The sequence below is a fragment of the Gavia stellata genome, chromosome 3 (assembly GCF_030936135.1).
Source record: "Gavia stellata isolate bGavSte3 chromosome 3, bGavSte3.hap2, whole genome shotgun sequence".
Lineage (NCBI taxonomy): Eukaryota > Metazoa > Chordata > Aves > Gaviiformes > Gaviidae > Gavia > Gavia stellata.
In genome coordinates this window covers 77,915,258-78,059,436 of record NC_082596.1, presented here as the reverse complement: position 1 = coordinate 78,059,436, position 144,179 = coordinate 77,915,258, and the positions used below count along the sequence as shown (strand labels likewise).

Below are 144,179 nucleotides of genomic sequence, written 5' to 3'. Positions count from 1 at the left end.
TGAAGTACTACATTTCCACTCGATACTTAGGTTTTTATTGGGCTTGGATCTCAGGGGGTCAGTGCCTGTTCCAAGGGGTGTCTAATGGATGGCCTTCATGTGCACTGATCACTGAGTAAAATGCGTATGGCTGTTGGAATGGGATCGAATGCAGATACACTGTTTCTTCTGTGATCTAAATACCGGCTTTAACAGCCAGCCTTCCACAATGATGTTCATAACTGTTCTTTTTCTAACCCAGTGATTTGGCCTTTTCCTTGAGCAGCTTCAGCATGCGTACGGATCAAGAGTTTTTTTCCTGGGGTACCCCCAGAGTCTCCAGTGGTCCAGGAATACAGCCAGTTGGATATAGCCCTTACCTGACTGCAGAAGAGCAGAGAGAAGGGTTGTAGCTGCATAATGACAAATACTGTAAGGGAATCCCGGTTACAACAGCCCTCCAATGCAGTTGTGTGGTACATCTTAGGTGATCCAACAACTTACTGCCACAGAAGAGGAGAAAAGGAGAGGTCCCGCTCTTTGTAATCCTGCTATTCCCTTTCCCTGCTCCCTTGCACAAGCCCTGCTACTGATCAGTTAAGCCAATTGAACTTGTTAATTCAGCAGAAAACTGCACTAGGAACAAAAGTAATAGTTTTCAGCCATTCATTTTGAATGAGCTTACTTTGTGATCAGAGCTGGCACTAAGGAGAGGGTGGAGAGAGGATGAGAGAACAGGACCGTCATTTGTTAGCAGAGGGCAATTGTATATGATGCAGCTGTATTCTCTAACTATACCCTTAGACTTCAGAGCAAGAGAAACTAATTTGGGGGTGACAGCCTAATGTTTATTGTTGGAAGCCATTTAGAAAGAGCAAGTCATTCATTTCTTTTTGTTGAGAAACAGATCTGTTTTCAGGAATAACAGCCAAACTACACATAAAAGTACACAAACTAACCAAAACCAAATCACATGAAAGAGCCTTTAAGCTTGTCTCATAGAAAACCATGTTCACCAGAATTTCCATCTGATGAAACCAAAGCGCCCTTCTAATTTGTGTGGTCAACTAGGTATACAGATCTTCAGCACAGATTTCAGCTGCTTGAGTTACTGACAGCAGTCCTTGGTTTTACAGTTCATCTTCCCAAAGGATTTTGGATATTTTGGTTTTGTTTTGTTTGTAATTGAACTTGAATGGAGGCAAATAAACAGGTCCCTCAACTCTGTTCTTCTTGTATAAATGCCCTAAGAAACAAACCACAGAATTATACTGTCTCTTTCTTCTTTTAGCCCTGAATACTTCACATTCTTGCCTCTATGATGGCCTAGGTTCAGCATAGCGTAGATTTGCAGTACTTCCGCAAGCCTGGCCGGTGCAGTATGCTGGTGGTTAGAATGATTACTTTGTACATCCACTTTTAAGTACTAAGAAGGCTGAGGAGGCCGTAGGGCCTGGCTCTCAACCTTTTTAGTTCCGTGTTCTGACTTTTCGCACAACAGATGAAGATCACATCTTCAAGCTGCTGAGTTAAAAATCTTAATAAAGAAGTATTGATCAGTGTTTTGGGGAAAAAACACACAAGGACCAATCTTACGGAGGCAATTCCAAGCTCTGCAGTTTCATCACCTGTTTTATTTACATCCTTCCCTGCCCTGCTACCATCTTTTAGAAGTCAGCACTTTCAAGAGGGCCTGATTTTCCAGTTTTCTAAAATTGTCTCCAACTTAATTTTGAGGTCTAGCTGGTAGAGACCGCTGCCTTGTAAGAGGCAGTAACTCAAAAGCAGCTTTTGATTGAGGAGAGACACAGTATTCCTGGGACTCTCAGCAATCCCAACACTGTCTTGGAAGGGGCCAGACTGCTTCTTGAAGTAGCTACAGCCTTCTCAGAAGGGGTTGCCTCTCACAGACTTAAACTGTAGACAGAATTTCTGAAGCTAAAAGGTGCTTTGTCAGTTCCTTCTATGGGGCCAAGGCAGCAAATACCATGTGAGCGTAGTAGTGGGCATGGGATGGAAGTTTTGGGCACAACCTACTCAGGGATCCACTTTTTAAGAACACGGAGAAGAAGGAAATCTTCTCTGAGAAATCTATAAGCAACGGTTTGTTAACACGCCAGTTCACTCATGTATCCCATGATGATTCTTCAAAGCTTGCGGCAAGTCACTGAAATATCTCTGCAGAAAAGGAGACATTACATGTTTTCTTTGTAAGTGTGTGTAATATGAAGAAATAACACCCAATGACCTGTTGAGACACAAGGATAAGAAAAATTATCGCCTTCTAACATCAGCTCTTACTCTCCTCTGTTTCTAGCATCTCCACTGAGAAATCTAAATAAAGCATGTTTCTAATCTTGTCTCCTTAAAGTGAGAATTTCCTTTGCAAGACTTGATTTTTTAAAAAGACTGGTTGATTTTAATTCAGTTGTCCTTTACTGAATGAAACTATTCACTGAAGATAAGGCTCTCAGAAAGTTTGAAAATCAAATGTACTTTTGATCGTCAGAAAAATTTGCTTTATTTTGAAAAGAGCTTCCTTCCTACTGGTGAACTTATGAGGACCCAGATCCTAACCTCAGGAGACACAATGCCTTGTTTCCATGGTGAAGTTCAAACGCTTGATTCAGATTGCTAATGTCATATTAAAACGCCTTATACTAGCATTGCCTGTCTTATGCCAATAACACAATGTCCTTGTATCTGCTCTTTTTTGTGACTTGAGTTTCTTTAAGGTAGTATTTAACTTTGAAGTTATAGAACTAATGACTAAAAATGTAGTCTCATTACTTCTGAGGTCATTTAATTAATCTGTTATAAAGTGTTTTAATCTGTCTGCTTGTCACAGAAAACAGCTCCCTCTTGGATGACGATTATATTTCAGTTTCAGCTTCAGCCAAATACATTTTTCATTTGGCAACAGTGGCAGTGCTAAAGCCTTGTGTAACCTTGTAGTTGATGACTTTGATGTCCTGATGACTGCAATTCCAAATCTGTGAATAGTTCATACGTTTTGGTAAATAATTGCAATTGAGTTAAATACCTAAGTGAGATATATACAGGGCAGTGTTGCCCAATGCTTGCTATTAATCTATTTTTTTTAAGGAACCCTCTGAACACATTAACACAAGTAAAGGCAGATAGTGTCTCATATCTTCAGTATGTCTCAGTTTACACCCCTGGAAATGATGAGGTGCAAATATAGCATACTCGTGTGACACAACCTTAGTTCTGTTCTCTGAAGCTGGGAATTGCCATGGGTGTGATTCCACCAGGTCAACGCAGTGGCTGAGAGGCGACCAACAGGTTCTCCAACAGTTCACACTCTCCAGGGCACCTCCAGGATTTTGTCCCATATGACCTTCCTTCTGGTCACCCACAATCTCGCTGCAAGCCTCTGACGCATCACCTCCTTCACATTCACCAGCTCTGATCTCCTTCTTCATAGCCTTTGCAGCCCATAGGATTAATGGAGAAGGCACAGAGAGTAGTGTTCAGCAGTATTTCTGATCAGTCATGTATTTGCTGAAGGTGGGAAGAGGAAAGAACTGAAAAAAACATGGTCTTGAGCTGGATGGGGGCATGAGAGAAAGGCTGTCCGGCCAAGGTGATGCATCTCTAACAAATGACCTTCAGAGTGTGCTAGTCGCCAGGAGACAGTGTTGGGGGGCAGGTAAAGGGGAGACAGTTTCCTTAGCTGCACTCTCGTCACTTTTTTTTCCCCAGTAAATACATTCCTGGACAGGAGAGCAGAGACAGAATTTTCCTCTCTCAAACAGAGCTGATCACAATGGGGGGATGAGTGGAAAAGCAGAACAGGAGTTTCTGGTTCTTATAAGGCATGATTTAGGACATACTTGTAATCTGTCCTGTGGAAACATGGGCTTTTACCTTCTTCGAAATGGCTTCTGTCTCCCATGAAGTAAGGCCTGGCACGAGTAACCCTGAACAGGCTAAAATCATGTCATCGTTTCCTCCTTAAATCTTCCACTTTGCTCAGTCCTTCCTCTCTTCATGGCTCAACGTCCTCTTCTGATCAACACGGAGCATTAGCCAAATTTAGGGTGTTGAGGCATCTTCAGAGCCAATTAAAGTGCAGAGGCTGAAACAGCTGTCAACCAGCAGCCGTCTCCTCTTCCCACTCCGTCTTCCCCCACTCTCATGAGGGTTGCCAGCCCCATGTCAGAGAAGCTGAACAGATGATAAATCAACAGCTGAACAGCTGCAGCTTCCAGCCGGGCGTGTTCATACACATGAAAATCCTTTTCTAGCTGCCTACATAAGATAGCTGGGTGTTAAATGGAGAAAGCGTGGGAGGCAGTTCACAAGCCATTCAATTACGCTTGCAGTCAGGGTGGCAGCTCGGGGGAGGGAGGTTGCATGGGCAGCCAGGTATGATTCTTGCCTCACATTGCTGGATGTGTGTCAACGCTTCTTGTGGGAACCCTGTCTTGGAGACATTTTGTCACTGTGTACATTGTATAGGTGTGCAGTACTACAACAGGAGCAATATAAATGTGCCACCGTGATACACCCACGTTCTATTTCCATTGATATATTTGGAGCTCTGGTAGGGATTACTTTCAAAATGCTGCTTTATTATGAATATTTATCTTGGCTTATTACACAACAATTAAATACGTAACACAACTTTTTTTACAGTTTTCTGTGACATAAAACAATTACTGAATTGTTTTGTTTCAAGGGTGGTCTATGCAAATTTTTAAATTGTTCTTGTGTTCTGTTTTGTTTCTCTTCCTCCTCTTGAGAAAGTTTGGAAGGATAGAGATTTTGGAAGGCCTCTTTTTTAACTCAGAGATTAGGAATTTCTGCCTTTAAGACTTGTCAGATTTCTTAAGAGGGAATATGCTGCCAGTGCTAACACCTAATTGAAGAGCATTAAATCTTACAGACTTTCTTTCTTCAAAGGCTTATTAAGACATGGAAATTAAATTGTGATAACAAAAACAGGGAGGGTTTTAAGAATAATTTTAGGTGTAGAAAATAATCTGTGAGAGAGATCATAAACAAGTGAAGTTTATTTTAAATATCTATGAAGCTCTCGAAAGTATTTTTCTGAGTGGGATCTGAAAAATTGTATGAAATCAGGTGCTCTGTCTTCCTGTCCTGGTTAATGCAGAACCATGCAAAGCATTGCTTTTATAAGAAGGATGACTTGCCTTTGAATGACAGGTTGAGGGAGCACATCAAGGAGACTCTCGTGAAAGTTCATGGGAGCAAATTCCTGGAACTTGATCAGGGTTCCTCCCTTAGCCATGTTTGCAATCTAGGAGGTCCCAAGATGATCTTAAAGTTGTCATTCTCCACGCTATTGTGTAGAGGACAGCTGAGGGCATACAGAACCTGCTGCATGAATCGTGGCAAGGGGAAGGGATCCCAAGTCAGCATGGTTGCACATGCTGTAAAATGGAAGGAAAACGTATACCTGGCTAGACATTCTGCTACGAAAAGAATCTGTAAGTAACGCATTCCTCCTAGGAACAATATTACAATAAAAATGCTTTCCTTCAGATCTGTTGAATGTAAGCTTTCTGCTGAGGAGAGCAAGATACTATTAAAAAAACCAGGATAAAAAAGTACTAGGACGTATGGGACAAGCTGTGAGAGAGCTGATGTACAACTTGCTTAGTGAGGATGTGTCCTGTAGCTCTCATCTGCCATGTTAACATGGCACCAGACAGGATGCCAGCTGCTTCTATACTAAACCTGGAAGAATCATGTATGCAGACCCGAATGACAGCGGAAAGAATTAAGGAAAAGTTACGTCGGGTGTCAGCCAAGACTATCATGGTGAAAGATGTAGCCCACTTTTATTAGCTCCCAAGCTAGATCAAAGCCATGTTTGATCTTGTACAGATTTCTAGAAGCTAATTTATCTTGCATGGTCAGCTGCCTAAGTATTTTTCATTGGTTCATTCTGCCCACTGGTCCTTATCTATAAGCAGCACATGCACATACCTATATGCTTTCGCTCTTTAAATAGAAACTGCACCTCCCTCTCCTTAAGTACGTCTACATTCTGCATCTCCATCTTCAAAACTATTATTTTTAACTGTTCTTGGACCACAACTAAATCACTTGGACATCTCAGGAAGGAGATTTCCAGAAGAGAAACAGCTTGATGCCAGTATAAAAGTGCTGACCTGAGCCATATTCACATTGGCCCATAGATAAGTGAGCAGAGGAGTACAGAAGATCAAAGGAAGGCAAGATTTTTTTGGCAGGGTTTTTAGATAACATTAATGTGCAGCAGCTGTAAGATAGAATACATAGGGACTGATAGGAAAAAGAAGTGAGACTCTGAAATGAATTGTAAGAAAGGTGCAATATCTCAGTGTGGTGGAGCGTGACAGCATGTCACTTTATTCTGTTTCAGCAGCTCTTCAGAATTTAAAGTCCCTCCTCAGGCTTTGCTGAGAGAAGACCCCCTCATTTTGATGAGGTACAGTTCTTTTTGGTCACCTGTCTGCTAGCTTCCAGAGATGATGAAATGAGGGAGGATAGTATTTCCATCTTGATCTTAGTATGAGCATGTAAGTATAAATTAATCCAAGTGATTAGATGGGTCCAGTTGCCCATCTGTTAACATTGGATGAAAAGGTCCTGGGTGCCACAGTAGCTGATTGTGGTATGTTATCTCCAGCTGGGTACTTCAATCACTTGTGTGACAGTTAAAATGTGAGAAGAGGGTGGATTTCCAGGGGTTCCGTGGTAATAATTTGTAGCTCTGTAATCTTGTAGTCCCAGGATGCTTATAACCTAAGAATATAAAACTCTGAATGTTCTGCTAAGAATGCAGAATAACATCTTGCTTACCTGACTGTTGTCTTTGCCAAGTACTTGGCATCTCAGAGAATCGGGTCTGAAGTAGCTGTGGCGTTCGAGAGTTCTCACATGTTTGGTTTTTTTCCCTCTTTTCTTTTCACACTCTTATTAGAACTAATGACACACTCATTTTGTGGAGGGAGGAGGTGTTTTTGTCAGATTCTTGTCTTTCCCTGCAATATGCTGTATGCTTACCCAGGGAAGTGATGGAGTCACCATCCCTGGAGATATTTAAGACATGTAGACGTGGTGCTTAGGGTCATGGTCTAGTGGTGGACTTGGCAGCGTTAGGTTTACGGTTGGACTCGATGATCTTAAAGGTCTTTTCTAACCTAAATGATTCTATGATTCTATGATTCTATGAATACAGTTTAGCAGGTCCTTTAGAATGAGGACAGGAACAAGGATGGGAAAAGTGTGAGTCAGTAAGGGAACATGGCTGAACATTAAATCTGATAGTAGAGAAAGACCTGGACTAGGAATAAGGTGAACAAAGGAGGTGGAGTGGACAGATGCGAGTGTTGGCCAGGGTGGCAGGAAAACTGGCAGAGCACTGACTCATCTGTCAGCACACACATTTGCCATTTGCTCTTTGAAGGAGCTAAAGTCAAGGCCAGGGACCAGCAAAACAGTATTCAGACACCTGTCTCCCAGACTTTCTATAAGCACTCCAACTTTCTTGCACAAAATCCTCCTCAGCAAAATACTGGAACCACATAGCACTTTACAACTTCCTCTGCCTCCCTTGAGACATGATAAACAGCCTCACCATCAGTTCTTTCCAGTGCATGGACAGACTGTGGACAGAGATCAGCTGGGACTTCTCCAGGACTTCTTCAGTTTGTCAGTACCATTTCATCTTGGGACCTTACACACATGCAGTGGAACAGACCTGCCTTTGGGATCCTGAAGACTGTAGATGAACAGGGCATACCTGAATATCCCAAAGTCCCCTTGTGATGGCAGTGCCTGTATGTCCTGTCTGAGTATCGGCAGTGAACATGATAGTTACCTGCAATGGCAGTCTCCACTCCACAGTCATGGGAACTGAGTTAAGGAGTCTGCTCGTGGTACCAGTGTCCAATCTCAGCAAGCATTGACTCTACAGTAAGTGTATGCCTCTGAGCTCTTGGGCTGATGAGCAATCTATGCACATGCAGGTAACATTAAAGAAACAGCATTCATTTACTGTGGTGAGAGCAGAAAAGGCATGAGGAAGGGGGAGTGAAATGTCAGCATTGAAATGGATCAGGACTTCTGGTTGCCTGCGGTGACTGTGCTTAGGTTGAGCTAGGAGAATACGTGTTGTCCCTCCAGGCAAGTCATGGGCCAGAGTGAGGAGAGGCTGCCATTCCTGCTGCCACGTGCCAAACTGAAGCACCTATGTAACTTCATGAAGGGGCAGCTTCATTTTTTTCCCATGCCTCAAAAACACCATTGGCTCAAAGCATCCAGAAGGCTGGAAACAGCCCCAGATTCCTCCAGTGAGGCCACAGGGAGGCCTCACAGGCTGGTGATCCTCTCTGCTGAGTCCTGGTGTCCAGACAGTTCACTGATGATTCTTATGCTTCCCAGCTGATTAAGAGGTCTGACTGCCCTGGAGCCAGGAGCCTGCCTTTGAACAGTCTGGCCTCCAGTACTACAACTCTAACTGGAAGCTGTTTGCTTGTTTGTCATAGTTGCTGCTGGATGAAGCTTGCAATGGGATACTCTTTTCTTGCAGTTTCTGGCAGAGCTCATGGTATGGTATCGACTGATGCCATGGAGCAGGTAGATGGAGCATTCGTTCTGCTCACAGAAACACAAAACTTGTTCAGCCATCTTTTTCTTTTGGTGTGGTGGAAGGACGCATGGACCCCCTTCTTGTTGTAAACAAGTTGATTTGGACACAAGAGAGATGTGCTTGTGGCTCTAGGGCTGCCTAGTGGGACCTGGAGAGCCTCTTTTCATCACCAGGCTGTAGCTGTTTTCTCACTCAGAGTTGCCTGGTGATATCTATGAAATTTATCCCAGGTAGTTTCTTCTGAGGTGGTGACAATCACGGTTCATGAGACCTATTTTTGTTGGATGGAAATAATCTTTTGAGCATGTACTCAGAAGGCGACAGACATTAACACAATGTAAACCTCAAGCTTTTTAGTATTGTGCAAAATTCTCAGAACCCGGCTAAGCCATGTGGCTACCAGTACATAGAGTTAAGATCTGTGCTGCCAACGAGTCTTGCGTGGTGGGAGAAAACTAGAACAAAATGCATTGAATAAACAACTCTTGTGCATTGAATGAACAACTCTGCCTCTTATTTGCTCAGTTCATCTAGCATGAATTAGGAGGAATTCAATCAGTCTGGCCATACAGACAATTCTACAGAAGCGATTTCTGAGCATAAAGTCATGCTACTGCCCTTTCCAACTGCACACATATATCACTTACTTGTTGAAAAGTGCTTCTCTGACAACTTTGTTGCCATTTTTTTTAAATGCTTCTGTTGATTCCTTCCCTTGTTGATGGTCTAGGTCATGCTGTCCAGAGGCGATCCTTTCTGACAGTAGTGTTCTCATGGGGTCCTGTGTCAGGGACTCAGCCAATTCCTACATGATACAGTCATCTTCCTCTAGCTCCTTGTTTGTATAGATTGATCAGTCCCTCTGCACCTCTAGTGGGGACTTTTTCTTGATCGTTCTCTTCCTTGACTTACCTATGAGAACAATACACAATACCAGTCTATACCCCATACTACCCAGTGGGATGCTTCAAGAGTGCCATTGGATAATCTATGGCTGACTCTTGGCTGTGAAGTGCAGACCACTTCAGAGTCTTCCCTTGGACTGTATCTGGTAGGAGTGGAGAGCAAAAACTATGAGGATCTGTCTACAACTGCTGTCCTGAGGATGTGGAAGCTGCCTCTTTCACCTTTTGCCCTGTATTTCTTCCTGCTGTTTTCTACTTTCTGCATCCTTGTGACAAGGGAAATCCTTCCCCTGCCCTGAGTGTAATACGTTTCTTGTTGATGACAGGTTACGGTGCATAGTGCGCTACTTAGCCTGGCTGTAAGGATCCTATTGCCTGGTGCTGGCCTGGAAATGATCTGTCATTACTAGCAATGGCTCTGGCATAGGGTTAGGAGTCAGGGTGGAAGTGCTTCAACCTTGCTTGTGCCATTTATGGGATAGACAGCTCTGCCTCGGCTTTCTGCACAGCTGCTAAGAACAATTTCTTGACATTTGTACTGCATGGCGTAATTCTTTGCTGGGCCTGATTCAAACTCTCTCATTCATTTTGAACTCTCTCATTTGGGCCATATGGAACCCAGCAAGAATTATGGACAAAATGTTTTGGTCTCAGAAATTACATCTGCAGTTAGCCACAAGGAAGAAGAAATGGTCTGTGATGTCTCAGGGCAGATCTCATCAATCACCCAGGAAAGTTTCAAATCAGATCTGCTAGAACAAAATATTTACACTATACACTGGGAAAGATAAAACCTTTTCTAGATCAAGTAGAGCTCTGGCTGAGTGCCCAGCCTTGCTGCCAAACAGCTGGCCTTGCTGTTGGAGCAGAAAGTAGGAAAAGGAAGTACGTTACTCTGGAGGAATCTATACAGAGGTTAACAGAGGTAAGAGACCTTGTTCCTGCAGACCAAAATTACCTGGAGACTTCACTAATATCCATTCCAAATGCTTGCTGGAGAGCCTTTAAGAAAACTGATTTACTTAAAATGAAAGCCCACTCAAAGGCTGCCATTCAAAATGCCCATGGAGGCATACTTCCCCAAGCTGAAATTCATGGTGTTACGGAAAACAATCTCTATAAACAATAGAGCTGTGCTTTGTATTTTGTATTTTTCCCTTACATTTCATGCCACGCTTATGAGCTTTAGAACATATTTAAGTTGCAAATCACTAAAAAATTTAGGACCAAACTCTGCTTCTGGTCGGTACCGGCATTTCCCTTTCTGCTCATCCTGTAAACAGTGCTTTGCCTAAAATGCACCAGCACAAACACAAACAATTCTATGTTAAAGAGTCTTGATATTATTTTTTAAAAAAACACAATGAAGTAAAAAACAACAAAGTAAAACTTTGCTTTGGTAAGCAATCTTTTCTCCCTAGTTATTTTCCAGATAGGGATTATTACTGTCATACTAATGAGAACAGTAATGACATACTAATGCAAAGTCATGTGAGTGACTTACAGAAGCTTGCTTTTACTAACTGGACACAATCTCACTTGCTTTCCTTTCTGTTGATGCTTGGAAGGCCCCTCTGCTCAGCCTGCACATATATGGGCCAGTCTGCATCATAGTTATTTTTACATATGAGTACTTCATTTCTGGGAAGTGGATAGAGAAGTTAAATTCCTTGTGTGAACACCAGACAGTAATTCTGTTTGTGCAAATGGTTGTAGAGTAGATTTTGTATTTATGTCACCATTTCATATCACTAAGGGAAATATATTTTGCTAAAAGGAAATTAATTCAGGGCAAAAAATGTTATAAAAGTTAGATCTTGTTAGTCATAAAACAGAAGGAGCATTAGAGATGACCAAGCACAACAAATGATTTTCAAGTGTCTGGTATCTAGTAATCCCTCTTGTGATCAGTTCATGAGATATAGTCCATAAATTCACTATGTGCAAAACAGTGTTACATGAAACATAAAACATGGAATAGTTTTTTTAAAAAATTGAAAGTGTTTAGAGAAAATCTTAGCAGGGAATAGACTGAAGACACCAGCAGCTGGGGTGGAGCTGCGGGCCTCAGAGTTTTGAATGCGCAGGTGCTGTCAGCTGTGGCGAGTGAGGATCCAGGGCCACTTGCTGGATGCCTTCCATGTCTAAACACAGCTAATGGTGGATTCATACTGTGCCTCCATGCATGCGCGTGTGTGTGTCTGCACGGCTGTGAGGAAGGGGGGTCTGTACCAGCCACTGCAGTGGAGCTGCAGACTCAGGGGCTCATATGTCCAGGTGCCAGTGACTAGGGAGAGTGGGATCCAGGGGCAGCTACTGGGCAGACTGGGTGCCTGAGCCCAGCTGCTGGAGGGATCTACCTTGTACATTTGTATCGACGTGTTTCCCACTAAGAGACCTTCGTCCTGATCAGCCAGGGAGGGGAACAGGATGAGGCTGTTGGTGCTGTTTCTGTTTGCGTGTGTGCTGAGTGTGTCTGCATGTGCTGATCCATGTGGCCAGCCATGTATATACATATATATCTGTTGCAGATGAGCGTTTGTATGTGTGCCTACTGGGAATACATGCTCAGCCTTGCTACTGGTTGGACCTGGGGGCACGGAGCTGCGGGAGCCTCGCCTTTCTCAGGCTGCTGGATTTGGCAACCCCTAACACCTAGAAGTTAGGTCTGTTATGCTTATTCTTCATCATACATCTGTGGACATTTAGGAAGAAACTGAATCCCTTATATTTGTAACATAAATGTTACAACAGCTACAGCAGTGTGTCTGGAGCTTAACCCTCAGGGTAGTTGCTAGAATTACCAACTATTGGGTGAAATAAGGTTGCACATGCTTTATTCTTGTTAGTTTCATGTTCTTTGCTCCATCTGATACACTGTTGTTATTTTCATCCCCTGCAGAAGACAAAAGTCTCTCTCCCTCCAAATCCTGACCAGGAAAACTCAGTCTTCCTCTACGCTGCTAAGTATTGAACACTGAAAAGCAATCCCTGATCAGCAAGCCACATCAAACCCTGTTGCCTCGAAACTAAGTGGTTTTAGAGACCTCCAACTGTGTGTGTAACATGCAACATTTGGAGAGATCCACGGTTTCCTACCTATCTCATGGGCCTTCATGCCTGTTCGCCTGGATGTCTCTCTAATGCCAAACACATGTTGTTCTCCCAGCACCTCTGTCCCATGCACAGTATGGCAAAAAAATGAAGTCCCCTCTGGGTAGGACAGCTCATTCCCCCTGCTCCCCCAAAAAACCAAAACCAAAATAACCACCAAAAAACTTCCAAACCCAAACAAAAATTGTAAGCCTCTGAAAGGCTGAATTTAAAAATTCTGTGTGGGTTTCCATCTTTCCTGGCCTGCTTAGCTGAGCACCATGACACCAGTGAGGGTCTATGCCCCAGGTGCTGGCAAGGAACTGGTCTAGTTACCAGTAAGTTTGTAGAGGCTGGCACACCTTACTGAAGGCTACCATACTCGGGGCTGGAGGAGAAAGAGGATCATGAGCAGGAAGGTTAGCATCCCTTGTTGTTCTACACGTTGTGCACCATAGACGCAGATGACTGGTGAAGACCTCTGCTGATGATATTTGGGTGCTTGTTGGGGGGTGTAGTCTTGTCTGCTTCTGTGGTCCACATCTGGGAGAAGCATAACCCTGAACTAGAAGAGGGGGCTGTCCTTGAAATTGCTACTGTGACTAGCGATTTCTGCTCTAGGCAGTGCTTACTGGGACTAGAAGCTATGATGCAATAGGTACCCAGTAAGCCCACATCTGTGCAGTGCCACAATAAGACAATTGAGAACAGTGTTTGACTGGATTTTACATGTAACAAAATAAGTTAGATAATCATTTCATGTTTCTCGTTAGCCTGGTGTTAGCGCAAACACCAAGTGCTAGAAGACGATATTATTGCTTGATGGAAAATAAGTCATGGTTTGTTATCTGCAGTGTTATTTGTAATTTATCTTTTTTGATCTGTATCAGAAATAGGAATATTCAAGAAAATCTCTGAGATTAGCCACAGTAGCAGACGGGGTTACATTTGCAAAGGAGTTGCCTGTTTTGTCTACTTTGAATTGAAATTAAAAGCTGTTGTGATGGCAATTCATCTAGTATGAAGAATTAGGAAACAGGTACAATTACTTCACTTTTATGGACTTTTGCTAGTAACCCTTTTAAGAGTAGTAATTATAGCGTATTATCCATTGAGATTTGAAATGTCTACCTTCCAAAACATTGCATGACAATTTCAGTTTAAGAAAACCACTTACAGCAATTGACATAAGACTTTTGCTTACAAGTGCCATGTAATTGCTTTATTTTGCAATTTTATAAAATAAAACTTTGTATTGGGTTTGCGTGGCAAGGTTTTGGTAGTGGGCAGGCTGCAGGGCTGGCTTCTGTGAGAAGATGCCAGAAGCTTCCCCTATGCCCGATAGAGCCAATGCCAGCTGGCTCCAAGACGGACCTGCCACTGGCCAAGGCTGAGCCCATCAGCGAAGGTGGTAGCGCCTCTGGGATAACATATTTAAGAAGGGTGAAAAAACCAGCAGTGGAACAACAGCAGCAGAGAGAGGAGTGAGAATGTGTGAGAGACAGAACTCTGCAGACACCAAGGTCAGTGAAGAAGGAGAGGGAGGAGGTGCTGTGGGTGCCAGAGCAGAGGTTCCCCTGCAGCCCCTGGTGAAGACCATGGTGAGGCAGGCTGTGCCCCTGCAGTCTGTGGGAAGCCCACACTGGAGCAGGCTCCTGGCAGGACCTGCGGCCCTGTGGAGAGAGGAGCCCACGCTGGAGCAGGTTTGCTGGCAGGACTTGCGACCCCACAGGGGACCCACACTGGAGCAGTCTGTCCCTGAAGGACTGGACCCCATGGAAAGGACCCACACTGGAGCAGTTCGTGAAGAACAGCAGCCTGTGGGAAGGACCCACGTTGGAGAAGTTTGTGGAGGAGTGTCTCCTGTGGCCCCACGCTGGAGCAGGGGAAGAGTGTGAGGAGTCCTCCCCCAAGGAGGAAGGAGCGGCAGAAACAACGTGTGATGAACTGACTGCAACCCCCATTCCTGTTCCCCTGTGCCATTCAGGGGGGAGGAGGTAGAGAAAATCAGGAGTGAAGTTGAGCCTGGGAAGAAGGGAGGGGTGGGGGGAGGGTGTTTTAGGATTTGTTCTCATTTCTTATTACCCTACTCTGACTTTTGATTGGCAATAAATTGAATTAATTTCCCTCAGTCAAGTCTGTTTTGCTTGTGACAGAAATTGGGTGAGTGATCTCCCTGTCTTGATCTTGATCCACAAGCCCTCCATTATATTTTTTCTCTCCCTGTCCAGTTAAGGAGGGGGAGTGATAGAGTTGGCTTGGTGGCTACCTGATGTCCAGCCAAAGTCAACCCACCACAAGCTTGCATAAATGTTTGCCTAATCAGGAGCAAATAACAATTCATGAGAAAATTTGATAGCAACAGGAATGATGTGTTTTATAAAAAGCTTATATATTAGAGAAAGTTACAGCATAATAGCAAAAAGACTGAACAGGGTAAAGTGAAAAATAGATACTTTTAACCAAGATTTTAAAGGACAGCAAATCAACAAAGCAGGGAGTTGCAGGGACTAATTTTTTTCCACGTGGTATCTAATGAGGACACCAGACCTTGATGAGCAAAGGAAGTAACAAGTTCAGAACTGAATCACATATCGTGGGTACGGCAATCTTGAATGGAACCTGACTTTTTTATATCTAATTTTATTAAAAAGTGGACTGATCATTTTAAAAAAACAAACCAAAACAAAAAAAGGTGAACCTATGAGTGAGTTAAAACCAAAATAATATACATACAAAACTACCTCAGTGGACTTGCCTAGTTAAAGAGATAAACTTCAGTTTCACAAGCATGTTATTATTTTTATCTGGTGAGATTTGGGGGGGTGAGAAGGTGTGCTGTGTCCCAGGTTCTTCCATCCTGGTCACTCCAACAGTACAAATGGACCTCTTCAGAGCTGCATTAGAGACCTTCCACCTCAGCAGGCCATATGGTGTCCCTTCTCAGAAACAGCTCTGAGAGATTTCAGTGTATCTTCTTGGAGAAATTGCTGAGAACACGCTAGAAAGCAATGAGAAATTTGTGCTTAATTCATCAAGCATGCCTTGGATAAGAACGGCTGCTACTGCGTGCTCCACCACACCCTCCTTCTGACCACTCTAAGCCATGGATCTAAAAATGATGTCCAGGAATAATGCTACAGGAATACTTTGTAGGAAACACTTAGTGGGAATTAAACCATTAAGGCAAAAAAACTTTACCTAATTTATCTGCTTCTAGAGATCGTGCTTCAGGGAGGGTTTTGAGTGTCTTCAGATGGGAACCTCTGGGTGAATGCAGGTTCAATGCATAGTGCCAGACTTTTTCTTTACTATTTTAATGAATAATATGAAATTATTACAGTCTAAGTAATCAAATACATTACCTTATCTCAATTTAAAATTAATAAAAATTATATATTGCTCATCAACAAACTAGTTATCTTTTTGCTCACGAAAATATCCCAGCTCATTTTTCTCTCAGAGCTGATATTTCTTGGTCATTTAGCTTTCTATTTGTAAGGCTAAGCTGCTGTAGGCTGTCTGCATAGCTATTCATATTTTCTAAACTACTTTTCCTAGAATTACTTTATTCTATCAGTAATGATCATATACTATATTGGTTTATGCTAAATATTACGCTTAATCTATTGGTCTTTGGTTCTGAGGCCTAGTAAAATTTGCAAGGATTATTTGAAGCATCCTAAAGACTATTTTTATCTTTGGTCACTGATGTTTGCATATATTAATGACTCTGCTGTAACACTTGAACACTTTCAAAATACTATTGGGGACTTTCATGTCAGCTCTCCTATTCCACTGCAGCCACCGTTTTTCAAAGAGGCAGGCGGAGAATGAAGGGGAAACATATTTGCCCTTGCAAAACGTTGAAATCCTGCAAATCTACACGAGTGCACTTGGCTCCTTTCTCACAGAGTTTCCTCCCAGGGCCTCTTGCATATTAGCAAAATCCTGGCTCTGCATAGCATCTGGTTCTTGGTTTCCTGAAGCAAACACAATACTTGGGGTGAAGGGGGCATAGCTGGAAGCCTCTCGAACTGTTTACCAATACACTGATACGGGTTAAAAAGGTTGGATCCCAATGCAATACAGCAGCCATCAGGACACAATAACAGCAGGTACCTGGGGTAGTTTCTGCTAGCTCACATTGGTCAGGCCTTTATTTAGTCTTGACAGTGCTGCTCAACAGTTGAAGCCCGGTTCATGGATATGATCACACAGCTCTTCATTTCTGGTAGAAGTTTATATCTATGTTTGTACTGTTTTTCCCTTTCAATAGCCCAAGAGAAATACAGCACTCCCTCGCAGAGCAGCTGGAACACGTGGCTTTGCTAGCACTCCCTCTTCGGATCCAGCCACCCATGTCCTCTCAGAAACCAGACAGGCGTTTCAAAAAAAAGAAGCTGCAAATATTAGGGAGCAAGGACAAACATCAACACTGCAAGGCTCTTGCTAGTACACTGGTAACACATCATCTTTGGAGAGGCATTACACCAAGCGTTATATAGGTATTCTTTCATCTCTGTGAACAGATAACCTATTGCTTCCACCATCCACATATTGTATTGGTTTTGCTTTCAAAGCAAACATAGTAAATCAAGCAAGGGATCTACAAGACTGCCACGTTAAAGGGCAAGGCAATTTGGCAGAAAATAAACCCCCTTGCATTCCAGCTTGTCCTCAGATGTCAGAGGGGCTGGGGGGCGGCTAGGCTTAGATTCTGAGTAATGCCCAACTTTTCTGTGTTACAAGTCCAGTTGCATCCAATGTATTGAACTCTCACGATTACGGATACACTCGTAACACCGTACACTTTCAGTCTAGTCACATTCCATGAACCAGCATGGACACACTTAAGGGATTTGGTGGCATTCAATGAGAACTCTCACAGCTAGGTTAGTGAATAGTGTAGTTTATTGAAGCAACAGATACACAAGTTCTTTTGGATTGCTGGTGATAAAATTACTGCTTGCAAAGCATGTGCAAATACCAAGAATATGAGTAATATAGCCTGGCTACAAACACATTAAGTTACAAAGCACCTCTATAGAGATTTCTAAGTTTCCCGGGGAAGCACTCGGTATAGCCAAGCGTTCGAATCTTACCCAAAGGCGTCCCTGTGGGGGGGGAAGAGAGGCTCAGCCCATCAACTGATCCCAGGTGTCAAAGGTGGTCTGCGATGGCATCTTCCCCAGCATCCTTCCTCTCTTAAGCCATTTTTATATTATTTGTCCTTACAGGTGGAGCTTGAGTGACTCTAGTCATACATACCTCTATTATAATCGGTGTACAAGTTTCTCGTTTTACTTTTAAAGGTATAGACTAAGAAAAATTCAGAGCGCAAGCTCAGTGAGGGGTGGTCGCACCTTAGAGGTGGGTAGCTTTGGGATGGAGATGTGTTTTCTGGTATTATAATGAGATTATAATTAGCAAAGTTCACCCAAAGGATAGTCTTTTGTCAAAAAATGACAGACTGTTGGCTGAGGGTGGTAAATATGCAGTTTGTCAGTTCCATAGTACCTTCCAGTTCCTGCCTTATCACAGAGCCTGGCTGCGGTGTCTTCACTCCGCTCCACCCTCCATGTAGTTTCTCTTAGAATCAGCACACCAAGCTCCCCTGGTGTTGCCAACATCTAAGGTCACCTAGGGAACTTCTGTGGGATGGATTCCTTGCAGATTTGCCACACTCCACCCTGAAGATTTCTTCAATGCTGTACCTTTAATATACATTTAATTCCTAAGTTACCTCCAGCAATTATTCCACAAAGACACATGGAGTTTTTTGTTTGTGGTTGGTTTTTTGGTTTTTGTTTTTTTTTTTTTTTTAAAAGAAGCTCAACAGCAAGTTGCAGTTGTGGAACTCGGATGCAAACCTGAAGGCTTATCCCTTCAGTTGTCTTTCAACAGGAATTTCCACAATGACTTGCTCACGTGTATTTGTGGGGGCACATGCACACTGACAGGTATGTTGCATCACTGCAAAAAGTGGTGCAATTTTACCCAGACGTCCGTTTTCCTCACAAAACTGACTGATGTATGTGTGAAAGGCCACCCCGACAAGTGCAACTGTTACTGGTAAAACTTAGTAGCATAGAATAGGCTGATACATTGTCATACTAAAATTATTAATTTATTTAAATTAGCAAACAGGTGTTTGTTAGAGGTGTTTTTCCCAAACAGGCTGTAAAAACTCTGTGGTAGGCCCTCAGGATTTCCTGCCTGCTGAAAGAATACAAGTTTATATGACAAGCCATTTGTACACTATCTTCATTCCTCCAAAAGACAATATGCTGCTGAACCACAACTAAAATAGTTGAAACAGCAAGTGCCACAGTTGTTCCAAATGAAAAGTTCACCATGACCTAGCAGCAGAAGACGAACCCAAATGAGTAGTCTCTGTTTCTGTTAATCTTTGCTCTAATTGCAAGTGTAGAACATCTCAGCTACGTACTTTGGTTTACATAATTAAGAATGTATCACTAGTCACCATTTATCTGGTGAATTTTAATTTCTTTGAGTGCATATTGTCAAGTTCACATATGCATCTAGGTTATTCTAATACAACCTTACTGTTACAGTCCTCAGGACGTCATTTGGGATAATGAAATCGCTGGTACAAAAGCCTTGGTCAACCCCCACAAGTTGTAGCAAGGATTACTAACAGAAAAAAGTATTCAAGCAAGACACTGCAAACCATATTTTATTAGTAGGGGATTTTGGGGAAAGATATAGGCAGCCTGAATACAAATGTCTGTTAAAAATTGCTACAGATTATACCCAATAGCAATCATACATGTTTTCTCCTTATAGAACAGGCAGAACAGAGTTCATTTTCACACTACATATTTTCAAGAAAAAAATTTCAGTATAAGATATTTTCTAACAGAAAAATTCTGTCAAAGCTACTGAAAGGGGAAGGGAGCATGAGTGAAGTATGACAAATAAATGGGATATTGTTTAAACAAAAGGCAGTTCTAGCATTTGACCTAGTTGATCGTAGGCTTTTCACCAATGTACCTTGGTCTTGAAATGCAAGAATCATAGAATCATTTAGGTAGGAAAGGACCTCTAAGATCATTGAGTCCAACCATTAACCTAACACTGCCAAGTCCACCACTAAACCATGTCCCTAAGCACCACATCTACATGTCTTTTAAATACCTCCAGGGATGGTGACTCACCCACCTCCCTGGGCAGCCTGTTCCAATGCTTGATTAACCCTTTCAGTGAAGAAAATTTTTCCTAATATCCAGCCTAAACCTTCCCTGGCGCAACTTGAGGCCATTTCCTCTTGTCCTGTCACTCGTCACTTGAGAGAAGAGACCAACACCCACCTCTCTGCAACCTCCTTTCAGGTAGTTGTAGAGAGTGATAAGGTCTCCCCTCAGCCTCCTCCAGGCTAAACAACTCCAGTTCCCTCAGCCGCTCCTCATAAGACTTGTGCTCCAATGAACTGCCTCAGATAAATTCTGTACTTAAGGAAGGTTGCAACAGTATAATGAGAATATAAAATATAAACACACAAAGAACAAAACCTTATTCTCTGAGTGTGGGTTTTTTGTCATCCAATTAACTAGAATTTCTAGATGCACTGACATTCACATCCCATAGACCTTAGCTTTTCCTTTTCTCTAAAAAGAGAACAATCATGGATAAGCTGTCAGAGCATCACGTTTCAGATCCCCATCTTGCTACAGGTAAACCATAAATTAACATTATGTGAGCAAACCATCTGAATTCTTAGTCAAGATAAATATTTAGCAGCATAGCACCAGAGCTAAACTGAGGCATCAGTACAAATTTTCTGTAAATGATGATAAAGACTACTGACTACAGAGAGCTACAGCTCTTGAATGTAAGGAGACATACTGAACACTGAGCAGTTTCTCTCACTGTTTACTATTAAAAGATTCTTTACCTTTTCATAAAAGGCCAAAAAAAAAGATGTTGGATTAGAGACTAAAGTGCTGCAGCCAGATCTTTTTTACTGGTTGGTTGTCCCATTAGTGATTTTTTAACAAATTTCCCTAAAGATATCAGATATTAATTCACCATAAACTATGCAAGCATTCAAACACCTAGAATAGATAGTGCTTTTTGAATCCTGTAAAGTATTTTTTCCCCTAAACCAGATTTCGATAGCTGGATGATTTATATACAAGATTTAAAAACTGCCACAGGGATGTGATAGATACCTAGATATTTCCAAACCCTAAGACTAGGTTTCTAAAATTTTCTTCAGAATATGCTTCAAGTGATCCTATTGAACTTTTATTGTCCACTAACTCCACTTTAGCATTGAGGAGTAAATCATCCTCCCCAGCATCCTCTCTCCAGGGAACTCCATGACTGAGTGTTCATCAAGACAGCTAGGATCAAATGTCAAATTAGATTGTGGTAACAAAACCAGGGAAAGCCTCAAACTTCTTGTAACACACTAAGGAAAGATGTAAACACTAAAGAGATGATTAAACAATTTGAGAATCAAGTAATGACACTGGCAAAAGGAATGGGTATTCCTATGTTCTCCCAAAGCTGGACTTTTTGGATATTGGCTGAGAGCAGGATCGGTCATCCCAGTCAACATTATGAAGAGCAACTGGCAGTCCAAGGGCTTAGCTGTAGGTAAGTCATCATCACTGCAGGACTAGCAATTTCTCTCTCCTCCTTCCTTTGACTATTTCAGTCAATAACAACAGAATTTTTTTACACTTACTTACCCCACTGAATAAATCCTTAATGACAGCCAAGATTTCAGTGCAATAAGTACTGTATAATTGTGGCAGGAAGGAGAGGAGGAAGAAAGAACTGTTAAGCAGAAGCTTGGGTCAAAGTCCTTTTTCGCTGCCTATTTCCTAAATATACTTTTTTTAATTCACCAGTAAAGACAGAATTTTGAGCTTTAGACAAAGCTTACTGCACTACCTAACTGGAAAACTCAGCATTGGCAAAATTATATTACCAATTTGTTTTGAAGAACATAACCCAACATACACAGTGTAAACAGATCAGAAGGCACTTGGCAAAAGTTTGATTTCCATATATTTCCAAAATATATTAGCAGCAGAGGTTTTGGGTTTTGTGGGGGTTTTGTTTGTTCTTCATTATTATTATTAGGGTTTTGGGGTTTGGGTTTGTTTTTTTTTTTTTAAAGTTTTCTGTAGAATTTCTTAAGATTTTTTTTTTCAGCAATTCTAAGAAACTCTAATATCATAAGCATGCAAAGGACACAGATGTGCCTGAAACTTGAAATTTGGTGTGCTTGGGATCCCATCATGTTTTTGAAACCCTTCTGGAGTCCTTCAGCAGAAAAATGTAGGGGTGTGAGAACTGACATTAATAACAGAAGCAGCACTAAAATATTCCAGATTTTTGGAATATAAAATCATCTAGACCATTATCAACAGGAGAAGGCGGACTTTTAAACAGCACAGTAAGAGAATTTTATAAAAAATCTTAAGGTTTTTTTATAACGTGAGTTAGAAAACATTACACAATTGTTAAAAGTGCTAGACTGGCCTAAGTATCCCAAATAAAGAATGCCTTCCAAAAATAGTGTTGAATGAGAAAACACATACTGAATATTGAGATAGTTATCAAATTTGACAGATAGATGACAATCTTAATCTGTTATTTGGGAAAGGTAGCACTACAGCTGTTTATATAAATGGCATTAAGTATTATCTATACAGTGTCCATATCTGTGTAAGAGTGCAAAGAAGAGGAAGAACACTGTCTCTCACCTAACAGCAACTATATTCATCTAATGTCCTTGATCTGCATCATCAGTTCTCCTAGAAATGCAGGTGGGGGGAAGAAAGGATTAGGAAGACAAGGGAAAAAAAAAAATCAACCACACTTGTGTATGCAGACAAATAACAGGTAGAACATACCATCCAGATTGCAGTGAGGATGATTGGGCTCACACCACAATCCTCAGGACAGTGTGGCTAGATCAGGTGGAAACAGCAGAAGCCTTTATAGGCAGAAAAGGAAGCATCAGAAGTCCTGTACAGTATTTTCCATGATGTGAATTCAGACACATTGCCTAATGTATTTATGACGGTCCTCCACTGTTGGAAAAGCTTTTCTGTTCCTATTCACCATGTCCATCAGATTCTGGGTTTTCATTAAGAGGAAAAGCAGTAACTAATAGCAGCACTGATACAAAGGCTTTGTCGCAGTGATGATCAGAGTGTGTTGTTAACCAGCCAACACTTGTAAAGCGTTCGCTGTTAAAAAAAGCGGCCACTTCAAAAACAACGTTAAAAGCACAGCTCAGTACACAAATGGGATCACAATTTTTCTGCACTTTGGATAGTCTTCAAATTTCTCAAGGTACCATCTGAAAAACAAAGACAAATCTGATGAGTATTGAGTCTTCAAAATGCTATCGAGGAAATTAAGTAATTGTACATCACGATCAATTTAATCTGTATATTTTCTGGCTAGAAACCAGAAAAATGCCTTTAGAACCTACTCTGGATAGAAAACTGCCATTTACCACACTCATCCTAATGACATCTAATCACCAACTGCAACAAAACAAAGTTATTTCTGCCAGCGATGGGAAACCAAACTAACAGATGTGGTGAAAGGAGCCAGGGAAAGAATAACCTTTTGCTATAAAAGTTATGTTGTCATGCATATCCTGGGTATTTGTATTTTAGAAGTAGGGGTAAAAAAACATTCAATGGGATAACATGTCGAATTGTATAATGACTTCATGCGGAAGCAAGGGATACTTCACATACTGGAAAGACAGACAGTCCTGTTCTGGATAGAAACATCTTCAGTTCCAGTCAGGATGTGGATAATCAAACTGAATGTGACAAACATTACACTAGCCTTACTGCCAAACCCCTTCAAAGACCATCACTCTATTTTCAAACCCAGACAATTTTAAAAGAATAAATGCACAGTGCTACCAAATGTTATTATTTGTCTGGTCACCTTATATAACAAATACATTTATTCCCATTTTCAAATTTTTATTCTTCTGCTTCTTTAAAATAAAAAAGGAATTAACTTCATCTGGGCTCCTCAAAGATGCAGGTATTCATATTATCAATAGCTAATTGCAAGATCAAAGCTGGAATAAGCAAAGAACAAAACACGCAATGCAGGACTACCTGCAGCTGTGGGATACCAGCATTACACTATTTATCTTTTTAGTCATTCATTCTAAGTTTTTCAAACTAAACAAGACCACACCAAAACATTTCTTCACTAACAGGGATTTGCTATTTTTATGTGGGTTTTTTCTGTACCCCTCTTTCATTTTTATGCATTTTCCTTTAGTGCAAATTACTTCCTTCAACAACCTTTAGCTTTTCATAATGATCTGTAAGTCAAGAGCTCTGAAAGAGTTCTGTCAAGGCTTAAGATAGAAACCAACCATGGAATTTGAGCCTGAAGAACATAGTATACGACAAGAGGCTGAGGAAACTGGCATTGCTTAGTCTGGTGAGAAGGAGACTAAGGGGCCCTGTTATTGCTGCCTACAGGTACTGGAAGGGAAGTTATTCAAGACAATGGAGCAAAACCAGGAATGAAATGCAAACTCTTGCAGCTGGAATGCAGTGGGCCCCATGCAAAAGTGCAGGCCAGAGACATACTGGCTAGAGAGCAGCTCTGCACAAAAGGCCATGGACATCCTGGTGGACAAGTTGAACATGAGTCAGTAATGGATCCCTGCAACGATGAAGGCTAACTGCATACTGGCCTGCTTTAACAAGTATAGAGCCACCAAGTCAAGGGAAGTGCTTATTCTCCACTATTCAGCAGGTGAGAGCCTGCATCTGCATTACTGCCTCCAGTTTTCAGCTTCCAGGGCAACAGAGATATCCACAAACTTGAGAAGAATCCAGCAGATGGTCATTAAGATGACTGCATAGCTGGAACATATAAGAGGAAAGGTTGAGGGTATTAGGCTTGTTCAGCTTGGAAAAGAAGTTAAGAGGCAGATCTAATTGCAGTCTTCCACCACCTGCAGCAATATTAGAGAGAAGACAAAGCCATACCCCTCTTGGAGGCGCACAGCAAGTGGACAAGTGGCAGGGGATAAAAGTTGCAACATGGAAAATTCCAGCCAGACATAAGGAAAAAACCCTCTTCCCCATAAGAATGAGAAAAATCCTGTTCCAGTGCTTTGCCACAGACATGCTGAAACCTCCACCCTTGGAGACGCTCAGAACTCAACTGGATGAGGCCCTGGGCAAGCTGGTATAGCCTTGCAGTTATCCCTGGTCGGAGCAAGTCACGCCAGATGACTGGATTGAACATCCTTCAGATGCTCCTCCCAATCTAAGCTATTCTATGACTCTGCTCAGTAATAGAAGGTGGTAAAACAAGGAGAGATGGTCACAGGCAACAGGCTTGGAAGGTTCAGGTTGGATAGTAGGAAAAACTTGTTCACTGGGAGGGTAATACAGAACTGGAACACCCACAAACAGGGTCCATAAAAAACTCCATTTCTGGAGGTTTTCAAGACTCCACTAGACATAGCCATGGCTGTCCTGACACTGTTAGCAATGGCATTTTTTCCTCAGCCTATTTCCTCCATGAATTCAGGTTTATTTCCTCTTATACTACTATGTTTCAGCATAAGAACCAAAGCAGGAAGCTGAAAATAACCAAAATAAGATTAAGGTGTTCAAATTCTTTTAAACATGCTATTCCTTAAAGAGAATTCTTTCAAGAAACAAGTCTTCTCAAACTATGATCCTTCTGTTAGCAGGAAAGCCATATTATGAATACAGTACATTAGCAGTCAGACTGTCCAATTACAGAGCAGAGACTTTATTAAATACCATCTACCAGAATTGTTTTCATATTGTCTATACACTTGATTATAGATAATATGATATAGTCTTGACTATAAAAGATACCTGTAACAGAAGCTATTAGAGTCATTTTCAAAATTTTAATATTATACAAAGAAGTCTGAGCAGCAAGGGAAAGTATAGTATATGATCAAGCAGAGAATTTTCCCAAATGTGTCTATAATCTTTTCAGGCCCAGGATGAACTATGTTCATTTAAAAGCCATCATTTTGACCACCTTATTGTACGTTGTGTGTGCTTATGCTCCTTATGCTTAGTACTATCCCTTTGAAATTCTGCAATGCTTAATACTAATGAGTATATCATATTCTCCACTGCAGTAACAAAGTCTTTCACAAAACTTGCTCTGAGGCATAATTTGTAAAATGGAAACGAAGTGTGACATAGAGACAACAGAAATAAGACACAAACACTTACTGGTGGTGTTGTTTTGCCCTTGAACCCAAGATGAAAAGTGTACACAAGGCAAACGCAGTGCTTTCAATCGTGCAGCAAGCAAGGGCAAACCCAAACCATTCCAGGATCTCTCCAAAGAAGTTGGCTCCACTGACATACTCAAACATTCCTCCTAAAAGCAGGATAGAGTTATTTTAAAAGCACCTTAATCAAGGACATGTCCAATGCTATGTTTTACTGTAAGTCCAGTAAGAGCTATATCACCAATGTCTCTACTGATACAATTTTAAAGGCAGTAGAAGCAGTGTTTTTCAGTTCAAGCTGTACTATGAAGGATCACTTCAGACCTCATTCTAAGGCAGACCTTCTCCAGCTCTACTTTTCCTCTAAATCGTGGAAGAAAAGTGGCTTTACCAGTATCAGAAGCGATTTCATGCCCCTCTAAATAATTAACAACGATATCAAGCTGGCACTTTGATCATAAACTAAACCTTTTATAAAATATGTAAAAATAGAAAATATGCTCCCTTTTAAGAGTCCCAGAAAATATTCCTAGGGTTAGTTAGCATACAATGTTTAATTTCTTTCATCTAAGTACTTCAGAAATTAAGTTATTTATTAACAATATTATTATGAATTGAATTTCAAAAATTATCCCCTAGTTTCAAATGTGTTGCCCTTTTGTTCCCATACCTCATCAGGTCTACTACTTCAGCCCTGACATTCAGTGAAATAAGTAATTGGCAGTCTGCATTACATGTGTTTTAGAGCCAATTATGCATAAACCATCAGTACTCACCTGCTGGGAATTTTATAAAAGAACTTTTACCCTGATTCCAAAGTTAGTGTACAAATTGATAACATCTCAGTATGTGCTTTACCAAACAGTGGGACCAAACAAATGCATATTTGCCAAGTGTAATAAAGGACATGTTTTGACCTTGCTTTAACAACTTTGGTTTTGAGACAAGAGAAGCAGAATTCTAGCACTTAAATTGGATAAGTAATATCAAAAAGACCAACTCCTTCTGATCATGCAGCAAACAACATCTTATTTCCTTGAGAACCTTTTTGTACACTGAACACAGCACAGTATGTTCATATTTGTTTTTTACATGAGCACTTGGATTTACATCTATTAAAGATACGAAGTTATCTTTTTGGTGAAAAATAACAATCTACTGTCTTATATATCTAGTTCTTCCAGTTTTATTAAAAAAATCTCACTAAAAACCAAGAGAGGGCAACAACTGAAAGAAAAACTCAGAAACAGCAGAATTCAGAGGTAACTATTATTTTTCTGCTCTCACTGAGTGTAATATACCTGGAAGAGTTTACTGCTTCCAAAAGCATCAGTAAGCATTAACAGTTCAATAGGCTCCAGTACCTTCATTTTCTCCATTTTCCCATGAAGGCCAGAACTTATAATGCTTAACTTCCTCTGGATTTCTGTCCTCTCTTCCCTATATCTCCCTTACCGCAGTAGTTGTTGCCCTCCAATTACCTAAGATCCCTCCCTCTTCATACCTGGGACAACATAAGATGGGCCAGCCACACACAGTTGCATAAGTAGCTGAGTACTTTCCGCCTGCCCCCCCCTACTGGGATGATAATTTAAGTCTTCTTTCTCCACCCATCTGCTGATTCTCAAAAGTTGTGGAAGGCTATGTTCCATTTTTACCACTTTTTAAAAATACAGTCAAAGTTGGTCAAGAAATCCACAGACTCACACAAGCCATGTGATATCATGAAATAGATCCCTTAGAATACTTGGCTTAAGAGGAAAAAAATAAGATGTTTCCTACACTATGAAATAACTTCTTAAGGTAGACAGACTGCTGTTTCCAGTTTCTTCTCTACCATAAATGACTATTTCCCCCAAAATACACAAAGCTTTAGAAGGTTGTCTTTACACAGAATCATTTTAGGTTGGAAGGGACCTCTTGAGATCATCTAGTCCAACTGCCCCCAGCTCAAGCAGAGTCAGCTAGAGCAGGTTGCCCAGGACCATGTCCAGTCAGGTTTTGAGTATCTCTACAGATGGAGACTCCACAACCTCTCTGAGCAACCTGTTTCAGTGTTTGACCACTTTCACAGCAAAAAAACGTGTTCAGATGGAATTTCATGTGTTTAAATTTGTGCCCAGTGCCTCTGGTCCTGTCACTGGGTGTCACTAAGAACAGCCTGGCTCCCTCTTCTTCATTCCCTCCCATCAGGTGGTTACATATATCGATAAGATCCCTCTGAACCTTCTCTTCTCCAGGCTGAACAGTCCCAGCTCTCTCAGTCTCTCCTCATATGAGAGATGCTGCTTTTGGTATATAAGTTTCTAACTTTTTTACTCACCTCTTGGTATCTTGTAACCAGTTTCCCCTGGTTTTCTCAGATTTCTGAGAATATGATCAGAATGAATATTGATTGCCATGCCGATCAACCACCCTATAAAACCTGAAGAGAAATATTTAAAATAGTATCTTTAATACACTGAGCTGAGGTGCTTGATCAGAAAACAAACTACAGTCATATATCACATATTAGGCATATTATCTCAAAGCAGTAATAATGTACACAGTATAAGCAAGTCTGGTGACGTCCTGCACAATCCCAGCCCCACACTGAGCTCTTCAGTCAGCAGAGCTCATAGTAATCAATAGGTCTCTAGATAAGAATAGAACTGTAAGTATAAAGCTTATTCTTATGTTGCTAGACTTCTATAAAAGTACACGTGCATATATGCATATGTAATGTGTATATTTCCCTAACTTCCACATAGAAAATCAAATACGTAAAAAATTTAAACACTGGAAGAATCAGCCATTCTCATTCCTGTCAAAAGGACACATCTTGGTGTTGTCCTCCCCTCCTTTTTTTTTTATACTGACAATATACCAGCATTTCCACAGCAGACTTCTTTGCAATAAAAGGAATAACAAAATTGTGAATTGTGCACCATTTACTGTTGTCTTGTGTCATTTGGCAAGATGGCTTAACCATTTATACCAGCTTTTCATAGAAACTGAGCATCCTGCACCCTTATGTCTTGTTGCCATAATCGCACGGAATAAATCAAAAGGAATTTAGGACTGAAATTCAGTATTTCCACCCTTCCGTTTTGAGTCTCTGGCTACATGTTACCTATGCTATCTTCCTTTGAAGGCAGCATTCCTTGTTGCTAGGAACAGACAACTTTTAGGGGCTGATGGTAGATCTAACTTTTAGGGGCTGATGGTAGATCTAACTTTTAGGGGCTGATGGTAGATCTAACTTTTAGGGGCTGATGGTAGATCTAACTTTTAGGGGCTGATGGTAGATCTAACTTTTAGGGGCTGATGGTAGATCTAACTTTTAGGGGCTGATGGTAGATCTAACTTTTAGGGGCTGATGGTAGATCTAACTTTTAGGGGCTGATGGTAGATCTATTGCATTGCTTTGAATCCAACTCCAGACCCACTAAGTTTTATTTAAATTGCCAAGTAAATGTGCTTCTAGCACAACGTCATTTCACACTCCAGATGAAGAAAGCTTTGCCTTTTTGCACCCCTAACTTGAGTCTTTCAGATGGTTCTCTTTCAATACAGAGAAATCCAGTAGTATGACCATCAGCAAAGAGACTAAGTGGCTATCCAGATGTACCAGGCCATGTTACAAGACTAGTAAGTTGTCAGAGTATACTTTACCAAGACTGAAGCTATATTTTGAAGTGAAGCTACAGACATAAGTGGACCTTGTCTCTCAAACAAGCTGTTAGATCGGCAGCTTTCATCTCTCCATCCCTTGTGGGCTGTGTTTAGCTAAAGGACCTAGCTGTCTGCTTCCATGTGGATTAGGAGGAAATGACTGCTCTGCAGAGAAATTGAGGTTTCTGCATGAAAGCTCTTTCCATATTTACCTATATAAGTCAAAAACATTGTTTGATTAGCTTGTTACAGTCTGCTTACATTACAAGACTTGTAGCAGAATTCAGTCCTGTAAACAAGCATGTTTCTCAACCTTTTAGTCACACAGCACAGTGCAATAAGTTTCCATTAGCAGTCAAGGTCTGTAGATGCCATATGCAAAGTGTCTTTTGTAGTAAAATTTTATCATAATCCTTTCAATTAGATATTCCATGTAATTACACCATCATGAGAAATATTAGATCAATGTAATGAGGAATTTACAGACCAATTCATATAACGACAACATTTGAAAACATAGGGTAAATAATTCAAATGCTGTTGAATTCTGCTTTTAGGCAAACAGATAATTTTAACTTTTTTCCTTCAAAACAGATCTCTATCCAAACAGAGAATATTGAACTCCCACTGCATCCAGCAACAAAAATAGTTTCCTTCTCTTAGCATTAGTAATTATGTATCAATTTGCTAATTGCCAAAGAAGATTGAGACTACCTTGGAAAATAAGGGATGTTATTCATACAACTAAATAAGCAAATCATTATCTCTACCCATACAATAATTTGAAAGGAAATTTCTTAAGAAGCACACAGATTAATTGTACTTAAATGTAAACAATATTTCTGCTAAATTACTTCAATATTAGCATGAGGAAAAATCTATACTGAAAGTTAGTATCAGTTCCAGGAAGAATAATAAATTTCTTTCTCGGGAGAGAAAATGAGAGACCCTTTGACTTCTCTGAAATTCCACAGTAAGTTTTGAGAGTTACCTGTGTATTCTGTATTGGTGTCTGTTTGTAAATTAGTATATGAACTACTAAGAACTTGTCAGATAATGCAAAGAGACTGCAGCTTGCTTTAAGAGTGCCAATTACTATAGAAGGTTAGTTTGACTATATGCATTTTTTTTACCCCTCCTATTTGAAAACTACCACATGTCAGAAGGTAATAATCAAATCTCTCTTCATGAACAACAAGCCAATGAACACTGCACCGCTCTTCAATTTGAAGATCCGCTTTCCCCTGAAGTACTGCATAACCGCGTTCCCTGCGCCTATACTCTGTGGGCATTGTATTTCACTGTCCTCACCCTCAGATTCTCACCATGGCTGAACCCTAGGATTGCACTCTACAAAGTCAAGAGCTAGGTGTGCACCACCATCCGCATGACTTGGCTTCCACCTAAGGCAAACGCAGATACGTAAACAGGAAGGGAGCCACAGCATACTCCAGTGGATTCTCAGATCCACAGGATGCACCACGCAACACAGATGACCTCACAAGACTATGAAACTCAAGAGGCTTTTTTCCTTCATCAGGATAAACCTGGAGATTAAGGACTGGGTTCATACTAGGAGAACACTTGCATAAGAAGGACAGTAACTAGGTCTATATTGCCAAACAACCTAGTGCAACAGAAGAGTATGTGCACATTGCTGCACCAGTGCCCTCTTCACCCTTGCCCAGGTAGAATATCACACAAAAGGACCTATGCTCCTGCTCTGCAGGCTATTTCAGAATGACAGTACGGTAACTGCTGTCAGGCTCACCTCCCTGCTCCGGCTTTCAAGAATATGCAGTGCAAGATGCTGTATAGAAAGAGCAGGACACCAGTTTCTACAGCTGCGCTGACAGCGACCAGCAGACGCTTCAGGTGAACCAGTGCCTCATCTCAGATTGTGTGCTTAGTCTTTCCAAGAAGGCACAAGATCATTTGGAACATCCAGAGGCCTATAGATGTTAGGACAGATACTAACCCACATGCCTCAGCCACGAGACCATATCCAGATATGGACAATGCCCATGCTCTCTTCCCGTCTGTTCTGTGTAAAGAGCAGAGGTGGCATGTGTGCTTGGTTGCCTGACTGCCAGATAAAGTCTCATGCAACAGACTAGGTGCTGAAGTTTTGTCACCTGCACCATCCGAGTTATAAGTACTGCTCTGCTTCACAGAGCTGCTGCGAAGAAAAGTGGGTTTTGACGCGCAGAAGGGTAGCCATCAACATTAGAAGGAAGTAGCTGAATGGGGATTTAAAGGAGTAAGAAAAGACATATGGTATACTGCAAAGGGTTTGATGAAGCTAAAGCAAGCAAAGGAAGGAAGGAGTTTCCAACTAGAAATGCAGACAGATTAGGAAAGAACACAAGGGTGAAACATGCAGGTGCATATGCCCCTGTTTGTAGCATTTACCATTTCAGGGTATCATAGATACTCTTGGTAAGTTCACAAGCTTTTTATTGGCACGCACGTGTAAGGTACATGCTGAAAGATTATGAAGTCGTTCCCACACTGGTTTGCAAGCTCATGGTTTTATCAAGTGTTATACTGCATCTGAAGCCAAACATTTCCATTCCTCTGAAAACAGCGGAGTTCACTGCTCTGAACTAAACCAACACACAGTCCAAAGAAACCATAAGAGAACAACATCAAAACTGTATTCCTGCTCCAAATCAATTGCTGGCGTAGGTATCAGCTATTGCTTTCCCAGAATTAACTCCTAAACATCTGAAAACAGACAGTCAATCTGTATACTAAGGCTCCACAGACAAAGAACACATCAGTTGTTTGAAACCTCCCACCATGATGGTTAATCATCCTCACTTCTCCAAATTTCTATCTTCACTGCAAATTTATCTCATTTCAGCTTCCAACTACTGAACCTTTGGCTGCTACTTGTAGACACTCTCCGATTTCCCTTCCACATGTAACTACATATAGACTGAAGAAATATGTTGTTAGCCGTCAGCAAATATGCTTTCTTGCTATTGTTATTTTCTAATCTTCTATTCAATTTTTTTAGTCATTTTAAACAGAGGCTTAAAGACACTGCCAGAGGTTTTTGAAGAACTAGAACATAATAGTCCAGTTGTTCAGGGAGTATCCAGTGTACAATATGGCACTTCTGCATTTGAGTTGACCAAAGCTACAAGCATAAACTGCAGATATTTGGAGGTACCTAGCTGGGATGAATACCAAATAGCAGTTATAAATATCCACTATGTTCCAATCATGTTGATGTGCACTACAAAAAACCAAAAAACCCCAAAGATACACTAGTTGCAGGAATAAAAGAAACAAGAAGTCTTAGGTCTGGCTGTTTCCTAGCCATGCCAAACTTAATATAAAGATTTATTGTAATAACAGTAAAAAAAAGCCAGCAAGTGACACTATTAAAATAGTTGCTATGTATACCAGGAATCTTCACTTTCCTAGTTTTCAGGATAACTTTTTAAAGCAATATTTTGACTTACAATAGCCATGAAAACAACACTTTGCTTATGATTAGCAGTACTGGAACTAAATATATATAAGCATATATTCCAAACTGGTATTATTTGGTAAAAAAAACAAGACAACCCAAACACCAAACCAAAACAATTCATACACGGAAGTATTCATAATTGAAGACAGATGAACCTAACTATCAGCATTTATACATTTACATCTTTCAGAAATCCTTGAAACTCAAAAAACCCCAAGGAAACCTGAGCAGCAGTCTTACTACCTTAATTTTTTAAGATCTTTCAGTAAGGAGGAATTTATTTATAGCTCCTGACTCATGATTTGTTTACAGCACTGTATTGAGGTATCTTTTGATTATGGTACTAAATTAGAACACCAGAAACAGAGTCTGTGTTGCATCAGAGTCTTCAACAGTTTTGATCAATGGATCTTTTAATCAGTTTTTTGTTGGACCCAAGTTTAAGGAGACTGGAATTTCAAAAGTACCAAGAGAATTTCAAGTATACTGAAGTCATTCCCTTGTACCTCAATTTCTCCATTTTTAGAGCACAAGCAGTATGCCTCGTAATCTTGGCAAGAGAAGCTATTTCCATTTAAATTTCTTCCATCTTACAGTCATGACAACATTTAGCACACTGGTCCTATATTGTCATCTGCAATAACACTGCAATAAAGATAAAAACTTCTTATTCTTGCTGTACAAGGCTTGAGAAATCTGGGAGAAACACTATCTCACTCTGGCTCCAGAATAACAACAAGAACAGTACTGGCTTAGATCAAGGATCCACACCCTGGCTCAGATAAAGGATCCACACCGCCCAGTATTCTGCCTTTGACTGACAAGGCAAAATATTCTGATTTATCTTCAGATCAAAAAGATCTTTCTGTCAAGATTTCCTTGGAAAATGATATCATGTTTTTGACAGTAGGCAAAAGTAGATGCCTAGGAAACAAAAAACACGGCTAAGACAATACTCTGTCACTAAACATCTTAGCCTTTTAATCATATGCATGGCTTGAAGTATAAATGTCACCTCACTTCCTGACCGGAGTGATCAACCCCTCCACCCCCTTCCTTGTGGGCCAGTTTTGCTCTCTGACAAAGCCCACTCCTATTACAAGGGTGGGTGCCTTGGTGCATTTCTGTGCATGCATGTGTAAATAACCTAAAACCCAGGACCTTTGGCATTAGAAGTGGTGTCTTGGTATTTAGCAGCTACCCTGACTGGATTTTTAGTCCATGGATTTGTTCACTTCTGTTTGACCACATACAAACCTTTAGTACTATGACATCAAGAAACAAGGGATTTCAGTTTAATCTACATGTTATGTGGGAAATCTGCTTTGTTTGTTCTAAACCTGTATGCTGCTGGTTCCATTTAAGGCCTCAAGTTCCTATATTAAAAAAAATACTGACCCATATTTACCTTAGTGTTAAAGAATAAAGGTGACAGTCAGGTCATCTAGTATTGACATTGTGGGAAGAAGTGTCAAGTTCACAGTTCTAAAACAAAAAAAGTTACAAGGCTTCCAGCTACAGCAAGCAAGACAATTAACTATGAGAAAAGTTATAAAAAGGGATTGAAGATACTATAAAATGATAATAAAAATTAAAAGCTGTGAGGACAAAGGAAAACTACAGCTAACATTCTCATAATGTGTTTTAACCCACCTGTAATGAAACACGGATCTTTTAACCAGCCTGAAGGGTATTTTGCATAGTTGCTTAAGCTTCGGCCTTGCAAGTATCCATTGTAAAGACAGAACAGAAGCGCTAGCACAAAAGTGAGAAATGGTGTTGGTTTTCCTTCCCGGATCAGAAGAGGAAATATGAGTGCCCTGCAGTGAACAAGGGAAAAAAAAATTGTTGCATTAACAAACAGAAAAGATACTTTTGATGTCCAAAACTGTAATCCATAGCCCGTATTATCCCACTTTTCAAATTCTCAACAGAGTCTTTGATCCCAGTTCAGAAGGGCAGATGCATTTGCTTTAACACCTAAACATTAATTTTGTTGCCTAATCAGAATTACAAGATCAGTCCTCTCTCACCCTTCTGACAGAAATTTTGAATTTTGTATCCAAGGCAATTACTTAGATTAGAGCACTAAAGGCAACTGCTGTTAAGCACAGCGTATTTTTGTCCTCCTTTGTTCCTAAATCCTCAGTGGTATCATCAATCTTTCTGAAACAAGCCAGGTCTCACAATCCCTACACCAAATCCACCAGGACTTCCAGGTGGGAAAGCCAATTGCCTTGAAATTAACTTAATTGAGCTCAGTTTCCTCTTTGCTCTAAAAGTCACTTTAAAACATTAATTGCTTTGCCTTGACAATCTTGGTCTACCCTATGACACCTGTTAAAGACATGACAAATCCACAACAGCCACCCCATTTGGGAAAGGAATCTTGATTGCTTTTCCCAGGGGATTACGCGAGTAAACAAACAAGGTCCAAACAAGAAAAGCAGGTGAATGTTTGTGTTCTGCCCCATGTAACTAGCCAACTCCCAATTGCCTATCAATTTAATTACAATCTATAATGACATAGGAGTAGGATTATTGAAGCCTGAGCATTCTTCACATGTTTTCCAGCTACCCAAGGACTACTGCTTGAAAGGAACCTTTCCAGAGGAAGCAAAACTGTAACAGCTTTCAAGAAAGCATAACAAAGTCATTAATATGATTATTTAAAGCCTGCTAAGTTACAGCAAATGGAATTGTATAAGAGGTCTCTTCCAGTCTACGTTCACCTACAGAATAGTCCCTCAGTCCGGCAATAGCAATAAGCAACTGGAAGAAAGAAACTGCGGCACAGTTCAGCTTTCCGTACAAACCTCTGCCTTGCATTTCTGTCTTTTCCCAGACATCAAGGATGAGTTAAGATCCCATGCCAACATTAATCTCTTTACTCTTAAGAATGGGAAAAGAGGGAGTAAAGACACACTCCTGAGTTTACAAAGCCAGTCAGCCACCAGGCCAACCGTACATTGCATCTCTCTCGACCACGAGGATGTAGAAGGCTTTCGGTCAAAAGCAACAGCCTCTCACAATAAGCACTGGAAAACAGCTGTATATCAGCCACACACTCAGCTTAAAATTAGCCTGCCAAATCTACCTCTGCTGTATTATTATGGTGGAAAAATTACTTGCGGAGTGTTACCAGTAACTATTGTCAATGACTTGAAGGGAACAGCAAAATCTTACCTGAGCTCCAGCTAAGCTGCCTTCTCCCCAGCAGTTTTACGAGATACCCAAACACCATCAACTGCATGGCAACATAGGGCACTCAGCCTCAGCTTTGCCAGTATTTTCATGAATCATTGAATATCTTGAGCTGGAGGGGACCCACAAGGATCGTGGAGCCCAACTCCTGAGATGAACACTATGTTGAAAGACATAATTGGAAAATAGCTACTGTTTCACAATATCAAAATCGCATTATATCAGCATCCAGAGCCGAACTTCCCTTGTTGGAACACTGCATCCTTAAGACTACCTGATCAAGCCATTGCTTAAACGGGGATCACCACAAGAGCTACAGCTATAGCATGCAGGCGATACGGCACACAGAGAGCACCCAACGCTCCACTTCTACGCCATTTCCAAAAGGTACCCTAGCACTCCACTGTGCACCACACAGCAGCAAAACGAAGCATCAAGCACCGCACTGCTACAATTACTTGCTCGGCTCATGTAATAACATAGAGTATCTCAACGTGCAGCAGCAGCAGAAGAGACTTTAGCTATTACTATATTAAGTAATTAGAATTGATTCACAGCAGAATCTCGACCCCTGCAGCCAGAAAACAGTAGTCAGGCGTTTCTGTCAAGATGGACCCTGGACTGCCACAGAACCGCGCTTCTCCCGCCAGCAGCCGCCCCCCCGCTCTTCGGGCCAGCCCGAGCGGGAGCACCCGCAGGGAGGGGCCCGGCCAAGCGCTCCAGCGCAGGAGCCCCGCCGGTACCCGCTGCCAGCGCCCCCCGCCCCGGCCGAAGGGCCGCACCTGTGTGCGTAGTGCACGACGAAGCAGCCCAGCAGCAGGCGGTTGGGCCAGGCGGCGGCGGCCGCCCCGCCGCAGGCGGCGAGCCCGAGCGGGACGAGGAGGGAGGGCAGCTCCTGCAGCGCCCAGGCGGGGCGGGCGGGCAGCAGCCAGCCGAAGCGCCGCGAGGAGTACCGGCCGTAGGGCATGGGGACGAAGCAGAGCAGCAGGGCGGAGGCGGCGCCCAGCGCCACCAGCCCGTAGGAGAGGAGCTCCAGCAGCCACTGCTCCTCCGGGCCCGACACCCGCCGCCAGAACCCGCACACGCCGCCGCTCGCCCCCATCCCGCACCACAGGCACGCGCTCGCGCGCGCCCCAGCGCCTCCATTCATCGGCCGGCCGGCGGCACGCCCGCCGCCGCCGCGGACCAATCGGCGCAGGGGGCGTGGCCTGCTCCGCCCCCTCCGTCCGCCGGTTGGTGGGGCCGCTGCGGGCGGGAGTGGCGCTTGGGAGCGGAAGTTCCGCCGGGGCGGTGGCGGCAGCGGCAGCGACGCGATGTGCCGCCGCCCGGAAGAAGTCTTGGGGGAGGGCTCGCGCATGCGCGTAGCGGCGTGAGCACGCGGCGCCGCGGCCGTTTCGCCCCGTGGTTTCTCTGGCCGGGAGAGACGGGAGCGGCCGTCCCGACGGCGGGGCGCGCGGCGGGGCTGGGCCGGCGCCTGGCCGCCATGGGCCGCCGGGCGCGCGACCGCAGGCGGCAGCAGCAGCAGCGGCAGGAGCGGGGCGGCGACGGCGGCGGCGGGGACCAAGCGGTGAGAGCCGAGCCGGGCCGGGCCGGGCCGAGGCGGGGCGGGGAGCGGCAGGGCCGCCGGGCTGACGATGGCGGCGTGTTTCAGGGCTGGGCCGGCGGCTACCCCGAGATCGTGAAGGAGAACGAACTGTTCGAGCGGTACTACCGGGAGCTGGGCATCGTCCCCGCCGGCGAGTGGGACGCCTTCATGGCGGCGTTGCGGGAGCCGCTGCCCGCCACGCTGCGCATCACCGGCTACCGGAGGTAGGGGCCGCGGAGCGGGCAGGGTGGCCGGTTCGGGCAGGGGGACCCGGCACGCCCCGCTCCCCCGGGTGCCCTGGGCTGGCAAGTACCCGCGGAGGCGGTCTGCTGTCTGGCGAAGGTGTGTCTCGATCCGGCCTTCTGCGGGTCTCTGTCCCTTGCAGTCACGCCAAAGAGATTCTCCACTGCTTGAAGGAAAAGTACTTCAGAGAGCTGTACAATCTAGAGGTGGATGGCCAAAAAGTCGAAATGCCGCAGTCGCTGAGCTGGTAAGTGAGCTGGAAGTGAAATAAGGTATCGTGCATATTCCTGACATCTAGCCTGACAAATTGGTTTGGCTTTTTTTCCTTTTGCCTTTGCCCTCTGCCTGTCTCTTTTCCCCCAGGTATCCAGAAGAGTTAGCGTGGCACACTAACTTGAGTAGAAAAATCTTACGCAAGTCACCACAACTGGAAAAGTTTCATCAGTTTCTGGTTAGCGAGACAGAATGTGTAAGTTCTGGATAGATCTTGATTATTTTTTTTTTTTTAATTTCATATCCTGAGCAGTGTTTTATTTAAATGCATTATGAGAAATTGAGACTGTACCTTTTCTCTCAGAAGTTGAGTAGCTCGGAATAATCTGGATTTAATGTTGCTGTTGACAGTGATTCATCCCATGACTCTGGCACATAACCACAGTTACAAATACTTGTCCTAAACTAATTGCAAAATTTTTTTTTTGTTTGAGAATGTGAAAATGAGTCCCTGTAAAATAATTAGTTGTTGTTAGGAAACAGATATTTGAATCTGGTCCATGCGTGTGCATACTAAGACTTGCTTTTAATATGGATGTTTCTCACTTGGTTGAAGCCAGTTTCTCATCTCTTGAGCAGAAACTACATGCAGTTATCAGAAATTTCAGTTGGGTGAAATACTGTGATTTTGTTTGTTAAATGCTAACAAAATTTAATCCTAAGTTTATAATAGTGTGTTTCCGATTGCTTTATCATTTTACTGCATAGAGATTTAAAAAAATTATTGAAAAAGAAATGCATTCTTTTGGAACAGAATAAAAAGGAGTTTGTTTTGGTTTTGTTTTTTTCCTTTCAAGGGAAATATCAGTCGTCAGGAGGCTGTTAGTATGATCCCACCTCTGCTGCTTAATGTTAACCCTCATCATAAGGTAACTCTAGAATATACTGTGTACTACAGTTTTTTCCTGGAAGATAGTTTGTTTAAACTACAAATTACAACAGCAGTATCAATGCTGATACACAATTCTGTTTTGTGTTGGTATGTTTCATGTTTTCTGCATGTAAACCATGGCAATCAACTGGCGTTTAGATCACAAACAGACTGTCAGGCGAACATCTGCTTTATGTAATACCCTGCAAAAAACCACTTAGTTTTTAAGTAGTTACCTAATCTTATTTTCAAAGCGTAAATGTATTTAGCTGCATCTAAGTTACATATTCATGTTTCAACCCCCCTTTTAAAGTAAGGTGACTGTTTTTAACTTCCCGCTATCCATCACACTGTGAACAGAGGTAGTTTTCAAGATTCAAATGATAATGTTCTTTACCAGGTAGTTTTTACCCCTCTGTGCGTTTTGAAGAAATTGCAAACTTCTGCTCTGTAAATCTGTTAGGCAAAATAATTTGGGTGAGTTGAAACATACTCTTTAGCCACCATCAACAGCATAGATTGCGAACTTTAACTGGGGTGTCTAAGGAATGCCCGTGATATTTTCTAATGGCAGATTGCAGGAATGGGGATATCTGGTAGCAAAATTCCTGTTCTAACCTTAGTGATGTTTTCGTACGCTACATTTGTTTGCAGAATGAATCTGTCGGGTGGCCTTATTCTCTCAATCTGTTAAGTTAATGAGCTAGGTAGAAGTGTCTTGCTATCTCAAGCAACTGTGTGGTGCACTTTCTTAAATTTTTCATGACGTATTTTAAAATTTTAAGTTTTTCAAAATTCTGACCTATATGTTTTAGAGACTCATTCGTACATATTTGTTTTTATCTTAACATTACTTAGCATTATAAACTTTCCAGTTTATTTTCTCCTGCTCTCACCCCAACCCAATGTATGAGACAGGGCTGACGGCTGTGTTACGTGAGGCAAGGTTTCTCAGCTCTATCAAATGAATAACGGATTGAGTGATAAATTCAGTCCTAATGTGTCACAGGTACATTTTGAGTTTTGTCTGGAGTTGAACTGGTAGTGAATGTGTTCGACTTAATGTAAAACACAAATTGTGAGAATATTTTTGCACACACCTTACTTATATTGCATATACTAAGATAGCAGTATACGGTTTTTGCATTGAATGTTTAACTTCAGTGACTATATTTCAACAAGCACTTTCCAGAAATGCCTGTAAGATTTCACAAGTTTCCTCATAAATCAGACTCAGAATAGGTTCTTTGTCCTTTCTTGTGACAAGACAGCAAATAGGTGCTGTAACGATGCCTTGGCTGTTGTCATTTAAGACCTTGCACGTTTCTTAGTGCCTTATTTTCTGAGCTGCTTGTTATGACCAGGATTGCAGGTTACTTTTCATGCTTAACCAGCAGGTTCTGTACATCATGTCCTACATGCTCATTCCTGCCTTACACAAGGATCAGCCTGATGACTGTCAAACCTGTCTGTAGTTGTGTTAATTTTTAATCTACTTTTCACAATTCAGTTTTCTCTCACCATCAATTTGCTGGACAATTTTAGAGCATGTTTAGACTTGCTTATTCTTCATTATCTTTTGCATTATCTACAAAAGTAAGTAGAAACCGCTATCGTCACAACAGCAGGTATGATGCTCTCTTACTGACTATGTCTCATGACGCGTTAACACTGCTGCATGGCAGCGCTTATGACATGCTTTCTGGAACTGTCAGTAAATGCTCTTTGCATTTCTCTGGGGTCTGTCTTCGGGTTTAGTCTTGTTCATGCCAGGGGCTTGCATGAGGATCTGAGCAGATCCGTCCCCATGTTTTATCCTGTTTCACGATTTCAGGTAACTTTTACTGGTGCTAAAGGTCCAGAAGATAGATAGAGTCATATGTTTCTGAAAATCTGTAACTGGGCAAGACGAAAGACTTTGAGCTTCCTTACTTAAGAAGAGAGTGTTAGCTGTTAAATGGTTTGCTGTGAAAGTGATTCTATGAATGTCTCGATCACAAGCCAAGTTTTTGATGAGCCAGAAGGGAGAAGTATGCTAGAAATCAGGTGTTGGTGTCTGTGCTGTTCTGTTCTGCTGCCCGATGACGGTTCAAATACTTCTGAGTGCTTCTTCCAGGATATAGAAACAGGCAGTTTATGCTGCCCTGATTTTTTTGCATTAAAATGCAAATGTGTGAGGAGGGATAGCAGTTAATTTTTATAAAATCTATATAATCAACTGTGTCGGGTGGTCTCTGATTAATTTACTGAGAGTTAAAGAAAAGTTCAGCTTGCTCTTGGATGTAACTTTTCACTTAATGTTTGTGTGTATATGTAAAGTTCCAGTTAACTTCAGTTGGAATTGCTTGTGAGCTGATAAAAGGACCATATCGTCATATCTGTATTCAGATTTATCTTTCAAATTTTTTTTCAGCTGATGTATTTGTTCCCTAGAAACCAAAGTCCTTGCTATATTTTAGACCCTCAGGGATAAAGTTGCATTTCGTGATGCATACAAAGAACAGAACTGTACTTTGTGTTTTTGCACATTGGTGTTCAGAACAATCGTAATTCTGCAATTGTATGAAAAAATACTTAATTTAAACAAGAGCACATAGCAAATTTTTCAAGTACTTAAAAAATACAAGGTAGGACTTTTTTTTTTTAACTTTCTGGTGTTTGTAGATTCTAGATATGTGTGCTGCACCTGGATCTAAGACTGCACAACTCATTGAAATGTTGCATGCAGACATGAATGTTCCTTTTCCCAGTAAGTCTGGAAAAACTACCAAGAACTTTTGTGACTTTGCATTTCCTCTTTTTTTTATAGAAGATTATTTTTAATATCACAGAGAAGTAACTGCATTTAACTACATATTGAATTCCCAAAGTAGTTGAGGTATATGAGATGGGAAGTACCCCACCTTTTCCTTGAAGTTTTGTGGGCTTCCTTGGCTTGAAGGAGAGAGGTGGATTATAAATCTTCACGGTTCAGACTACAGTAGGTGTGGTCAGAGCTTAATTTTAGGTGGTGGCCCATGAACCCTTGTGTTTTAGTGGTATCCTGCAAACACTGAATTAAGCTGCTTTAGCCTTAAAATGGTCATGATATTTATCTTTTTTTTTAAGCTTCAGAATCTTTACTTTCAGTTAGACGCTCACAGAAAATACTGTTCATAAAAATTGTGAAGTTGGGGGGAGTGGATTCTTTCTGTGTTTTACTGAAAAATCTGCTGATGTGCAGAGATTGTCTTTGGTGGCAGCGGAGGTGTTCCCTGTTATAAGGGTTTTACTTTGAGAGTGAAAAGTTGAAGGGCCCTTGGGTTGTCTTACTTCCGCTGCATGCAAGTTGGAACTCTTGAGACTATATTTGACACATCAGTTAAACCTCAACATGCTTTATGTTATTTTATGTTCAGCAAGGGGTCCTCTATTCATAAGTAGTCTTTTACGTAAAAATCTCTAGTGAAAGGTTTACACAACTTTGAAGATAAGGCAATAAACTATGTAAAATTATTTAGTTATTGAATAGTAAAACACCTTCCCACTATTTTATGTTCGCAGAGGGTTTTGTAATTGCTAATGATGTTGACAATAAGCGCTGCTATTTGCTGGTTCATCAGGCTAAGAGATTAAACAGTCCATGCATCATGGTGGTAAATCATGATGCCTCCAGCATTCCTAATCTACAAATAGATGTCGATGGAAGAAAAGAGATCCTCTTCTATGACAGGATTTTGTGTGATGTCCCCTGCAGGTATTTTGCATGTTATCTTCAATACACATATTTTACTGCACTAAGTGCAGTGCTGGAATTTTTGTGTTACTGAGTTAAGCTTTTTGAGTTGCTTAGTGAGTTATGATTTACAGCAACTTCCAAAATAGGTGAGTGCCTTAAACTGTCTTAAGTAAGGGGATACCAAATCAAGGTGAACTTTTTTCATTCTGAGTGGTACTTAAATTTGGTCAGCTGAAGGGGTTCAAATTTTGAACTTATACTCAGGATACTGAAATACAAAGATGGTGTAAACAAACAGTACAGTATAGGAGAACTAGTTAACATGGGAGAAGGGCTATTAATTTTTTGCTGCTATAAATGACTTGGATATGAAATGAGGTTTACCCACAAATATTACAAATCTGTTCAACCTCTGTTACAGTGGAGATGGAACCATGAGGAAAAACATTGATGTATGGAAGAAGTGGACAACACAAAACAGTTTACAGCTCCATGGGTAAAAATGCTTATTGCACATCTGCACTTCTTTCATTTCTCTCTCCTCCTTTTCCCATATCTTTATCATCTGCATGCATTCACATGTTAATATATGACAAAGCAGAGACTGAGAACAGTCACTTTTCTCTCAAATCAAGAGCTTATGTGCTATTCAGAGAAAGTGTAGTGTTTCAGATGTGAGGTCAGCCTCCAGTGGAGTGTGTGAGTATAAATTTCTTGTATTCTTATGAATATCTGGCATATTAATATTCATTGAATTAATTTAAACAAGGTAGCTAATAACAGGGAACAAATAATTTGGTTGGGATTCTTAGCATTTAGGCAGGTAAAATACTGTTGGAAAATACAGAAACTTGTAAAATCTAATAGTAATGTTTTTAACATCTTTAGAATGTTAGAGATCATGTATAAATGGTTTCAGTTACCTGAGATTGATTTGTGTTAACTGATGGTGAATGAGTACTTAGCCTAGTGCAGGTGCTGGTAAAAAGCAGTAATTTAAACACAGATGAAAAAGCTTAGAACATTTTACTGGGCATTTGTAACAAGCTGGGAATGTGGTCAGTTACTGTGACTCAGCTGACCTATGGCGACTTGCTGTTTGGTAACTCATTCATAATTACAGGTTTTATTTTAGTTGTAAGTATGCAGGTAGGGTATAAGCTGGTGATCCAGCTCAGTGCTACTTTTCTCAGAAGGCCAATGCTAGCTAAGCTGTGTTGTCTATAATATTTGTAATAGTCAAAATTGCTCGTCATTTTAACCCTAGATTTCGGAGAAGAGTAAGGTTGGGGCGTTATTTTTCTAGTGCTGAGTACTTTATTATAAACTTGATGGGGCACTAGAAAGAACAAAATACAGAATGTTATGTTAAAATCTATCATGCAGTAGTGTTAATGTTTGACCTAATTGCTTTAATAGGTGTAATTGTAAGTGTGTCTGCAGCGTAGACTGCACTAAGCTGACTTAATTTAAAACTGACTTTAATTTGTGTACTGGTGACAGCTGTGCAACTCAGTATGTGCTGACTTAGTCCATGGAGAGTTATGTGTCTGCAATATAGCTTCATCTGTAAGAAATTTGATGGCAAATCTTTCTGGTTCGTGATTGATACCTGGCCAGACCAAGAGTGTTCTGTTAGATTGCAGTTAAGAATTGCAACCCGTGGTGTTGAACAGCTGGCAGAAGGTGGGAGAATGGTATATTCTACGTGTTCATTGAATCCTATCGAAAATGAGGCTGTGATCGCATCTCTGCTGGAAAAGAGTCAAGGTGAGAATGCAAACTTGGATGGAGTGGGGAAATCTTTTTTTCTCAGCCCAAAAAAGGATATGTGTATGATAGTACTAGTAATAAACTTAGTGTAGGTGATGTGCTCCTGGTATGCAAAACTGAAGCAATTTTTTGGTACCAGTAGGATTTCATAGGTGTTGATATGAGCAGTCTTCTTAAATGGGCCTAAATCGGGTGCAAATGTAAAACCTGAAGAAGTTCTGTTAATGATACACAAAAGATATCTACAGATCAATGGAATTCAGTCAGTGTTATCTGGCTTCGGCTAACTGATTCTACTGGTTGGAGACCCTGTCTGACATTCATATTTTCTTTGGAAAACACAGTGTGGGACATTACTGCTGTAGACCATAGGAGTAAAAAGCCCAGAGTGTACTTAAGCAGTTAGAGGAATGTGATTGTGCGCCAGTAGGTGGGAGTCGCTGATAATTTTGGCATCTTTTGACCCACATTTTGACATGCTTGAATTTTAATGTCTTTAAGCTCATGGGTTTCTTTTACACTTTTGACTCGCATATGAAGGCTTTGCATAAGTGGCTGTTCAGTCTCCATCAGCTGAAGTAACAAGAGGTGGAAGAACTGAGATGAGCTGGGAAGCTCCACTGCATCAGTTTATGATAGTAGGGCTTACTAGCCCTAATTTCTGGTCTTGAGCTGATGGACACTGTTTTTTTCTGAGTCAGTATCCTGAAGTTTGGAGATGTCTAATTGGATTTTGCATCAAAAGTTCCACAGAGTTTGTTAAGTTGGGCCTTGTACAGAGCAGAAGCTGTATTACTGCTGGAGCTGAGCTGTTTCTGGAATTAGAATAGACTGTTTTGTGTTATGTTTTCTTCGTGCCAGTCACTATTCTGGCCCCAAATTATGTGTGACATTTCATTGTCTCCCAAACAGCAGTATAACTAAAATGCCTGTAGATAATTAGGAATTGATTATTTAATTTCCACTCAAAGAACATTTTTATTTAGAGGTAGTTTTTTGGCAGACTGAGTGAAAAAACACATTTCCAGTAAATTATAGTATGCTTGGCTTATTGAAGACCGTAATGCACCAGAGTTAAGTTTAATGACAAGAAGATTGGAAAGCTTTAAGGGCTAGTTTGGCTAGGAGGATGAAGCAGTATGGATGTTAACAGAGGCCAACAATTGCAGTATTTGGGGTAAATTCAGTACTTGGAGGTAAGGATCTTGACTGCAGTATTGGGCTGTGGCATTTGGATCTTGTCTCTGCCCAGTGCGGGTATCTTGAGGCTTACTTGGAGGCTATGATGTGTCCCAGCGAGCGAATGTTATCCCTGGGACTTGAACATAGGTGTAGCTAAAGAAAAGGGAGGAGGTAGTGGAGTGGTCTGCAAGGGGCATTGGACCTCAAGGATTTGCTCAGGTCAGTCCAGAAATTTTGTTGGTTCTTCAGTCTTAACTTAGTTCTTAGCACTGTCTTATATGGCTACTTGTGGAGCAGATCAGAGATTGCTTTCCCCTTGGGGCTGAAGGAGTAAGGAAAAGGCACTTTGGTACCATGTTTCCCTGCTGGGAACTGTAGTACTTTAATGGCTGATCAGTCTGATGTAGTCGAGGCATCAGTTGAAGTCATGCTGTAGGTGGGCAGGAATATTCAAAGGATCGACAAAAACATCAAGTTTAATCAGATTTGAAATGCCATTTTGGAATTTGTCTATGAATTGATGTATCACTTTTTCATTTATTTAAAAGACTTGCTTAAACTGTCACTGTTAAGAGTAAATGGTTAGTCATGTAGAACAGGTTGATAAATTGTGTACAATATGAGGAAAAGCCTACCTAATTGTTAAATAACTAAGTATTCAGAATCACAGAAGAGAAATTTTAAGGTTATTCTATAGAGGGATCACCTACTTAAACAGTAAGTTTTTATATCATTCTTTCTGGACTTGGGGCAGTTTAAAGTTTTTATTCAGTAGGTTAAATGATACTCTGTTGATGTTTCTTGTAGTAATTTGACATATTTTAGGCACATAGCCTTTTGTCCTGTTAGGTTGATAGTACTTACCTTCCTGTTAAACAGTTGGGAATTTTCCTTTCCATTTAAAAAATAATAAATTCTTTTTTCTCTTACACTGGAATATATTAAGATTGTAAGTCCATAAAATCAGAATATATCAAGCAGTTTAAAAGGCTTAGTCATCGCAAAGGAGTACTTCTCCAAAAAATACTTAATCAGTGTAGTAAATCCAAATACTAAGTAAGTGAGAATTAAAACTTCGATGACTCCATTGCCCAGAACACTGATATTTAATGTTACAGGTTGTAGCGTATTACTCTATGCAGCTGCTACAAAAAGTATCTAACTGTTATATGTTGGTTAATTTATAGGTTGCAAACTTCTGTAGTTATTATGAACAGTTTAAAAAGCAGTGGTTAAAGCAGTTTGAAGGTTTAAAAAGCAGTCGTCTTAAAACGGTCTTAAAACTTGAATAAACTTTTATTTTTATAGAAGTTAATTAGGAGCACAACTCAAATTCTGCTTTCAAGAATGTTTATATTCTTGGGGTTTCAGGTGCCTTAGAACTTGCTGATGTCTCTTCTGAGTTGCCAGGTTTGAAGAGGATGCCAGGAATTACAAAATGGAAGGTACTTACCTGATATTTCTGTGAAGTTCTTGGTCTGTCATAGAGTGTTAAATTAGGGAAATTTTGAAGTGTAAAATTTAAAAACGTTAGATTGAGCTGAAGTAATGGTAGTGATTTGCTGTTTAGAGTTGTAGACAATAAAGCATTGTAGGGGAGAAGGCTAAAAATATTTCTGATTATAAGTTCTTGTCTCCTCATCTGCTCTCCTCTTTTCCCTCTAGCTTTCTTTGCTCTATCTCTTACACTTTCTTAATATAATTCCCTTTTCTATTGCGTGCAGCATGCAGCCTGTAGATGGCAACATAATTTCAGCCATGTTTTAAGTTATCTCTCCTCCTCCGTCTTTACAGTCTGTCAGTGTGAGATTCTACGGTTCTTTAGCTGGTCCGTTTGAATCATTTGGAAGTAAAAGCTGTTAAACCCATTCTGGAAATAAGCTGTAAAAACTGCCGTTAAGTGAGTAATCCTAGAATATTAATAGAATTCTATTTTGTTCCAGGCATTATGTGATTTAAATTCTGGAAACAGACTGGTAGGGAGGGACAAAAAACTCCAAAGCTTCTTCAGCATCCTGTTAAGAGTATAATCAAGAAGAGTAGGCGGCCATCCTGGTAGTAGGGAAAGAAGCTCTGATTAACTTTTAATTATGAGCGTGTGCCTTTGCAAAACCATTAGTTGTTCTGTCTTCTCTCACTGTTTCACTAGTCTCTTGCAGTGGTACAGTCTACAGGTTTGTGCCTGGGTGTAGGGTAATGAACAAGATGCATGGAATAAAGATTTGCTTATGTTCTGTCATTGGAAATCCAGCTTAGAAACTAGCTGATTTCTTTCTTCTTACACTTCCAAAAGTTTAAATTGTATGCTTGTACCTGAAGGATAAATGTAAATGTGTGATCGTGGCTCTATAATCTTAACTTTACTTTTTTTTGTACTGTATAAGGCTACAAAATATATACAAAAAGATCACTAAGAGTATATTGTATCCCCTGGAACATTTATTTCTGTGTTTGCAGTTGAAACATAAATCTCCCTAATGGGTATTTTAAAAAGTAGGCTAATAAAATCTGTTGAAAGTTTGCAGGATTTTCTTCAGCTCTTATTTGCTGCTACTGTATTTTTTTCAAGCCTCATTGGCTAGCTTGTCATTGAATATATTTGCTTGCTTTGCTGCTGTTTGTACTTGGTGTGGTCTTTTGTTTCCTGGTGAAACATCTGTTCAATGGGAGCTCTGTGACTTAGTGATTACATTGAATATTCCTGAGTATCAGTTGACTGTAAGACTCTGGAAACAGTAAAATAAAAATAAGGTTTTGTTCAAGGAACGCTTAGGTGCTTGGAAATAGCATTCACTACTCTCTCCTTAAGCCAGGCGATGAGGAAACTCAAATGAGTTGTTTCAGAATCTTGAGGGAAGAGACCTTTTTAACTTCAGATACGTTAATCTACTTCTGCAACACTTTTTTTAGTCTTCGTACTACCCTAATAAGAGGCTAGCAAAATGTGCGGTAGAGAAGACAGAAGCATCTTCTTTGATGCTTTGTCATTCCAGCAGTTACATTGTGTGGTTAGACTGGTAAACCAAAACTGACAAAGCAGGGCTGTTAGGCAGTTATTCTCGTACACCCAAAATAGTTTTAGACTTCTTTGTACTTCCAGTTATTTATCAGTCCTGTTGTTTGTTTCTCTCAAGCTGAACTCATGGCTTTCAAAGAAGAGCAGTTCAGCATTGCAGTCTTATCTTGTCTCCATTTAGCAATATAACATGCAGCATATTTGGGCTTGAAATACTAATTCTGGAAGTACAGTCATTTCTATTTCAGGAACATGGAAAGGCACAATATTTTAGGTGTGATCTGATCAGTGGCTGAGATATGCCAGACTTCATGACGCTGAAATCTTTCTTCTAACATTCTTAGTGAAATTGTAATCTAGATAAATCTTACATTTCAGTTTCCAGTAGAACACTTAATTAAACCTTCAAGACAATCACAGTGGGATGTATGAAAACACTTCACTGTGCCTGCCAGTCCTGAAGTCACCATCACCCTGACTTCTCTATTTTGTTGCCTTAATGATAAAAATGGTCCTTCATTTCAGTCATTAATTTTATGCATTTGCCCCACACATTCCTGGATGTGACCTTTCTTACAGCCCTAGCGTCCAGTACAGAACCAGACATCTAGAGTTCTGAACTCAAATTTTCCCTTTTCCACCCCCCACCCCCACCCCCACTTTGGTATTCTTGCTTGAAGAGCATTCAAAATGCCTTGCAACAAGAGTTGTGGCTCTAACCTTCTGCTTGTATCTCAAGTGTCCTTCAAAAGCTTTGACCCTTAGATGGAATGAGGTGATGTTATGTTCACAGAGTATCTTAGAGTGGATTTATAGATGTGTTCTGAGTCCTGGATAAAGATACAGACACTAGAAAATTCATGGGGACATGGTTCTTCAGTAACTTTTCTTGAAAACATCTTTATCTATGACCTATGTAGGGCTGTGTCATGGGGCTGTATGCTTACCAAGCTGTTGTGTTGCACACTTGCATCTTTCTTATATAATGAAATTGGGATTCCTCGTTTCTCTACTAGACTGCAGTAGCCCTTTTCCTTTGTATACTGCTTGGAAGCTGCCTGCAGCAGAATGTCTCACAGCCAGTCTCATAGAGAAAAGGAAGTAATGTATCCTAAATCTGATGGCTTACTAATCTTCATATATTCCACCACTGTCCTTCCTTTGGATTTTGGTGTTCTGTATGTTCTAGAAGGTTAACAGAGATTACTGCAGGTCATTGTGCACCAGTCTTTACATGACTGCGCACTTTTTGAAGCATGAAAAGTGGAGCAAAGAGGTACAGTTGGCAAGAATCTCCTGCTCTTAAGTGCACGCATAAAATGCACATAGGAAAAATACACTTAAAGAACTTAATTTACTATACCAAAAAATAACTTCTCTTTTTGGCATCTGAACCTCAGTTTGAAAGTATTTTAATTAAAACTTGTAAAATGGTGACCCATATTCTTCAGAGTATTTATATTTACTCCTTTGAAGGTAATGCTGAAAGATGGACAGTGGTTTGATGAGTGGAAAGATGTGCCTTCAAATAGACAAACACAAATACGTCCCACTATGTTTCCAGTAGAAGATGAAGAGAAGCTAAAGGCAATGAATCTAGAGCGTTGGTAAGTTTTCCCAGAGTAGATTTAATGAGGTTTTGATGGTTACCTTGTATGGTGGTGGGCAAATTATAATTAGGACGTCACATTAGGAATGCGTTGCAGTACAGATCTATGGTTGTATAGGTCTGAGTATATTCTGATCGCTTCATATGTAATGGCAGTGCACACTTTTTAAATTTCAGTGAACAGAAAGAAATTATTGAAATTTGCTTAGGAGGAATAAGTACTCACACAAACAGGTCAAATTCTGTTCATACAATAGAGATACATAGCTAAAATTACTGGAAAAGTATGTAAAACTAACATTTTAACAATGTGTCTTATTTTCTATGAAAGACTTTCCATAGCTATTCTAAAAATAGTGTTTAGAAATGAGTCATTAAAGCTCAGATGTGAATGGTGAAATGAATGTGTTGCACTAATGCAAGTTATTTTGCCAGAATGCTCTATTTTAGATCCTGTTTCTAGCTTGATAAATTAAATCTGTGCAATCCTACTAGGAATACTTAGTTTACCCTGGAAGTAAATATAAATGTGACACTTCTAGTACTTTGTGAGAGCCTGAATGCTGATGATTAATACACTGCAACATTTTTTTTTTTTAATTTTTTTTTTTCCCCCTAGTCTTAGGATATTGCCACATCACCAGAACACAGGAGGTTTCTTTGTGGCTGTGTTAATAAAAAAATCTCCAATGCCATGGAATAAACGCCAGCCTAAGGTAACTTCTTTTAAAAGAGCTAAAATGTTAAATTTTAGTAACATTTCTGGAATTTTTTTGAAAGCTTACATGATAGAAAACATGCCATAACTGTTTTGTACCTGCCCTTCAGTTATAGTTCAGTGTGTCAATTAAAAATAAATTCCTAAATCCCTTAAGAACTTAAAAAAAAAAAAAAATCTCCTTTCAAAATAGAAAAAATAAAGGGGGGGGTGGATTTTGAAATTGTAGTAAAATAGCAAGATAAAACTTGAACCTAAAATTAAGGCTTTGAAAGAATTACAGAAGCAGATTAGATTGAGTAGCTAAAGCTGTCACTTCCTTCAGCTGTGTGTGGTCCCTCTGCTGAAGGCTGCTTTTTCTGCTGTGTTGTAAGCTAATTCTGATTTCAGTTTATCTTACTCTGTGGCTGGTTGCTCAGGAGTGATTCACTAGCAGATTAGTCTAGCAGATCAGCAGCAGGAGGAATGGATGTAAAACTGTTAGGAGCAGCAGCAGCAGCTTCAGCCATCTGACTTTAATACATTTGTTGTCAGTTGTCTTTAAAATCCTGTCAACAGGATTTTAAGTTGACGTGATTTATTTGATCCCTTAGATTGTTCATATCTTTGAGAGAAACTTCTTGTGTGAATCCCTTTTAGCTGTTTCTATTTATTTGATTTGCTTCATTAGAACGCCTTATGAGTAAAATTTATGCAGCAGTAAGGAAAAAGCATTTATTCAGAAGGAAGTGTCATCCAAATAGTTTATGCTGTTTTAAGTTTAATGTTGTAGCACTCTTCCAGAAAGTGTGCAGCAGGAGGTTGTGTGTGTCACTTTGAGTGGTAGGAGGAAAGCAGCAGATCCTGACTTAAAAAAGGCTTCTCTGTGAGTGCTTGAACATGATTTTGTTAATGGTACAAAAATAGCTTTCTTGGACAGTTGGTAAGAAATTATCCAGTACTAGAGGTAAACACAACTTGCAGTGATATCTTGACTTAGTAATCAGATTAACTCCCTACATGGATGTGTTTAAGCACTTACATACAAATTGATAAGAATTAAGCACATGCAAAGAGAGAACATAGGTGCCTTTTGTTACAAGTTAAATACTACTTTTGCTTTGTTAAAAATACTATTATTTGAAATAGGTTCATCAGAAATTACCACAAAGAACAGGAGATACTGAAGTGACAGCAGCTAATTCAGATAATGGTTCTGAATGTATTACTGAAGAACCAACATTTGCTGAAAATGAAGTGTCTAAGAAAACACAAGAATTGCAGAATTCAGACTCTGAGCAAAGCAAAAAGGAAGGAGTATGTGGGTAAGAGACCATGTCTAAGTATTTGTCCTGTGACAGCTATGTAATTGCTGAGTGTTCTACAGTTCTTTTGTTACTGGTCTCATTTAGAAGTCGATCAAGAAGAATTAATGAATTTGCTTAGTTGTCCTACGTTTCCATGTTTTCTGTCTTGTATTTCAGCAAGTTAGGAAAGTAACAACTTTTCTTATTAGCATTTGCAAAGTCTGTTAGTCCTTTCTTTGTTAAGGAAAAAACTACTTTCAGAAGTTAACCTTTGGAAGAACTTTACTGCCTTCACAATTACTCCCTCAGAAATCTTTGTTTACTTGTTTTTGTGGTTTCTGTTTTCAAGCACTGCTTTCACTTCCTCATTTTAAGAAGTTAAATTGTGGGTGGTGTTGTCTTAGCGAAGCACAGGAGAATGTCAGTATTCTGTTTGGCATACTATCATTACCATAAGGCAAGTGTTGACTAAATGAACTGAATGTACTGATTTTAAACCAAGTACTTTTACTAAAATTGGCAATGCAATGGTATTTTCTTTTTAGACCACCACCATCTAAAAAAATGAAGTTGTTTGGTTTTAAAGAAGACCCTTTTGTGTTTCTCCCTGAAGATGATCCATTGTTCCTTCCTATCCAGTAAGAAAAAAATGTTTCTGTTTTGGCAGTAAGATTTCTGGTAGTTTAGAAATATTAGTAGTTCAGTTCATCACAAAAGGTGGGTCTAGTTGTCCATACATAAAACTTCTTTCCCTAACTTTGCACTAGGTGTCCCTCTCTTCAACACTTAAACTCTTCTTAAATTAAAATAGCCAACTATAGTTTGCACTGGAAATTTTTGAGTGTATCTTAGTCTCTCTGATAGCTTGTCTTTTCTGATGTCATGCATCTTAGAAAGTTGAATCTTTGTGTTCTGGAGCCAAAGTGTTGTTTGCAAAGATAGCTTGAGTAAAGGGGCTAACCCATGCATTTTGAGTATGTAATTTCACTGTTCATTTGATCAAACCAAGTATTATGGCCACAGGAAGTTTTATGCATTGGACCCATCATTTCCCAAGATGAATTTACTAACTCGAACTCAAGAAGGAAAGAAGAGACAGCTGTACATGGTTTCTAAGGAACTGAGGAATGTGCTTCTGAACAACAGTGAGAAGATGAAGGTATGGTTCATTTCTTCAGGTTTTCTCAATGGAGATCATAAGCATAAGTGGATGTCTCCTTGAACTTTATTTGCCAAGCTTATTGTTTATATAGAGGATTAGCCCTCTGATAGGCCTTTTTTTTTTTTTTAGTCTGAATGAATGTTTTCCTCTTTATCCCTCCTCTGTTAAAGAGGTGAAGAGTTGTTTCTGAAAAGTAAATAACAGTCTCCAAGATTAAAATCGGTATGTTTTTTGGCAGATGGAAGGGAACGTAAAAGTAGAGGATGGGAATATATAACTGCTGCGTGTGTACCAGCATTGTTATGTGGTCTTCAGGTACCTTCACAAGTTTACATTGACACTGTTGTATTTATGAGCCCCTTAATTATGAAGGTATTAAAAGCTTTGAAAGCCTACCAAAAATAAGGGATAACTTCAGATAAAATATTAGCTGGCTGTGTTACATGGGGACATTGTTTCAAAGTCATTTCAACAACTGAATATTTTGAAAAGTTGTTAAGCTGAATGATAATGGGATAAGAAGTAGTTTTTGTGAATTAGAGGGGAAAATAATTTGTTTTATATGAATTCCCATGGCAAATGCCTTGCAAATGCTAAAGATTTGTCTTAAAAGTTGTTGATGACCTCAATCTAACTTAAATTATTCTAGTCCACCTTCATTCCTGCGCCAAGCAGGGCTAACTTCAAAGCTAGATCAGATATGGTTCAGGGCCTCATCCAGTCAAATTGTGAAAATTTCCAAGGATATTCATTACATCTTTGCAACAGATCTTTGAGATGGTTAAATAATTATCCTTTTGTCCCACATGCAGGAAATGGCTGCATAATTGACAAAATTCTAAGAAACTGGTGCATTATATTAGGCAGTGAGACTAAGTACCACAAAGGATTTAGTGTCCTAATATTAAGTACTTGTGCATTTTTAAAATCCCGTCCTTGATTGACTTTCCTAGAATCACCCAGAAAATTCTTACTCAAACTAAAATTAACATTAGATCTTAATAGTTCATTGCCCTCATTTTAAGACTAACACTTCCTCACAGTGTTCAGTTTTCAACATGGAAAGGAGTAAAAGGTGTTTATGTTGAGAGAGAACTGTGTTTTGACAGTGGGAATTCCTTTTTCCCTTGAATGAGTTTTCACATGAAATTAATTCGGTGTCCGATGCAAATGAACAAATGTTACGGCAGAATTATCCTTTCTTCCTCCTTTCAGTCAAACAGTTGAGGAAAAACAAAGTTCAGAGTGGTAATTTAGAATTTATACTCCTTAATGATGCTTATTGGCTTTGCCATTTGCAGGTTATTAACACAGGGATAAAAGTCTGGTCTCGCAACAGTGATGGTGAACAGTTTGGATGTGCGTTCAGATTAGCACAAGAGGTAATTACATAGCATTGTATTTTTGAAGGAGATACTTCGGTTTCCTTTAGAGCCTATAGCACAGCTGGCATTAACTTTGTCAGATCAATGACAATTTGTATTTTCAGTATGGTTTAAAATGTGAAAATTGTTTTCTGATATTAGCTAAAGGACATACTGTTTTTAACATTTTTTGTTCAGAAAGTAGAGATTGCGTTTTGAAATAATAATATTTATTTATTAAACAGGGAATTTATACTCTGTACCCATTCATTCATGCAAGGATTATAAATGTCTGCATAGAAGATGTTAAAATTCTGCTAACCCAGGAGAATCCATTCTTAAGTAAATTTAGCAGTGAAACACAGAAGAAAGTCAAAGACATGGGTAAGCCTTCTAATTTGTGCTATGAAAAAATGATGGAAGACTATGAAAGTCCTGTTACATAAACTGTTTGCTAAAAATTTTTACTAAATTTATCTTAAATATACTTGTTAATTAGGTAAGTAAGCATTACTGAAACCCAGTGTGCTGGTAGAAACTATAGTCCTTTCTGATCACAGCCTTTAAGGTTTATGAGCTCCAGAGAACAGAAGAGTTGCCAAACTTGGAACTTCTGTGAAGCCATATTTTTAAAATACCTGATGAAAAAAAATTTTATATCTGCTACTGGTCTTCACGCATGTTAGTGTTTCAACGGAAACTGTCATCTGCAATTGTTTGTCATGAATTTATGTATCAAATACAGTTATTCAGATTTTATTTTCTTAAATATGGGGAGCAATGTCTGCTTTTATTAAATTTTTATTTCCTCTATGCTGGATGCTTGAAGAAATGAAGAGTGGTTTTCAGTCTTTTGTTCATGTTGTTTTATTTCCAAGTCATTGCTGGTCCTTGTACTTCAGTGTTTGATGAGACAAAATGGGAAGAAGGCTTGGGCTGGCATATTCTTATGTTCATTTTACTTAAGTAAAAGTTCCATGCTAGATTCACTGAGTAAATTAATCCACGATGTGGTTTTGTATTTTTGTTTCGTTGGTTTCTTGGGGTTTGGGAGGGGACAGGATTGGCAATTGCTTTTGTAACTATATAAATACTTTGGTCTGGGGGGAAAAAAAGGGGGGGGAATAAAAACTGGTATTGTGTATAGTTCACTGTACTGATGTAGGTAACTGCTAAACAGCTCATGCTGCATGGCTGTCTAAAAACTTGTTTTCTTGAACATTGTCAAATGACAATCACTTTAACGTTGTACCAAGTAACACATCTGTTTTGGTTTTGTTCCCCCCAACTCCCTTCCCTGTAGCAATGGGAAGTATAGTTCTGAAGTACGACCCAGACCCTGAGTAAGTAGATGTATTGCTTTCCATTTATGCAGTTTTAAAACTTGGTCAAGAATTTATTTTTACTCGGCAAAAACAGAAGTGGAGGGATAGAGATGCAGTGAGGTCAACAGTAAAGACAAACAGCATACAAAGACTATAACAGGGAAAGAAGCTATCTTGCCTGTGTATTCTTAAAACAATTGTAGGATTTAGGTTTATAAAGGAGAGCTAGTAGTTCTGCCAGCGGTCCACAGTATCGCTGCATGTTTGTTTGTTTCCCTGTGAAGTCCAGCATTTGGAACAAAAAACGTTAAACTTTCTCATTGTTCATTTTTGTTGACAAAGTAGTATCAGAAGCTCTTGAGAACTTTGTAAATGTAAACTTTCATCTTGCTGTTGCTTATATTAGTTTTGAAACCAGAGCCAGAAGATTATTTTGCCTGTTGCAGAAATTTAATAGCATTGAGCTTTATTGTTTTTTGCTTGCTTGCTTGTAGACAAGCAGGTACCTGTTTAGATATTGAAGTTAAGACCCATATACTTGCATCTTCTATGAATAGTTATAAAATGCATTCACTATTAAAGATTGTGCATTTATTTATCAGGGTATGGCTATAAAATTAAGTTTTGAAGATTAACGTTTCCATAGTTGACTGAACGTAACTGCTTGTTTGTAGAAAACCCGATGATCTTCAGTGTCCTATAGTGCTGTGTGGTTGGCAAGGAAAGACATCACTCCGTGCCTTTGTGCCCAAGAATGAGAGACTTCATTACCTGAGGATGATGGGAGTTGAAGTGTTTAAAGCAAAGAGGAAAGAGGAGGAATCGGAAAGTAAAACAGAGGAAGAAGCTCAACATAGGCCGGCACAAACAGATGAAGGAATGGATGTGGAAGACAAAGAACATGATTTAGTCACAAAAATGGAAGCAGAAATAGGTGAAGAATCTTCCCACAGTCCTGTGGAAAGCAGTGCTATGGAAGTAGAAAATAAAATTGAGGATTTAGATCAATCTAGTAAAACCACCAACAGTCATGTAAGTCAGGAAAGCAAAGACACGGATACGAGCAATGTCTAAGATTAAGTTTCTTTCTCTGTTACTTGGCAGCTTCCATGAGGCTCACATCCAGACTTTTGCTTTTAGCACGGAAGTATATTTTAAAATTTCTGTTGGAATGGGTTGTTCCTCTCTTAAAGTTTTGCCTATTTTATTTTTTAAATGAAAATTATAAAGAGATTTCTCTTCAAGTGTGTCTTCTTTTTACCATTTTAAGTTCCACATTACTGGTGGATTTGTGTGTCTGTTGCTGGCAATGGGCCATGCACCAGTAAAATCTAAAGCCTGTATTTGAAATGGAATAATAGTATGTACAAATGAACTGCCTGTGTAACTGGTCAAGAATTCCTTCAGAAGACAAAACTGGGGTTTCATTCAAAGCACACAAGTTTTAGAAAAATATTTCTTCTCTTAAGATTGCTTGCCCCACCTGCCACACAGTCTGATTACTACTTACGCAGATTCTTTAATGGATAAGGAAGTCAGTGTGAACATGCATACAGATGCACGTGTAGGACATCTAACTAACAACCTGGTTAACATTTATTCAAAATAAAACCATGCACAGCATCCTGGAAGAAAATGCAGAATGCATTTTGCCAGAGACTGATGTCTGAACTGCTTCAGAGTGGTGAATTGCTTGACAGGCACAGCTAATAATGTTCTTAACTAGATCTTCAGGTATGCTGAGTATGCCTCAAACTCGTATCTTGAAATGTGCCTGTTTAAGAGTCTGTGACTGTCCCTCAAATCTGCTGCGGTCATCTGTTTCTCTGTCATTTCTTCATGTGGGAGTCGTCTCTAATTTTTGCAAGATACTTGTTTATAGCTGAAATAATAGTTTAAAAAAAAAAAAGTGTGGTGCTATATATATTGTTGTATAGTAGATGTTTTAAAAAGGTTATTTAGGTCCAAAAGGGTAATTTACTTCATCCGACTTAACAAAAAATAATTATTTGGCTACCTCAGAACCTGGTAATATAAATTCCATCCTTTGTGGCTTAGTTTCAGCAATACTGTTAGTACGTGTATCAAGTTGACCTGAAAGGAAAGTGGCCAGTGCTACAAGGTGTTGTCCTTCGCTAGGACCATGGTGATGCAAATATTTGTGTTGCTTGTCAAACTAAACTTTGCCATGTGTATTTTTACTGATGAAGTCCTAATGTGGCTTGGATCCTTTTGCTGGATCAGACTTTCTGATGGCCTGCTACAACAGACTTTCTGATGGCCTGCCCTTGAACTACTTCATCAAAGGGAGTATTCTTGAGGGAGACACGTAAAAGTGAAATAATGCCATGTCCTCTGATAATAGTCTCATGCAGTGAAGAACCATTGACAGGACTCATTTTTCTCTTGAGAGTCTGTAAAATAGGTTAATAAAAAAATCAGTTCTTGCCCTTCTGTTTTGCTAAGGTTTGAGTTTGTTCTTTGAATCAGGAGCTGCGATTGGACAGGTTCTTTTTTTGGCAGCTCCTTAGGCTGAAGAGCAGCATAGGAGAATTTTCTTTTGAATGGAGGTGTATGCAAAGTATGGTTTTTAATTCCTGAAGTATGTGAGGAAAATTACAGCAATTTTAAACTTCCAAGCATGAAACTAAACATTGTTTTTCATATCTTTGCATTTATTCTGACATATTGGGCATTTGAAATGGAAGAAGGGTGGAAGACCAGTGTCATTTTTAAGTCTTTATCATAGTCTTCAGTACTCAACCCTGAGGATGACTGATTTTGATCCATCTAAACTTTTTATGCTCTAATGATCTCCATAAATTATCAGAAGGTTAAGTTAAAACTTATGTGAAGAAACCAGAATTTGTTTTGAATTATGCATTCTGTTACTGTATCTACTGATGTCCCCAAGCAGCAGTTCAAGCTTTGTTTCAGTCAGTGACTCTGCTAAGGATACAATTTTATGATGAGTTAAGCTGGTAAGAATACTTGTTGATATAATCCAGACAATTAAATCAGCAAAAAGCTAGCTGTATAGCAAATGAACAGTCCTGATATTTTTTTTTTTTTTTTGGACTGAGCTTACCACTGGCAGACTAAAATGAGAGTAGAAAGCTTTTTTCTAAGAGCTAAAGAAAAGTAGGTTCTTGGATCATAAACTGACTGAAATTGAGTATAACTTAAACTTGTAATAGAATAAGAGCCCACATCTGCATCATTTTAAATCCTTTGAGTAGTCCCATTTTCCTGCATTATCTATGAAATTTTGCTTTGCTCTTGCTTTTTGGAGGTTGTTTTTTTTTTTTTTCCTGTCAAGTGCAAGTGAGAGATTTCAGCCAAGAAACTGGGAGTCTAATTTTCTTGCGCTGATCAGCAGTTTTACTCCGTATCTCAAAAAAAACCCCAGAGACTGCAGATTTTTTTTAAAGTTTTTTTTTTTTTTTTTTAAATACTATGAGTTTGCTTACACCAGTTGCTCTGTCCCAGTTACTCTTGACTTGATTGTCAGAAAGGAAGATGGCCAGAACTCTAGGTAGTGGCTGAAAATGCTGTCCTAGCTTCCCAGGCTGGGAGCCTGATGAAACAGGGTGCATTTTCTTCATCTGTCTCTACTGAGTTACCTGCTATTGCGGCTCTGATGGTCAGGTCGCTGAACCTCTGACCAGGTGGTTTTGAACATGGGTTGCTGCAAATAATTTAAAAAGAAGACAAAAGAGAAGTGATATGCAATTGTGTTAAGTTTGAAAATGTGAAAGTCTTAAAAAATCACTAGGTTTGAAGTTCACGAATTACTAAGTCCATCCTTGTAAGCAGTCCCTATTAAATGTGAGATTTCTGTAGTTAGCACTGTTTTTTAGAAACAAGACTGTAGATGTTTGCACTGATGGCAGGGGCTTTTATGTGTGATAGAGGGGAAACAAGAAAAAATTTCCTGCATCTAAATGAATAGTCTGTGTATGTTCTGCTTAGAAATGCCCTCAGGAGAAGCTGGTGGAGCCTTCAGAAAATAATCCGTTGACTGAAAAACCTGGAAAGAAAAGGAGGGAAAACACCACATCGGATACTCCTTTGTAGCTTTTTCTTCGGTATTTACCTAATGTCAGTCATTGCTTTGGAAGTTTGTTAGAATTTTCATACTTTAGTTTGCTGCAAAATTAATATACCATAATCTACTGCCACTGGGGTGATTTATTTTTTTCTTGAATGTCTGAATTTTATTAAAAGTCAATGAGGCTTCTCAAAGTATACAGACCCCTTGAAAAATTCCTGCCTATAAGCTTCAGATTTAGTCTTAGCAGTAAAAGAAAGCACTTCAACTCCTGTAACAATCCTTATCCAAGGCTGCAGCAAAGGGAAGGCGGTGCGTTTCTTTCTTCCAATGGGAAAACTCCAGCCTGGAAAACAAGCGGCGGTGTGCTCGTGCCGCGTTGCTGCCAGAGCTGAGCTGGGCACGCCGTCTTGCCTTGCTGTCTCCCCAGGACAAATCTTGTAAACAACCCCCAGCAAAGCTGCATGGATACAACGGCAGTTCTGTTACTCCCAACAAACGTCCTGATAAAGTCGGCGGGTGCGCTCGTAGCACCACATGTTTTTGCAGCTGGCGTTCAGGAAAGTCAGTCAGCAAGCGGCATGGGGGGACCCGCAGCCTGCACAGGGGTGCGAGGCACCCCGCTGCCTGCGCCGAGCGCCGGCAAGGACCGGTTTCAGAGGGACCGAGGGCACGCAGCACTGTGCGTACCCTCAAGGTGCAGTGTTTCTTGCAGTGTGTCTGCACCTCTGTCTCTCCAGGTGGATTTTCCACACCTACCACTGATCCTTGTATCAAACACGTGATTGTATTTAATTATTATTTAATTTGTTGCTTTGTGTTTCTTAAACCTGAATATTGTTTTTTGACTAAAATCTGGTTTACTTCTTACGGTGTGGCTGCTTGTGTTACTAATTTAAATTAAGTTTCTTACTGCTGCACTTGTATTCCTATCCAGTTACCTGTAAGCAGGCTGTTGACTACATAGGTATTTGCCTATAATTCTGCTTTTTTCTTTAAATGAGTTACCCCTGTGTGGCTTTGGCAGGATAGGTTAACTCCAGGCACTTTGTCATTGAACCATACCTCGGGAACATACCCATACACTCCTGCCTCACCTGTATACCTCTTTGTGTTTCTGATGCTTTGTGTCTTCCACTCCCATTTTCCGTTTGTCGTCCCTTGAAATTACTGACTCCTCCCCAGTTTTCTTTTTGTGTAGCTCAAAGGCTTTCAGGTGTGTTGGCAATGGATTTTTGCCTGTTCCTAAAGGGAAAACCCATATGAACAGTGGCCAAAACAATTTACGATTCTTATAAGAACAGAGCAAAAGTACAATAAGCCTTGCCCAGAATATTCTCCCAGACTCCAGGGATTTCTTGGACCAGAGATGTTGTTTTGGGGTTTAATGGTCCTTTGTATATTTCTCCATTAATTTGCCAATCGCTCCCTGAAACCATGTGAACTTTTAGCACTCATAACATCCTGTGGCAGGGAAGCCCCCGATCCTACCTGTTATGTGAAGTGTTACCTCCTTTTGGTTATTTTGGCTCCTAATAGTTTTGTTTGATGATCCCCACTTGTTGTGTTGGAAGAGACAATGTGCAACTGATCGCTGACTAGTTTCTTCAGGACACTTGTGATTTTATTGTCTTCTTGTCACATCCCTGATCAGTCATCTTTTTTCCAAGCTGAAGAGTCCTAGATTACTTGTTTGTTCCCTGTATGGAGACTACTCCAAACCTTTCATCATCTTTATCAAATGTTTCTGAACTTTTGTCAGTTTTTATGTCCTTTTCCAGGTGGGGGAACCAGGACTGCACATAATGCTTAGGATGAGGCATTTGTGCAAGTGTTCTGTCCTCCAGTTATCTGGTTGGTGTTTCTTAATGCTACTAAATATCAAGCTGATGTTCCAGTGGAATTGCCTTTCACAGCCTCATTCTTATGTTCTTCTTATGTTCTGAGCAGCAATTGAAAACCTGTTGTTTTACGTGTGATGTTAGCATTATTTTTCTCCACACAAATCACTTTTCTCTGTGTTGAGTTTCATTTGCTTTTATCACCTGGTTGCTCAGTCTTGCAAGATCCTTCTGCAATTCTTTGTCCTAAACTAACAGCTAGTGATTGAATTGTATCCCACCCAGAAGAGTTTTCTGGAAGTCCGCGGGTCCTTGGTAGCTGTGAAGGGATCCTGAACTAGTTGTTTCATTACAACAAGATCATAGGAAAGGAATTTCACGTCAAAATGCTGATGAGCACCGAAGAGAGTGTAGTATTTTCTTTCTAATAGTTAAAAAAATTAAATATCTGTCAACAAAATACTCTCAGAGAATGTTTTTCGTCTGGAAAACACCAGCTGATTGGAGGGAAAAAGGTGTCCTTAGGTACACAGTAGTAAGACTTCTGGCAGCCTCCCCTGAATCTTTTCCAGGGCTCCTCAGCCTAGAAATCTACCTGGGAGGCTCTTGAGAACCACCCCTTGAACTCCCTGGGGCTTCTCAGGCTTCAAATTCACCAACTAACTTGTGAAACAAGGCGGTACCCTGAACATGGTGTTACCAGGATTTCTTGCCCTTGTAGGTCTGAATGTCTCCCTGGCCAGCTGTCAGTCCGGTACACTGTCAGCTGTCTGCTCGTATCTTCAGCTGACACTCCAGGGCAGTGTAGAGGGACTTGGGGAAATGGCCTGAAATACTAAAGATGTCTGTTTCAGATGTTCCAAGTGGATTTTTAAAGCCGTTTTACCCTGTAGAAAACTTTGCATTTTCAACTCTTCATGCTGCATTGTCTGAACTTTTACAAATGCAAAATCTTCTGGGGAATGAAATTCCAGGTCCTGCATGGTAGCAAACAGCATCATGAACCTAACACTAAGTTATAACATTGGATTAAATATGGTAGCCTCTCTCAATAAAAATATGAATGTAATGACAACCAGCATATTTAAAACTTTCTAAATTCTTTTTTGAAACCCACTTGCTAACGTATCAGCATTTGATCAGTTTCTTCACCCAAAGAAAAAGGCAGAAGTAAGGGGGAGAAGGGAGGACAGAACAGAAACTGTTCGGTAACACCCATGGTGCTGGATGCAGATACGTAGGATGTAACTTAAATGATCCAAGGTGAGCTAGCTGAAGGATGGTTCTTGGCAGCTGTTTTTGAAATGTTAACATTAATTCTATGTTCAATTAGGCAGCCTTGTACGTTCCACATACTCGCCATGGAGAGGTGAGCCAGTCTAAGCTTGCAGATGAACACCTGCTAGAGACAGCAGGTGAGGACAGCACATTGGGAGTCAGTCAATCACTGAGAGTTCTGATTATAAAATCACAGATACACGGAAGGATTTAGGTTGAAAGGGGCCTCTGGAGGTCACCTAGTCCAAACGCCTGCTCAAAGTAGGGCTGACTTCATGGTTGGGACAGTTTGCTCTGAGCCTTGTCCAGATCAGTCTTGAAAATCTTTAAGGATGGCGCTTGCACCACCTCTCTGGAGAAGCTCTTCTAATCCTTAACCATTCTCGTGGGGAAGAAGTTTTTCCGTATGTCCAGTTGGAGTTTTCTCTGCTGCAACTTCTGCCTGTTGCCTCTTGTCCTATCACTATGCACCCTTGAGAAAAGTTTGGCTCCATCATCTCTGCAACCATCTCTTGGGGTGTTGAAGAGAGCAGCTGAAACCCCCTTAACAGTCATTTGTCTAGGCTACACAAACCCAGCTCTCTCCTCCCCTCCTCATTCGTCATACCCTGGAGCCTCCTAACCATCTTGGTGGGCATACACTGGTGGCCCTCTTCAGTTTGTTGGCAAATCTTCTAATGGGGGACCTACAATGGACACAGTATTACAGATGCAGCCTCACAAGCAACGGGTAGAGGGGAATAATCACTACCCTCAAACCCCTGGCTACTTCATGACTGTTTTAAATTTCAAGAAGTTTATGCTGCTGCAATTATTCTACAATATTCTTGGTGGGTTTCCATGCCTTGTAACTTCATTTTCATATTCTAATTTTTCAAATTGCTTTTCTCTTGATGACAAAAAATCTGTGCAGCTGTGCAAAATGTGCCGATTTACTGAACAAGAAGATATAACTAGCTTTGTGCAAAGTTCTCTTGAATAGAAAAAGAAAATGAAATGAAATGCAAGATTTTTCAGTAATCATTGCTTAAGGGCTTTTTATGTGGTGACATGCTCATGATAAATAATGTAAATTATTTTGAATTATAATTTTAAAAAATATCATACTTCATGTGTGGATCATCTTTAATGCAAAGATACATACCTTCTTTTCTGACTCAAAATACATACCTCTTAATGCAGAAAGGGGCTGGGACTCGTAGGAATACCTCATGATCTCCACTCAGTGGACCAATAAATTGTTCTAGAAATATTGGCTATGGAGGCAGAAAACACATTTCTCAGCTCTGTCTGCAGTACAGAATGGAGCCAAAGGGCATGACTACATCACGGTAAAAAAAGGAACAGCCAGAAGCTCCCAGCTTCATCCCCTGCCTACACACATATGTCCTACAGGCAAAGAGCGTTTCAGTGCTTTGAGTCTTGCTGTCTGCATCGACGTATAATGGATCTGCTCTTGGGGACAATCTCCGAGTACTAGTGAAAAAGCAACGCAAACTGTTTCTCATCCCCTCGTCTGAGGTCCTGTCTGGATTTCTGAGGGGGACTCTCCACCTTAGATTGAAATCCTCTTAAACCTGCAGGTTAGGATTTTAGATAACGGAGTTTCTGATCCTGAGGGGGTTGAATCCAACCAACTGCTTCCCCCTCCTAAAAAAAACCTGAAAGGATAACTATGATGGAAGGATGGATGGAAAAGAATGTGTTTTCTTAGGTTTGGTCTGTTGCTAAGCGGCTTCTAGATAGCCAGGGTGGCAGAGTATGTGCACCATTTGGTGTAAGGCCCTCGCAATGCTAACAGGCCCTCTGTTTGCAACAGGTTACCTACCACACGGACGAAAAAACCTCTCTAAACTGTGGAGAAAGAGGAAATCTTACTTCTTGGAGCTTTCACCTTCTCCCACAGATGGTGGAGCTGTGTTAGTGGCTCATAATCAGACACCCATCTTTTCTGAAGAAACCTTCTGTCTTCTGTAATTTCTTAGTGCCTATGGGATCTTAAGCGTGAATCCACAGAAACAATGAGCCGGCACCTTCTTCCTGAAGGGCTGTTCACAAGGTCAAAAAGAAAGCAACACCCACCTTTCCAAAATGGTTGAACATTGCTATTTCTCTTGTGCAACTTTAATTGCTCCTATGGACATTTTAACATCACCTTGAGTTTTGCAGTCTCAATCAGTCTGTTCTCTGTTTTTAAACCTGTCATTTGCATAGGCACAGGCCTTATGGTGTTTATAATAAACTTATTTTTTATATATGTTTCTATATCCTACCATTTCCTAGCTTTGAATCTGAGGGGGGTTTTTAAACTGTAGAGGGATAAGTGCACTCAGCTGCTCTGAAGTGGTCTACGCCTTAGAAATATGTGTTCTTTTACACTTTAGTAATACATTTTCATGAGGTGATGGGGTGAGAGTTTAAACTGATTGCTGCAAAATCAGTTTAGGTTATCTGGATTTGTATTTTTTATTGTTATGGTAAAAATAATTTAGAGCTTGTGAAAGGTGCCAGATTGACAGCCTTGAAGTTAAGTTGATTGTTCCATTATTTCCCAGCTCCTCTCTTTCAGCCTTTCAAGGACATCTGCTCTTTTCTAATCTCCCATAACTCAGTTTTTCAGATGACTGCTAAGGCTTCTGAGACAGTGAGAGCCACTTCCCTAGGTATCTTTAGATGATATTTATCAGGCTTGTCTAATTTGAAGATGTCTAATTTATTTCATTAGGTCTAACTTACTTCATTATTCTCTATCTTGTTCTTTCTCCAGTCCCTGAGACCTTTTCATTGGTATTAATGTGCATGAACAGCCTCATCTTCTTAAAGGGCTAGTTCATCTTTTTAGGTACATTAATTACTGTTTAGAGAGGACAGATTCAAAAGGAATCCAGTTTGAAATCATCCGCTGATTCCTTTCCCTTGAATATATTTATCAGTGTTTTCTTTGGGCCATTCAACAAGGTAAGAACAAACCGCAGAGAATGACCTCTTGTTATCCTGTAATTCTCTTGCTAAATTGAATCTCATTTTGCACATATTTCTTCCTTATATGCATGTATTCTTTTACATTCACTTTAGCAAACAGAAGAAGTTTCCACTCTTTTTATGAGCCCTTTTTCTGTGTAAAAGTCCAGCAGTGAAGAACTACCAACATGGTTAGGAGGCTGGAGCCCATGCCCTGTGAGGAGAGGCTGGGAGAAACGGGTCTGTTCTGCTCGGAGAAGAAATGGTAGGTGAGATCTGATAGTTCTTTTCCAGTAAGTAAGAGGTGGCTATAGAAAAGACAAAGCCACTTCTCAAGGCAAAGTGAGAGGACTCACAGCAAAGGATGCAAGATGCAGCAAGGGAGATTCCAGTTGGACATGAGGAAAAAATTATTCCCCTCAGAGGAGTTGAGCACTGGCCCAGGGAGGTGGTGGATCTCCATCCTTGGAGATCTTGAAAACTTGGCCAAATGAGGCCCTGAGCAAGCTGACGTAGGCGGGAAGCTAGCCCTGCTTTGAGCAGGGGGTTGGACCAGCTAACCTCCAGAGCTGATTCAAACTTTAGTCTTTTTCTGATTCTAGGATCGCTCCCTGGGTGAATGCCTTCAGCCGTGTACAGGCAATCACAGCCCTCTAAGACTCTCCTGCTCAATACACCTTCAGACACCCTCTGGCTACTCAGACGTCGAAGTATTGCATTTAGCGATTCGGGAAGCATGTGCAAAGCTCATGTTACCTCAAGTTAAACCAGAGTGCAATGGTTTAACAACACAGTCACTGGATCCCCTACTATGTACTGTAGTTTTGTATTGCCAGTGCTTTTCATTTACTGTAATTCAAGTGAATTCAGTGGAATCTGCCAAAATGCAGTAGGAGTAACTTTATTGTCAATTCAACTATATCATAAATCAGAGGATAAATGAGAACCGAGTTGGAACTGTTGATGAAATTGTTAATGTTAGATTGCTGTGGTAGAAACGAGCCTCCACCTTGGCTTTTTGTATCACCACACCAGACTGTTACTTCACTAACGCTACAGAACGTATAAGGCTGGTGACTTGTGTCCTGTGTTTCAAAATGCAGCATTCCTAGCTGAAGGAAGCTGTGGTACATGAGTAATGTGAGGCATCTACAGATCTGAATTGTTCCTGTTTTTATTAAGTAAGTCGTATGTTCAGCTGTAAATGTTACATTGTCTCTAGAGGCAAAGGATGAGTTGTACATAATGACTATGAATTTCAAATAGAAAGGGCAGATCTGAGCGATTTTAGGACATTTCCTGCAAAAAACCTGAAATGAAGACAGGATTATCTAGACATTATTAATAATTTAGGTTTATTAGACTAGGCAGCACAGGAAAGCCCGTGTTCCCTTCGACTTTGGCCAAGAGATGGCCATCCACCCAAACAAGTGCCACTCCAGCACTGTGCCCAGGCCTGAGCTTTGACCAGAGGGGACATAAGACATTGTCAATTGGCATGTGGTAAAATCAGGGAGTGCAGGAAATTCAGTTTCTCAGGTATCTCATTTTAGAAAGGAAGCCTCAGCACTAAAGGAATAACAGCCTGTGAGGCACTAATCCTGGCGGGACTACAGTACGTTTCAAGGAGATTGGGAAGTTCCTCTCCAGGAAAGAAATAGTGGTGGAGGGTGCTGATAGCAAGCACTTGCCTTGTTCTAGATGGCTTGTGAGACCATCTCAAAAACAAACGGTCTGTGGAGAAAAGTAATGCATGCGTGTGCTGATGGGCCTCCAGGAGGTCCCATGTGATGTCAGCCAGTCTCGTGGAGATGTTTCTGATGCTCTAGAACATCTTAAAGACAGTCAGAGAAGACGTTAAGGCAACTGAATCTTTCTTCTCTGTGGGTGGGACTTCAGTGTTTGGCTGGTATCAAAAGCTATTCAGTTAATCTGGGTTTTCTTTCTAAAAAAAGTCATTTGGTGGTTTTCTCAGCAAAACCTTTTCAAGCAACACTGGTATGCCTTGCACTCGAAAAAAAGGTGAGCTAAAGAAAAACCTAGAAAAAGTATGTCAAATAACAAAAGCAGTCACCACAACTGACAAAAAATGTATTTGCTTCCTATGGAGAATGTGGTTATTCTGCTTTTCACATCCAAACAGGATTTGAATCCACATCCAGTGTCCAGGAAAACTCACATAATACCTCACTCAAACCTCTCAAATAAGAACTAACTCTTTAATGTTTCCTTTGACAAATTGCAACAGGTCATGTAAGTGACATGCTTTATTAAGAATTGATGTCATACAAAAGAGTTTGCGGGGCTAAAATAATATGAAATCTCTGCTCATGCTATTACAGAGCCTGTGCTGTTCCCTCTGAGAAGATATAGGAGGGATAATGTAACACTAATGGTGAAAAATGTATTTTTCTGAGGAGTCTGAGCACAGGGCAGAACATTAACATTTTGTACTCCAGCCTGTCTTGGTACAGCACTGCAATAATAGGGTAATGCTGTTGACCTCTGTGAACTACATTGAAAGGAGAGCCGAACTCAGCCCAATTCTTTCCTGAAGTTCATAGAAAAGCATGTTAAATCAGATTTGATCTGAAAAGGTAAACATCACAAAACAGGGTCTTTTCCCTGATACATTCCTTGTAGCGTGCCAACTGTCTATGAAAAGCTGACGTAATTTTCCGGCTCTAGATTAATTTCCGGGCCATGCTCTGAGGCAAACGAGGCTGTGTTTCAAATCACAGAATCACAGAATCACAGAATGATAGGGGTTGGGAGGGACCTCTGGAGATCATCTAGTCCAACCCCCCCACCACAGGAGGTTCATCTAGAGCAGGTTGCACAGGAATGCGTCCAGGAGAGTTTTGAATATCTCCAGAGAAGGAGACTCCACAACCTCTCTGGGCAGCCTGTTCCAGTGCTCTGCCACCCTCAAAGCAAAGAAGTTCCTCCTCATGTTTAGATGGAACTTCCTATGACCAAGTTTGTGCCCGTTACCTCTTGTCCTGTCACTGGGCACCACTGAAAAAAAGAAAAGAAAATCAACTCTGTCCGCTAAACCGAGAACACAGGGTCATGGAAACAACAGAACAAGTTGGGTTGGAAGGGGCTTGGGGAGGTTGCGCAGTGCAGCCCCCTGCACCACAAAGGGCCAGCTTCAAGGCTGGAGCTGGTTGCTCAGGGTCCAGGTGGGTCTTGGGAATGTCCCAGGGCAGAGGGTCCACTGCCCCTCTGGGCAACTGCTCCAGTGCTTACCCACTCCTGCAGGGAGGGCATCCAGCAAAACGTAGCTAAACAAGAGTCAGCTGGCCTGTTAACACAGCTGTACTGAAATACTCTGTTTTCCTGAAATACACCAAAAAAAAAGGGACAGTGCATGGGAGAACAGAGAGGTCTCAGTAGTAAATGAGTGGTTATCAACAAATTACCATTGATTTACAGAGAGGATGTACAGAGATTTATACGAATGGTATGTTTTGTCAGGCTAACTGCTAAAACTGCCAATGGAGGGGCCTTACTGTGCAAAAATGAGCAGCAGGTGCTGATCATAAAAAGAAGTTAAAAGTCTCAAACAGCTGGTAAGGACAACACTTGAATTTATGGCTGGTAGCACCAAGCAAAGCTGTCAACTGTTGTTTCCAAGCAAGGTCTGGGGACAGGAGTCTAACAAACAAATGCATCATGATTACTGGAAATCCACTGTATTTGCCTCCAGACTACCAACTGAGCTTGAAGGTCACAGACAGAAAGATTGGCTCTAGCTCTAGAGCTGCTCGCCTCCTTACATGTGGAAGATGCATGCTAGCAGGAACAAATTGATCTCACACGTGGCACATGTAAGAAACGGCCCAGAAACAACTTGTCAAAAGAAGCCAAAGCATATGCAGCCCTTGATAACAGCTTCACAAGCTCTCATTATATAAATGCCCTTTGGCGGGGCATGACCTCGTTCAACAAACTGTTCAAAAACACTGTCTCCCTGCACCCCTGAAGGATGTAGGATGGATCTGCATGAGCCCAGGATGCTGAAGAAGCACTGCGGAGTGGAGCAGTGTGCACAAGCGATGCTTCCTCAGAGGTGGGCGAGCAGAACCATTGCAAACACCGAATAGAAGCCGCTTCCTCCGATAGGCGCCCCTGCAGTGATTTCCTGGCTTAGGGGAAAAGCTTGTTTGGCCTGACTATACGTGTGCTCTTAAATGCCGTGCCTGCTGCTTCTCATGCGGATGTGTCCGTTCACAAACCACTCTGTGCTCCCTAGCAGGAAAGTGAAACGAGCTGTGAGTCCCCAGGGAGGCTGCAAGAGAGAGAAAGCTTTGGGGAGAAGTGATGAACTGGATAGGAAGTGGGAGGGCAAAGGGAAAGCACTAGGAGAAACTTGGGAAGCTGGGGAAGACTGCTGGGAGAAACAGGAATTCTGCAACATTTGGAATAATAAGCAAATGAAGAAATTGCAGCTGGCTGTGGATGAGAGGAATGTTAGAAGGATTTTGAAGATGAAATAACCAATCTTAAAAGAAGAAGATGCACCTGGGGCATTGTGTATATGCACAGCACTAAACAGTGGCTTTCCAGGAGTGAAAAAGACATTTAAGCACTGATGCACTTACTTGTTCCAGCTCCTGAGGGAAATGTGTCCATGCAAGAGCTGATCTCTTGAGTGCTTGAAGGGAGCAATTAAGGGCATTGCTAGCAAGCTACGTGATTTCTTAACAGCAACTGCCTCTGCAGACAATGTTGAAGTCAGGCCAGTTCTGGGCTTGGGAGTAACGATGAAGTCTTATGAGGACGGGAAGTACCAGAACAAACTGGTGAACAAAACAGTAGGTACCAAACCAAAATGGGACATAAAAGAGTAGCCCATTCCAATAGGTCCAGCTGGTGTGTGTTCAGGAGCTTGGGAAGGACATAAGCCTGACACTGAAGAGCTGCAAAGGAAATTATGTTATAGTATATAACACATCGTAAATATTAATGCATACTCTATGTTAAATGTTTATTAGATAGAGGTACTAAAATTAATTTTATCAATTTAAATTTATGTTAAATGCTTATGTTTCATTTTTACTTTAAATGTATTATTTTTTTAATTTGTGTATATTTATAAACTGTATGTGTGATGTAAATTATATACGCAATATACTCTATATGTATATTGTTATATATTTATAGAACTCATAGCATGTAATATGTGCCTATGTTAATATAATTATCTATTAATAGATTATATACTATTAAATTACATAATAACATAATATCACATATTATGTTATATTATGTAATATTACCATGTTTTATATATTATATAATGTCAACAGTTTTCCTAGATGCTTTTACATACATTGCATTATACATTCTATCTAGATAAATACATATTATATAATGTATAAAATAATATATATTGCGTGTTTTTAAAAATTAATTTCTCACTGAAACCTGATTTTGTGCTAGAGGGTTAAAGATATGCAAAATGCTGAGTCTCTGTTTTGTTCTGGGGTTTTTTTCAGATTAAAAAAAAAAAGCTTTCTAGGTGGTCCAGAGAATCAAGAGCCAGTAAACCTTGTGCCTGTAGCTGGCAAATAGGTTTAATTAATCATTTGAAATTAAAAAAAACCAAACAAAAAAACAGATAGGACAACATAATGTAATTAATAATTCAAAAACCTTTGAGGAAGTCCTTTCTTAGCAGCTATAAAAACGCAGAATCTTCTTATGGCTACAAATCTGTCCATGATACAGAAAACAGAGTAGGACTGAGAAATAGATTTTCAGGATGGCAAAAGATTAGAAACGTCAAAATGTTTAAAAACATTAAGCTTCAACAGTTCATGTGCATAACATATTAGATACTTGGAAATTTGGAAAGAGGATGTGAACAGTGAATTAGCAAAATCTGTGGAGGCCACATGGCTATTTGTTTTAGTTAAAACCTGAGAATATTACAAGGCAAGCCAAATGAAGAAGAACCTAATGAAGGACAAATAAATGGAGGATACCGTGATGAACAGCCCTCCATACTGAATACAAAGGAAAGAGCACTGGAGGGAAAAGATAAAACTCTTCAAACACTTTCTTGAATTTTAGATGGAGAACACCAACATGATGGACATCTGGGCACTATTGTATGCAGCTCAGGGGAGACTTCTGCTTGATGGGTGATTCCAGGCAGATAAAACACTGAAATGTCACACAGGGACACAAACTGGGAAAATGTAACAATTCCTTTCTCTCTTTTTGAACTGGTTTTATTTGCTTGTCCCAAATGCAGGCTCCTCTCAGAGGTGCTCATGAAAGAAGACAAGAGCCAGCAGCCACGATACTAGTCGGACAGGAGGAAAAGGTGAATCTCCCAGAGGATGACTAAGCACTGGAACAGGCTTCCCAGAGAGGTGGTGGGATGTCCATTTTGTGAGATATCTGGGACTCAGGTGGACAATGCCCTAAGCAACCTGATCGAACCTCGAAGTTGGCCTTTTGTGGAGCAAGGGGTTGAACAAGATCATCCTGAATCATTCCATCCTGAATCATTCTGATCCCCAGGACAATAGTCTGATGCTCTCCTCTGAGCCATCAGGATACAGAATTAAATGACTGTCTCATCCAGCTGGACAATTCATTTGTACTGATATCAACTTTTCTGTGTTATATCAAAAATACAAACCAGATGCCTGTTTCAAATCTTGTCTAGCAGAAGATAAACCAGTTGTTTTTATTGCATGTCATGAACACAGAATGGAATTTGCAAGTAATATTGAAAGATTATGAGATGTAATATATAAGTATCATCAGGCATTCTTTAGGAAAAGCCTGTACGTTTGTACAGCATGTTCAGAGTCTCCAAATGCCCTGGCAATAAAGCTACTGACTAGCCAAAGCTGCCCCACACATAACAATACAAAAACTAAGATTCCTTTTTGATCAGCTTTGAGCATGTTGAAGTTTCCAGTGGGATCAGGTGCAGTAATAGACAAAACCAGAGCTCACTGCAAACTGTGAAGATATGGTAGATGAAAAGCTGGACATGAGCCAGCAATGTGCACTCGCAGCCCAGAAAACCAACCGTATCCTGGGCTGCATCAAAAGAAGCATGGCCAGCAGGTCGAGGGAGGTGGTTCTGCCCCTCTACTCCACTTTGGTGAGAGCCCCACCTGGAGTACTGCATCCAGCTCTGGGGTCCTCAGCACAGGAAAGACATGGACCTGCTGGAAGAGGTCTAGAGGAGGGCCACAAAAGTGATCAGAGAGATGGAACACCTCTCCTATGAGGAAAGGCTGAGAGAGTTGGGGTTGTTCAGCCTGGAGAAGAGAAGGCTCCGGGGAGACCTTATTGTGGCCTTTCAATACTGAAAGGGGGCTTATAAGAAAGATTGGGACAAACTTTTTAGTAAGGCCTGTTGCGATAGGACAAGGGGTAATTGTTTTAAACTAAAAAAGAGTAGATTTAGACTAGATATAAGGAAGAAATTTTTTACAATGAGGGTGGTGAAACACTGGAACAGACTGCCCGGAGAGGTGGTAAGTGCCCCATCCCTGAAAACATTCAAGGTCAGGTTGGATGGGGCTCTGAGCAACCTGATCTAGTTGAAGATGTCCCTGTTCATTGAAGGGGGGGTGAGACTAGATGACCTTTAACGGTCCCCTCCAACCCAAACCATTCTATGATTCTGTGATTACCATCCTTTTTCAGTTGCTCCCTGAGGGTGTGCACAGCTCTGAGCAGTGTGAGCACCTTCTGGCACTCTTCAGTCCAAGACCCAGCTTTGTGGCATTCAGAGCAATCTGGACAAGCCATCATATCCTCCGAATGATACATGGGTCCCACTGAAGTCCACAGTTAACTCTTACTGATTTCCACAAGGCCACTTTCCACTTTCTGAAATAGTTGGGTCCCTTTACACTAAGTAAAAGGTTATTTTTATTTGAGTTTTTATTTTTTATTTTTTATTTTTTTATTTGAGCTGACTAGTGCTGATAAAATGGATGGGTTTTTTTAAATTACTTTTGTCTCTGACAATGGACAACAAGGTGAAACTTTCTTTTAAGTAATTTCTCAGGTTCAATCCAAAGTGTTACATTGCTCAGGAAGGAAGAGACTGATGTATGAAGGGAGGGCGAGGTATTTCCTATGAGCTGAGATTTGTTTGAGTCCCTTTTATTGATTTTTGCCTTACTGATAGAAAGTGGCAAACAGTGAGAGTATAGAAGGAGTGACATGAAGGTGGTTGTCTGTCTCAGCTGAGTTAATTTTCTTGTCAGCTGATGTTCTGAATTTGCTCCCTTTGGCTTGATCGGTAATACCTTTGCTGGTTGCCGGGTGTCAACTTTGCTTTCCTTTCCTCTCCCCTTACCCTGCCCTACTCTCCTCCCTCCATTTCTGCTCCACCACAAGGAATCTGGTAGGTTTATCCATTAGGCAGCAGCAGATGATTCAGTTCGGGAAGTCAAGGAAAAAACTGGGAAGAAAAAATCAACCTTTTCAATATATAGCCCGTAGACAAAGAGATCTTTCTGGTCAAGGAGCTGTGAAGTAAAAAGCAGTCTCCTATTGATTATTTCCTCCTGAGGTCAAGAAGGTAAGACTTCATATTTTCTTACAAAAGTGGGTGGATTCTATCAAAGATACCTAAATGCTTCTCTTCCAGATTGAAAGAATTTAATTTAACTGAAATAATGCCTACAAAGGATTACATTTTGACTAGTTGCTTGAATCAAAGAGGATAATCTCTTATGTTACTGATGTTGACTAAACTTTGCCAGTGTTGTCATCCACTGAGCAATGGTATTCCTGGTTTGGCTGAGTCTATCAATCAGGGAACCAGGGGCAGGACAGGTCTGTGGGAGCTGGAAGCAATGCACAGTGGCAGGGGGGTTCTGTTTAAAAAAGACTGTTTGCCCTTAGTGTAAACCTAGTGTCCATAAGAAGTTAAGGGCATTCCTAAGGATCCTTTGAAGACAGTTTTCAGTTGCAAACAGGGAGGTCCTACCCTTTTACTGTTTTTTTCTCATATAGAGAAAAATCTGGCCAAACATTTAAAAAACCTCTGGTGCTTTGCCCTGTTCAGTTGCAGCTGGGTATGCCAAATGTTTAACTTCATGAGTTAATGAGTATACTTAAGCTTTCATCATTTGTTTTACAGCATCAGTATTAGAGGACAAAGGGATGTAGGCACTGGAAAATAAAATGCTGCTTCAATTTCTCTATTACATTACAGCTATTGTTACACGTCATGTGAAAAATCTCAGATCACTTGAAAAAGTGTCCTGAAGAGAGAATTTACTTCTTGAAATTAATTTCAATGACAGAGATCGCATGACCATGTTATAAACCAGGGCTGTCTACTCTTGGATTCATACATTAGCTCTAACAGGAGATAGCTGTCACTATTGCCCTGATCCAGCAGATCAGAACTTTGAACCACACAAAGGCAGTAGCAATGTTTATTTGTGCTCTTTCAGCTAAGCACACACTTCAATATACTTGTTAGGCCGGCACCTTGCCACTTTCTTTCCAGCTGGTAGGTTGCACAAAACTTACCTAAAAACATACAAAATCAGGTATAGCTCTGCAATGTAGATATGAGACATACAAGTTACAGATGCTTGCTAGCTGAGGACAGAGGGAATACACAAACATTTGTGAGTGCTTTCCCTCCTACTAGCACTTTTCATTTAAAAGGAGTCCACACTGGCCCATGATGGTGTCAGTGACAAGGCCCCTTGGGTATGATCCACATCACTCCAAATCTCTTGGGAAAACACTGGGAAGGTGGAAAGGTATATTTAACTGAATGGCTGCTCCGGGCATGTGAAGTAATGCAAGAGAAAGAGGTATAAAGAAGAATTTTCTGGTAGTCTCCCAAGTTTCTAGGCACACCCTGACTTCTCGTCCTTCCCAGTTTGGCTTTCTTTACTGACAGGAATTTATGTTCTTCTCTGTCAAAAGAAGATTTCAAGAGAAATCAACAGCACAAACTGAAGCTTCTCCTTCAGGAGGCTGCAATAACTGTTGCTACTTTTCCTTCCAAAGAACTCATGAGTTCTTTGAGAAACATGGTTACCTACACTAATTAATGGTAACCAGGTGTACTGATGGAGACTGGTTGCGACTCCTCCTTTGCCACCTTCACCATGGTGGATCCTCACCACTCATACCCCAGTTCGCCTAGTTACATTTATGCTTTTTCCATAAAGAATTTACCATGGGTGTTATGGGCAGTGTCCAGCTGCCTCTTTCTGAGAGTTGGTGCATGAATTGTAAAGTAGATAGCTCCAGCTAGCAAGCAGATCATGTCATCTGTCAGGGAACTTCATGTCAAGAAATACATTCTCTCTTCAAGTCACTTCCAATGGACAGGAACCTTTGAATTTATTACTGCCAGTACAGAAAGAACAGTAGAAATGGCCTTGAGATAAAGCTATCATTTATACTCCAAGTGCTGCAGAAGATGTATATGTAGTTGTGCTCCAGGTTTGAAAGCCTTATGGGTGTTATGGTGGAAAGAATACCAGAAGAGTCTGTTTCAGCTTTGGTCTTGATTTGTGCCCAAGTTTCCCCTGTATATATATACACACATATATATGTGTATATTTATACATATATATGTAAATATAAAATACATATAAAAATTAAAAATGCATCAAGAATAACCGAGTGCCTGTAGAGTAACTGTCCAGAAGGTCAGGCCAAGAGTCAGGGTTTCTTCTGCTTGGTGATGGAGGAGAGGTGACAGGCAACTCAACATAGGTACACCTTGTTTGCAAGAGACCCGGTGAAGACTCGGCACCACTTGTGCTCACTGAAAGCAGCAAAACTGCTCCTGCAACGCTTAACATTCAAACCAACTGCACTTCCAGTATTACCCCATTTTGCGCCGTGCAGAGGATAAACGAGCTGAATCACAACACTATTCACTGTTGCAATGTTAACAGCTGTGCTCTAGGGCTACTCACTTCGAATACATTAGTCCTTTGTTCGATCCCTTTGTTTTTCCAAGTGCTCTGACTGCGCTTGTGAGGGAGGGGTGCTGGATAACACAACTTTATCTCAGAAATGGGGTCAAAATAAGTGCCATCAGAGAAAGCTTTCCTATCCAGGAACAGTGATGCAAAGCATACCAGGGAGCAGGGAAGGAAAGACAAATCCAGGTCCTTATGCTGGCTCTACAAGGTGGACAGGGGAAATACGTGTATTGACCAGATTTGGATCTGTTGAGCAGCAGAATCGGGACAGCAAATGCAAGCAGATGAAGTGTACTGTGAGATATTCCAGGTGAAAGCCCCTGTCAGAAATGCCACCAAAATCCTTTTCGCCTCAGACATTGATTTGCAGAATGTTTAGAGGATGCAGGTAAAACCAGAGCAAGATTGAGAACAGGGGTTTTGGCCCTGGGAATTCAAGAATAGCTCACCAGAGCAATCAGGAAAGCCTTGCAATGTGAGACAACTTCAGTTACAGTAACTTGCTTTCCAGGATTCAGAGAATTTTCCTGCAAAAGATCCCATCCTTAAGCTCCAGGCTTGCTTTACGTGGTTTCCTTCCTATTAGCTCTACTTAGGGAAATATTTTTCAATCTTGCATTGCAGGGAAACAGACAACATGAAAAACCCATTAAGCTTAAAGCTCTTCAGGGAAAACAGAATTAAAAGTTATCTCAAAACACCTTTTTACATGGAAAATATTTATAACAGTGGACTGGTAGCTGGTCTATGTATGCAAAAATTTTAGTGTGGATATGCTAATTAGTGACATCTTCAATGGGTGTTTGCACAACTTTATAAACCTACATCCATGCAGCTAAGTTAGAGCATAGGGTGCTTGGAAGGGATTACTTTTACACCAAGTAGGGAGTCATGATCAGCTGGCCCTTCTTGGAGGTTAGCAGCTTTATGAATCAGGTAGAGCTCCACAGGCATATTTTTGGCCATGAAATTTGTTTCCCCAATACCTCTGAATAGCAAAATTTATAATATAAATAATATAATAGAATCAGAGAAACGTTTAGTTTGGCAGAGACCTATAGAGTTCTATAGTCTAAACTCCTGCTTCAAGCAGGGCTAACTTCAAAGTTGGATCAGGTTACTCAGGGCATTATCAAGTCGAGTCCCCAGAATCTCCCACAATGGAGATTCCATTATTTCTGGGCAACTTGCTCTAGTGCTTGCCTGCTCATGTGGTGAAGAGGTTCTTCCCTCCATCCAGCTGGGACCTTGCTTGCTGCAACTTGTGTCTGCTGCCTCTTGCTCTTTGGCTCTTCATCTCAGAGAAGAGTATGGCTCCACTTCTCTGTAATCCCTTTCTAGGTAGTGGAAGACTGCAGTCAGCCCCCTCTCAGCCTTCTCTTTCCAGGCTGAGCAGAACCTGCTCTCTCAGCCTCTTCCCGCACATCACAGGCTCCAGACCACTAACCATCTTGGTGCCCTGGTTTCCCTCCAATTTGTCAAAAAGTGCTGTGTTCTGCGGGGCCAAAACTGGACACAGGACTCCAGATGTCAGCTCACAAGTGATGAATAGAGGAAAAGAATCACTTTCCTTGACCAGCTGGCTATGCTTTTGCCAGCGCAGCCCTGTATGTGGCTAGTCTTCATTAAGACAAGGGCACACTGTTGATCCCTTGTAAGCCTGCTGTCCGCCCAGGCCTCCAAGTCCTTTCCTGCAGAGCTGCAAGCTAGCCAGACAGCCCCAGCCTGCACTGATGAATTGGGTGGCTCCATTCAAAGTACAGGGCTTTGCACCGGTCATTGCCAAACTTCATGAAGTTCCTGTTGGCCCGTTCCTTCAGCTTGTCCAGGTGCCTCTGAATGTGAGCCCTGCCTTCCAGGATATCGATCACTCCTCCTAGTTTGGTGGGATTATCACAAATTCTATTAATACATTATAAAATCATATTTATGTAAGAATTAAATAATAAGAACAATCTCATCCAGTGTAAGGCATTATCTGTGTTTGTATTGTTATCATACCTTCTCAGAACTAAACAATGCTGGCATAAATGAAGAAATGGTTTAAATTTCTCTTGAGAATGGTCTGCTTTCATTCCCAAGATGCATGCTAATCCATGTCAGCATGGTTTTTGTGCTGAGTTTGAAGTCTTGGTTTTGTTGAGGAACTTCAGAAGGGGAATCTTTAGTAAAAGTCTACAGATCTTGTTAATGCAAATGGCAAATGAAGAACCCCTCTAAATCACACAGACAATTAGATTTGGTTCAGTTCCATTTCACTGATTTCGCCAAGAGGACCTGCAACATACTTCAAATATTTCTGTTAGTAAACCACAAATAATTTAAAGCACATGAGGTCACTGAGTAAGAAAACACAAGAATATTTGACAGCAAAAGCTAATGAATGCTAAGTGTGGTGGCAAACACTAGGTATAAAATGCAAAGTTTTCAAAGTGTGAGGAGTTATCTCTGAATTCCCATTTGGTGTAACACAACTACAATGAATATTTATTGCCACCTTATTTAGCAGCATGAACAAAAGGAACTGTTCTAAATAAACAACACTATGACAGTTTCACTGCTGTTAGCTTGACGTTCTTGGCTGAAGTCAATCAAACTGAAAGACAAAGCAATCAGGGAAAAGACTAAGTCAAACATCCAAATTACACAGTTTCTATTTTTGTGTTAACTACCGTCATCACTGATTTGTCCAAGACTTACTAGTGTGAGGAAGCTGTTGGTGAAATTTGACAGGTGTCAGCATGGCATTTGCACGCTTCTAGATTGAAATGCAGGCTTTAAATGTAAATTTACATGACTTGTTTTAAGGTTTCCTTAGCATATCAGTAAAACTTTGAAGTGATATAAAGGGGGGTAAAATTTACTAAGTAGAGCAATGTACATTTAAGAGGATGAAATTAGGTAGTCAATAATACGGGGGGGACGACGACAAAGAGGCAAGCTCTGTCTTCATAACTTCTTGCAATGTCCTACTGGCTGCTCTTGCTGCAGTACCTCACCTCTACCCTTCGATGTACAAACGAAACCACCTCTCCAGTGCAGCTGTGCTGATAATAGCAGGTGACTCACTTTCAACCTCTTTGTCCTCAGACCTAGTTTGACAGCCACTTTATTCTTCAGAGCGAGCAAAGCAAAACTTTAAATGTGTCACTAACTCACACAAAAACCTCCTGTGCGTATTTAGTAACCCATCTGCTCTGCAAATCTGAACTCAGGTCAGAGATGTGCTGAACCCTTTGACTCAATCCAAGTAATATACATGTTCGTAAAGTATTTGCAAGCTTGGTATATGAATACAAGACAGGATGCACATTGCCTAGGTAAGCTCAGAGGCTTGCTGCCCCCAGCTTCCCACAGCTGGCACTTTGCAGGGCAGTGCATGGCTCTTAGTGTATGTGCACGCTCTTAGTGCATGTGCACAGCACCTCTTGGTCTCTCTCGTTCACTTAGATCAGGGCTGCATCTTCATCCCCCAGAACACCAGGGAAGGCTGGAGGAGATACGTACCCAGGAGCTTTTCTCCAGCATCTTTATTGAGTGTCATCTTCTGAAATGTTATGTCTGTAGCAGACTATTTAATGTAAACTGGTGCTTGTCAGGGAGGGGATACATAACTGGAAAATCATATTGCACCAGCAGGTTGGCCTGCTTAATTCTGTTTGGTTAGTTCATAGACCAGTTTGAGAGGAACATTCTTCACCAGAATTTACCTACCGTGTGGAAGAGACAACCCTTTCACGCTGACTCTGTGCAAAGGCTTCCCCATGTAAATTCAGCTAAGACTTCAGATGCCTGAGCATGCATCGCATCTGCCCATGTAACACTGAAAAGTAAATCCTCAGTACATCAGCCAAGGTCCACACCCAGGCATTCAGCTGGAAGACAGTTATCCTCTAAAACCCTCATCAACAAGAAGTGTGTTCATAATCGACCACCTCATTGGAGTCATGTAAATAACCATGCTGGCCATAATGCCAGTGTGAAATGAAGATGCTATGGCCCTATGTCTGTGCCTGAAAATCTTGAAAAAAAAGAGTAAAATGTGGCAAAGAAAACCCAGAGATTTAAATCCCAAATGCCAGTTAGTTCTACAGTATTTTCTCTGTACAGTCAGCCTATCAAGAATAGATTTATTTCTATTGCAAGTTCCTGTGGAATGGAAAGTACATACACATCAGTGCACCGGCCATGACAGCGATCACTTCTTTGCAGCTGTGACTCTGAATATGTCTTTCTAAATGAGTTTTCTAAAAGCATGTATGTATATATCACAGTCATATCATGTGGTTTTGTTATACTAGAAAGGCTTTGTCCCAACCCTGCTACTTATGCAAGAAGCCCCGTTTTAGGATCTTACGTAGTGCTTTGGACAAGGAGAATGAAGTGAGATTTTTTTTTTATATAATACAGTGTCATAGCACCAAATAAGGAGACCATACCTCTTATCTTTCTTTGGACTCAGGACTGAAGTATGGGCTGGAATGAAGGAGACATGCTGCCTTTGGGAGAGAAAACAAGGCAAGTTCAAGAGGTCTTTGCTGAGTTTTTGACTGTTCAACTTTTAGGACCGATTTCTAATGTCACAGAAATACATTCCCGTATAAATCATCAGCTCTGCTCTTTGTGGAGATCCTTCAGTGTTTAGGTATTCAGAGACAGTTTTCTTCCTTTATCATAAGCTTTCTTTGTTCAATGCCTATATTCAGTCAAGTAGCTTTTTCAGACCCAAGGAAGGTCCTCCAAAAGGACATATTCTAAAAAGTCAGGAAGTAATTTCCTAATACAACTTCACACCTCCCCGGATGCTAGTTTGAAATTAATCATCTGTTCTGGGGACAGCAGATGGAAAATAATATTCCTGATTAAATGGGTCTAATGAGAGCTGGAGTACCTGTGCTGACTGCTAATTTTAAAAGATGTCCTAAGGAGTTTTTTGACTGCATAAAGGGGGAATATTGATGTTTTCTGTCTTCAAAAACAATATTCCCCCCACTTCTTTGATATTGAGGAACTTTGACAAAGCAGACGACTGGCCAATCTATTTGGATTTTGCCCTCCTTGAGTTTAGGATCTGGGAATGACACTTGGCTTTATTTCTCAGTCACAGAAGTGAGGTGACAGCCTGATTTGAGTTTCACACCACAGCTCCAAATCTTAACATCCTTCTCAGCTGCCAGAAGGAGGACAGAGCAAGGAGGAAGCACACATTGCTTTCTAGGATACAAATAAAAGGGACATTATAGGATCTTTTTCACTGAAGCTCCCTCAACAGAAAGGCACCTGGAGCAGCTCTGCAATCAGCTCCCGCAGTAGGTCCTCTCTAAACTGCTGTCCTTGCTGTTTCTTTCTGGTACTGTGCTGTGCTGTTCTCCTTTGATCCCTCATTTTATCCCCTTCCATGACCAGGTTTACTTTATCCTGTGTTTTAGCTGCCCAGTTATATCTTCCCTAGCCTATACGTCTCTGTCTCTCAGGTCTTGCTCCCTTCCTTCCTCTCACACACCTTTCCTGTCCCAATTTTCTCACTTTTTTTAGGCTTGTCTGTTGCAGAGAAAGTAGAACCTGTCTAGCATACAGCTAGACAAAAACCATGAACTAATTTTTCATAAAATAGATCAACCCTCTTTCTAAATCTCTTAATTACCATTTCCCTTTCTCACTGCTCAGAAGCACAATGCTTCTGTCCTCCCTGCTGTCCCCTTTTTCCTGCATCTCCCCCAGCACAGCCTGCTCCTGCTATAAGCCATCGTCTCTTCAATAAGAGCAGTCTTATTTTTGGTGCGGCAGGAACTTCATCCTGCCCTAGTTCATGCAGTGTACTTTTTCCTTCTTTCTTCCTTGCACGATTTGTTGCTGCAGCTTATCACACACGCTCTGCTCCCCTTCTGCTACAGCTTCAAAGCACTCCAGATTTTTTGATTTGCCTCTCCTACTGCTCCAAGACTCTGAGTGATACAGAGAACCTCCTACAGCCAGAAAGTAACTGTGATTTCTAGCGATGATGTTTGCTATAACTATTTAAAGCACACTTAAGAAGACACATAATAAGTAGGTTTGAGGGAAGTGGTAGCAATCCACCCACTATGTTCCTTTTAGCTAACACTTTAATTAAATATTAAAGATATGGTTCTCAGGAAGATTTAAAATAATCCACTGACAGAAAAAAGAGACAGGTTAAAAAAACAGCAGAAAAAGAAATAATCCCCCCCAGAGACTTACCACACCTTCACACTGCTTTTAACATAATGTTACTGTGCTGATGAGGGAAGAGCTGTTCCAAAGGGAAATAACAAACCTTACGCTTTCCAGTGCTAGATCCCTCTAGACGTTCTCAGGGAGTCCCACTAGGGATTGCAAATTATTTGATGCCTAACTAAACATACTAGTTTCCTCTTTCATAAAGTGTAGCAAAAAAGTTGTTTATAAAACTGAGTAAATAAATTACTTGAAATGTTTTTCCTCACTCAAAAGACACATTCTGCTGCTGGATGCACAGAATTGATACACAGTTTGAGGGGAAAAGTATATATCCACTGAGTATAGCATCGTCTCCAAGTATGAAGCAGGTGAGATAAATCACGGCAAGATCTGTGCAGATTTGTGGTACGAAGCATTTCCATTGGTAACTGAGATAAAGCACACCAGGTGGGTACCGCAAATGGTCAGAGGAGAAAGAGAAGAGGAGCTGATGGAGATGAGAAATGCAAGAAACCAGCTATGTCCACAAAACTGAGTGACTCTGACCTGCATAACCATTCTGCTGAAAGCTTTGATTGTTTTTCTCCCTATCCAGCTGACAAACTGCTACACTGGCAAAGCATCTATAGATAAACTGAGCAGCATTTTTGCACCAATACTGCAAAAATACCTGCTCTGCTGCTTCTTCACTTGTGTTTGAACTCCATTGGCCTTCATTATTCTTTTGTTCTTCTCTGCCGTGTGTCGTTTTAAATCAAACTCCAAACCCCAAAACTCTCTGTATAGTCTCCACTGTTGCTGTAATACAAACAGAAACTGGCCAACCATTTCAATTTGGTCTTGTGTTAGCCATATAATGGAAAGTGTTTTCAAACACACACTGTTTTCCCCCCTCCAAATTAGTCTTGCAATCGATACTACCCTGCTTTCAATTAAAATATCACCGCAACAGATATATATCTATAAGGTGCCTAGAATTTCACAATAGAAAACCTATTACTTTGAATACAAAAGTAGGCCAAAATGATTGAATTCCTGAGGCAACAGAAACGATACTGGTGATTTTATTCAGCACGTGTCCAATACGCTTTTCCATTCGTAATCCACATTTTTTAATGCTTTTTCTTATACCATTCTAAACATTACCTTCAGCTTTTATGGAGTCCCTTAGAAAGTTTTTTTCAATTTCTTTACCAGAAAACTTAAATCTTAATGATTAAATAATAGGACATTTATATACATCAGTGGGTTTTCTCAGACACTGGGCTCTAAGTACATACAATGTCTATTGAGTGAAAATAAAAAAGAAAATTCCAGTCATGCAAATCATCTTACAAACCATGTTCCATTTGACTTGAAAATTTTTACTCTGTTACTGGCATATCATTTTAAAATTAAGCAGATAATTTTTAAGGTTGCTTTGTCCATTTCCATTAGTTTGTTTTGCCATTTTGAAGAACTGACAGGCCACATGCTACTGCAGAAAGTACCAGCAGGGTAATAATGGTTCTGCTACCACCAACCAACCACTCCTAGCCCTGGCATGGATGTGTTTAAAAAAACCACCTAACCTTCAGCTAACTGCACTGGTTTATTTCTGAACAGCACATCACAATATCAGCATAGATAGCACATTGTAACTGGTTGGGTGATTCCACTTAATAATTTTTCAACACTAGGACCTTTCAGCATTTTAATTCTGGTTTCATTTATGAATTAAAGGTCATATATAGAGCACAAATGAGGTCTAAATTTAGTCACAGCAGACCACAGTTCCACATAAAGACAAATCTTCAAGTTATGTTGACCTGCTAGGAGACAAAGATAAACAGCACAGCAAACATGTACCTGCAATGCACTGCTTCCCTATTAAATATTAACTGTTTCATTTACATTTAAATGAACTGAGCAGTAATGGATAGACTTTCCACTACTGCTGTTTGGTGCTGCTGTCATGGAAAGAAGCTGAAGACAATGTGGGCTGTATGGGGGCAAATGACGCAATCTCAGCATCCGCTCAAGTGACTTCAATGATGACCATTCTCCAGTCTTGAAATATAATCCTACACAGCATTTTTTTTTCTCTCCCTCTGTAAACACATCTGTTCATAAATAACTTAGATGTCTCCTTGACATTCATGGTATGTAACTGAAGCTGAAGTAGAAAAGGATGGGCGGTGTACAGCACTGAGGAGATGTCACAGTACTTTTGTTCAGCATTTTTGTCAAGTGCAGGTTGCTAACATCAGCCATCAGAGACAGGCGGGGTGACCCACCCATATTTTTCATGGGTCTTCACCAAACTCTTAAATGTTGCTTCAGCTTCCTTTCGACTGAACGACTTTTTTGATTTGCCAGCTTTTCTGCAGATACGGCCCTGCACCAAACAAAAAAGAAAACCTTCATTAAACATGTGAACACGCAGCTGGAAACCACGGCTTAACTCTTCAACGCATCAGGCCAAGAGGCATTCACTTACAGGTACCAGAAAGCAGAGCTCCCAAACTGGGGCAGACAAATGCATTATTAGAGATGATTAAAAATGATATGCAGTAAAGAAAAAAAAAAAAAAAAAAAGACGACATCTGCCAAGCTATTTCTTCCCAGCGAGCCCCTGTGCTGGCACACTGCCTTGCATGCAGCAACCAGCGGCTGCTGCTGTGGCCATGCCACGCAGCTCGCCTCCCTCTCCGCTGCATGGGGACCCCTGCAAACAAACCAAGGGACCTCTACCATAAAGCATTTGGCATGCGGACCCTCATGCCCACCCCGTACAGTCAGGGGTGCAGCCCTAAGCAGACAGGGACCGCGAGGAGCACACCAATACGCCACAGAAACAGCACTTCGGCACAGCGCCGCTTCCCACTGGCTCCTGGGGACACACGGGTTTTGTGAGCATCCCCCACGGCCCTTTTCAGCCGCAGGAGAGGAGGGGGGTCCCCAGCCCCCCCAAGGCCCCTCTGGTCCCCCAGGACCAGCGACTGTGGGTGGAGAAGGAGGCAGGCTGTGGCAAGTGCTGCTGAGGTACCAGCTTGGGCCTGGGGAGACAGAAAGAGGTTGCAGACCAATTTTGATGCCATCCCGTAATACAGTCCGTGGTGCGAATATCACGGAGTTGACGACTCTAGAGAACCATGACAACAGCGGAGTGTTTTGTGTGCTACATCTCAGGGCTACCCATATCTCACCCCCCACACCCTGCTGCCTATGCAGAGCATCACTAAAAATTACATCCATCCCACAAAACACACTCCATTCTTCTTCGTCTAATCTGACCCGTGAGAAACGAATATCCCTGGCATTTCTTAAAGTCAGCAGCACCCTAAAACCAACTTGCTTCCAACCTACATAAAGAATTCTAATTTGTTTATTACCCCTTCATGACAAGTTTGATAATAAATGAAAATATACACAGTTAAGCATACTGCATCGTTATTACTTTGCAATTAAATACTACCTCTAAATGCACAGCAGTATATAATTTCAAATCCTTGCTTGGCAACATAAGACATTTACTGAGTTATTAATAGCTTACCTTATTTTGCACATTGGTCCATGTCAATTACCAACTAACAGAGACACAAGAAAGAAATATAGCTGCAGATTTACTCCACTCTACCGCAATAATACCCTTTAAAGTATTTACACCTATTGGATTTGTCACAAAATAGAAGTTTATTAAAGTCACAAGTCTAATAATTTTTATAACTGTGTGATAAAATGCACTGAAAGCTTTTTTTAGAACAAATGGTATTTGATGAGCAGATACCATATTAGAGCGCTACATTTATTAAGAACCAAGTCAGGCTGTTCTCAATTTTTCCATTCCTTTGCTCAAAATGATGCATCAGGTTGCGTGTTTTGCCTCCCATATTCTACCATTAGTTTGGAATTTTAACCAAAAAATTGTCATTCGTAATCACATGCAACAAATAATACTGAGAAAATAATTACGTATATGGAAGGAAAAAAAAGGAAAAAAAAAAGGGGGAAAAAAGAAAACAAACCCTGTCTTTGGAGTACCAAAGTTATTTTTACAGACTAAAATGAGTAAGATTACTTTGTACTATGGACAAATCATTTAATTCTAGAAAGCTGTCACAATATTGCACAGACATGCTTTTGTGTTCAGCACTGCTCTTATTATAACAAAACTATGGACACATGAGAGAAAAAAGCTGTTTCCTACTCCTGTGTTAATAAGTAATTTTTCTGTGCAGTTTAACTTCTCTTTCAGAGCCTACCTTAACTAAAGATTAGGAACAGCCTCTATTTCCCACCTCCATTTATTCACAGCCAATTTATACCCACTTGGTTTTCACAAAAATAGCTATTTTACCTTTCGATGCTTTTCCTTGCCCTTCTCCCCAGTCGCCATTTACAGACTAGCAATGTATTTCCTCTTTAAATACCCTTTGATAGACTAAACAGCAAGACACGTTCCCCATCCCCATACTAATCTGGCAATTAATATTTCCCAAATAAGGATGATCTGAATGGTACTTGATTTAACTCCGCTAATAAATTTTCTTAGAAAATGTTCCTTTTTAGTTTTGACAAAAGAAATAATTAAATAAAACCAGGTAACATATTTTTAAAATCTCATGATTGCTATTTCTAATATTAATCTTCTCTCAAGAATTGCTATTCCCATTGGGTGCTGGAAACATAACACATTCTCATTTACTAATTACCTTACATCTCCTGCAGGAGTATTTTTGCTGTTACAAAACATGTTCTGTATTTTCTTCCTAATCCGAGCTTTTGTTGGAAGCATACTTAGAGAAACACAGGAAAAAATAAAGCACAGTGCAACAGAAGATGAAGTCAGCACAGCAAATGCTGTCCTCAAAATCTCACCAATTAAATACCTTTGAAAGTAAATATACATCTACCTACTCTATGACTTAATTTCTGGATTAGGTCTATTTGCTGTCTCTTGTCTTATACGTATGATTTTTTTACCATTTAAGGCTTTGATACCTTTCTGAATTGTGTGCATAGCACCTAGCACAATATGATCCATGTCTTCCCCAGCTTTTTCAAAGTATTACTACTAATCTGTTCCTAGAAATAGGATCTTTGCATTGAGAACAGCTATCGCTCATATTCAGTGTCAGCTACTTACTGCTTTCAAACAAGGAAAGTAAGAATTCTTTGGTGTTGCAATAACGCAGTGAGTATCATCACATCATCTAAAACGTTACTGGAGCCACAAAAAATGAAATAAGCATAATTCCATGAGTTTATTCTCATACTTCTTTGTTATTAATGTAACAGATCATTAAATCCACTTCTAAAACACATTCTCGTACCATATGCAGGTTGTACGTAAACTGCATCATCAAAGACCAGCTAATTCTACCCGACTGTAGTCCATGCATTTTTATGTTTATACAGAAACTGTGGGTGGCATGGTTAGCACTGTCTCTTATTAACCAATATGCTGCCAGGTGTTTATAATTTGGATAAAATTTAACCTTGTGGACTGAAAGTTTCCCTTTTTGGTGCCTCAAGTAAACCTGAGGTAAAAAGAAAGAAGGGTGGAATTTCAGTCAACACAGTTCAGATGCTTTTGAGTCTATACCTGAGTGGTATCTATCTACTGTCTTCATGATTTTTAGCTTTTTGCCATTCCCACAAAACTCTTCCCAAGTTTAACTAAAAATGGTGTTTTGCAGGCAATATAAAAGAAAGTGTCAAGCAACCATTTTAACAGGCACTGTTACCAGCTCTGACTACAGTTTATTTTCAGACTGCTACTTAAACATGCAGTCATTTTAATTCTGGTCAGGAGACTATGAGCTGCTGCATTCTGTAAATATGACAAATACGGTAAATACAGTACGCAAATACAGCGCTGGCCATAGCTCAATCGCGCTCAGCTGCATTTTGACTAATCTCTAAACCACTCACGTCACTACTGCCATGGTAAGGAATACAGAACATTTGCACGGCCAATGTTTTGATGTGTCCTGCACCAAATCAAGAAAAGATATCAAACTTATACCTGAACAAGATCTAAACATTCCATAAAAGATTAAAAACAACAGATAAAACCCAATAAAGCCTTTCATAATGATATTAATGTCGACTTCAGCTCTAAGAAGTCGCACCAGGAGCTTATTTAAATAGCTGCAGTACTTTCAGACATTCATAGAGTGCTTTTCATAAAGGGATAACTGAAAACCTAATTAAAATAAAGAGTTGGAGAGAACATTTCAGATTTTGCCATCTGCTGTGACTTCATGTACTTATCAAGATATAATTTTAAAAAGCTAGAAACATATGAAAGGTGAAAGTAATGCCACAGCATCCAACTGGTGTACACAGCCATGCTGAAATGCAGGGGGACGTGCTGCACTCAGCCTCCTCGCTCACTTGTGCTCCTGCTGCGCCTGGTTTGCGTGGCACGGTGAGCAATTGCATGCCGCTCAGCTACTCTTTGCCCAAACTAATGAGTTTGAACAAACAGCTGATAAGGATCCAGTCTATAACCCTGGTAACTGCTAGGAGAAAGACCTCCTGGAGCAGAGTCTGCTGCGGGTAGCCTTCTCAGGACCCTGGCCATACCGAGGGACCGCTGCCTCCCACCATGTTCAGCAAAAGACCCAAGGTCAATCTCACATGTGATTTGGCACCCACATTTACAGACCGCTGTGGGCAAATCTAGCAGCTTTTCTACTTCTCAGTGATGCCGCAGTAGTCCCCACGTTCTTCCACAATCATCAACGCATCAGCATGTCCTCCCCTTGAGAACGCTACGTGACGCTGAAGTGCATCCACAAAAACATTCAACTCAACATCTAACAGCTTGTTAAAGTCCTTCAGTATCATTATCAGCAATGTGCCATACCTTTTCTTCCCCAACACCACCATGTCATGAAGTGCTCCAAAGACAGAGTTAAGTCCTGTACAGAGGTACATACAGAGATACCAAATATGAAGCCTGAAGTTCTTTAGCCCTGTAATCCCACTGCAACCACCTATCTGCCCACCTCTGGCCTGTGTGTCATGAAAAACAGTCCTGACACTTCTTCTGGTATTTCCAGAATCAGGACGGCCTCAAGGGGATTTCTTTGGCAGCGATTAAGGGATTTATATCTCTCGTCAAACCAGCTACAGTAGCTCCCAGACCAAAACCCAACAGTTTTGGCATAGCACGCAGCATCAGGTGTGATTCTATGTCGTATCACTTTTGGGTCTACCTGGAAGGGCAGGACTACATAACAGTGGGCAGCCTTTCACAGGATCATACAACCACCAGAGTGCTGGCTGGAAGGGACCTACGGAGGTCTCTAAGTCCAACTTAGATCCTTGAAGCTGAACTGCCAACATAGTCCAGCTGTGGCACTGCGTAGCCTGGTCCTGAATCCTACAAGGTTGTGCTCAGAGATTTATTGTATACAGCCACCAACGCTTACAGGACTCAGGTTATTCTGGAAACAGCGCAAGCCCCTGTGCTACAGGTCTCTGAGATGCCACAGCAAACCCTTCAGGCACATCCAGATTTTTTTTCCTGGACTGGTTAACAAATAGTTGTATTAATTGCAAACAGTACACAGCTAATAGACTCAGAAGCAGGCAAGCCTTCACGTTGTTAACACTGGTCTTAACGCAAACTCCTCAGCCCTGCATTCCTTTCATTAACCCTGGATACGCAATAACTCGAGGTTGGTCTTCCAAGGGTGAATCATACCTGCCTTCCGCACATGCGGCTAAATGTGGCCCCTCATTTAAACCAGCATAAGACTGCACAGGTACAATTTCATTTTCTCCCTTCATCTCTTAAGAGGTCTCTACAGCAGGCTCTAGTGACCCACTTCTAGGTAAATGTCAAGAGAAGGAAAACAAACAAAGGTTTAGAGAGGTACGCAGAAGACTGTAGGAAGTCACTGTGCCGCACACTGCGTCTGTAGTGATCCCTCCAAGGAGGGAGGAGACCCACAAGGATATGCCCGTTTTCCAAGTCTGTTATCCCAGGCTGGGGACAACATGACGCATGGATGATGCAGAAACTGTGGATTTTCTGAGAGCTGGAGCACACTATGAGTCTCCAGTATGTAACATGTTCCACTAATGTGCCAGCGACGAATGGCTTTGAGCCTCAACTGTTCAAAGCCACATACTATGCAAACATACTCAAATCTTTTCTGATAAGTAACAGAGGAATACAGTGCTTAAGCCTGAACCGGTCCTATTCTAGAATATTTAAACAAGTTTTCAGAGAAAAATATTTCCACTAGTTTTAGATCAGTATTCAAAAGTAGAGCACTGCTAAAGTGAGCTACTGTCATGCTCTCAGTGCTACGACTGCAGTGTATCACAACATCATTGGTGGAGTGCAATATACACAGTCTCTCCTCCCAATTATATGGTTTATAAATTTTTTTCCTTCATGTCCTGATGAGGCACAGTTAATCATGTCTCAAAAACTGCACACAATTTATTTTGCACTATATATATTTATTAGCTATAGCTCAATCAAGGCAGTATAGAAAATGATGCAGACAAATACTGTTAATGTTGCAGCATAAGTGAATTAAAAATGGGATGTTTTCCTGCAAATGTGTAATTTCTAAAGCAGTATTTCCACACCTTTTCTGGTCTCCTTTTTAAGAATAATCCATACAAAAAAGTGAAAAGTCAGCAAGTTCCAGCTTTAAAGCATCCTATAAATTGCTCCTTCTGGGAGTGTGAGGACAAAGAAATCTGAGTTGCAGCTGAGTAATTATTAACGCTCACTCGTCTGTGTGCGGCCTGGTGCAAGTAGCTCTTAATCGATATGAACACTTAACAGCCCCGATCCCTGTTTGACAGCTACAGAGCACTGCGCTGCTCTTCCTCACCTTTCCCTAAAGTCAGCACGGAGTCAGCAGCATGATTTCAGTACAGATGAGGGTTAAGAAACTCCCTTCCTGCATTTTATGGGTGGGACACACTCTGTGTTGGCAAAAGAACAAGAAAATTTTGTCAAGCCACATTCTTGGAAGGTGCCTCTAGCATCTCCAGGGCCAAAGGTGCCATCGTACAACATGGTGGCCTTCTGTCAAAAGAGATGGTCCCTGTCCCCTGCCATCAAATGGGCACCTGCTAGTCTAAATGACAATGGGTCATTTTCTCTTTCAGTCTTCTGCTGAGCTCCCTGGACCACCTCTTTGCGGTGTGTCTGTGCATGACAGCCCCTCTTTGCATCAGCCCACAGGTCCTCCACATCAGGAACCTGAAGTTACCCAAGTTAAACACAGTCACGGGTGTAAACTCCACCAAAGCAAAGCAAACCATCCTTTAAGACAGGTTCTAAAAATGAAGGAGCTACAGCCTAGACAACAATGTCTATCTCCACATTTCCCAAAGTTTCACCATGCTAAAAAAAAAAGCAGGAGTAAAAAGCAGACTACCTCTGGGAACATTTAATTGAGTTAAGATCAAATTTGGTAAGATTAGAGTCACAAGCCAATGCACTTTTTCCCCTGCTGTTTATACAAATGTGTCAATCTTCTATGATATGTTTCATACTGGTGCACATGGACATCTACTCATAGAGCCCCCACTTCTGAGTGCTTTAAGTACGTATCCTCAAATGACCTTTGGAAAGAGGATTATCTGTACTTCACAGGTGTGAAAGAGGAATATAGTGAAGTTATATGACTTGCCCATGACTGCACCTAAAGTCAGTGGCAAAACCTGGAAGCTAAACTCAGATCACCTCTCCTCAGCTTAAGTGCTCTGACTGTGAAATATCCTTCCCCCCAATAATTACAAGAACACTTCAATACTAGATATATTTTTATGGAAATAATCTTGTCAAATTTATAGAAAATTTGACATTTATAGAAATTCATAGAAAATTTGAAAAGTCAGTAACATCAATTTCCTCTGCTTTGTGATGCTTTAGGTTGTTTTATGGGCACATATTATGGAAAGAAGCCCCACACTTCTTAGTGCAGCTGGGGGTTTGTTACCATTTGTAACACAAACCTAGAAACAGGAGAAATATCTAGTCATTCCACAGCTCATAAAGCCTGGCTATGAGAAGCATCTGAGCTCCAGGCCATTTCATAATGCAGGCTTACTCCTCCTTCCTCAGGTTTATTTTCACTCGTCTTTGAATGCAGATTTAGGATCGTGACTGACTTGTAACTCTATCAGGGAGTCACTGCAAAAGTTCCAGGGGTTTTGGAGAGCCTGCGCAGAAGAGGATTAAATCAATGAGGATCATCGATTTTAACAACACACACGAAATCATGAAGCAGAAAAAAGACATTTTCCAAGGACAGACTCTGCACGTGCATGAGGCAGGCACGTATCTGCCACACGTGGCTGAGGACAGGCACACTTGATGTACCACTCCTCAGTTTGACTTTTAACTGGAATGGGGCAAATCAGACTGGCACCTTGATCCTATTTTGGAAGGGGAATCACCTGAATGTCTTAAGTGTGGTGCCCACTTACCTGTTTCACACAGACCAACAGGGACTGCAAATTAATTTTCATCAAAGCACACCTATGCTTCTCCCTAGCTTATGCACTTTCAATTGCCAGCACAGTGCTGGTTTCACTGCCAGCTAGGTTAGGTAACAGTACCAGGTCCTTCCCAGGCAGCTTGTCCTGCAACTTCCAGGATCTACTCAATTACCGCTGTTTCCAGCCAGAGTTAAAAGACCAACACTGTGGAGCGGTCGGCACCCTCTAGAAATGACTCTGTGGAGTATGAATCAGACCAGCCCCAAGCCACACGCTTTGCAAAAATACGATGAAATTCAACAGAAACCTGGCATTCCACTTAGAAGCGAGACAACTGGATCCTGCGCACATTAAATTTAACATATATTTTGAGCCATTCAGACAGCACAATCACCGCAGCCCCTGAAGTTCTCCCTGTTTAGCCGTGGAGTAAATTGCACCTGGCTATCCTTCCATCCTCCCATCTCCCTTCGCGCCTAAGGTCAGTGTTACCTTTTTTGACAGTTACAGGAGAATATCATTTGTAAAGTGGACACTGCATGTGAAGGACTGAATACGTCAAGGAAAAGAAGAGATCTTCACTGACTCTCATCAGCCCAAAGGAGCTTAGATGGGAAAAAGAAACACAGCTGACATTATGTTCCTTAACCAACATCTCACTTTGTGACAGCAGATGCCCACTCGGGGGACATGCCTTGGATCACGCCTGGCAATAAGACTCCTGCGACACAAGGACCAGAACTACTGTGGAGTTAAAAATCTTTGATCTGGAAGACTCCAGTCATGCATAGAAATCCCTGGGCATTGTGTAGATGCTAGGAAATCTGCATATTTTCAAGGCCAGCCTGCATAAGGCAGAGTAAATCTTCCTCACAATAGAAAGTGGGTTATTTAGTTTACTCCTCCAGGAGGACACAACGTCACCCCTCTGGACTAAGCCTTCTGCATTTGAAAAAATACAATTCTTCAACAAAGTATCTGACAAAACACCCAAATGCTACACAGTTCTCTTTATCTGAACACTTTCACTGAAGAAAATGAGGACTTCTTTTATAATTCAGGGAAGAAGAATCTTGCTCTTTTGAGCAACTTCAATTTTCTTACGATCCAAAGCAGCAATTCTTTTAAATTCTTCTTTAGGAGATCAGCCAAGTATTGCCAGGAAGAATTAGTTCTACCTGCCATAAAAGCATGTTTTAAAATAAGCAGTTTGTTTCAATTTAGTGATTGAACTTATTTGATGACTATTTTAACACTAAGGATGATAGTTGAAAGAATTTTAAAATTTTTCTTTTTATGCTTTGAAGGGGTAAAATGGAGATTATGTTCCCCCTGCTTTTTAAAAGAATTAAAACAGCCTCCTACTTCAATGAGTTGGAATCCCTGTGTCTTCATTCCTCTCAGTAGAATATATTTGCATAATAATAGTGGATAGTCAGAACAGCAATAGATCAGAGTACACATGAACAGTGTTTTTTCCAGCCCATTCATCAGTCCCAGCATCTCAACATAGCAAATATATATGCTCCCACTTAAACTTCAGCTTGAAAGTCCTAGGTTTCTCAATTGCAATAAAAAAGAAATCTTAGAAGGCAAATATATCTGATTTTCCTCTGTAGCTAAACAATATTCTTTGTTACCTCTTTGGCCCAGCATTTATATCTTTTCATGGGGAGCAAGCCACATAATACATTCCTTGTCTCCTCTGTAACGTTTGTATATGAGTCGATGTGTTTTTCAACCATGGACCTAAAACAACATTTCTTCCCTTGACGATAACTGGCATCGTTTGCTCAGGCAACTAGTTGAAAGCAAAAAGCAAACTGGTTTTATTTTTTAAGGCCCTAGTAAGATACAATGGCTCCAAATAATTCAGAGACCACTGTGTTCTCTATACATTTCTGCAGCCTTTGAGATTAGCTGATTTATTCATGGCTGTAGTCCTCAAACCCAGCATCTGGAGTATGAAAATCCATGGATTTGCAATTAATTTCTGCTATACGTATTTGAAAGACCTGGAGCCTGCTGACCTCCTGGACACCATGCAAGTCCCATCTGCTATCTGTTCACTCATACTTTTGTTTGAAAGGCTGAAGAGGGAGTAATTTAGACTATGATTAACTGCTACCTTCTGTATCTGTTTTTCATAAAGTAAGACCATTTCTCCTGTTTCAATCTGGTAGAAGTCATCTGGGATAGTTGTATTTTTAAAACGGAAAGATAAATCAGTCCAATGGTCATACAAGGCACATAACTCCTGAAGCAAACTAAGGGGATTCCACTGAGGTATTTCTAATATTACAATACGAGGGATGAAAGTACTACATACCAACAACTTTTATTTGAATTCAGGAATTTTTCCTATAGAAAATGAAATCTTAATTACAAACTATATTTTGGTTTTTATTTAAATCATTACACAGAAGCCCACCACAGCGAGAATACTCATAACTAGGAGTTCCCCATTCCTATTTTAGTATGTCTTGAGAAAATTTTTATTCTCCTTCTATTCACTGGAAGAAGAAGGAAGTATTTTCCTCAAAACAAAGAACTTTTCCCATGACATAATCTGCAGAGTCGCCAGTTACCTTAGAGCTGCCTTTGGCTGGCAGTCCTGTCCCCAGCCTCCACAGAGAGAACATGGGACTCGTAAGAAGGAGGACAAGGCTGCTACTGGCCAACACTACTGCAAGTTTAAGCCCAAAGTCCTCAAGGCATCAGGTGCAGCTGTGTTAGTCATTCTCAAAAAAAAAAAAAAAAAAATCCTGATGCATTATTTGGACATCGGCATACATGGCTTTGTCCTCTCTTAAACCTCCACCAAACCAGCATGAAATCACTACTCTCCAGTGAGAAACAACGTGTCTATTAGAAGACACAAAATCCTCTTCCACTTTTGGACAAAGTCTGCTCCTTTTCATTTGAGACCCTATCACCCACCATGTTTTCAAACAAGAGAGATGGCTCCCCCCCCCCCCCCGAAACACGGGCGCTGGCCTCAGCGCATGCGTTACTCAAGGAGAGCCATGACGAACCTCTCGCTGTTTCATCACTCGCCTACGACCAGCACTGTTCCCCCTTCCTTACTTCAGTTATTAATATTATCGCTACAGTAGTGCTGTTCTCAGGAAGTGGAAAGCAACAGACTCATTTTTAAAACTCTCTCTTAAATTATCAATAAACCATTCGAAAGGGTGCTGCTAAGAAGGCAGCTCAGTGGGCCACTTCCACAGCCTGGACAGACAGACAGACAAAGGAGGCTCTGCCTAGACAGGCATGTCGAACTGTTGCCTCCAGGACAACAAACAACTGGTATTTAAATTATTTTCTTAACGGCACCCCACCTCCTTGGCTGACACCCCAGCTCCGCAGCGGCTCACGGCTACCATTTCGCTGGTTCGGCAGGGCCAAGCTTTCGCTCATGACGACGAGCCAGGGAGCAGCTGACTGTGCAGGAAGCGAGTACAAAGTCATCCCCTTAAAACCAAGGCTACAGTTGAGTTAAGGACAACACCAAGTTTTTTAAAATAAGATTCTGGATCCCAGACAGATAAACAGTCTCAGGCCTTTGATGTACTGAGAATTCCCCTCAAGATACTGACTAGACCTGTGTGAATAATTGATTTTCTCAGCTGAATAGCTGAAGCAACCAACCAAACAAACCCCAACTTGTTTGTTAATTAACATTTTCTTTTCCTTGAAAACTGAAAGGAAAAAAAAAAAAAAAAGGACAGTTTGGGACTGCTGAATTGTTTCATTCAAACAGAAATTGCCTCTCGTCCATTTTAAACCCTTCTTTTCCCAGACAAAAAATATCTAAAAATGCAATATTAGATTCGCGATAGGAAGCAAGCGTATGCATCCCATGAGGTAGGACATCTCTCAGTCAAGGTCACCTGAGGCCTATGGTTCCTGCTTGGTGAAATCTGGAGAAACAGCCACCCTGCTTTAAAATCCAGCCCCTGGGAGACATGCTCAGGTTTCCCCGCATAGAAGGGCAATGCTGAAAAGTAACGGAAAAGTGCTACCTCTTAATTTCTGTGCTGTACGTTTAAGCCTCCTTACGGAGGTAACTCCCGAGTCAAATGTTTCACCTGTGAGACATCAGAATGGCTCCTCTCAATTTTTCTTTTACTCTGCTAAAAGGTCTGTGAAATCCATTTAAAAAATCTGAATTTCTCAAGAATCCTGACTACCCGAAGATGTATTTTAAGTGTTAGTTTCATCAGCTTTTTGATCGTTTCATTAAAAAAAAAAAAAAAATCGTATACATTTATAGGTTACTATTAGCTCTGACAAAACAACAGCCCCAAAAGTGCTGTGTTTCTCTCCGAAGAGTGAAGAACTGGCAGAAAACTGCAACGTTACAGTTAGCATGGCACAATGGGACTGATGAGAAATGTTGAATGAAATCACCTCGGTTTTAGCACTCAAAGTGCCAAAAGGAGGAACGTACGCTGGCGGGAAGTTCAGTCCTGCCTACTCACACCGGCGCCCGCGAGGCACGCGTCCGGATGCGTCACAGGCTTGAGTATTCACAATGATTTCGTGCTAAATCATGGCGCTGGGAACCGGTGACGTTTCTCTGGGAGGCCCCATTGACCCACTGGTGCCATCAGCGCCCCATCTCCCGCTCGGCCTCACGGCTGCCGCCATTTGCTCGTGCGGGGTCGTTCTGAGGCGATGGAGAACGGACCTCGCCCTTCCAGCCTTTCTGATTAATAGCAAGCGTGCTGAATATTTCACGCTATTGCAGGGTGCAGACTGATTACAGAAATTACACAATTAACCCGGTGTAAGCCATCGCTATTTGTTCAGGACGGCTCCTTGCAGGCACCGAGACTACCCACAGCACGGCAAGAGTTACCCAAAACCAGACCCGCAGCTCTGGGACGCGCAGTGCCTCGGCTGTCAACATTTCGGCGGCTCTATTTTCATTTAAAAAAAAATACGATAGATTACCTGTACAATGAAAAGTGAAACGGGGATAGGGGAGTGCCGGTCGTATGTTGAGCCCTATTATGCAATGGAGTCAAGATTACATAACGAGGGGAGTGCGATTACAGAAACGTGGCTCCCGTGACGTGGGGCCCGGCTATGATGACAGGCTGGCAACCCATCACCGACTGCACCTCTGTAACCCAGACATTAAACTTATTGTCAGTATCACCTACTAACATTTCCACTTGGAATGCATCTTCCCAGACTTTGAAATGTGCATGCTACACCTATTTAACTACTAAGTTACTGGCAGCAATTTATTTCAGCCTTTTATTTTGTGCACTCTCTTTTTTTATAATTAACTTCGTAAACTTCTGGAAGAATGTTATTGAAACTTCTGCACTTTAAATGTGTTTATTAATGATGCGCACATAAACATCCTCTGTTATCAGAAATTACTACTACTTTCTGGAAATCTCTTAAGTGGTTTAGGGAAGAAAATGATCAGATTATATAGCTCACTATTTACTACTAATAAAACAATTTAGTACTTTTCTTCACTGAGCCATTTCATCATCCCAGTAAACCTTGATTTAACCAGTTTACATTCAACATCCAATACTGCAGAAAGATGCTGAATTGTTAAAAAATGGAGAGAATTTAGCATTGTCCTTCTAAACCCTTGTTTAAAATAATGAGAAATATAATCACCGTAAAAAGAGATAGGTTAACAAATAGTGAGATGCGGCAAGAGTAGCTACACAACTTCAACATACCCCAGGCTCAATGTAAATTAAGGCTCTTTTCTTCCTGGTAGATGTTTTTTATATCCCAAGGTGACCTAGGAAACCTGACCTCTTCAAATGAAGTGCAGAGAAAAACACTATCTGGTTAAAAAATGGGAGCAGTAGGCCCAAATCAAATAGGGAAAGAGGAAGGAAAGGCACTTACAGAAGAGTCTGTTAAATAATCAAAATTAATTTTCTATCTTAAGAGAAACCAAGCCTTTACTCCTGCTCATGCAAGCAGTTCCACAGAGGCAAACAGGAGTAACCTCATTTTTAAGCAAATGAAAAATATGTTATTATTTACTCTTTCCCCCTCTCCTTGCCAAGACATGAATTTAAGAAGTTACTTAGCATCATTTCCTGACAGACGTGGAGTTGTGCATGTCCCCTAGGTTCAAGGGCATTCATGAAGTGAACAGGAACATCACCCTGCCACAGCCATGTGTGTATCGCCCACTACAATAACCATAAAGAAGGACTGGCTATGAGTTTCACCAGCAATATTTACCCATTTATTAAAAACGTCTTATGAAATACTTCTCTTCTAAGCATATTCTGGAGAAGAGAAACAAAAAAAGCACTGATTCAGCTCAAACGAGATCCTCTGCCAGGGGAACCAGGCATCTCCTCCGGAGAGGAAAGCTGGCAGGAACCATCTAGCAGCTCTAACAGCAGCACATATCCGATATTACTTGTGCCTTTCAGGCAGAGAGATTTTAAACTGGTACAACTTTGCCGGCAGCTCAGGCAGCAACTCCAGGTGTGACCCCGTGCCACCCCTCTGCCCTGTGCACCAAGCCCCAAACCCGGGAGCACGCGGGTCGCCTTTTCTCCCGCGAGGGATGCCCCCCAGGACAGCACCAGACAAAGACCCGGGGGCAGCAGCTCCAGTGTCGTGCCCTACACCAGCGGCAGCACTTCACCCTGGAGACCAGCAAGTATGGCCGACTAGTTGGTGAAGGACAGGAGCCGGAGGACTCGAATCCCAAACCCCACTGGAGCCTGAAGAGCCCCTTTTGCTTTGGGGCGAGGGAGGTGCCCCTCGGGGGCAACAGGCATGACATCTTGGTGCCACACGCAGCAGAGTCAAGCACGGGGACAAAAGACACGCAGGAGGACCCGCTGGATGCATCTGCTCCTTGCTCCTCCAAGCTGCCCTGTACCTCCACTGCACCTGCCTGAGAAGGGACCCCAGAGCAAAACACCTGTGCCCCTGTCTCCGTCCCACCAGTGACGCCAGGTCCTCGGGGGAGACCTGTCGCCCAGGCCCGGCCAAGGTCAGCCGCAGGTGGGGCTCGACCCACTGCCCTCTGGGGCGCCGATCCAAACACGCGCACAGACACAGGCACCCCCCGCCACACACAGGCAGAGCGAGAGCCCACGGACCCCCTACCTGCCCCTTGACCAAGCTGGCTGCAAACTGCCTCATGACGGCCTCCACGGTGTAGGCGCTGGACCACCCGCGGGGGGTGAGCAGCTCCATGCAGATGGCTCCGCCGTCGAGGACGTAGCCGTTCTCTAGGCGGGGGCTGAGCACCCTCATGAAGGGCGGCGAGAAGGGGAAGTTGTCGGGGAAGGTGAGGTTGAGCAGGATGTACTCCGTGTTGGTCTCCTTCATGTCCTGCCACAGCACCGAGTCCTTGTCCACCTGGTGCAGCTTCACGTTCCAGTCGAAGAGGCTCTCGTCCACCAGCTCCACCGAGATGAAGCGGTCGCTGAGCCGCGCGATGTCCTGCAGCTCCTTCATCAGCCGCCGGGTCCGCACCTGCGTGCAGTGCTGCTGCCGGCCCGCGGGCGCCAGCGGCCCCGACCCCGAGGGCAGCGGCAGCAGCGGCGCCGGTCCCGACCCGCACCCGGAGCCGGAGCCGGGGCCGGGGCCGGGGCCGGGCCGCTGCGCCGCCTCCTTACCGGCGCCGGGCTCCCTGGCCGCCTCCCGCGGCTTCTCCCTGCCGCCGCCCGAGCGCGGCTGCGGGGGCTGCTTGGCGAGCTCCGGCGCCTTCTTGTTCTTGTGGCCCCCGGGGCTGCCCTCGCTGCTGCTGCTGCTGCAGCCGCCGCCGCCCCCGGGGGGGCCCTGCGGCTGCGGCTTGTTGCTGCTGTTCTTCTGGTTGCCCCTGCCCCTGAGCGAGGAGCCCTGCTGGCTGCTGCTGCGGTGGTGGTGATGGTGCTTGGGGTCCTCCGTGTCCCGGTTGTGCAGCCGGATCAGCCCGATTTTCCGCAGCAGAGTGGCCATGTTGCGCGCGGGTCTCCTCTCCCTCTCGCCTTTATGGGTTGGTGGGGTTTTATTATTATTACGAATTTAAAGTCCCGCTCGGCGGATTTGCTGTTCGCGGGCAGGGGGGACGGCGCTGGGCGGGCGGCGGGGCCCCTCTCCCGCCGGTCTGGGCGCACGGGGCGCGGGCGGCGGGGAGAGAAAGGCGGCGGCGCTGCCGCGGGGAGGATGTGCGGCCGCCGGCCGCCGCTCAAACGCCTCCCCTCGCTAGGGCTGCTGCGGGGAGCATTGCAGCACTGGGGCTGCTCCCGGGGACATCACGGCCCCGCTGCCGTGGCCATGATCCCGCGAAAAGGGAAAAAAAAAAGGGGGGGGGGGGGAGAAAAAAGCCCCAAACCGCCCGCAAGGGAGAGCCCCCCTCCCCCCCAAGCACAGCGGGCAAAATCGCCTGCGCTGCAGATGGCTTCCCCCTGCACCTTCGGCTCGCACCCGGCAGAGCCAATCCCCGGCGCCTCCCCGGCGGGCCGGTCCCCGCGCCGCGCCGGGCGCCTCCCCCCGGGGAGGGGGGGAGAGGCCGGCAGCGGCGGCCCCTGCCTCCGCGCTCTCCCGCAGCGGCGGAGCGCGCCGGCCCTTTGTTCGGCGCCGCCCGCGGACGGGGCCGCGGGGCTCCGGCGGGGGGAGAGGGGCCGCTCGGCGCAGCCCTGCCGCAGCCCCCGCCGCGCCGCGCACCCCGCGCTGCCTGCGCGCCTGGCGGCACCGCCGCTGCGGGCCTCGGCGGAGGGGGGGGCGGGGCGGCGGCCGGCAGGCGGCGGGGGACCGTCCCGCAGCGCCGCCGCCCGGCCGCGCCGTCCCGCTCCGCTCCGCCCCGCGCTGCGGCAGCGCGGGCAGCGCGGGCGCGGCCCTGCCGGCGAGGCGGGCCGGGGGCGGTGACAGCGGGGAGGAGCGGCCGCGCCTCGCCGCCGGTGGCGGGTTGGGGCGCCGGTGGCCACCACCGCGGGAGAGACCCGTGGGTGCGGGGGTGGGTGTTGCACACGTACAGGTATGTATGCGTGTGTCATCGCTCACGCGGCTAGGAAATTGTATGCGACATACTTGGAGTTTAGTGCACATATGTGCACACGTATATAGCACATAGATAATGCAGATACATAAAAACTATATGGTCATGTGTAAGGACATAAGTGGACATTTAGGACATTTAAATGCATCTGTGTGTATGTATTTACTGTGCATACATCTACTCGCCTAAACACATACAGTCGCATATATAAAGCATATACCTATAAAAATCAATACTTAAATATGGGTAAAAAATAGATATGAATACATATGTGTGCATATTTGTGTGTGTGTGTGTATTTCTGTATTTTTTGTGCTGGGAATGATGTGACAATCTTTGTTTCTTCAGCACAGCAGATACACATATCCCGTCCCTCTTACACCTGCTCGCCTCCAGATCGGGTAGGTCCATCCTCCTGGGACTCTGTGTAGCAGAGGAAGTAAAAGCTGATTCCGAAAATCTCTGTCCCCACAGCCCTCTTTACCTTCAGAGACTGGGAAAGAAAAAAAATGCAAGAAATGCTTTGAATTGGGGAGTAGCGAAGGCAAGGCCCAAAGCGTGATTACATCTGTTGTGCAGAGGGCGTAAAGCAATGGGCAGTGTGTGCATGTAGCAGCATTATATTCCATAACACCTTTCCCAAGCAAACACCCCCTTCTCCAGTAGTGCCCTAAACACTGTCTTCTCTGGTTTTGAAGAGTGGCCTGTACAGGAAAAGGACTGCTGCGCTTCTGTGAAGAGCTACAGAGGAAACCAGCTGGGTTTCTTGAAAGCTGCAAGGCTTTGCAAGGCTCTGCAAGGCACATGATGTTTTCATCAAAAACTGGGCGACCAACTCACTTCCAAAAAAATGCTGGGGTCAGTTCTCTTTTGACCTGTTTTTCCCTTTCTTCTTCCTGTTACTTAAACCACTTAGTTTTACCAACAGGTCCATGTTCAGCAGGTGACCATTCACCAGTGACCATTGTGTCAAACTAGATAGCATGAAATATAGTCTCTTTGCCAGGCTTTACAAATGGACCCAAATGATAGGTCAGTCTGATTTAACATGGATTAAAAAGCTTGCTGTTTTTAAAATCAAGATCCTAGAAGAAGAATTATATCTGTTTTTCAAACACGGCATTACTGAAGGCTCAAAATCATCTTAGCAAAATTGTTGAGAAACTCTCTTACTACAAGGTTGTTCATGATTTCATTTATTTTCTCAGTTTGTGTAATGCACACAAAGCACGGAAATAAGTATTTATTTATCTTAAAATCTTACCTAATAATGTAGCAAGAAAATTCACTGTATGGAATCTGTATTTGAGGATGTCACAACAAATGTAAACTGAATTATGGGCCACACGGCATAAACGAGGAGGAGGAGGCACAGCGCGACTCCATGGCCCAGGCAGGGCCGCACTGCTGTTGGCAGCACCATGATACCTGGGGACTGGCGGGATGGTGGCACTGTTCTTCAGCTCCTTCGGGAGAGCGGGGTGTGTGTGGGGGGGCAGTTGGAGGTGGAGGCCCTCTCCTCTTGCTCCCAGAAGACCCTGTGGAGAAAGGTCAGGAGGTACTAGCGGAGCTGACCCACATGTGATACCTGGTGCATCTCTCATTAGCCTGCTTTGAAGAGAAAGAGGATGAAGAGCTGTGAGCTGACTGTAAACGATGGCCCAGGAAGCACAGATGCCACAACGATGTCCTTGTTTCCTCCTGCCCTCTGTCCCATTGACCTGCCCAGTCCAAAAGCCTGTCAGTGTGGTAACCCTTGGGGTTGCTTTGATCCTTCCCTGTCTGCAGATACCCAGGGTCTGTTGCAGGAGGTGTTTGCTAAATTTCCTACCCTGAGAAGATCTGCATGTGAAATACTGTTGATGGAGTGTTTCCTGAGAGGTCAGAAGTCCTGGGGAACATGAGGTGGGTGGGCTGAAGCATCTGGGAATGTCTTGTCCATCTCATGTTCCTCTCCCACCTTCTTTCTCTCTATAGCCCACCCTGCCTGAGCGAATGAAGAACCTCCAGTTTATAGGATATTGGAAAGTGTGTCCAGACCTTCCCCTAGTAACCTTCTGGAGTGCCAGATACGCTGCCCCCCCTGAGCTCTTGATGGCCCATCCATGGAGCTGGGAGATTTCTGGAGTGCAGACAAATTGCATGCAGACATTTTGTGGTACGTGATGCTTCCAGGTAGCAAGGAATCTGTGCTTTGATGGGCAAATGACTCAAGCAGGACTTGCAGGGGGAGAAGCTAAGGCACAGAAGGAAATTTCTGTTCCTTTTGTTAGCAGGTGGAGCAGGGCACAGAGAAACATAATGCCACAGATCGGGAGGCTGCTCCTGCTCTGGTGCAAAAGCTGGAAGTCACAGAAACTTCACCTGCAGTTTCAGTCCTGGTGGGTGGTCAAGCAGAACAAGGCATTCAGTGGTCCCTGGTTGAGTTATCTAGCACAAGGCAGGATAGTGGGACACACATGCTGAACTGAACCAGAGTACCAATTAGCAACTTGAGCCTTTGTGTTGGCTACATTAATGTTTTAAACTGAAAGGTCTCTGCATGGTGTTCCTGTGACAGCTGGCAGCAGGAGCCGCTATCATAAATTTAACATGACAAAAGTTATTTACCTGTCTCATATAACTGCTGAGGTGTCTACCCAGTGGTGAGGCCGTAAAAAAGAGCAAGGTCTCTGCAAAGGGAGACCAGCGCCAAGCAGCCCCTCCGTGCCCTTCCGCCATTGTTTCGTAAAACGGTACGAGATTAATGATGGAAGTGATGAGAAAGCTGTTTCAGCGACGTGGAAGGTGTAATAGGTGCGGCCCGGCCCAATGGTGTTCTGCTGTGACAAGGGACTGCCCTGATCATGCTGGAAGTCTTGAAATCTGGTGCAATCTGCGTCTGTATTGTCTGCAGGGTAAAAAAGCTAAAGTGATATAGTGAACTCCTCTTTTTCATACCCACGCTTCCTCAGCAAGGGGATTAGTTGGTTAGTCCAGGATGGTCTCTGGATGGCTGCAAGTCCAGGGCCTTGAAGCAAAACAGGGAGCAAAACAGCTTGCAGGGGAGAATCCTCCTGTATCATCTAGACTGTCCTTACCCACATATTCATTGACTGAGAAAAAACTCTGAACAAATTTGGTCCATGATCTCTCTTTATGGATTCCTCATCAATTCTTCTTCCCCAGTATCTTACATAGTAGAAACGTATCTATTAACTCTGTGCATTATTACACATTCTCACCAGTTTGCCAGGTGCAGGAGTCAAACTGCACTTGCCTGCAATCTCCCAGACACGGCCCTCCTGTCCTTGCCTTGGAGCAGGACTGGTTGATCCACTTACGGTACATGAAGACATGCTAGAGTGATGCAATGACTTCGGAATCAGGGAGGTAAAAGGGCACCTGGGTATGAAAAACAGACTGATCTCTGGCAGATATTTCTCCTACGTACTTAGCTGGAGAGTTGCTTTCAGGCTCAGCCGTTGTACACCGAGTAGTGAAACAGGACAGTGTTCAAAGCTCAGGTCTAGCAGCAGCCCTCAGCTTCATGTGGAGCAGACTGCAGTTGATGAAGGGCATCTCGGACTCTTCTTGCAGCAGACAGGCATCGGTCACATCTGTCTGAATCTGGAGATACAGAGCTCTGAACTCCTATTGCAATACCAATTTGGTGTTGTTTGGGGCTACCAGGAAGGTGTTTTTTTTTCTAGCGGGATAGTATTGGCCAGTGATTTTGTCATTTTTACCAAGTTTGCAAAAAAGGAGTTACCTGGGGCTCAGCAAAAAAGCTCAGGTGTGTATTGTTTGCTTCCACTTAAATGCAGCAGAATTTTAAGGCCCAAGTGTGTTAGAAAATGTTACTCAAATTGAACAAGTGCGAAGAAGCATTTCTAGGATGATTAGGGGAACAAAATGCACATCTTTTTAGGAAAATTAGAAGATCTTGCCTTGTTTAGTATAGCCCAGCAAAGACTGAATGGGGGTGTGGTAACACTTTATAAATATATTTGAGAGTAAATGTCAGAGAGGGATATTGACTTCAACACATGATCAAATGGCTGTACAGTGAGTAATCCTGAATACATTTGGACTGGAAATCTAAAGGCTTCCAGCTATCTGGTGAATGCAGGGCTCAAGTACTCTCCCAAGCACTAGAAGCAGTAGCTTTCAGTCTTGTAAGATGGAGCCTGAGAAGTTAATGGACATAATTGTACAACAGAATAGAATAGGAAGATGCCTAAAGATAGAAAATTAAGCTTATATTATGAGTCCCTGGGCATCTGATGTGTCAGTATCCCCAAATGTGTGAGAAAATAGATTAGATCACTGTCAATTTGCATTATACTTACAATAATTCCATGCCTCAGGGCTTCCACTGGATTTGGGAAAGATTTTATTTTATTCCTCTTGATGCATGATTTGTCCTCTACTGGTCTTTTTTGCTTTCCTCTGCAGGTCTGCAGGTAGATTGTTATAGGTGGCATTAAAATCTTAGGGTTTATGTGTCCTGCTCGTATACTCAGGATTAGGCCAGCCTCTAGATCTGGAACTCTTTGAAAGAGTTATTTACCTAGATCAGCTTGGTATGCACCATTGATTGCCTATATAGCATGGGATGCAGCCTCCTTCCTAGAATCAAATGGGGTTTTATTTAGTGAATTCTTTGTAAACCTGCAAACACACACTTTTTCAACAAGTAAGCTATTTATTCATCTCTTCCTCCTTCGCTTGACTGAGTTGTCCCAATGCTTACTAGTATCTCACTGGGCACCTTTGATTATCCATTATTTGTCTGCTTCCTTTCATCCTCCAAAGTGAAAACATCACTTATTTTTAAAAGGGTATTCAGAGGAAAGGCATTTCCAGCAACAAACATCAGGAATGAAGAAAGACACAAATATGTTCACTCCTGGAATGTAAAAGCCTGTAGAGGTGCACATGCAGTCCCTACGTTGCTGTTGACACATCCTCCTAAGTTACCTTCTTTTCAGTGTCACAAGTCCATCTGGCATTTCTAATCTCTTTCACTGAGTTAGATAAACAAAATACTTGAGGTAACCTCCACTCCACGGACATGATAAGCCCAGGTAAATGCAAAGGATACCCGGGTAAATGAATAAGTGAGGTGAATGAATAGCCATTATATCGCAGCAACAGCTTTTGAGAATGAGTGAGGTAAAAAATATCCCTGGGGAATATGATTATCTGTCTGCTTTTTAAGTCTGCACAGCATTGGAAATGTTCAGGAGAGGCTTTTTATGTTCATGGTGTTCACCTTCATGTATTGCTACTTACTGACTTGCATCCAGCAATTCTGAATCATGGAACTTTGTGTCAGAGGTGACCATCTCATATGCACACAGGTATTTTTAAATTCTTGCACTCATACACAAATGCAAGATATGGTCAGTAATCCTGAGAAAAGTCTTACTGTAAAGCACAGCAATCACTCATAAATTTCTCCCAAAATAAAGGTACAATGCATCCTTTACCTTGTTCCACCTTTAGCCTTGACATCTTCTGGTCACATCATCATCTTACAATATCACCTTTACAGCCATTCTGCAGCTGCTCAGTGAGGAAGCTGTATCTTATGGAATGGTTGGAGGAATGGCAACTATATGATGGTCGCTCTAATCTGGATGCAAAGATTCTTGTTTGTCATTGCACACAGTGACTTTCTGGATTTTCTGGCTAGATCTGAGATCATGAACTTTTCTGGGCTCCCGCATATAAGCAGAGCACCAGGGCCATCATTGAGGCCTTACAGCTCTCCTGCTTTTAACTGGGGGCAAACAATATGCATCTGAGCCCTAGGGAGCCCCTTTTTTGCCAAGTCTCCAGCTAGTGACAGATGGCTCTTTACTCCAGGAAGAGTCTGAGGGGTGTCCTGCATCAGCTGCAGTCCACTCCACATGAAGCTGAGGGCTGCTGGCAGATCTGTTTCACCAGTCAATGCACAGTGGCTGAGCCTGAAAGCAGCACTCCAGGTGCTCCAGTGCTCTGGTGCACAGCACCAAAGGGACACACACTCAGAGCGCCGGGTTAACCCCCAGCTAGACAAAGGCACTAAGACTGTAGGTCACCTAAGTAACAGATGGAGGTCAGTGTGAACCACACAAAGTTAACACAGGGAGAGAGTCCAACCCTCTGAGTCCAAATTTAAAGGCAGAATGCTGGAATTTCAGTAATTTAGTCTAAAATACTTCATGGTGCCATCAAATAATTTTTGGCCTCTGACGTTTTAAAATTGCATCGCAGACCTCTTACCTGAAGTGACAGGAACAGGATAAAGTTCAGTACAAAGTCATGTGCTGAGGAGCCAATGATAAGAAATTTTTATGTAAATCTGGAGGAGCAGACAAAGAAAGAAGAGATAAAGAAAGAAGAGTGTGTTGGTAGAAGGGATAAAACCGAGATGCTGCCAGAGGGATGCAGCTTTAAAAAAAAAGGCTGATGTGACTGAAGATGGCACTCAGGGAGATACTTTTAGTAAAGTTGGGGAAGTATTAGCACCTTTGTATAAGATGATGATAAGATCACATTTGGATCCCAGAACAACACACTCTCATCTCTGATGCCTGCTAAACACTTTTGCTTTGACTCCGGTCAATCCTTTACCTTTGTGTTCCCTTAAATCTCACCATATTCTCTCATTTTCCTCTTTACAGCACACAGCCATAAGAAAGGTCAATTGCAATGCATTTATGGGTAATGAACTCTTCCTCCTTTTTTCTAAGATCTTAACATCAGCATTGTCATCACAGTAGTAAGAGACTTGCTTTAGCTTCCTGTTTCTCAATGCCAATTATAAATCCCAAGTTACTGTGGAAAAGGTTCAAAAGGGGTGACAAAGGATTAGAGAAGCTAAATTCTTTGAACAATCGTTAGATTAGTTGCAAGATTACTGGCAATGGCTCAGTTCCTTAAAAGTGAGGAGTGTGTATTTACATACACTGTCATACACTGTCACCAGGTACTGTGATCACGTCCTCACACCCTGACATTGGAGAAACTGCTGCTGCCACCAGCTGGTAGTTCACTGGTCCTTGGCTGGAGAGATGAATACATAGCTTACTCAAAGAAGTCCCAGGAAGACAGGTAGGTCCTGAAGGAGGTCACTTCTACAGAAAGTTACAGAAACATTGCTCCAGCCCAAAATACATTTTGGAATTTGACAAAAGGCAAGACCTGTGTTATGTTGACAGGACCAACCAGTGATGGCATTCACAGTCAGCAGTTAGCCATGGGCGTGGCTAGAACAGCACACATACTAAATTCACAGCATCAGACATGCAACAATGGTCCTTTTTACGATTAGTTGACATTCATGTGCTTCACCACTTACGTTCCAGAAATACATTTTGGGGTGGCAGCTCCTTTGTACTCTGGAAGTAGAAATGGCAGTTCCTTGCATGCTTCACTGCTGCTTCTGCAGAGCGAGTGTATTGAGGAATCTACTGAGCACTCTTTTATATACCACGCAAAGAACAAATGGTTTGTCACCTTGTGGCTGCAGTCACAGATGTTGTGAGATGTGTTACTTTTGCCCCACCTATGGGATCAGTGCAGGTCAGTGGTCCTTTCCTGCCCACGCTGTACACATGAAGATGCACACAGAGATGGTGGATTATCAGAAGCTATATAAATAGTTATAGATAGACTGCTGGGTTTGTCATTAGCAAGCCAAAAGATGGAGGCTTATCTCGATTAGGTTTAGCAACAACATGCACTTTCTCCTGCAACATCCTCTACAAGAGGACAGTAGGAGCAAACCTGTGCTTGCGTCCTGGAAGCACCAGGAGGTACCACAGTCACTGGGCTGCTGTGCACTTCAGAAGATGTTCACCAGGACAGGGATGGCTGTACTATAGAGCAAATCTCAGCTGGCTAATACGTTGCAATTAACTATATTAGAAGAACTCAGTAAAGTCTTTGGTTTCTAAAGAATACTGTTTTATCTGTCTGTCTGAGACAGAATGGATGACCCCGGACATCCTTGTTTCCAGACTAAGATATGGGAAATAGAAACAGAAAATCTTCTTGGGTTTAAGACATGCCTTTAAATTAGACATGCAGATTAAATTAGGTCTGTTGTAGACAGGCAGTGGTGGTGGATAGTGCTTGTTCTAAACACAACCACTGAGTCATAGCTGGCTATCACAGCAGAATCATGTGCAACACTACTGCCTTCACAGTTAGCCTTACTTACGATGCCTCAGTCTTTCTTTCCCAGTGAGGCCAAGCTCTCTTTCTCAACCATTGACATCAGTCTTCATGACCTCTTGAGTGTATCTATGCTGTACCAGGTGCTTACCTGCTCCAGCCATTTTCAGATACACGTGTAGACTGATCTCTGAACATCTGCAATCTCTGTGGCATACTCATTTGCCCATCCATTCGTGAGGTGGCGACACCCAGCAAGCCTCCAGTGTGGACTTTATATTCCCACTGCACCTTACGCAAAAATGCTGGTTGGCCTTCTCAGATTTTTTTTTGTTGCAAGGCGCGCTTCTGCCACTTGTAATACCAAGCCTGGTACTACCATTGCTAGGGTTGCCAGATCCAGAGAGGCCACACGAGCACATCTGATGCCGAACCAATGCTCAGCAGCATAGCAGCAATAATCCAGCACAGAATTGGCCTCCTTTCCCTTTTCTCTACTCCTAGACTCCTGTCTCCATACCTTTATGACACCAATCACATACAAGACACACAATCCTCCATGAACCCTTGTAAAACCAGTACCTTTCCTACATAAGACAGACAGTCTCTTGAAAATTGTCACTATAATTTCTGGCTTTTACCTGCTTTCCCTTGGCCCAAACAACATTTTGCCTCAGCTTCCCATGCCAGCCTCTGAGAGGTGTCCACCCACAACCCTTACAGCAGGATCTGGGAGCTAATGCCTGGCATGGAGCTTGGCTCACAAGGAGGTCCAGGCTGGGAGGGACATGGCAGGCCCAGCACCGTTGTGACTGGATGGGTGAGCTGGATGCTCAAATGTCATTCTCACTGTGACCACATGAGATCAGGGGAAGGACAAGGCAGGGGTTGCACCCTGAAGATGACTTCTTTCCTTCCCCAAGGCTGGACCACTCTACCAGCTTCCCAGCTTGGTCTCCTTTTGCCCACTGCCAAACACAGACAGACATTTTCTAGTGGAGAGGAGGGCTGCCAAGTGCAGGGTGTTTACTTCACCTTCATGGTATAGAGTCATTGCCACAGAGCTGGGTAGTCATTTAAATTGGGTCTTTGTCGGCCTGCACCCATCCTTACAAATCTTGCCACAAGAATCATACATATTCTTGGACTCTGAGCCAGTGGTGGCATTTGTATAGGAAATGCAGAAGCAGAAAAATATGTGAAAACCAGAAGAAGAGGATCTATCCAGGCTTCCAGGTAAGGTATTTTTATTTTTAAAAGTGTCTCATGAGGCTTGGCCAAGACCTCATCCCTACACCCGTGGTACCCGTCCAAGGAGGCTATAAGCAAGTCTGCCACTGTGGTTCTGGTGGCAAAGGGAAGACAGAGGCTGGAATGGTTGATGTCAACCCAGTAGCACCAGGGTCTTGAGTAGGCAGGGGACCAAACAATTCCTGAATCAGTTTATCTTACTTGATTTCCTACTGTTCTGAGAACAAATGGTCCCTTCCTCTCCCCTCAGCCTTTTTCTGGCAGCAGGGGAGGCTATTCCCTACCTGTGCATGATCAGTCTTCTCTGTCATGGCCCCTAGGACACTCAGTGTCTTCTGTTTCTCCATCCTCTGGCAAACAGTATACGCCCGCCAAGGTGAGATCAGGCAGAACTTGCAGCTCCCTTTCAGAAGTGTCTGTGGAGGGAAGAGAATCAAGGTAGATACATTGCTCCCCAGCATCGACATACCACGGTGAACTGTTGCTCATACTGATTTTCTCTGCCAACACCTCCATCTCTAGGCCACATTTCGTTTCAGAGGTGTTTTGCCTGAACTTACTGAAACCACATCCCAGAAGAACTGCTGGGGCAGGAGTGCCAGCAGGCACAGCCCAGAGGGGTGGGCATGGCAGTGCTCTGAGGTTTCATCTAAAGACCTGTGCTGGGGAGCAGAAGGGAAACAGCAGGCAAAGAGAAGAGCCAAGCTATATGGACTATGAGGCGGTCATCGCAAGAGAGGGCTTTTCCTGCTCTATCTTTTCAGCCTTCATAGTACAGAAAGCACTCTGAGAGCCTGTGCTACTACTACAGTTGCCCTCTTGGAAAGTGAGGGACACTGAATGACCATGAAAATGGTGTTTTTATAATAAGATGATAAGGGTCTATGGGGTATAGACTGAGCCAGGGCTTGTGGAGACCTGCAGGGACACAAGGCCTGTTGGGATAGTGTTGGACTAGTAGGATGAGCAAGGCAAATCTGACACAATCTCATCCATACGGTTTGTAAAAAGAGGACCCCGGAGCAATCCCTTATGCCAGACTTCACCTGGAATTCGTCTCACATCAGGCTGGTCTGATCACTCTGAAATCACTTTTGGGAGAAATGTGGCAAACCAGATGATCTGCTCCCAGGGCTGCTCCTGAGTAGGATTTTATTTCGCGATGTTGCCAGCAGAGTTCCCTGGGGACTGCTACTGGCATAATTTAATAGTTGTATTGATGATCTGGAGGTAAACATAAAATTGCAAATAAAAGAAAGAGAGTACAGAAAGGCCAGTGAAGTGATAAGTAGTGTGGAGGCAGACTAAATTGAATAGTTGTCTTTGTAAAATAAATGCATTTTAATAAAAACAATTTGCAAAGTCATCTTACTAGGAGCAAATTGTGCAAGTTCATGTAACTGGAGACTATATGCCCAATAGCGGCAAACCTTAAAGGAGGTTAGGGGTCGTAATGTACTGGATCAGCATAAGCTTCCCATGGAATCTTGTGGCAAAGAGGAATTTTGCAGTCCTGCGGTGCATCAACAGGAAAGGATACATGAGCAGTGCAAGGCATGGAAGAACAGGGACCAATACCTCTGCAGAGACCAATACCAGATTTTGATGTGCAGGTCATCATCCCTTTTCTGATGATACTGAAAAAATAGAAAGATTGAAAAAGCTGAAAGTCATTAAAGAAAATGATGTAAAGAGTTCTGTGTGTTTAATTTATCATATAGAAGTCTGAAAGATGATTCAATTATTTGATTAAAGCACAGAATAGATATCTGAGGACAAAACTAACTGGACAATAAAGCATTTCTTCATCAGGTAGACAGAGGTGTGGAAAGAATCGATAAGCTATAAATTAGAGTCTTCCTCAGGCAACTTCTGTAAGTAAAACCTACTTAAAGACTGGATGATGGACATGAACAGTAAAGTATCTTTCCCAGCGATGCAGGCAGATTGTGAAGAGGGTGGGATATGAACACAGAAGAGTGTGAAGAACGAGTTTAAAACTGAAGAGTTACTTGAATCCCCCCCAAAAGAATAGTAGAGAGTCTTTACTCAATGCCTGCCTGTCTCATAGTGCCTTTCAGGAAGGAATGCCTACCTACATGATAAGGTATACCAGAGAGCCAACGGGCTGTAATTGTGTCCAAAGCATCCACATAACAGGATGGACTTAAAGAAACTACACGTTCAAGCCTTTTGCCCCACTGTTCTGAAGTCCCCCACAGCCTACAGCTGCCCGCGCACTCATATACTGTGATCGGTTTAACCTGAGCAGTTCAGAAGTAGCTTGGAAGACCCAGTAGTCCCGGTTTGAACTGGAGGCAGCTTGTGGGCTGTTCTGGTGAACGTGAGACCCTTGGTGTTGATCGGGTTGAATCCTGTAGTGCTCGCTGACTCCAGCCTCCTGCACAACATCTGCACAAGCCCCAGGACTACTCCCAGCCCCAAGGCAACAGTGCCAGTAGCACCATACTGGCTGTAACCACGGATCTGCGCAACTTGGTTGTTTAAGCACTTTTCACCACAGGGTATAACTGTGAATGCTAAGTAATTTTTCTGATTTTCTGATTTGTTCTGGTTTGAACCCACGTGGGCATTACTTCCTTTTTCTTGTACACTATGAATAATAGATCTACCTTAGGAAGACGAAAAGTGCCAAGGAAGGGCACAAACACAAGAACACAGGTATCCACGCTGTTTAGCTGTTAACAAAGGTACCCAGACAGCTTTTTCAGCTGGACCACCGATACTCTTCCAGAATTGCTTTCAGGTACATTTCAGGAGTTGGAATACAAATAAGGGCTGCTCCATGCCAGTTGGACTCGGTGCTGGAGAATGGTCTAAGGTCTATTTCATTTGCTAGCACACATGTGGTCTGGGAGTCTTAATAAATCTTACTGCCTGGGATATTCCTATGCCTTCTTTCCTGCATCTCTGGTAATGAAAAAAGTATTAGTTTTAAATACAGTGCACTCATTATTCTGAGTTACAGAAAAAAACCCCAACCAACAGCAATAGGCAAATCAGCCTCGCTTGTTGGTATTATATAATGAAAAGAATATTTTTCTAAGAGTACTATATATATATATATGTATGTATTTCTCACAGCTGTGGAAAAAAAATCACATGGAGCTACTTGATAAATATTGAAAGCAACTCTGCAATTCAGAAGAATAGAACTTAATTTTGCTTTAAATGACATTTGGCAGCAGTATGGATGCAATATTAACTGAGTCTGATGAATAAAAATCTGGTAAAAAACCAGATTCTATTGATTTCTCGGCATACTTTTTAAAAACAAAATTAAGAATTAATTCTTTATGGGATATTAAGGGTACTATGAAATAAAAGTTTTCAGTATTGCAGATCTAGATGAATTGTCATTACACTATGGAAATAATATTCCTGTCCTGAAACATATATATAAATCCTTTGCTGTGTCTTGCTGACCTCCCTGGAGTTGTGAGAACAGACTCTGTCATCCAATATCCTTTACCATCAATAGAAAGAGTCTCACAGGGCTCAGTTATCTTTGGATCATGTCCCAGAACATCTCAAGTTCTACAGAATGTGGAAGAGCAAAAATTACTGTATGAACAAAATCCTGATCCTGCTGCTTCTTAGATAAATAAATTTAGATGATTTCAGTAAGACTAAGAACCAGCCATGATGCATAAATACATCATCCTAATGATGTATTTGTGGTAACAATTTGTGGTAGCAAGTGTAGTATTTCAAGTCATTAATGAGCAAGTTGCTAAATACCAAATCTGTATAGAAATTATAACTACACCTCTTATTCAGCTGAATAATGGGATTTAATTGTTTATTTTGTTGTAACACATTATTTTTATGCAGTAAAATGTGAAAATACAGCATGCTTCTGAGTGAGTTGAAAAACATCCTAAGCATAAATACCATCAGCCTGATATATCAAGAGCAAGTAAATGGCATTCTCTGTGCTGCTCACATCTATCTTCCCTACTTCTCTTTTGCCTATCAATCAGCTGTTGTAATTAAAACAAAGAAGGGTAGTTGTCTCATAAAATGGAATTCTTAGGCAGGTGGTGATCCCAGTTAATAACCTGAAATGTCAACCTCCATTTCTGGGTCTGCAGAATGAGGAAGAAGTGATCAGTGCATTAGATATAGAATCATGCAGAAGAAAATAGTAACAAAGTCAAAGACAGTGAGAAAGATAGAAGCAGAGAAAACATACATCATTGGAACTCAGTGTGGTTTATTTTCCTTATTCACTTCTTCCACTTTATTGGCCAGCAGCAGAAAACAGGAGCTGGGAGGAGAATCACAGTTCCAGAGATGGACAAACAGATGAATTATTTGTCGCTTTTTATATTTCTGAGAAGAAAAAGTGACTATACCAGGACTTTCAATAATTAACCTTAAACACCTCATTGTGCCATATTATACTGGAAAAGTCATTTATCTGGAGTATATATACCACCACATAAGAAAACAGTGAGCTGACCTTTTTCCAGACCTGAAGGCTATATAAATAGTCTCAAATCAACCTTTTTGTGCTCTGCTTGGTAAGAAACCACTATGCAATCTGTCTACATCCTGCAGACCACAGGCCAGTTCAGGCAGGCAGGGCCTCATAACAGTAACCACACAGATTCAGATAAAAGCTCCATCTGGGCCGGTATCCTGTGCTCAGCAGTAACCAGAAACAAATGCTAAAGAGTGAGGACAAGAAAAACTTCTATGAGATCACTCCTGACTACTCTCCTGGACCTGGACTACCTTCGATTCACAGGATTTCTTGAGCCAGGTGTGGTATATCTACCTATATCTATTTTCGGGACATGGTTTAGTGGGTATGGTGGTGTTGGGTTGATGGTTGGACCTGATGATCTTACAGGTCTTTTCCAACCTTAATGATACTGTGGTTCTGGGATACCTCTCTCTGACTCTGTCTACCAAGCATTTGTCCCATTTGCCCTTCAACCCAGCTAAGCTTTTGCTGTCCATAGCATCCATTAGCAAATAATTCTACAAGGCTGCTAGACCTTGCATGATAAAACTCACCTCTTTTTGCAAGTTTTGAAGCTGTCTTCCTTTGGCTTTAATTTGATGGCCCCTAGTTTTTGTGCTGGAAAACAGTTTAGGCTCCAGACCACTCATGGTTTTGTAGCTACAGCAAAGTATTGGTCACAGCTGTCATCAGTGGGCTCTCTCTCAAGCTGAAGATTCCCTGTCTATTCATGTTTTCCTAGTACAGAAGCCATTTCACATCTACAGTCATCTTGGCAGCCCTTGTCTCACTCTTTTCCAGGTCTACTCCAGGGAACCAGAACTGCACACAGTATTCAATGTTGGGGTGAACTGTGGATTTATGCAGTAGCACAATGACATTTTCTACTTTGTTCTCAAATGCCTTTCATAACAATTCCCAACTCTCCATATGACTTCTGAACAGTGCTGAGCACTGAGCTGATGTTTTCATGGAACTTTCTACTATGATCCTCGAGTCTTGCTCCTGTATGGTAATGGCCATGAATCTTCATGTGAAACTAGGGGTTTTTTGCTTGCTATGTGCATCACTTTACATTGTCTGAATTTCTTCTGACACTTTGTTGCCCAGCCACCAAGCCTTTTCAGGTCCTTCTACAGTTTCCTACAACCTGTATTCATCTTTACTCTGCCAAATAACTTTCTCATAAGCCAATTTTCTCATTGTATCATCTGATCTCTTTTCTGGGTCATATACGAACACATTGAAAGGCACAATTTTCAGCCCAGTTCCCTGTAGAACTCCTCTGGGAATGATTCTCCCCTGCAAGAATTAAACATTTGCCCCTATCCTGCATTTCCTACCTGGCAATCAGTTCTTTATACAGGCTAGGATTTCTCCCCTTATTCCATTGCTTTAGTTTCTTAGAAGACTTTGGTTAAGGATTTCACCAAAAGCTGGTGGGAAATTAGATTGTATCAATTAGATCACTCTTCACTACATGCTTGCTGGACCCTTGAAAAATTCATGAGAGATTTACGAAACAGGATTTTCTTTTACATAATCTGTGCTGTTCTTCCCAAATGGGTCATATTGATCCACATGGCCTCTCATTCTATCCTTTATTACAAACCCTACTTAACTGCCCAGTGCAGATGTCCAGCTTACAAGCCAGTAAGTGCCTGCATTCTGCATGGAAATCAGGGTAGGAGTGCAATACGGTGACTTATATCATGAACCATGAAATTGTCTTTCTAAATCTTTCTGTCTCTACATACCTATTGATCGATTGAGTTACTTACCTTCCTTCCTTCCTTCTTTCTTCCTTTCCTTCTTTCTTCCTTTCCTTCTTTCTTTCTTTTATTTCTTTCTCTCTTTCTCTTTTTCTCTTTTTCTCTTTCTCTCTCTCTTTCGTTTTCTTTCTTTCTATCTATCTATCTATCTATCTGTCTTTCATTGGAACACAAGTTCGTTTTACTTTTTTTTCCCCCGAGCAGGAAAACACTGCCAAGTTGGTGATCATGAGAAAAATTTAACAACTGGTAATATATTTATAGCAATTTTTAATCTTAAAAGCACTGCACACATTTATCTAACAAAATTCATTAATCTAACCTAACTAGCCTAGTAAATATAGATTTAAGATGAGCTGGATATCTCTACATTTGATGTTCAACTTCCATTATTTTTTTGTGTTAAATACTTTACCTGAGTTGGATGTGGTAATGAACATCTATCAGATTTCAGTCATCACAAGCAAGCTAGAAGTCATGTTTGCTCAGTTCCAACAGCCAAAGGCTTTCCCACAAAGAGGAAGGAGAGGAAGTTTTAACAAACCTCAAAGCCCATTTTTGTTACTGAATTTAAAGCAAGTTATTCTGCTCCATGCTTCTGCTGAATGTGTTTGCCCATAAGCAAAGTTGGATATGAAGCTACTCTTTTGTTTGAATCCCAATCTCTTGTGCCCACAGAGCCATGTCTGACACAATCGCATGTATTTAGACTGTCCTTACAAAATTCGGCCCCCCTGTTCCTCATAGTCAGATCTAATCTGGCAAGTACACCATATTCCACATTTTTCCCTCCCAAATACTAGAAAAAGCTATTCTGTTTCTCAGACCAAGATCTCTCATGTGATCAGCGCAAGTACTTGTATTAAAATCTTGCAATCCCGGGACTTCTGCTGTCCAGAGAACGTTCTGCCAACTATGGAAACAGGATGGTCAGCAACTGCTGATCAATAGAAGATGGATTTATTTTATCATAGGATGATAATACTTGTTAAGGCCTAGAATTGATTAATTGCTTTTGGCAGCCTAGGATTGTTTTTACAATTTCACATTTGCACAGTACTATATTTTCCTTAATATTTAGTACTCTTTACAGTCACTTGCTTTTTAATTTTGGGTTAGCGTACTTAATCTTATGAACTCCTTTATAGTCAGCAAAGATCCAACTGTCTGCTACGCAACTAGCATGGTAACCCAGAACAGAAACTGATCATTAGAGGGCTTTTTACATTTTTGTTGTTGTCATTGAGATCATAAATGGAAAAAATATAGCTAATAAAAAGATACATCCAAGAAATTAAGACTTGCTGATTTTGATGGTTCTCATTGTGGAACAGAAACAGTCGCAAGTTATAGCTACAAATGCATAAAATACATTAAATCTGGTGATTGGATCTCATATCTATGTTAGTTTAGTTCTTATTTAAAATACTAATTAAAATCTTTCATTGTGAATCAAAGCATCAGATTCTTACCTGCTGTAAACTGACAGCAAATTCTTTTTAAATCAATGGTACTTTGGCAGACAGGAATGGCTGACTTTTAATTGACATGACTGGACTGATCTTCTCAGATTCAACTGAAAATAGACATACTGGAAATAAGCTATTTATAAAACATACAGTTATTTTGATGTGCCATGGGAATTTAAACATGTCAGATAATCTTCCCACAGGGAAAATTATTGCTGGATTATTTAATATAGACTGATACTTTGTCATTCCCCAGATAATTCCATTGTGTTTTTTACTATCAAGTGAACTTCTGTCTGTTACCATTTCTGTTTCTTACACAGTTTAGAAAAACACTCATCATTAGCAGATATAAGACAGGTGGGGAAGATAATGAGCCCTTACCAGATGATCAGTCACTGGTTCCTCCATTTCTTTTCGTGTGGTATGCCAAACACTGTCTTCCCATTGCTCAAGCAGTACTTAATTTCCGCACAAAGTAGAACAGCCACAGGGACTGAACGGACCCCACTGCAAATATATCCTAGCCCCTGGGATCAAGGCTTTTAGTAGGCTTTGATTCTTGTGGGTGTAAAAGAGAGATTGAAATCCAGGTATCCTGAACTCCGGGTGTGCATTTTCATTACCAGATAAAAGGGAAGTCTGAAGGCTCCCTTTGTGAGTGGGATCAGGCACGGGCTGAGCATATCTACTGATCAGGCAGGGGAGTGAGACAGGCAGAAAAATATCTGCCCTTTAGATCTATGCCGTTACCTGTATCCCAGTTGCATGTATGACCTTTCCCCATGTGTTAGGTCCTTTCGTGCTAAGGACTTCACAGAGATGATCCCTAACCCGGAGCCTGTACCAGCAGGCAGCAGCTTGCAGCTGTGGATAGCGAGGCAAGCGATTTAATGAGGAATTTGACGGGGCGCAGTGAAGGGACAGGGTAGTCACAGGCAGCCCCACCTAACCGTAAAGGGCACCATGGGAGAAAGCATGAAGCCACCTTTTCGGAAAGCTTTCAGGAAGGGAGTGGGCTCTGCACTGCAAGTGGATCAGGACTAGAGTTCAGCCTCTGGTACAGGGTAGGGGTGGTAAGCAAACGGGAGCCAGACACAAGTTTTGAATGGGTCTGAAAATGAGGACTGTTTTTACTTCTACGTGACCCAGGAAGGGAAACCACTCAAAAGCAGAGAGATTCCAAATGATGGTCTAAAAATATAAGCAATGTGCTAATATTTGTGGAGGGCAAAGAAAAGGATAACTGAAAAAACATAACGAGAGTGAATTACAGCAGTTTTATACTGGACTGGCAGGAAGGACTATGTCTTTAAGAAGTCAAGCAGAAAGGCACGTTAAGATCTAGATGCAGCAGTCCATGTCTGGCAGGCCACAGCAATTAGTAGTGAGTTTTCAAATCTCACCACTTTGAAAGGGGTGCTGGCCATTTTTTCAAAGGTGCTGTTAATCACATTGTGTGCTTCCTGCTCCACTGGGATCTACTGAAATATTCCTGGAGATGTTACATGGTAACAGAAGAAAGGAAAGCAGTGCCAAGGGCTACTGAATGATCCATATTGTCAAACTCCAATTATCTGGCATTTATGAAAGATGCTAATTATAATTTAGTATTGATTACCTTCAGGGTAAAAAGTATTTCTCATTATTTGCCATCATGTATTTGATAAACCCGGAATGCCCAAAGCAAATAGTGACTTGTGCAAATTAGGGTTTGTGGATCCTATTTTTGTCTAGAATTCATTTTCTGTCTGCTGTGCAACTGGTGAGCTGAGCATCCTTCTGTAAAGCGAGACGCGTAATTAAAATGAGCCATTGGAAATGACAAATTGTGCCTGAGCTCAAGGCGGGCAGGCCATAATTCTCATATTGCCCCGTGGTTTTTGTATAGCACGTGCAGGTGCCGGACTTGCGCTGCCCCCCGCCCGCATCCCCCCCTGCGCCGCACCGACCCCGCGGAAGGGGGGGGGGGTGGAGGGGGCGTGGCTTGAGATCGAGGGGCGTGGTCTGAAAGCAGGAGGGCGTGTTATGAGGCGGGGCCGGCCCAGCCGCTCCTCCTCCCTCCTTGCGGGCATGCGCGAATGGCCGGAAGCGGGGCGGGGGAAGGAGGCGGTTATGGCGATGGCGGAGAAGTTCGACTCGCTGGAGGAACACCTGGAGAAGTTCGTGGAGAACATCCGGCAGCTCGGCATTATCGTCAGCGACTTCCAGCCCAGCAGCCAGGCTGGTCTCAACCAGAAATTGTGAGGGGCCCGGCGCTCCGCCATCCCTTTTCGTTACCAGACCAGGCCGCGGGGCCCTTGCCGCCGCCCCTCAGCCTGGTGCCTCAGGGTACCGGAGGCCCTGTCCGGCGGATCTGTTGCCCTTGTGCCGTAGCGAGACGTGGGAGGAGCGGCAGGGGGTTTCGCTGGGTTTCGTGTCGCTGGCCTCGCAGCCGGGGTTAGGGTTAGCGCAGTATGCTCCTTTTTGGCTAAAACCGAACCGTTTTCTTCCTACAGGAATTTCATGGTGACGGGCTTGCAGGATATCGACAAATGCCGGCAGCAGCTTCACGATATCAGCGTGCCCTTGGAAGTTTTTGAGTAAGTAACTTTGTACCTGGAATGGAAGGCGCTGTAGTCTGTCTGATTTGAGGTAGTGTGTCTTTGCAGCGTGAATATTTTCTCTGAGGACGGCTTGTTTCTTAAACTCCCATCTTCTGAATGCCTCACGAGAATGTGAGCAGGCAGAAGAAGGTAAGAAGTACTTTCAGCCTCTGAGAAGGCGGAAGGGTAAGAGAAGTGGTAAATTATACACCTGGTTTCAGATCTCCTTTTTTTAATGTTTTGGTTTTTTAATTACATTGATTTTACATATGTAGGCAGTAATAAAGATTCTTCTGAATCTAGTGATTTAGTAAATAAGCTTTCATTTTGGTAGTATACTTTTACACTAGGTTAGAATCAGGATTTGAAAGTTGCAGGTGAAAATAAATTAGGTCAGTACTTAGGTGTTTAGTTTCAGTAGCGACAGTCTCGTTGGCAGAGAATTAGAATGTTAAAAGCAAAATCATGAATGTAGAGAGCTATACAAGCCAGTTCTTACGATATAGCTCACAAGTTAATTTACTGGTGTTTCTTGTAAGTCCAAATGTCAGGGGTTTGCTATATTCTAGTATATTACTGGCTATACAGGACTTTTTTCAGTTGGGCTTTCACTCTGAGTAAATCTATGATAATCTTAAATGTTGTTTTCTTTATTTGTTGATGGAATTTCCCTTTCTTGGGCACTTACATTGCAAAGGAAGAATACACTTACAGGTTTGCTGATACAGGTGTGTTAACTTTTACTCTTTACTATGGTATATATGCTTCCTCCTCAACCTTTAATTGCTGGGTGCCATATTCTTGTGTGCTTATTGCTCACCATGTACTAACTAAGCTACTTTATGGTTAGTGCCCTTTCAATTGCTTGGAAAAGGACCACCTTTCTTCATTCATGTGTACTTACTACCTATGAGGAACTGGGTAGTTATATTTTTTCTTGGCTTCTAATAGTTTTTTCAAAGCTCCAGGTTTTCTGGAAACAAAGATTTAAAACAGCGTACCAAGACAGCTGTTTGCTGGCTACGGCCTAGTCGTCCTTGAGCTGTCTTTTGAAAATGGTTGAGTTTTAAACTGTGGTTTTGTAAATGCACATTTTGGATAATAGTAGTGGCAAAAAGAGAGCAAAGTGAATAATTCTGTACATTGGAGAACATCCTAGTAGGAATATGATCATTTAGTTAATCTTTTCTATTTTCAGATACATAGATCAAGGCCGCAATCCTCAGCTTTACACTAAAGAGTGTCTGGAGCGAGCTTTGGCTAAAAACGAACAAGTAAAAGGAAAAATTGACACAATGAAGGTAAACCAGAAATAATGAAAGTACTACTAATAATATATTTGATAAGTTTTTATTTTTCCGTAAATATGTGGGGTTTTTTCCTTTGTACAGTTACTAAATGCCCTTATTAAGTGGTTTGTATTGTATTAGGAATTGCTCTGCATCCCTGTGTCTTAATTGATGCTAATATAGCCTGTTCTGGAAGGAAAACTTGTAATTCATCCCACAGTTGGAGATGCAGAGGTTGCAATGATTTTATTTTGGTTAAAGTTGTATGTAGCATTACAGATATTTTGTTTTGTTTCCATTTTGAATACTTGTGAGTACCTCACACTGTCATAGATCTGTAACTGTGATGTGTGTAAATTTAGAAATAAGCAAAATGGAAGGGGTATTTTTCCAGTCTTGAATGGATCTTAGAGTGTTAAAATGTCAAATGTGCTATATAAGCATGAGTTAATCTTTATAAAATTACTAAAAGTGTATGCCAGTGTTTTCTGAACCTGTACTTTCATCTACTATGAACCTAAGCATCCTGCTATACTGTTTAACTGCTGGAATTACTGCTGAAAAACATAGTCAGAAAAGGAAGTTTAGTGAGATTTGAGAAAGGGCTGTTTGTGCTTTAGAACGTTCTTTGGCTGAATTTAAAATTAGTGTGGAGGATGGCAATTTGTGCTTCAGAATCTAGATATATCCATATGTTCTAAGCCTCTCTTTCTTTTGATAAGCTCTGTGCTTGTAAAAGTTATAGGAAGTTATGTATTTCTAAGCTAGGTGTGAGTTCCTTTTTGGAGGTGGAGGGGATTCCATATCAAATCAAGAGGATTTTATCAGCTTTGCTTAATAAGGTCAGACAGATATCGATGCACCAGGGTTTACCAGAGAGGTCCAACTACTTTGTATTTCTTAGGTGAAAATGCTAGTTAATTTATGGGACATTAAAAGCATTTTAGTTTGCCTGGTGCTTTCTTAGTGGATTTCACTTGAGCATTTTCTGTGAATTTTGTAAACGTAACTTTCTGTGTTTGTGTGTGTATGGCTTTAAAGGTTTTTTGTTTTGGGTGCCATTCTCTTAGATCACTGAAATATTGAACTATTGTATACAAACATTTCTGTTCAGCAGATAACATTGCTTGATGAAATCTAAATAAATTGTGCAGATGACTGTATATATTTTTTTTCTTTCCAGAAATTTAAAAGTCTGTTAATTCAAGAGCTGACAAAGGTGTTCCCAGAAGACATGGCAAAGTACAAAGCTATTCGAGGAGAAGATCCTCCTCCTTAAGTTGGCCTTCAATAGCTCTAAAAATGTCAATTCCATAAACTGACACCACTCAATAAAAGCATTGATTGGAGAGAGGGGGCATCCAAGCTGTCATAACAACTGTACTAAAAATGGCAGTGATGAACTGTAAAGGAGCTTGATGATTGCTGATGGTCTGAAGCTACTGAATCTTTCTGAAGAGTTTTACTCAGAGATTGCAGTTGAAACTTCCTATGGTAATCTAGTCTTCTTTCTTGAAAGGTTTTGGAGATATAATTGTCTACAGGTCATCTATACATAGCATTTCCCACAAAATACATTTCCAGAGCAGAAAATCATGGTTTTTGTCTTCTGAAAAATGTGCTCCAGGATTGTGGGCTCATCTGTTCTTAAGAGAAATGTGTTTATTATACTTGATTATTTTTCATTTGTAAAGTGCTTTTTTTATTACAGTACAAACAGTTGACTGCTTTCATCTTGCCAAATTCTACTGAACAGGAGCCTGTCAAGGGCTGCAGTTTTCATGTGTCATAATGAATTGCAGCCAAGAAAACCTTCAGATAGTCTTGTTTTGTTCTATGAGCTGCAGTGCAGATGGCTGAGGATATAGAAAGTGGGCATATTCGGGGACTTGCTCCTCAACAATGTTAATATTTTGTATAGTATTTAATGTAAGCTTTTGTTTAATTCTATTCTTTTTCTGTAAGCGGGTTGAATAAAAATTTGAAAAAATCTAAATTCGAACGTTTTTCTGTTGTATGCTACTCTTTGGAGAATGAACCGAAAGCTGTGAAAAATTGCATATTCCTTAGTGTCACAGTGATAGAGATAAAATGTATACCAAAACTTGGCTGTTAAAAGTTTATATCTGAAGATAATATCAACTTTTTGGTATTTTGGTTTTGTGGGGAAAAAATTCCCTTTTACTACCTGAAGCAGGAGACTTTGGGGATCAGTGTTTGTCACCTGAAGCATTTCTGATCAGCTGCAAAGTCATCTGTGAAATCCGTAACTGTTCATATGGAACGTAGTCCCAGCATAACACAGCACGTTGGGTTCACTACCCAGGGGCACAGTGCCTGTGCAGAAGACTAGTTTTACAATGGAAGCAAGAGGACCTCTTTTAATCTTGGGGATTTGTGAAACTTGAACTGCTTGTGCTTACGTTTGTCCTTCCAGATGTAACTTGACGTTTTTGGACCAGCAAATTAATTTATTGTTTTGTTAACTTTCTTTTAGTTGCTGAACTTAGTGGTTTTGAGCAGGAGCTGCAAAATAGCACTGTATGCATATGCTCTATAGCAGACCTACCTAGCCCATTAAAGGCCTTAATGGGGATTTAGGTGTGTTCAAGTTGGTGCCATAGTTTCCACACCTGAAGTACTGTCTGTGCTGAGTTACCTAGCTGAAGCAAAGCCCATCTGTAATGCCAACCAACCCTATGCCTAAGCAAGCATTGGCATTAGAAAAGGAAAAAGAAAAACTGAAAGCTAGGTGTTCCTCTGCATTAGTTATTTAAGACTTGTTACCTGGCAGTCTAAATTAATCTAATTGCTGCCTGATATTATCCTGCCCTGCTCTAGTCTGCATGCTTGCTTTTCCTTGTATTTGCCCCACCACTAATCACTCTTTTCCCTTCACAATGTTACTGTACTGACTTGTCATAAAACAGCAATAAAGAAAAAGCACACCATGTTTGCGTTTTGCTCTGCTGGATTGCCAGGTCCCTAGGAGTTGTTGAAGCAAGGCTTGTGACTGGCAAGTGGGATGTGTACAAGACAGGAGCAAAGAAGGTAAGAGTATTTTTCAGGTAAGCATAATGTGGTGGGCAGCAGAGCTTGAGAGCAAAAGCGTTGCCAGCAGGCAGGTGAGACTAAGTGTATATGGCAGTTGAGAGAGAACGCTTGTGGGACAACAGGCCAGTAGATACTGGTCTGGATACTGTAGTATTCTGGCTCCTGGCACTGATAGCAGCTTGTGTGTCAGAGTTGGTGGGGTAGCACACTTAAAAACTGGTGCTTCCAGGAAGTAATTTTTATTCCAAAATACTTTACTCTGGTTGTGCAAATTCTCGTAGAAATTTTTGTTAAAAAAAATGGTCTAGATAGATTGTCCTTGGTATTTGAATTTTTGTATCTGTAAACTTTGCAGGGTGAGTCTACTAATGCTTTAGAGCATCCTTGGTGTAGCTTTAATTTTTGTAACACCAATTTAGGAAAAATAAATGAAAGCACTCTAGAAATCAAATGAAAACAAAACACTTAAGATTCCTCTGTAGAGCAAGCTGGCATTTTGTTTGAATGTAGACAGACTCACTGGGGAAGCAGTGGAACAGGTTGACCAGAGAGGTGGTAGAATCTTCAACCATCTTTGGAGGTTTTTAAGACTCACCTGGACTAAGCCCGAACTAACTTAGCAGTTGGCTCTGCTTGGAGGAGGAGCTGGGCTAGGTGAACTCTAGAGGCTTTTTCCAATAATATGCGACTCTATGATTCAAATAATACAGTTTGTAAGTACAGAAAGGATAAACGATAGGGGCTAAAATTGCTGAAAGAGAAATTTGGATTGGGCATTAAAAACCAATCTTATTGTAAGGCTAGCAAAGCAATGGTATAGTTTTCATGTTGAGGAAGTGGAGTTTCCATCAGAACACCATCAGTCACGAGACATTGGTATAGTTGATCCTATCTTAAAGCAGGGGGAGAAACAAGATTACTTCTTGAGGTTCATTCCATCCCTTTTTTGATGATAGGATTTTGCCATTCAGGAAAAAAAAAAATCCATATGGATTAGTGTAATGTATTTCTTGAAAGAGAGCATGGACAGAGAGCAAGGACAAGAGGCAGTGAACCTGAGTTTTAAGGAAGGCAATTGGATGGATAGAAGGAGTAAGTTCTTCACTCTTGAGTCTGGTTTAGCACTGGAACAGGTCCTCAGAGTGGCTGCAGAATTGCTGTCCTGAGAGATTCTCCCATCATGCCTGTACAAACCTCTGAGCAATCAGACATAGCTTAAAAGTTAGCTCTTCTTGGGGCAGGCAACTGAACTAGATAACCTGCAGAGATCCCTTCCAACTAATTTTCTTCTGGTTTTGATGATTGTATTATCTTACCTTATCACAGTGAAAGGTTTTTGACTACTCGGTCTCAACACTGAATTTTTTTTGTTGCAGTATGCTGCAGATGATAGTAGGTATTTAACCAGTGCAGGGACCTTTGCTTTTATGTAGTGCAAATTGTGTGTAGCACCCATGCCTGTAGGTGAAGCACTGAAGAGGTGCTGCAAGAAGCTTTTTCATTTGCTTTTCAATGCATTGGTTTGTGAGCAAAAATGGTTTTACAGATGTTTGGGATCAGAAACAGTTTAAAGTATGTGCAAAGTCAAGTTTACTTTGAAACAAAGGTGAGGCCTCTGGAGGAACTGAACTCTTGAGGTCATTCTGTCTGTGTAGTGTGTCTTCTCTATTAATTTCTAAGCCCATTGCATTTAGTGGGCATCTCTGTACGTGTTTCCAATTCCTCACGCTATGATTTCCCTGTTTGTAATTTTAGAGACATTAATGTTGTTACATAAGAGTAAGGTTTTCAACCAGGAGAGACCTTATATTTCTGATTCTTTAATAAAAAAATCAAATACTTAAATTTTACATTCTTCTTCCTCCTTTGATTCAACCCCTTTGCTGTGATGCTATTCTAAAACTTTTAACTTGTAATTTTTGATTTAAACAGCATCTTCTAAAATGTAGTCCTCATTTTCAAATTAGTTTTTACACATATGGTTACTTTGAATTTTGGGCCTAGTATATTAATTTATCACTGTGTTCAGCTGGTACTGTGAAAATACTATCACAGGATTTACATTCTAGATGTTCTGTGGAGCTTAGCATCACATATGTTTCCATCAGTTTATATGCTGACCAGCTCTGTGTTGATCAGCTCGGAGCTAATGAGCTTAATATGGTATGGCTTTTTTGTATGGCTTTTTTGTAATGTGTTCTTTCCATATCTATATTCCATGCTATATATTCCGTAGAAACTAATAATGGATTAGTAGAGCTTATAATGTATGGATTTACTCCTACTGCTGATAGGAAAAGAAGGCGTGAGAAAGAGGGGGGTACTCACAGAGTTGCTGGAAAGAGGATTTGTTCCTTGAATATAAAAACACTAAACAAAATTTAACTTTCTGAATATTAAATATTTTTGTGCTGAAAATTTATTTTTCTTAACAGAAACGCTGTACTAAGGACTCGGACTAAATCTATGCATTTGGTTTGTTTGTGAAGCATTGCTCAGTTTTGGCCATGTTCTGATATTGGCACCACATTATGGATTTGATTGTGCCAGTTACGTAACAGCCCAGCAAGGCCTCATGTGTTCCCTCTTCTCACTGCTGTTAATGCTGTTACTGCAATGTTATTGAAGTAGTTGAGTAAGTTGATTTTTGCAGAATGAACAGGAGTGGCAGAGTATTCTAACAAGTGACAACTCTCAATTCCAAAATCGCAGTAGCCTCTAGGGTCTATTTCATAAAAATACAATAGGATTTTTATTTTTAAATTTTATTCTATTGTTATCCCAATTAACAAATATTATTTTATTCTGAATTCTAGTATTTAACAATTAATTCGTAGTATAAAGGGTAATATTTTCCTCACGCTGTGCATTTCCTTCTGCATCTTGCTTGTCTCTTCCACATCATCAGAATTGTTACCCAATCATATTTAGTGGGCACTAATGAAGAATATTTTGCCAAAACAATATAAACGATTCTTTCCACTTTTTGTAATGAATGAGTGGACCTTTTTAAAAAATTGTTTTGTACCTTTTGGCAAGCGCATCCTTTTTTACTGCTTTTAGCTGTAGAAGCGTATCTGCTGGCTTCTCCATGGGTTATGAGACCTACCTCCACAAGCTCCTCTTCTGCCAGGGAGGGTGAGCAAGGGAGACGGAGCAAAATGTAGCTGGGCTCCTGCATGCACGTGGATATGCTCTCTGCAGTCATGGCCTCTCCAGAATGACCCCAGGGTCTGACAGGCTGGTTCTGGGGCAGGTCAGCCCTGGCCAGCTCCTTTCTGATGGCCTCAATCAGCCCTAACCTTTGGTGGACAATAAGGGCTTGGTTTTTCCCATGCAGTTTCTGCAGCCAAGTTTATAAACTGAACAAGTGTGGTCCCCCCTAAAACAGCTCTAAAGTGATAAGTAAGTTGTCCGGGTGCTAGAGCCAGGTTCTGGTCATGGTGGTCCTTACAGGGAATGACACAATCAGAGGCTGTTGGTGGGAGCCAGGGTATTGTGACTGCTGAACAGCTAATGCCTGCTGGGTAAGTCCCTGAGTAGGTAGTGAAGATTAGTGGCATCTGGTTGATAAATCACCATATCCCCACTTGATCCCCTCTGAACGGTTTGGGGAGCTGAGGAGCCAGCATCGCTCTGGGTGCGGGAGATGTTAAGAAGGCTGAAGGTCTGCAGTTGGCCTCTGGATGCTGGCCATAGCTTCCTGCAGGATTTAGAGATCAGCCTGGAGCAGTGCGGCAGCTGTGGGAGGGACAAGCACCTCCACAGCCACAGGGCCCTAAATGTGTGAAATGTCTGCTCTGTAAGTGTATAATTTGTTATTGTTAGTTAATAAGTGACCCAACACTGGCCACAATGAAGATGGTTACCCCCATAACACTGATGTCCATGCTTGCTAATGGGAGGAAGGTCCCAGACTTCCTGGGCTCAGAGAGAGGTGATTTGCAGACAACACGTGGACCATATATTTCCCCTGGATATGTAGGTGCTCATGGTAAACGTGGTGACTGGGATAGTTAGTGGAGAAGGAGGATTAGGAAATAATATTCTTTATAGGTGACATCATCATGGGATCCCAGCAGCATGTGTTTTGTGGGGTGTCCGTCTGTGTGAGAGAGCATTTTTTTGGCTTGGGGGATGTATACATCAGGAATAATAATTAAAAAAAAAAACCAAACAGAAAAAAAACACGCTAAACCATCAAGTTTCCTGTTCTGCTCAGCTCCGGTTCTACATTTGTGACACTTTCCTATTCCATTATTCTATGCTTGCTTCACTTACTGTTTCTAGGCTAGCCATGCAAAGTATTACTATTATTGCAACTGCCCCAAAGAGTCCATATTTAGCATAATATGGAAGAGAGGTAACTGTTGTAATTTATGTGTGTTTTAGGGAAGAAAAGGTAGCCAGAATAAGTGCATTTGGAATTTAATTTAAAAATACATCAGCCAGGCTACAAAGTATCTAATATAATTAAAGGGCAACACAAATTTATCTAAAAGGATGGTGTCAAAGCTTGTGAGCATTCAGAATTTCAAGTGTATCCTTAAATTTTAGTAAGCTTTTGAAAATAATAAGGAATACGTTATTACAGGTAATTTTTTTTTTAAGCCACTATCCTTGTTATATACTCTGTGAAATGGAGAGATATTAGATAATGCTGCTGGGCACACACTTCTTTAAGATGGAGAGTGTTCTCCTATACTCTGGTTAGGATAAAAAAAGATGGTATCAAATTTTTTTTTTTTCAAGCTTGAAAAGAAACTGATCAAGAAGGTGCAAAGGGTTTTACTGCAACCTATTAAGGTTCAGCACCCTTTCTGTCCCTTTTTCCACTGGAAGTAGAAGCAGTTGGGTGCCCAGCTTTCCCACATCCTTGAAACCTCTTTTTGCTTAAACCTCCCTATGAAGAACGCCTAACGTAAAGCTGTGAAGTCTAACAGATAAAGACATACCTGTTATAGGAGTCACATGCTGCAGCTGATCAGCTGTTTGTATATTAGCCCATAGCTCTTGCTAGGTTTTTTTCATGCAGATCAAGGCACTTTCATTGTTAGCCAGTTCTCAGAAGAAGATGAAGCACCAGTGCGCCTGAAGCAATCTGCTACGCTATTCAGAAGAGAGTTTCTTGAAGCAAAAAATCATTCTAGGCAGAGCAGTTTGGTTTTCATTGATTGACCTTTCTAATTCAGTTGGTTGATAAAGTACTCCTAAGTGGTGGTAATGGTTTGATGATTTCACAAATATTTTATATTGTGATGTTTTTATAAATTACTCTTCAATGAATGCAGTTCCCAAATGATTGAAAGTGCTTATTGTATAATTCCAATAAAGTTATCCCAGGTATCTGTAATCTCATCTTTGACTCTGCTATGAACATAGAAATAGAGAAAATAAACCATGCAATCTATTTCTTTTCGCCCTGAGTGATCTTTGAGATTTTAACTAGATCAGTTAGAAACTACTAACTGAACTTGCAGTTTTATTGAAATCTCTCTAAATCAATGTATTTAAAAGGTAAATTATATAAACAAAGACTTAAAAAAATGTGTAATAAGTGTTCCAAACACTGAGCTTAACAGCAAGTTAATAAAAGAGAAATATCACTGCCAAGAATATTTCTGGATTCTCATGTTTCAACACAAAGTCGTTTCTTACTTTACTATCATTAATAGCTGTAGCATTTCTGGGCAGTTGCCAGATGTCCTTGCAGATCTGCAGAGCACACAGTCAAGGTGACATGAGTATCTCTGCCCTGCTCTGAAAGCACTGTGTTTATGGCATGTACTTCAATTACTTCCATATGCTTAAGGTCCTTATGTATATTTTCTTAATTAAAATAATGGAGGAGCACACATTACAAGATACTTCTGTAACAGCTCTTATAATACTGTTAATTCAAATCAGGACTTTGTATTTTCTGTATTGTGACATATTTCATACTGAGAACTAGATTGTATTTAGTCCCAACAAGACGTAATGCAGACAGTAAAAAAGAAACATCTTTCTGCACAGTATGAAAATTTTCAAAACAATTCCTTCTCTTCTCCTGAAAGAAAAGTCCCTTTATGTGCTAAGCAATAGCACATAATATTCCCATTCCTAAAGATGACCTAAATCTAATTTACTTGCTTTTTGTAATTTGGTCATTATATTGAACAAACGTCTGCAAATATTTCTCAAAGGAAGATGAAGCTACTTTTATATACAATCTGGGAAAAGGCAATTCCAAATTATTGTCATATTGCATTATTTAACAAGTTACTTTGTGGGAATCTGGGCCACATTTATATCACTTCTGCTGCAAAAATAGCATTTACTCTTCACGTTAATTGTTGACATTCATAAACTTATTTGGAATGTTGCTAAGGATTCAAAATCCCTGTGATGATATAGATGTAATTATATATACCAAGCCATTTCTGTACTGTCATGGAAATTCTCAGTCCTTGTCAGTAAACAAAAAGAAGCTTATAACTGTCTGTCACCAAAATCACTGGTAGGTGCCACTTTTGTCAGGAAAATATTTTACCCATAGGCACCTTAGAAACACACTGCTGAAGTAAGAGATTATCGTTTAAATATATAAGAAATTCCATCTTCAAACTTACTATTTGTTTCAAAGTATTACTACCTTTTAAATAATAGACTTAGCTATTATTTTATTACATTTGACCAATACTTCACTTTTTTGAGAGATTCTTTTATATGGCCAAAGCCCAAGACCCAAGAAATTTCAGCACATAAAAATGGCTTTCAATAGATCTCTTATCAAACATGAGATGTTACTTGGTCTAAGACTATTTAATACAATTTCTGGTTATCACATATGAGGTTACAATACTTAAATGAATAGTTGAATAGGCATCTGGTACTCAATAAAACAAAAGATGGATTCAGTGATACAACAAATCTTATTTAAGAGAAGTATGTTAAAAAAATCAACATAATTTATTCTTTCACAGCTCTTTCAAATTAAGAAACTTGAAAAACTTTCAAATCAAGAAATGTTTTCAGAGTACAATAAGCATAAATTATGTGACAGCTTGCTTTCTTTATCGCTTTTTACTCAGTCTGGGAAATTCTCCTCCTACATAACACAGAATCACTAAGGGTGGAAAAGACCTGTAAGATCATCAAGTCCAACCATAAAAAAACCCAAAAAACAAAAAACCAAAAAAACCCAACCCACCAAAACCAAAAAAACCCACCCACCCACAAAAAACCAAAACCACCCACAAACCACAAAACACACCACAACCCACACCAAAAACAACCCACCCAACACCACACAGCACCATGCCCATCAAGCCACATCCCACAATGCCACATCCACACGCTCCTTGAATACCTCCAGGGAGGGTGACTCTACCACCTCCCTGGGCAGCCTGTTCCAATGTTTCACTACTCTCTCAGTAAAGAACTTTTTCCTAATATCCAGCCTGAACCTCCCCTGGCGCAACTTGAGGCCATTTCCTCTTGTCCTGTCACTAGTCACTTGGGAGAAGAGACCAACACCCACCTCTCTGCAACCCCCTTTCAGGTAGTTGTAGAGAGCGATAAGGTCTCCCCTCAGCCTCCTCTTCTCCAGGCTGAACAACCCCAGTTCCCTCAGCCGCTCCTCATAAGACTTGTGCTCCAGACCCCTCACCAGCTTCGTCGCCCTTCTCTGGACACGCTCCAGCACCTCAATGTCCTTCTTGTAGTGAGGGGCCCAAAACTGAACACAGGATTCGAGGTGCGGCCTCACCAGAGCCGAATACAGGGGCACGATCACCCCCCTACTCCTGCTGGCCACACCATTTCTGATACAAGCCAGGATGCCATTGGCCTTCTTGGCCACCTGGGCACACTGCTGGCTCATACTCAGCCGGCTGTCGACCAACACCCCCAGGTCCTTTTCCACAGGGCAGCTTTCCAGCCACTCGTCCCCAAGCCTGTAGCGTTGCATGGGGTTGTTGTGGCCAAAGTGTAGGACCCGGCACTTGGCCTTGTTGAACCTCATACAATTGGCCTGGGCCCATCGATCCAGCCTGTCCAGATCCCTCTGCAGAGCCTTCCTACCCTCGAGCAGATCAACACTGCCGCCCAACTTGGTGTCATCTGCAAACTTGCCGAGGGAGCACTCAATCCCCTCATCCAGATCATCGATAAAGACATTAAACAAGACCGGTCCCAAAACTGAGCCCTGGGGGACTCCGCTTGTGACCGGCCACCAACTGGATTTCACCCCATTCACCACAACTCTCTGGGCTCGGCCATCCAGCCAGTTTTTAACCCAGCGAAGAGTGTACCTGTCTAAGCCACGAGTCGCCAGCTTCTCCAGGAGAATACTGTGGGGAACAGTGTCAAAGGCTTTGCTGAAGTCCAGGTAGACAACATCCACAGCCTTCCCCTCATCCACTAGGCGGGTCACGTTGCAGAAGACGCGTAGCTTCGTAGATGCACTTTTTCCTTGGACAGACTTTCTGCTTTTATGAAGATGAACTTCCTGAGGTTGCTCAGTGTACGTGTAAGCTCTGTCATCTGTACAGGTTGATACTCATGGTTGCAGAGCATGAAGATTGCACGAAAAATCTAATTTCCTGTTCAGCAACAATGGTCCATTTTGATCAAGAGGAGGGGAAAGAACCATTATGATTACATGTTGGAACTCACTGAGATTATGGTGAATGCAAAAGAAAGGAAGCAATTAGTAAAAACACTTCTTTCATTTATTGGGCTCCAAATTTTACAAACCAATCAGTTACAAAGCTTATCATGGAAATATTGCTGTTGCTGTTACCTTTATTATTGAGGAACACAAACAGCCTGGAGAAACACGATAGAAGTGTGAAGAGAGGATTCTCAGACAGAGAAAATTGTGACTCAGAACAATGTAGCAGTACACAGGTGACTGTATATGCTCCCCTAGCCTCCACTGATTTAGGATGTAGAGACATCCTCATCCTGATATATATTACATTTGAGCTTTATAGATATCAATGGATTTTTTTTTTCCTCCATGAATTTGTTGAGCTGCACTTTGAACTCCTTTAAACTTTAACATCTATAAAACCTCATGGCGAGGAGTTCCACAGTTTATATTTGCATTATGTGAAGAAATGTCTGCTTCCATTTGTTTCATATCAGCCATCCACTAATTTAATTCTTAGTTCTAGCACTAGAAGTGATAGGGAGCAGGCATCTCCTATCTCTCCTTTTCACGTCACTTATGGTTATATAGATTACTGTAATATTCACTTCCCAATCATCTTCTTTCCAGGCTGAAGGCTTCTTTGTTTATCTGCTCCTCATACAGAAGCTGTTTTGTACTTCAGATCATACTTGCCACTCTCCTCTAAACTGATCTTTAAGATTCTTTAACAAGGGATCTTGTTGAGGCCATCAGGGAATACAAACAGAGTTCATCTATGTATCACTGATGTCCAAAAACTCACATACCCCTTTAGAGAACTCCAACAGCCTTCCCTGTACCAAAAGCTGTGTTAGCTTTTCCCTAATACATACTTTCCCTAATATATAATCTTGCTTTTGCTGTTCCGGATGGTTGAAAAGTTCTTCTTTATCATTTCAGGATTAAAAATGTAGTTGGGCAAGTCAGATTCCTGTCCTACAAAGATTTCTGCACATACTTTATTTATCCAGAACCATGCTATTTAAGGAAAAGACAACATACACAGCTTTTAAACAAATATTTGCATAAAGTATATGCCAGTTCAGGGTTCATATATAAAATCCTCCAATATTTTTTCAGAGGATGAAATTATTTTTTGTCAACATCGATAGAATGTTTTAAAATCCTCTTTTATACATGATGGCAAAGGACAACAAGGAGCGTTTTCTTCTGCTTTGCTGCATCAGGTACTCTTTTTAAGAGTAAATATTAAACTGAGAGATATAAAGACATCCTACTTTGCCCAGGGATCCTCCAGCATAAAATCACATCGCTTTGGCTAAGTCCTCTTGCCACTGATGATACAAAATTAAACTTGCTTTGAAAACAGCTTAATAGACTAAGTTTTAATATTGTATCATGTAAACTCACCCCTGTAAACCACCTGGGAACTAGATCAAATGCATTTTGAAAAGGACGGGAAAAGGAACGTCTATCTCACAGCTTTGGCATTTCCTTTTCTTATCTATACTGCACTCTGGGGCTGTTCAAGTAAACACAGACACACTGAAATGAATATGTAAAAGTTCAAACTGGCATGGCCTGTGGTTGTACAAACAATCATTTGAATAACCTCAGATGCATGTTAGCAATTATATGTAAATACATATAAAAATGGTATTGAAATATACAGGTATGCAGTCATCGAACTGTTTGCATCTTTCAGTTTCTGATTAATTAACTACCACACCGTACTGTACATACCATACTGTACTGAAATTTTCTCATGTAAGAACCTGGGAGCCTTTTTTGAACTATAAATCTATATTTTATAATAATTTATATTTTTATAAGTGAATATATACACTTTGTGCATTAGTATTGCACATTCATCAGAAAGCTCTGGTCATACTGTAGCTCCATGAGCTGTAACAGCTGCTTTCTTTACTCAGTGCTTTAGTAATTGCATACAGATTAAAGCTACAGCACAAGAGAGCTATTAAAAACTGAAGTGAATTATAACAATTTTGCTAGTCTGTTTTCTGCAAGTGATCTGGTACACTGAAGAGCTAGAAAACTTCAGAACACTTTCCATACAATTTTGTCCAGTTATCAGTAGAATAAGAGGGGGTTGAAGATAGTCCTAATAATCAAATACATGGTTAATCAGATACGTATTTCCTTCAAAGAAGGCATCCTCAAGACTCATTAATAATTATAATTTTCTGCAAATTACTGGGGCTGATTTATCTTCTGGGCATAGCAACAGAAAAAATTACTGCCCAGGCAGCGGTGTTTTGGGAGAGGTGATATTAATTTGAAGGACAGGCAAAAAGGTTACTCTGATCTGTTTTTGCAGTAGTAGTCTTTGCAACAGTTCTGAGGCAGCACCAGAAAGGGCGGGAGGAAAGGTTTAGATTTGCCTGAAGAACTGACAATATTCTCTCATTCTTCCATTGGTCTTAATTGACCCTGAATGGTAGAATAAAAATCTTGTTTAATTTTGCAGCTTTTGTAATAACTGTAGAGCCCAGGGACCTGAGTGCAGGCATTGATTTACTGCCTGTTTCTTGTTTAGGCGCACTGACCAGTAAATTGCTTGCTAATTTCGAAGGACCAATGTGTCTTAAAGGAAGATGCTGCCCAAACACTGCAGAGAGAATATGCAAATTGATTGGATTTTTTTATACAGTTCTAGCTCTTATACAACACCAGCATTTAGTTTTATTGTAACTAAGATAAAAAAAATCACAAAACTAGAGTGACTACAGACATTAAACCAAAAGAATTAGAAAGAAGATAAAGAAGTTTTAAAAAAAAGTTTACGTATAAGGCCAGAAGAGACTAGATCATCCTACCAGCCTTACGACATTCCTGCAAAATTCTTAGTATTGGAGACCATAAAGTTTCACTCAGGCATTCTTAGACTAAGTTATAAAACTTGAGCTAGGTTAAAACATTTCACTAAAAATCAGGCAAAGTCCAAAAGTAGGTGTTAGACACACTGGTTCTGATGTAACTTGAAAACTAAACCTTACGACCCCCAAATTTATGAGCGATTATGAGCAGTTATGTACCTGATCTGAGCTACCAAAGCAATGATTCACCATATCCCATGTTTTCTCTCTGCAAGCGACTGATGCACGTTGCTAAAGGAAGACAGGAACAAAGCCAAAACCATAAGGGAGTAAGTCTTGTTAATGGCATGCTGGGAATAGCCTGTGAGGTACAGAAGTCCATCCTGATGTCCTTGTCAACATTCCGGATAAACACTACCAGCTGCAAAATAGTCTACTTGCAGATATGCATATGCAACGCCAAGGTGCTGTGTGCAGGTATGCCAGGCTGTGCATTAACTGAGGGGCCCCGGAGGGCTCTTAAGGTCCTGCCTGCAGGTACACATTCCCACAACATCCCTACCCTGTATCAGGAGGCGGCCCTGGTGCAGTCTGAGTCTACCATGTATACACCCTGTACAGTTTTTAAGAGTAAAAGTCTCCTTGGTGCTCATTTAGATGAAGCAGCATTTCAAAACTGAATGCTACCAGCCCGCTGTCGTCAAGAAAATCACAGGAGTGAGGGTGAAGCATCTCCAAAGAGCAGTGCAAATACTAATATTCACCATATTCCTGTGGCAAGTGTGGTTGAAGTTGCAGAGTTATAAAGTGAATCAGAAACATAAACAGAGGCCACAGGTAGAGGAAATGTAGGAACCAGGGTACAGCTGCCTCCATACCTGTTCCTCAGGTAGACTAGAAATGCTTTACAGGTACAGCACAGATAAATCAAAAAACATGCCAGCCTTAAACTGAAAGAGGGTTGAACTGATCAAGATGAGAAAATATTTTGAAGCGCCATTAGCTTGCGGAGCTGCTCAAATCTGTTTCATTCAGGCTGTGTTAAAATTAATTTTAATGCATTTCAGCAAGTGTGTCAAAAGAATTCTGAGGGCAGAAGTCCACTGATACAAATCACTCACCAGACCCAGTGTGAACCGTTTTACAGTCTGGCTCATAAAAACAACTTTTGTCTATTTAGCAAGATGACCCAACGGCCAATTTTCTAGAGCAATTGCTTACCATGAAAATTACAGGTTGTGTTCCAGAAAGGGTAAACACCAGAAGAACCTTTGTGCATTTGTTTCACTTTCTGCCGAGCAGCTTTGGCCACAGCTTTCTGAGCATCATATCTCATTTACAAGGTGACCCAGAACACAAAACCTTTTAATTAGCCAGAAAATCCAACCTGCTTTATAAACATGCCTGTCAGCCCCCTTGCCTTCTGCTGCCCTTCGTTGCTATGGCAGCGCTCTCCCAACAAAGGAGGGTATCTCACAGAAGGAGAAAAGCGTAGCTAAGATGCTCAGAGCTTTTGCGTGCAGCCGGATAAATATTCATGATGCGGCTGTGTGCTTAAGAGCTGCTCTTTGAGTAAGTTCTAGGGATATTGTTCACCCTCAAATAACACCCAGAAGAACCTTTTCCTTATTAAAAAATAAACAAATCCCCAGGTAGACTGCAAATGTTAAATCACCTTCCTTCCCCAAACAGCAGTTGGGAAGTGCCAAGTGAGGAGATTGCTGTACAAAGAAAAATTAATCATGTGCTTGACCAGTGCAAATTGATCTGTTGAGATCTGTAAAACCTCTCCAGTTTTTACTAGTTGACAATTATCATTTGGCCCATTGTATTGATGGTACAGTCAAAAGCAGAATCTTTTTAACTGATACGAAGTTATGTAATGGTCTATGCATTACTATTAAGTATGTGGTACAGATTTATTATATGATACAAATCACAAAAGGGCATAAATAGATACTTAAATCTGAAAGTGTATTAAGCTGTTGATCTTCTTTTAAATCATTTCCCCTCTTATCCTGTGTGGTTTTCTCTATGGCATGTTTCTTCATGTCACTAAATTCTCTTGTTTATCTTGAGGTGGTGGAACAACCTTCAAAATGTCCGAACACACTTTGTCATCTATTCCAGCGCTACAAACTGGGAATTGTAAATTATTTTAATATGTCATCATTTTAAAAGATAGTATTCTGGATGGTTTCAACAGCATTTTTTGAAATAGTTAACATCTATGCTGACCAGGACTTAGTTTAGCTCATAAATCTCATAAGCATCAAACAAGATCCTGTGCCTTCAGCAGAACACTGATTACTATAATACATCTTTCTGTCATATGCTGACAGAGATGCAGATACAAAAAAAGGAGGACTGGAGTGGTAAAGATCAACTTCAGGTTTGGTGATATTAAAACATCTCAAGGAAAGGGGAAAAACTGAGGAAAGAAGGCTGCTTCTATCTGAGTATCCAAATTTGGATTAAGGATTTTATATTTCTTTACCAGTGTATGAAAGTGTTAGTGGCAGGCCTCTGTAAAGCGAAAGAGTGAGAAGTACTATATCACTACAAAGTAAATTTTGGTTTCCTCTAAATAATACAGACTAGACTGTAATTCATTCTTTAAATGACAAAATTTACTTAATCTTGAAATGAATAACTATTATATAGTTGCTTAGCAACTCAGACAATACTAACATCCTTGGTCAGGTGGTATAGAGTTCCTTTTCTGAATTTCTGACAGTATCTTTCCATTCATTTAAAGCTCTGTAATAACTTCCCTGCCTCTTATGCTTTAAATCCAAGACTGTCCCATCTGTTTCTCTGCACAAGAGATAGCCTTGATTTAGGGGAAGTGATTCCATAGAATTGAAAGTGGTAATGTATTTGATGTATCTCTATGCCCCTATAGTCTCTTAGAACCATTTATGGGGAAATGCAGCTGAATTCTGTTTTCATTAAGTAATGTGGTTAATTTTCATTGACTTTTTTGCCTGGTCTTTCCCCTGAACCAGACACGTTGCTGATATGAATGGGATAGGGAAAGGGGACTTCATATGGTACAGGAGCAAACTTCCCTTTCACGCTGTGTTCCAGGAAGACGTGAAGCCACCTGGAGTGAACCTGGTGGAGGGCCACCAAGATGGCCATGTGGCTGGGGCTGGCTAGAGGGGTGGACCTGGCTTATCCTGGAGAAGAAAAGGCTAAGAAGGAATCTAACGGCTGTCTTAGAGTAACTAAAACTGGGTTATAGAGAACATGGCACCAGACTCTGGTTGGATGTGCACAGTGAAGTGACAAGAAACTTCTCCAGCAACAAGGTATAACAAGAGAAATGCCAGTGACATGTAAGGAAGCAATTCTTCCATGGTGAGAGCAGTTAAGCACTGAAACAGGTTGCCCAAAGAGATAGTGAATTTCCTTCCTTGGCAATTCTCAAGATTCACCTGGATGACCTCCAGAAGACCTTTCCAACCGGGTTTTCTGAGATTCCATGCAAGAGACACATTATTTGTATTTTACTGTGATTTCTGCACCAGCACACATGATGGGTTACATTCCCCACTGAAATATGTAGGGAGATGACTAGGCCCCATGCTGAGGCTCGGGTAACAGAACAGACCATGAGAAAACAAGATCAATTGCTGACTATTACAAATAGCAGAGTGAGCAGCTGACAAACTTTACAGTGTAGCACCCTGAGAAGTGGCTGGATTTCACAGTTTGTTATAGGGAACTATGTGAGAGAAGGACAAACTCCACAGGTAACTGGAGGGGAATATTGGGGTCATTTTGGGGAACGCAATCTCAGAAGGAAAACAGTGTCCAGGTTACCATATCAATAATATCACGTAAGGCTGAGCTGTTATAGGTGACAGTATCAGAACTACCAAATGTGGTTATGGATGTAGCAAAACCAGGACCAATGGGGGAAAAGTAACTAGAGTGGGTTGTTTATTTGGGAGGAGACAAGGGTGTAAAAAGAGAGGTATCAATATGGGCGGAGGGAAGTTATAAGCATGGGAAAATGGAGAGAAGTGGTGATAAAAGAAGACAGTCATGTATAAGCAAGCTGCTGGTCGATACAGTTGTCTGATCAAGTCCTGCATTGACTGCGGCCTCTATTATGTTCTTACTAAAACCTATTCTTAACTATTTTTTCCTTTGTAATCTCACTCTCCAGCCTGTGCTTGTATGGAGAGGACTAAGTGTCAGCAACTGGAGAAGGGGACGTGGGTCATAAGGGCCCATAGTGCCAACAACTGGGCAGGACAGTATGCAGACATTGCCCAGCTCATTTCAGCCCTCTGTGTACGTGTGTGTGTGCGCACGCATGCATGTGTAATTCAATTCTAGCTGGCAAGCAGAAGGCCCACATCTGGAAAGACTTAAGGCCTGAGCTGATGACTGGGTCAGGGGCCCCCAGCCCAAGCATGGGTGTCAGGCAGGCTTAGAGCCTGTGCTAAGGTCTGGGGGATCTGTGAATGCGCTGTGCTTGTGAGCCTAGAGAGTGAAGGTGTGTACATGCTTGCATTGGTGACCTTTAAGCCTGATAAACTGGAGAGGAGGAACAGGACCTGCCTACCTGTATTTACGCTTATGTGAGCGCTGTTGTGTTCATGCAGGTGCCCGTAAAGGCGCTGTTTGGTCTGCGTCAGTCTATGGGGCTGGCCTTGTTCGGGCTGTGCCTGCTGCGTGTGTGTGTCTGGAGCACACGGTCAGTCTCACTCCTGGCCAGACCTGCAAATGGAAGAGCATCAGCCACAGCCATTATACTGGGACAGGAGAAACCTCCTGGGCTTTGGCAGGGAGGGGAATCTCCCGTGTCCCAGAGGCTACTGGATTCCTCAACTCCCTTGAAAGTCCCTATTTTGGGTCATGTAATACCCACAAATTAAAGTAAAAATGAGGCTGGTGTTCAGGGCCGTGGCTCTAGAGAGACACGTCTTCTACCTCCGATGGAGCCTGTCTCCCTGATGTAGTTGTTTTTTGGCTTGATTGGCTCATCCGCCAAGAGGGAGTCCCAGGTTTTGGAGGGAAGCCCAGTCCAACACGGGAAACACGAGTCACTAGCTCTGTGATGAGGGAAACAAGATTAGAACTGGGGCCTATGAGCTGCAAATGTGAAGTGGAAGACTTGGCAGACCTGCTTCTGGGAAGACCTGTTAGCTGATACCTGGTAGTTACCATACTCAGGCCTTAGTCCCTCCTCATCCCAGACTGGACAGGATCAGGCTGAGTAACTATAGCTTCAGCAGGAACAGAACTTTCAAGTGCTGGAGGTAAAGTGTTTTGCACTGTTAGATAACATGACTCTTAACCTTGACATTTTCTGATCCAGATATAGTATATATTAACTAGCAAACAACAGAAAACCAGGAAAAGGGCTGAGGGAGAGAAGTATGCAGCAACATGTTATTTGCTTATTCTTTTCTAAACTGCTTAGCTGCCATGGAGATAAGCATAGCACAGATACCAAGAGGAACTACTGTTATTCCCACCCAAGTCATTCTATAGCACTGTGTACATTTATTAAGCTTTAAAACCAAAATATTTTAGGAGAG

General features: G+C 41.5%; 4 protein-coding genes across 4 annotated transcripts; 2 read left to right on the top strand and 2 right to left on the bottom strand.

Annotated features, from left to right (window-relative positions):
- Positions 1-22,240: 22,240 nt before the first annotated feature.
- SRD5A1 (steroid 5 alpha-reductase 1) lies at positions 22,241-37,569 on the bottom strand. The gene is made up of 5 exons (XM_059815651.1): positions 37,117-37,569; positions 34,662-34,896; positions 28,194-28,295; positions 25,869-26,019; positions 22,241-22,951 (listed from the first exon to the last, which is right to left on the bottom strand). Exons 1-5 carry the CDS (start codon positions 37,567-37,569, stop codon positions 22,885-22,887), a joined length of 1,008 nt encoding a protein of 335 aa, XP_059671634.1. The 3' UTR covers positions 22,241-22,884.
- A 126-nt stretch (positions 37,570-37,695) lies between these two features.
- On the top strand, positions 37,696-57,570 carry NSUN2 (NOP2/Sun RNA methyltransferase 2). Its single transcript, XM_059836172.1, has 19 exons — positions 37,696-37,779; positions 37,864-38,021; positions 38,183-38,287; positions 38,404-38,509; positions 39,111-39,182; positions 41,849-41,933; positions 42,728-42,920; positions 43,324-43,398; positions 44,542-44,672; positions 47,229-47,302; positions 50,350-50,480; positions 51,102-51,198; positions 52,329-52,504; positions 53,032-53,124; positions 53,510-53,645; positions 54,950-55,030; positions 55,258-55,396; positions 56,316-56,355; positions 57,012-57,570. Exons 1-19 carry the CDS (start codon positions 37,696-37,698, stop codon positions 57,409-57,411), a joined length of 2,376 nt encoding a protein of 791 aa, XP_059692155.1. The 3' UTR covers positions 57,412-57,570.
- Positions 57,571-85,866: 28,296 nt separating this feature from the next.
- UBE2QL1 (ubiquitin conjugating enzyme E2 Q family like 1) lies at positions 85,867-102,047 on the bottom strand. The gene is made up of 3 exons (XM_059815784.1): positions 101,782-102,047; positions 101,211-101,739; positions 85,867-85,998 (listed from the first exon to the last, which is right to left on the bottom strand). The coding sequence occupies exons 1-3, from the start codon at positions 102,045-102,047 to the stop codon at positions 85,867-85,869; spliced, it is 927 nt and encodes a 308-aa protein (XP_059671767.1).
- A 20,286-nt stretch (positions 102,048-122,333) lies between these two features.
- MED10 (mediator complex subunit 10) lies at positions 122,334-126,077 on the top strand. The gene is made up of 4 exons (XM_009816446.2): positions 122,334-122,461; positions 122,717-122,800; positions 124,002-124,104; positions 125,276-126,077. Exons 1-4 carry the CDS (start codon positions 122,334-122,336, stop codon positions 125,369-125,371), a joined length of 411 nt encoding a protein of 136 aa, XP_009814748.1. The 3' UTR covers positions 125,372-126,077.
- The last annotated feature ends 18,102 nt before the right edge of the window (positions 126,078-144,179 follow it).

Excerpts from the sequence above, each read along its gene's own strand:
- SRD5A1 (XM_059815651.1), bottom strand. The coding sequence starts at position 37,569 with ATGCGCGAGCCCTCCCCCAAGACTTCTTCCGGGCGGCGGCACATCGCG. Across the intron at positions 26,020-28,193 it reads TGGTTACAAGATACCAAGAG|GAGGAATGTTTGAGTATGTC; the intron begins GTGAGTAAAAAA and ends TCCTGCTTTTAG. Across the intron at positions 22,952-25,868 it reads AGGGCAAAACAACACCACCA|ATGGTACCTTGAGAAATTTG; the intron begins GTAAGTGTTTGT and ends TTTGTTTTTCAG.
- NSUN2 (XM_059836172.1), top strand. The coding sequence starts at position 37,696 with ATGGGCCGCCGGGCGCGCGACCGCAGGCGGCAGCAGCAGCAGCGGCAG. Across the intron at positions 38,022-38,182 it reads CGCATCACCGGCTACCGGAG|TCACGCCAAAGAGATTCTCC; the intron begins GTAGGGGCCGCG and ends TGTCCCTTGCAG. Across the intron at positions 53,125-53,509 it reads CCATTGTTCCTTCCTATCCA|GAAGTTTTATGCATTGGACC; the intron begins GTAAGAAAAAAA and ends TTATGGCCACAG.
- UBE2QL1 (XM_059815784.1), bottom strand. The coding sequence starts at position 102,047 with ATGGCCACTCTGCTGCGGAAAATCGGGCTGATCCGGCTGCACAACCGG. Across the intron at positions 101,740-101,781 it reads GCCAAGCAGCCCCCGCAGCC|GGAGCCCGGCGCCGGTAAGG; the intron begins GCGCTCGGGCGG and ends GGAGGCGGCCAG. Across the intron at positions 85,999-101,210 it reads CCAGCTTGGTCAAGGGGCAG|GGCCGTATCTGCAGAAAAGC; the intron begins GTAGGGGGTCCG and ends TGTTTGGTGCAG.
- MED10 (XM_009816446.2), top strand. The coding sequence starts at position 122,334 with ATGGCGATGGCGGAGAAGTTCGACTCGCTGGAGGAACACCTGGAGAAG. Across the intron at positions 122,462-122,716 it reads GCTGGTCTCAACCAGAAATT|GAATTTCATGGTGACGGGCT; the intron begins GTGAGGGGCCCG and ends TTCTTCCTACAG. Across the intron at positions 122,801-124,001 it reads GTGCCCTTGGAAGTTTTTGA|ATACATAGATCAAGGCCGCA; the intron begins GTAAGTAACTTT and ends TTCTATTTTCAG.